Consider the following 144179-nt stretch of genomic DNA (forward strand, 5'->3'; position numbering starts at 1 on the left):
CTAAGGATAAATAAAGAATATATTTTTAAAAATCCCATCACAATCACAAAAAAGAATTATAAACCAGGCATTTGTTCTCAGTTTTAAATTAGAGCTATTTGCAAACAGCTTGAAATAATATAAGACAGTGGTTACCACAGAGGTAAAGTTGCATACATATTTAAAAATAAAGTGTTTATTGAGATGCCAGAGGAGACATTAGAGAGTGTGTACATTTCTGGAAGGTCCAAGAATACTGTCCATTCCTTTCAAAGGACATGTGCCAGGCAGGATTTTCATCTCTAGCAATTCCCAGAGGTCAACAACATGGTCATCTTTCACAAACGCAAATGAGGCTTGGAAAGATTAACAGACTTCTAAATGTAAATATCTCAGTGATTCAATCAAATTACATTAACAGAGAGATTTCCTGTAACCACTGTAGTATTTCAATGCTTACTTTACACAAATCTCAACTTTAAAAATGACACACCAACTCATACATTTCAAAAGTGGAATATCCTCAGAATTTGAAACTTTCCAATAGTTACATGACTTATTCTTGATGGAGTGAGTTAAAGTTGACTATGTTTCCTCTTCATTTACACTTACAATATTAACAAATATCCCTATATATATATATATATATATCCTTGGAAATTAGATTTGAAACCACATTAGCATGAAAAAATGGCAAGTGATTCACCATATAGCATGTGACTATCCCATGCTTAACAACGTATCCCAGCCACCTTAACAACTGAGACACAAAGTTAGTTTGTGGTAACTGTTAAAACTCACTGGATAGACTTTATGATTCTGTATATATGAATATGTATGCTCATGCATGTTTTAGTGAACCTATACAAGAGCTCATATAGGTCAGAGACCAGCATATGTAAGTTTCGATTTTATGTGTGATAGGATCTGTCATTGGCCTGGAGCTATACTATACTAAACTAGGTTCTCGTCAGGTCTAAAAGACCTGCCTATCTATGCCTGTACAGAATTGGGAGCATAAATATGCAAGCATTAGCACACTGGTCTTTTTAAATATGTTCTCGGGATCAAACTCAGGTCTTCAAGCATGTGAGTCAAGACATGCCATAAGTAATCCATCTACTCAGCTAAAGATACATGTTTAAACTTTTAGGAGGATATGCATATTTGCAGAGGAACGAACCTACCTATTCTAATTGATAGAAAAAAATAGACTTACACATACCCCCAAATAATAAATTTTATATTAACACAATCTATTAAATATTTTTATGTACTTTCTGTTCTAGTGTCAATAAGAGATGGAATAGGATAGCTATACCAGCTTGTTTTCTGGGTCTCTTTGCTTGAAAGACATTTTTCCAGCCCTTTACTCTGAGGTAGTGTTTATTTTTGTTGCAGAGGTGGGTTTCTTGGGTGCAGCAGAATGTTGGATACTGTTTCCGCACCCATTCTGTTAGTCTGTGTCTTTTTATTGATAAGACAGAGTCAGATGGAAGGGGAGAAGTTCCTCCCCAATCAGTGGACTTGGAAAGGGGCAGGGAGGAGATGAAGGAGGGAGAGTGGGGTTGGGAGAAAATGAGGGAGTGGTATACAGCTGGGATACTGAGTTAATAAAATGTAACTAATAATAAAAACTAAAATAAATAAATTAAAAAAAGAGAGAGAGATGAAATAGGTTTTAATGTTAAATAGAATTCTGTTATCCTAAGTGTGCCCACCCCCTAAAAGGAGCAAGCACTAGCAATAACAGCAAAAAAAGGAATAAACTCTAAATTTTAAATATCCTGCTTTTGGGAGAACAAAGAAATCTTGAATCAAACTAAGCTTTTAAATGCGTCTTCTAATGAATAATCACATATGAATCATGTCTGTCTCAATCGTTTGCAAATATTGAGGTTTGCTACCAATGTAGTCATAAATGTATTTGATAAAATATCAGTTAGAACCATAATTAATTAAATGAATCTATCATAACACATATAATATTGACACTTGAAATAAGAGAACTTCAAGTTTTCATGAAAATATATTTATTAGGATGTATTTATACTGATCTTGGCAGGCACTCGTCAAACTAGAAGAGGAAATGCAAACAACTGTGCCAAATTCCTTCAGAAATATTACACAGTCTAATACAGTATACATGACAAGCCTGGAGTATTTAGAGGAGGCCATTTGAATTATCTAAGCCACACACATACACACATACACACTCACACACACACAAGCATTCACACATGCACAAAAGCAATGGAAAATTACCCTCAAAATGAAACATCCTCTACACATTTTCTGGAATCTCATAAAGCTGAAAAGATGTCCAACAGGGTCCAGAGTTTACACCAATTTGCAATCTTTTGAACAAGTACAACAATTTCAAAGAATAGGCACTATTTGGTGGGTGTACCATTAATGAAATGTAATTTTACCGGAAGAAAAGGGATGGTAACCTTAATTTTGTTGCTTTTGTGATAAAATCCATACCATAACATTAATATTTAGTGTCAGGTGAAGACACATTTAGAGATAATGGCAGGAAACAGGGGTCACAGTACATTATTTTTCTGTATCCAAAGGATACCAAGCATGGAATGAGCTAAATAAAGAATCTGAGTTTCTTTTAAAACGTTTTTTAAAGGGAGAAAAATGGCAATTTGAATCAACCAGTGTGGTTCTGCTAATGGCTTTCAGATTTTCACTTTAGAGTATGGAATTATTGTGTTTTCTGTGGAAAGCCCATGCAACTATGACATTTTGCTCACACTTCCCTAGTGGAGTACCACTACCAGCAATGTGGTTTGTAAGACCTGCATTTTAGAGCTCACTCTCAGTAGTCACACCTAGAATATGCAGTGCCTTCATATTACCTGGAACTACACTTCACACTCACCCCCGCACTGGGCTATGTCTTCACCCCGTTAATTCTTTTTCTTTACCTAACAATCTCCTCCCAGGGTATACCTATAGCCAGTTAGTTGAGCTCTGTTACCAGATGTGGTACTCAGCATCAAAATGTCACTGTTACCTTTCTAGGGAATTCTTTTTCCTTTAAGCCGTTGTTGCTTGAGTTTCAGCTGCTTGCACATCAAGTGAGAGAATTAAAATGGTCAGGTACTTGTATTTTGGATTGACGGTATACAATATCTAATTGAAATATGTGGACTAACTTTAATTTAACAAACAAAATGTATCTGAAGAGATTGTTTCTGTCACACAATTTTCTTGCACACATCCCATATACCCCTACCGTTGTCAGGACATGGCAGGCTTTTGAACTAACTTCTAAACATGTACAGCAGAAGTGATTTGAAAATTTTAGATACCATTAGTGTGAAACTAAAATAGAGAGTACTAGCATGACAAAATAGAAATCAAAGTTTTTTATTAAAAACAAAAACCAAACAGACAAACAAAAAAACATAGACCTTGAGCTTGTTTGGAGGTTCTAGCAGGTGAGCACAGCTACTCATGTACCCTTGACCTAAGACCAGTCCTCCTCCATTCAGGGAAAAGTCATCCTCTTCCACAGAGCACGGAGCCTCCAGAGGGACACACATTGGAGCAGTGGGACACAGGCCTCGCCAACCAGATCAGATGGCCTAATCAACCCTGGTGATCTCAATGGGGTGACAGATGCTGCGGCCAGATGGCCCTCACAGAGGGCCTCTAAAAGACTCTACCCAGCAGAGTATCAAAGCAGAGGCTAAGACTCATAGCCAAACTTTCGGCAGAGTGCATGGAACTGTATGAAAGAAGCAGGAGATAGAATGACCTGGAAGGGACAGGAGCTCCACAAAGAGAGAAACAGAACCAAAAAAAACCTGAGCCCTGTGGGCCCTGTGAGACTGATTCTCCAACCATGGACCATGCATATAGAGGACCTAAAATGCCTGCTCAGATGTAGCCCATAGACTCAGTCACCAAGTGAGTTCCCCTGTAAGGGGAACAAGGGGCTGTCTCTAGTGTGAACTTAGTGACATGCTCTCTGATCATCTCCCCTGGGGTGGGGGGGGGACAATATTGCCAGGCCACAGAGGAAGACAATGCATCCAGTCCTGATGAGACAGGATAGGCTGGGGTCAGAAAAAAGGGAAGGAGGACCTCACCTTTCAGTGGGCTAAGGGAAGGGCCATAGGAGGAGAAGGATGTAGGGTAGGACTGGGATGAGATGAGGAAGGGGGCCAAAGCCGGGATACAAATTGAATAAATTGTAATAAATTATATTAGAAAAACAGTAAATAAATAATAACAAATAAAAAATAAAGACAGGATCACACTATAGAGATGGCTGACCTGAAACTCACTAAGTAGGCCATACTGGCTTTGAAGTCAGAGATTTGCCTGCCTGTACCTCCTGTTTGCTTAGGATAAAGGGAGATTGATGCAGATGCTGCAACTCACAGGCAAACTTTGGGCAAAGCACAGAGTCTTACAGAAGAAGAGAAGGGTAGGGTAGGAGGACATGAGGGGCAGGAGCCCTAACAAGGAGACCAACAAAGCTAAAAATTCTGAGGCCAGGGGGTCCTGCAGAGACTGATGCACCAACTAAGGACCATGCACAGAGGGCTTCCCATTATAAACACAAAGCAGCCACTCAACTGTTTGCAGAATATATTAATTTTAATTACTACAGTTAATGGCTTATCTATTTAAATAACTACATATTTTAAAATGCCAACCTGATAAATTTGGGGGGAAACTAATGAAGGTTTAAGGTCAAGTATAATGAAAAAAAAATCCCTTATGACAAGAAGGAAAATAAATCAAGGTGAAAAATTAATAGAATGTTTTACCAATATTGTATCAAATTATTAAACACAAATGATTTGTACACATCTGCTCTTCAACAGAGGTATGATTATATTCTAAAGCCATAAGAGATTAATATACCTCATAGGAAGCAACTGATTTCAGGACATATTCTTTGTACAAAATAGACCTGAAACTTGAGAACAGCTACAAATTGCTCCTTAATGAGCTACCGAGCTGCTTTTCTGTTTATATTTTTACAAAAAAAAAAGTAATTAAATTATTTCTGATGTCCAGTGTTCCTCAAAGTATATAATAATTTAACAAAATAGGCAGTAATTGATATAATATTTCCAGATTATATTTGAAGAAATACAGAAAAGGCTTGTTAGATGAAGGTATGCCATATAAGCTATGCAAAGCAGACCAAAGGCCAAGTAACCAGATCCTGATGATCAGAAATGAGCTGATACACAAATAAAAGAAATCCTGAAAAAAAGTAGATGTTCAATGAGAGTAATAAAGCAAAGGAACAAAAGACAAACATTATGATAACCATGTGTAACTTGATACATGTAAGCAAAGTACAAACAGAGCTGTACTTACTGGGTCTCAAACTTGTTGGCCACAGATATTTCCCAACTTTTTACTGTAGGTATGAGATGTGGTTCAAACCATAATTAGGCAGTCAATGAAAGACAGCAAATTTCTTGTCATCAAAGAATGACTAGAGAAGCACACTACTGAGTGGATGTTATGAAAATAGCACAAGGAAGCATTAGCTGCAACTACCTGAGCCCAATAGCACCACTGATGCTGTGAAAAGGAAGGAAACATAAACTATGGGTAAAAGGCACATTACAGAGGATGGTGTGTATCAAAAAGATTCTATACCTGGGACGCAGCAAATTGCCTGTTAGGAAAAGAGAACGGTCCCTTCTGTACCTCCCAAACACTCCCACGCAGGCTGAAAGCACAAAGGCAGCATACAGCCTGGCTCTGTCTGGAAGGTGATCAGAAGTGGATGGGGATGTTCAATGGGTCACTAACAGCTTTGGTTTTGCTTTGTTTTGTTTTCTTTCATTCCCTAAGTCTGTGGCCACAGTGGCAAATGAATCTTCCATAGTGGTCATTCTCTTCTTTCAACTATAAGCAGGGGCTGTGTTCAGTACCTTTGTGACAGCACACACAACCCTGCACGGGGAGAACCGGGCTCATTTATCCTTATCAGTTCCACCAATTAGGAAAACAGATGCATCCCAGAATAGTTGTGGTACATTAGGAGAAGGGAAGGCACGGCATGGTCTAGGGAGTCTGGAAGACAGCTGGGGTAGGCATAAACAAGTACAGTTGCTGACAGCTTAGGAAGTTCTATATATGCCAAAACGTCTAGTAAACATACATTAATAATCGCAGTTAATACACTGGCTGTTAAAATCTACAGTTCTAGACGAACTAATTGTATTCATGTCACACCATCAAGGGAGGAATTAACAAATTTCTATATTTTATGTAGTAATACAGAAAACAGATAAAAGGATTTCTTTGTATATAGGTTATGTTGTAGAAGGCATCCTGGTGGTGCGTAGTTTAGTACGTTCAGAATAGTAACACACTCATAGTCCTACAGAATAGGAATTCAGGGTAAGGGGAAAATTCATTAACAGAATTCCAACTATTCCTGAGTAGAATTCTTTAATGGGATTTGCACCTAATGTCCCCTTTACAAACAAGGCAAATGAGTGCACAACGCAGAGCACTCCTGCACGGAGGGTCCCTTATGAAGACTCTCCGACATCTTCAGTGAATACGAAGGGGAAATGTCACCGTAAGCAGGGCATCTGGTGAGTCAGCCTGGTGACACAATCCGTGTGCTGCAGCCCAAACCTGAGAGGCTTGCTCTTCTCATAGTAAAACCAACGTGAAACATGAGAACAAGAAAGTAGTGACGCAGTCTAAGACTCTTTACCTCTATCAATTTAAACTCATGGCTGTATCTAAAAACCCTCGTGATATCGTTTAAATATCGACATATCTAAATTATGTCTAGCACAAATATTCATAATGGCATGTGAATACCGATAGATGACAATAAAATACGGCTTGTGATAATATTAAAAGATTTGATCAGCTTTTTTATTCGTATTTTACATGGGTAAGAATTTTTTTTAAGTCCTTCAGATTTTAGACACAGCGAGGCTGCTTCTTCCCTGAAAGTTCCTCCAATGAAACAGCATCAACACTCGTCTCTGTGCATGCACTGGAAAACTGCATTTCCTTTAGCAGACATCGAGGATGGGCCAGATATACTGCCACTGCATGCAGAGGCATATGGTCCTTACAAATTAACTTCTGTCAGTTAGATACAGGAAAGTGTCAGTGGCAAAATTAATGGCATGAGCAAAACTAAAAAAGAAAAAAGAAATCTAACCGCTTTTGGAGCCAGGTCACATGTCTGATAAATTTTAAATAAATATCTTGTTGCATGAGAGTTATATACAGGTTCCCTTCAAATGCAGTGACTATTTCACCTACTAAATGATTTATCATTCCCCACTTCCCTTCCATGATTCCTTAATACCCATGTTAATCATCTTGCTTTTTCGTGAACTCTGATGACTCCTTTGAAATTAGAATGTCGTCTGATGAAGTTCATTCAGATTTTTTTTTAAGATATGCTTACTCAGCAGCCACTAGCTGTGTCAACAGAGAGCTGTACCCCACTAATGGGGTCAGCCAAGCCAGGGACCACTTTAAAAATATGAAATCATAGTCTGAATTTAAAGTGGCCAATATAGATAAAATCATCTCTTTGGATAGATTAGAATCTTTTAATTGCACAGAAGGTACTTCACTTACTGATGCATTAACGGAAGTACAGCCATTTTGACCCACTAGCAATTATCAGGTCAGCAACGCTACTTAAATAACTGCTTTTATTAGAATGAAAACTAGCATAAAATACTTTGCTTTTAGTGACATTATGGCTCATTTCCTATACGTCTGGAACTGTGGGGAATATATAAAATATTTTAAATGGAGTATGTATAATCACATAGTATCAAAGAGGCAAACATTGATGGATGTGCATTTTTCTCTATTCATCTTAATTATTATTAATGAACCATGATTAAAAATTAATCTCTAGAGTGATTCAAATCTCTGAAAAAGAACAAACTATTACTCGTTATATTAACTCTATCAGCTAAGCTTCATAGTTGTATTCTAAAATCTTTCTAGTATCTAAATGTTGCTGTACCTAAATATACCTGGTGATAATTTAAAACTTTTACTGTCATTGAAATACTTATATAACAAACTATCTGGTGACATTTGAAATGCTATCTATGACATTATTAAAATAGTTTTGATAAACATTTTAATTTGTATTTCTTGAGTTTAATTAAGGACTAAAATACTTGCTATCCAGAATGATGTCTTACGAATGTGTTAATTGTTACTAAATTGCAAGTGTGACAAAGTTCATAAGATAATAAAATAACATTACTAGCAACATGTTAAAATGCTACAATATACATACCTATAAAAATAACAACTCAGTATACAAGAGTTACATAATTCAAATTAGAATTAATCAAATTTAGAACTAAAATATTTCAGCTTACAGCACAAACACTTTTAGGAAACACAGCAAATATTTCCTTTGGTTTTGTAATTTTTTCTTATGGTGCTAAAAAGAAATTGATTCACATTCTATTAAATTTCCCCATAAAAAATTCCTTATCATAAAGAACTGTACATCAAATATGGCTTAATTTCAACATTACCTTGTTTGCCTTCTGGCACGTCTGGCATATGTAAAAACACAAGGTCATAAGATGTATGAAGATTTGAAATTGCTGTAGTTTCACTGGAAGTAAGATTCTCAGTAAGTGGGTATCATTAGCTACCAGTGGCTGGCAGTTAGGGGAGCAAAGACAATGTCCTTCATATCAAGCTAAATATTTTGTGCTTTAACTGGTGAAAGACTGGTCCTATAGCAAGCTTTTCATAGCAAAACAAGCCACTGTTTTATTTGTAAGAATAAAACTCTAGAGACTTGGGTCTGGAAGGAAATTGGGACACTTCTGCTGAAAGAGATCATAACCACTGAAAGATGAAACACTGCAGGGAGCAGAAAATGTTATGGCACAAGTGTGAAAACGAAAACAGCGTATACAAGCTGAGGATTAAGCTAAGGCAAAGGGATCTGAGAGCAGGTAGGAACATCAAATGTTTCCTTAACTTGGACATTTGGATAGCTAGGATGGCACACACATCTGGGAAGATCCAGAAGCACTTGTACTACAGAGGGCAAATATCTGAGATAGACAATAAGCTCTATTTTGTGAAACTTATAAAAATCTACTTTATTTCAAAGATATTCAAGGAAAAGAACTCAGGTTGAGAATCCTGACAAGTCAGCACTGGCTTCCCAGCTCTTGTTTGTGCCTTACTAAAAACCAATGTACTCTTTAACTTTGTATAAACATCCTTCTCTCCTTTAAAACTGTGCTTTTAATATTGACTGTAAAACTAAAGGAAAGAAACGATATGAATGTGCATGTATGGTAAACACTATGTGAGAGACAGCAAAGCTCTGAAATCTGTGCAGTCCTCTGTGTGGTACAGTGGAGTCCAGATAATATACTGTCAAAATATTGAAAAATTATTTTTAATTTTCATGGAATAGAGCATAAAAGTTTATAGAAAAGTTAAAATTTTAAGAACTTTTTAGCTGTTTATGGATGTCAAAAATCATTTTCCCAGTACACAGGATATATTATGCTGCTCTCCGTGAAAAAATGCATTCAGTGTTTCTGCTCCTTTGCACAGGTGGGAAAGCTATGGTAGACGGAGGGTGGGGGGCGCTGTTGTTATCATTTCTTTTGTTGTTTGACAAACAAACAACAAGACACGGTTTACCAGTGTAATACTGGCTGTCCTGTAACCTACTCTGTAGACCAGGCAAGTCTCCAACTCACAGAGATCTGCCAGCCTCCGCCTCCCAAGTACTGGGGTTAAAGACAAGGTGGGCACCAACCCCCAACCGTCATGCATCTGTTTTGCCATGTCTGAGAAAATTGACTTCTTGGGTTATTACACTGCTGGCTTGTATGCAAAGACAGTGTGATGTGAATTGAGGAGACGTCACTTCTTTTCTGTAGTAGAGGAATTCACTGCCCTGTCTCCTGCAAGTAAGTGTAGGTTCAGTGTGCTTCCTTTGGGAGAAATGTGCATTTTAGTTCCCTTTAAATATTCCTCAAAAATAAATATGCAGATGCAAAATTGTTATTGTTGCATTATGTCAGGTGTGAAACAGCCACAAATGGAAAAAAAATGAGAAAATAGTAAAAAAAAAAAAATTAAATATTGGGTATTTTTCTATCAACTGAAGGTCCTGAAGCCTTCTATAATGCATTCTTTGGATGTTTGGAGAGAAAACATATTTTTCTCAGTCCGTCTTTACACAGCTAAAAATCATTTATGATATTTTAAACCCAATTCATGTCATAAAATAATGAAAATAAAAATTGTAATGCAATGCAAAATATAATGCTTGACAGAAAACTCTTCTGGCTGCTGTGTCTCAGTTGACAAGTTAAAAGCCAAAATAATATGGATTAAATGCCTTTACATCCTAGCAGGTGTCTAGTCATCAATAATATTCACTGAAGGCCATTGTGTGTAGAGCACTTCTCTTCGCTTCCTAATTCCCTGTCTGGCTTTAGGCGCAAAGAACGGGGAGGTAGACAAAGATTGGTGACACCACTGAGAACTTCACACAGGAAAAAAAAATACAAGGCTTTCCTAAGAATCTGCCAGAATACTTCATCAGCAGCCTCTTCAATTATTGGATTTCACACCTAATTTGTTTTATTAAAAACTCCTGTTTATGAAATTTGAACATGATAATACAATTCTAAATAAATAATGACAATAAAACATGCATTTTTAAAAGTGTATGTATATATATTAATATGTTTTTCATATTAAAAACACTCACATAAGGAATATCCAAGGGAGAAACAAATGACATGCATTGTTGTTTTTGTTTTTATTTTGGGCATGAGAATTGCAATTAAAATATATAATACATTCGCTGAAAAATTAATAAATTGATAAATGACAACTCACTTTCAATTTTTGTGGTTTTAATTAATGGCAAGTTTTTAGGTAAAGAAAATACAAAGGTATTAATATTCAAATACACCATCTTAAATTAAAAAAAGATAAAATTTTAAAAGCCTCATTAACTAAGTTTACAAGATATTTCAAAAGTGTAGGCTATCAATATTTCAATAATTGCCATTTTATATCTGACATGTGTTAAATATTAAATAATCAAATTAGTCATTGTAGGAAAGTAAAGTAAAATCTGTACTTCTCTTAAATAAATTTTATGTCTTCAGAATACTAATCTTTTTTAAAATTTATTTACCATTATTTTATGTGCATTGTTGTTTTGCCTGGATGTTGGTCTCTGTGAGGATGTAAGACATTGGAGTTATAGACAGATATAAGCTGCTTTATGGGTACTGGGATTGGAACCTTGTTACTCTGGAAGAGTAGTCAGTGCCCTTAACTGCTGAAGCATCCCTCCAGCTCCTCAGAATAACATTCTCTTAAAGCCTACCTCAAATTCTGATAAATTCATTGATACATACAAAGACCTGAAAGGGACAGGAGCTCCAAAAGGAGACCAACAAAGCCAAAACAAAAGAACAAACAAACAAACAAAAATAAGCCCGGGGGCCCTGCAGAGACTGATATCCCAACCAAGGACATTGCATGGGAAGAACCTAAAACCCAGCTCAGATGTAGCCCATAGACTCAGTCTCCAAGTGGGTACCCTAGTAAGGGGAGCAGGGACCTTCTCTGGCATGAACTCAGTGACAGGCTCCCTGATCACTTCCCAATGAGGAGTGCAGAGTTGCCAGGACACAGAGGAAGACAATGCAACCATTCCTGATGAGACCTGATAGGCTAGGGTCTAATAGAAAGAGAGGAGGACCTCCACTATCAGTGGACTAGGGGAGTGGCATAGTAGGAGAAGAGGAATGGTGAGTGGGATTGGAAAGAGTCAAGGGAGGGGGGCACAGCCAGGACACAAACTGAATAATTTGTAATAAATGATAATAATGAGAAAATACAATTATAAAAAATACTAAAATTGTATACATTTTCTTATCTTATTATCTTATTTTCATTCAAAATATAAAAATGTGAATTTCTGTGTATGTCTAGAAACACAAAATTTTGCTTATTCAAAAAATCTGGCCAATGTACCTATGTGATAACCTTCACCATCTGAAGACCCCTACGACTTCCCTGAAAACTTGTCATTGGAATGTGACATCAGAAGGACAAATGAATCCAAACACTACTCCAGTCCACTGCAAACAATTCAGTATCTCCAATATGTGCAGATATCAGCTGCAACATTCTAGGCTGGACGTGTGAATAATCAATTATACTATTTATGTGACAAAATGTGGCTTGCATGTGTGGCTTACTTAAAGCAAGCTTGTAAAAAAGCATCCTCTTTGCCTTTCCAGATGGGGCCTGAGCATTTTAGCCAGAGTTCTCCCTCTTGATTAGTTTCTTTAGATGCACAGTTTTTAGTAGGTTTATCCTATATTATATGTCTATATGAGTGAGTACATACTGCGTGTGTCTTTCGGCCTCTGGGACAGCTCACTCAGGATGATCTTTTCCAGTTCCCAAATTTACCTGCTAATAATTTCATGATTTCCTTGTTTTTTACTGCTGAATAATATTCCAATGTGTAGATTTACCACAATTTCTGTATCCATTTCTCAGTTGAGGGGCATCTGGGACAACAGGGAACAAGATAGCAGCCTGCCACAGAGGGCCTCTGAAAGGCTCTGCCCTGCAGACTATCAAGGCAGATGTTGAGACTTATGGGCAACCTTTGGGCAGAGTGCAGGGAATCTTATGAAAGAACTGGGAAATAGTAAGATCTGGAGAGGATAGGAGTTCCACAAGGAGAGCAACAGAACCAAAAAAATCTGAACACAGGGGTCTTTCCTGAGACTGATACTCCAACCAAGTACCATGCATGGAGATAACCTAGAACCCCTGTAGATGTAGATGGCAGCTCAGTGTCCAAGTGGGTTCCACAGTAGTGGGAACAGGGGCTGTCTCTGACATGAACTGATTGGCCTGCTCTTTGATCACCTCCCCCTGAGTGGGGAGCAGCCTTACCAGGCCACAGAGGAAGACAATGCAGCCACTCCTGATGAGACCTAATAGACTAGGATCAGAAGGAAGGAAAAGAAGACCTCCTATCAGTGGACTTGGGGAGGGGCATGGGTAAAGAAGGGAGATGAAGGGAGGGATTGGGAGGGGAGGAGGGAGAGAGTTTCAGGGGGGATACAAAAGTGAATAACGTGTAATTAATAAAAAAATTAAAAAAAGAAACATAAGCAAAGATTTCCACACTGCCTAATTAATGCCTTCCACTAAATTATAACTGTCCTTGATACTGGCAATGCTGCAGTTGTTTAGTTGTCTCTGTTTTCTTTTTCTTTCTTTTTTTTTTTTTTCTTTTGCTTGTGTTTTGAGACAGGGTTTTTATATGTAGCCTTGGCTTTCCTCTACTAGCTTTGTAGACCCCGGCTGGCCTCAAACTCACAGAGATCCATCTGTTTCTTCATCCCTGAATGCTGGGATAACATATGTATGCCACCATGACTAACTGCAGTTGTTCCTTAATCTTGAGCAGTAACTCATACTTGTGTACAATTATTAACCACCTTGTTGATAACAGATCTCACTTTATTTCTGAAACTCATCTGTACCAAAGTCATATAATTCCAGGAAGATGTTATTTAATACTTTCAACGATGAAACAGTATGGATGAAGTAGTAATTTACTTTCAGAGAAGACACAGTTAAATAAAAAAGAAGAGAGGTAGGAAGAAAAAAAAGAAAGATGAAAAGAAGCTTTCTAGGGTGAAATGCAAACACAATTCCCATGGTGCCTTCATAGATATAGGGTGTTCAAAATGTCAGTGATTTAGCTTTTTCTGCCTCTATTTAAATATTTTTATCAAAAAATATGCTACACCAAGATTTTTCCCCTTTATCCTTCTGTAACACTTCTTTCCTTAGCATCTTGACTCCAAACACACTTTGAAATTAAAGAATAGAGCATTTAAATTTTTACTATGGTTAATTCTAGGATAGGCAATTTTTTTCTTATTTGGGTTGCTTTTCTTTTTAACTCCTAGAATACTCTACTAAAAATAGAGTACAAAACATCACTGAATGATATGCAGCCAAAATGCTAAAGATTTAACACAGAACTTTGGATTCATGGCAAGCTCTTTGATCACCTCTCCCTGAAAGGTACAGATGTGCCTGGCCACAGAGGAAGAGGATGCAGCAGTCCTGATGAGACCCGATAGGCTAGGGTCATACAGAAGTGGAGGAGGACCTCTCCTTTCAGTGGACTAGGGGAGGAAGGGGCATAGGGGATGAAAAAGGATGAAAGCTGGGACTAGGAGGAGACCAGGGAGGGGCCTACAGCCAGAAGACAAATTGAATAAATTGTAATAGATAGATAGATAGACAAGAAAAATAAAATTTAATTATTTATTGAGTGTGCATCGTTTGCCTTGATAACTACAAACCCTATATTTTTGTGAGATGGATAACCATGGTTTCCATTTATCAGGCAAAATACCATTACTTAAGAAAGGCAAAACTATTTGTTTAGAAAAGTACTGGGAAAGACAGGTCCTGCTTGATTCCACACTGCCCTCTACACTCATGTCTGGTTTTACTTCTCCAAATACAGAACACAGTGCAATGTAAAACAGAAGCTTTATATGTTTTAACATTATCGTTGTTATTATTTAACCAGAAACTCCCCAAATGTGGAAGAGAGAATGTGAAACTGGAAGAAAATATCTGACATTACTCTCCAAAGCATGAGTAAATAAATTATTTAACATGTACATACACACATGCTAAACCGTTTATGGTTTGCTGTTCCTAATAAATTGATTTGAAACCCACTAATAGTGTAGATGAGGTGATCAAAACCCTGAACTGCATTTCCCAATTCTGTCTTCTCTGTAGCAACTGAAAAATCCACAGGCTTTACAGCAATGAGCAGAGAAAATGGGGGGAGGGAATAAAAGAGCCTTCCCTGCAGCTGCAGCTGACTTTCTGGCAGAGTGGAAAGCCACTGTGTTGCCAGCTGAGCCTGGCATCTGGGGTTGTTGGTGAATTCGGCTAAGGACTGACCTCCATCACCCAAGGCACTCTGCATTCGCCTTGCTCCATAATGAATACAGTTGTACTTTTTTGTACAATTATGATTAGGGCTATTATGAAAACTTCTTTAAATTAATCAATAGAACCTTTATTTAATGATACACTGGGAATGGACATAATAAGCATCTGACTTGTTTAAGAAAAAATGTACTTGGATAAAGTGAAATTCTGGATTTCCTAAGGAGCTACGTTATGATTTGAAGCCATTGACCTCCCTTATTTTATCTTGAAAATCATCAAATAAGAGTGTAAATCATCCATCTCTTTTAGACACCAAGAAACACCTCACCATATTCCACTTTAAAACGTAATAATCTATTCTGAATATTATTTTTTAAGAAAAACGTAAAGGGCTGTTGGAATAATTTAAGAATATTGTCTTTGTTTCCAGTCTTAATAAATTAAAATTCATTTATGGAGCATGGTGTAAAATAATCTTCTCATACTGAAATGTTGTTCTTGCATAAAAGAGTTTCCATTTCCAAGATTTAAACTTATGCCCCAATAATCTAGATGCTTCTTTAAAAAAGGAAACATGATTTCATATATGCACAAAACATTTTAAAACACTCAATAATATTTTATCCCCAGAATCTTTTAATGTTATATATACATATGTATATATACATATATATGTTATAAGTTTCACAACACCTTTGTTGAATTAAAACTATTTTCGGATGAGAATTCCTTCAAAAGTATGCCTGTAGCACAACTCTTTTTATAGAGAACAGGATAAAAGTTCAGAAATACAAAAAAAAAGCATGTAAATTTACACAATGCTATAAAAAAGGAATTGCATAAAATATTTTATTTATATGCTAATGTAAAAATTAGGTTGTTGAATATTCATTTCATATATGCACAAAACATTTTAAAACACTTAATAATAGTTTGTCCTCAGACTATTATAAATTATATATGTATATATCTGTGTGTATATATACATGTTACAAGTTTCTTAACACCTTTGTTGAATTAAAACTTTTCACTTAATGGCAAAGTCATAATCATACCCTAACCTTGGCCAAGCCCTTCCACTTATTTTGATTTAGTTGCTCAAATGGAGTCAGTCTTCAAGCTGAAAGGATGTTTGGAGTGGATCCAAACCTAACACCCTTGGAGCACCTGACCCCTCGAGAGCAAGCCCGTGATGGAGACTGCCACCGGCAAAGTCATAATCGGCACATTCATTCTTGATGCTTTGTACACGTACTTTCCATTTACACTGTGCAGCCTTTAAAATATGATTTAAATAGAGTTGAAATGAGATCATGTCTAAATTCATAGTGTTAAAGAGTTCATTTTAAACTTTCATCCAATTGTACAAAACATATTTCTTTTATAGATTTTCCCACGTAACCTATTATAAGCCTTGGTTTAATTTTTTCCCACTTATTTCAGTCACAATTCCATTATTTCAGTCTCATTTCTTTTATTAGACATGCATGTGTGAGCACATACATACATGCTAAACTGCTAAACAAAACAAATGTTCTGATGTTTCAGTAAATACACTCCTTTGCTCTAGCTTTTCCTTTTTTAAAATGATGAGCAAAGGTGATATTTTGCTTTAATTCATACATAATGAGCACCATTGCAAATATTCTAAAAGAACAAATCCTTCTAATGGAATATGAGGCATTACAATGATACTAAAAATGTAATCAATAGTAGGTAATGCTAATTAGGGGCTGTGGAATACTTCTAATTTTATTTCTACTCACTATATGCAGTTTCACAAAGCATACTCTTTCTTTAAAAAGAAAAAAAAAAATTCACCCCAGCCACCAAGCTTTCAGAAAAACATGTTGCAGAAAATGTTCTTAAATATGATAGAAAATGTAGAGCTCTCTGAAAGTACAGTGCTTAATAACAAATCTAGAAAAAAGCTGAAATTTTACAAAAGTATCTCTGTAATTTCTAATAACGATTACAAAGCAACCACAAGGAGGCTATTTTAAAGTAGCACATTTCTTAATGCTTAGATCCCTAAAGATACCCTATACGTGTCTTTTTCTTTTTTTTCTTTTACACTTTTATGTGTATGGGTGTTTTCCCTATATGTATGTCTGTCTACCATGTGCAGTAGTCAGAATAGGGTATCAGATCTCTTGGAGATGTAGTTACAGGTGTTTGTTAGCCATCATATGGCCACTGAGAATCAAATCTTGGTCCCCTGGAAAAAGAGCCAATCCTCCTAGTCACTGAAGAGTCTCTCCAGTAGCAACTCTCCTCATTTCTTCATGTTTGTTACACACCTCACAATCTATAGGAACTCAAAGGAATAAAGAAACACTCTTTCCTCTCTCCCTCACCTCCTCCCCCTCCCTCTTTCCCTGCCTCTGTCTCTTTGTGTCTCCTTCCTCCCTCCATCTCTCCCTCCCTCCCTTCCTGTCTTTCTTTTTCTTTTTCTTTTTTTTTTTTCAATGCAGTTTATTCAGGAACCTTGAACAATCATCTGACCCTGGGGAAAGCCAGCCCACAGCTTAAATAGCCTCTGGGTAGCCAACCCAGGCGTGCCACGTGTGCAATGCAGATAGGTCCACATACATGGAAGCAAGCCTGTCTTTCTTTTTCAAGTGGTTTGTTTTTCAACAATGTTTTACTTATACTTTTCGATAGAGAAGACTGCGTTCCCCAAATGTCATAGGATTTCTTAATTGCTATCAGGCAGTGTTCCCTTTGAAATGCCTGGCAAGTGACACATTAGGAAGTAAATGAGGAGACTGTTTGTGTAAAGTTTGTTTTGTTTGGTTGTCTTTATTTTGTGGAAACAAATCAGTAAAATGAAACTATTTCCCTGACTTTAAGAACAGTTCTATTTAGATTGGTATTTCTAGTTACACATCTTAACATGCTTAGCTATTTTGAGAAAGTAGCCATTTGTAAAGTGCAGTCAGAATAAGAGTCTCTTTAGAGATTGGAAAAAATAAATAAATATTAGGGCCTGCTTACCAAGTACTTTCATTTGGTGAGCAGTTAGGTCCTTACCCAGTCAAAAGCAACTAATAAAAATATATTTTACACTGCATGTGGGTGTACGTAAAGCCTGCGATGACATACTTCCTGTAATAGTTTAAGATGGCTTCATTTCAGTGGTGCTTGGTTGGGGTCACTTATGTTGATGTTCATAAAGTTCTTTGTTAGCCATGATCTTCTGTTAGCATTAGGTACCAGACTTGGAAATAAATGAGGATCCCAAATTTGTACTGAGTTCTAATTCAACAGTTTTCACCAGTAACACTAATTCTGATATGACGATGTCAGTGGACATTAAGTCCATTAGACATTCTTCTGTGAATTTGGTATGAAATTATGTATCAAATATTACTATCAGAATCTTGTACCATAGTAATAAAAAATATGCATTAAAGATACAAAATAGCTATGTCTACCCTATGATACACTTGCTTTTATTTCCTTAATTACCATTGGCCTTTTCTCCAGCTGAATTACCAGCTTTGCTGTTTCTGTTCTCAAAGAATTTTAGAAAATGTCTACTTATTGTTACTTTGGCTTTTGTTGTTTTTGTCTACCTTTTAAAGTGAAAACACCTTTAGATCCATGAGACATAAATCTTTTATCATCGATGAAACAAAGAAAGATGAAAAGAAGCCTTTGCAGAAGTTTCTGCAGAAACTTGGGAAAACTAAAATGACATGCCATGGCCATCTGCTTTTTGCCATTGATCATGTGTACGCAATGGTTATGCCATATTGTCAAAGATTAACTATCATGAAAAATAATTATGCGGCATGTCTCTTCTAATAAAATATCTCCAAGAGGGGGAGGGGAAAGACTGACCACAAAAAAATGATAAAAATTGCATCAAGCATTTAAAATCTATATTAGTAAATATTAATTATATAAAATGAGTTTAATTTTGGCATTTCCATGTGCATTATGTATGTTCATTATATTCCTTATCACATCATTCTCATGACTTATCTCCATCCCACTCTTATTGATCTCCTTTCTCCTACCAAGAATTCTCTGTAATGCTTTTATGTCTCCTGAGCTTTGCCATGATAAGCTAAAGCCTTGGTCCATGAAAAAAATACATTAGTTTTTCCTCACCTAATTTTATCTCCAAAGTGTAATTAATCATCAAATAATTAATAAGCTTTACAATGCTTAAGAAACCAATTGAATAAAAAAAATCTTCTTCTTAGAATAAAAAGTAATTTTCAATATATTCACTTGGAAAAACTTCAGCCAATTTTATAGATTTTAAAATAATTCACTGATCCTTACATTCATCTTATGAAGCCTTCCACAAGATAAAACCAATATCTGATGTATTAAGACTGAAGTCTTTATAGCCTCTAGATAACAGCATCTCTGAAAGAAATTCATCTTCCAAAATATGAATCAAAGTTCTGATATCAGGTATAATTTTTACTTTCAGTTTTAAGTTGTTTACTTTATTTGAGAGATTATAATACAAAATTTTCAATTCTTCCCTTTTCCCCCCTCTTTTCAAACTCTCCCACATAACTTTCTTTGCTTTCTCAATTTCATAAGTATTCTGAGTTGAAAAATCTATACACATCTTTCAAGATTCTATTTCATAATATTTTCTTTATATCCTAATTATTGTATTTTAAAACTAATAATTATTTTAATTATTATGCCAAATAATATTATGATTATGCCAAATATTATATTACATATTATTATTATTATTATTATTATTATTATTATTATGCCAAACATAATTTTGACTTTATAAACTAAAAAAAAATACTTATTTACTTAATGCTGTTTTGGGCAATATGTCCTAGGCAATATCTATCCCTTTTATTCCCATCTTCAAACTATAGAAAAAGATGCAACTTCTATGAATAAATAATCGAAATCAAATTATTTATTCATAAAGTTTCCCTAATCCGGACTCTTCAATATTGTGATTTTATTTCATTTAGAAATGTCTAAAATGTAGGCCCAGCGGTATTGTAGACATTCCCTTCTCTTTTTACAAGAAGATGGTCATCTCACAAATTATCTTTCTATGTCATACAATAGGAGTCATTTTGAAATTCTACACAGCAAGTCTGTCTTCCACTGACAAATGATTTAGAAGGGAGCATGAAATACAAAGAGTCTTCTACATAACACTCACTATTTGTTAAGGTAATTCTTAACAGTTTTGGGTTCTGAAAGACAATAAGAACTATTCTATCAAAAGAGATGATAAAAGTGTTCCTGCTCTGTTGAAATGATTCAGCACAGAAGCATACAGGAGGACTTCAGAGAACATCATCACTCACAACCACTCTCATTGTTGAACATTTGATAACAAATGTTTCAAAAACAAAATTACCAAGGCATTGGCATTTTGTAATCTGTACTAAATTTATATTTTCTTATGAAATACAGGGTATCTTTCAACAGAAAAGCTATAATACACTCTAAGTATTATCTACACTCTTGAATACCATACTATTTGAAAGAAGGTGAAATTCATAACCAGAAAATATACAAAGGGATTCTCATGGTGTGTGCATGCACACACACACACACACACACACACACACACCTACATACCACACACACACCCATAAACACCACATACATACATTACTCATTATATACTGTCAGAGTTTTAAATTAACCAAAACCAAAACCATACAAAATGTCAGCACTTTAAATTCCAATTCCAATAATTCCAAGGGTTTTGACAAATAAAAGGCCAAGCACAAGGTATAAAAAACAAAAACAAAAATAAAAACATAAAACGTGGATGACTTCAAATTGTAAGATATCTTAAATAACTAAAGGCATGAAATGGTACTGAAATGTGGTGTATCTTTCGGCTTCGGAAGAATGGCTTCTTACATTTCTGAAAACAAAGATATAAAAGCAGTACGCACTTAGTCAATTAGTAGAGAATAATGTCAATCGGAGACCAAAGCTGTGTCTTTCTTAACACCCTGTGAATGTGTTTAACAAAACTAGAGCAGGCCATAGGCAGCCAGGAGACAAGATGACAGAAGAGCACCTCTATAGAGTTCCCTCTATAGAAGTCTCCAAGTATGTTTCACTCACTTTGTAAAACTGAACACAAGTTCAGAATAAATCATTTAGTATGAAACTACACTCCAGAAAATTATCACCCTCAACACACCATTTACTTAAATTGCTTTAATTTAAAAGTTTCTTATGAAATAAAAAAGAGCGTAAAATTAAAGATAATGGGTAAGGTGAAGTTTTTTATAATGCACAGTTATGTGCATTATACACTGTTGTATGTAATCCAAATAAATAAGTCCCTAAATATACACTATGCCACAACCATTACAACTTCCCAAGTATATAGCAAGAAAAATAGAACAGTGTGGCTTTATCTGTTACATTTATATTGTCTGTACGAAGTTTAGCACTAGCCAGTAAAAAAAATAATACTAAGAAACAACATATACACTGTTAGAACTATGATGTCATTCCTCTTTTCAAGTTATTGAAGTTCAATGTTGTAAGAGGTAATAATATATCAAGAACATGTATAGTTTTCGCTTGTAGTTATAAATTTCTTCTCTATATTTTAATTTATTATGAAAATTTATTTTTGAAGTTATTAAATGGCATGTCTGTGTCGTTCCTAGCTTTGTTCTCAGCTAAATTCAGAGCAGACTCTACAGGAAAGTAGGTTTCAAGAATGACATTTCACCATCAAAGTCAAAAAGTGCAGGTTGTAATGATGCACAAAGCTTCATAATGTAAGCAAGAGCTGACAGCAAACAGACCCCCCCAAAAAAAATCAAAACCACACATATAATATGACACAGCACAAAAGCCATTGTTTCTAGAGAGGGCACTTTAAAAATGTTTTCCCTGAGGCACAGCAGCTCTTTAAAGGCACTGACTGGTAACATCAGAATTGCTCAAGCAGAACTCTGGCTCTGAAAAACTAAATATCACTCCTTGTTACAGACATCCTCCTCACAGACATCCCCCCACCCATATTCCCTCCTTTGACCTGGTCATCTACTGTTCTGGCCTGCTGTGCCTTTATGAAATTAAATGAATCATCCTCTTGAACAAATCAGTTAGAATGGAGCATGCTTGAATATTTCTTGTTCACTTGTCAGCTTCTTTCAAGTTGTGTTAATAAAAAAAAAAAAAAAAGGAAAGAAAGAATCTGGCATCATAGTGAGAATGTTTTCAGGATAAAGGGCTGGAAGACATGAGAGCCCTTTAATCCAGCCTTAGAGAAAGAAATGTTAAAAGCCCAGTGAATTTTATACCATTGTTGTTAAATCGGTGATTTTGCCACTTGGTTGATACGTCCACATTCAGTTACTATTGAAAAGATACTGCAAAAGGAAGAGAATTTTTATTTTTAATTCTTGAAAAGAACGTGTTACATCCTTTGGTATTTTATCATGTGTTTTCCCATAGACAAGAGGCTCCATAAGGACAGAGACTGTTTCAACCCTGTTCAACCATATGCCCAGTATTTAAACAATCGATAGATAAATTATGCTTAAGAAAAGCAAAGATTATTAAAATTTGTGTAGTTTTTATACTACATAAACATCGAGTCAATAACAAACGATAGTAATCTCAAAATTACAAATTGGAATTCAGCTCATTTCTAAAAATAAAAATAATTAATAGGTAAAGAAGTCAACTTTTAAAAAATGTGCACAGGTATTTGTTTGCATGAATGTATATGCACCATATGCATGCCTGATGCCCAAAGAAAACACAAAAAGATGTAGGGTCCACGGGACGTTGCAGAAGGTTGTGAGACTCTAAGGGTGTGCTGGAAACCAGGTGTAGGCCCTCTGCAAGAGCAGCATTTACTCAGCTGAGCTGTCTCTCTACCACTAAAATTTTAACTATGGTAATGAACTGCATATAAAATTTAATAAGAAGTCTGTTTAATTTAAGCACACTGGCTGGCTACAAAATTAACTGACAAAATATGTACAAATAGAGAATGAAAAAGTCTGAAACTTATATTGACCACCTCTTCTTCTTCTTCTTCTTCTTCTTCTTCTTCTCTCTGTTTTCTTTTTGCAAGTGCAGATAAATATCATGCTGACTGTACTGCAGAGTGGCTTCAAGTAGAACAGAAGACCCACCCCACTTCTACAATTACAATCATACATCAAAGAATAATCATTTCAACCTCTAAATCTACATAGACAAAAACTAAGCTGCAAGAAAGTTAACTGAGTGAAGGCCTCTAAGTCAGTGGAATGAGAGCCAAATCCTACAAAAATACCATAATGTGTTTTGCTTCAGTTAAGTCGCAGAATTCTAAGTCTTCTTCAGTATAATAATACCTTTCTTCCATAAAACAAACAATTCTTACTGCAAAACTGAGGACGCATACCAGGCAACCCACACTACCGATTCACAAAAGACGCTGTTCAGCAACAGCTGCAGCATATATTTACCTCAAAGGTGAGTTTTATCAAGGGTGACACCAGTTACAGTGTCACAGGACCACCAGTTGAGGAGGTCCTCAGAGGAAAAACCATGAGACAGTAAGGCCATTATGAAGCTAGAAGAGTTTAGTCTCTTTGGTGTGCCTACATGCACTGAACATATTTATCACTGCAGGTGCATTTATTCATGCTAGCATATCTTTCAAGATAAAATATTCTGGATTACTGATATCTATCTAAAAATAACTGAATATCTGGGTACAATGAAACAAAATTTAAAACCAACTCACTTGTTGAGGTCTGTATAAGACCTCCAAGAACTATAAACTTATGTTTTAATGCCTCCATCTTAACTATTATGTGATAAATGAATAATAGGAGTTTTATAACATCATTAATGTTACCTAATCTGTAGCATATCTATAGTAAAATAAAAAATAAATAAACAAGCAGACAGGAAATCATCTGGTATGGGCTTTACTTAATCAACATCTCTCTTTAAGGACCACAATTCTACTGCAATATCATCTTGAAGAATATCATTAGCATTGTCTTGACTTGTCTACTCTGCACAGTATTGTCCTAAAATTTTAGTATTACAGTCTCAAGTAAAACTAATGTCTTCCCTGATTCTCCAACCAAGAACCATGCATGGATATAACCTAGAAGCCCTGCTCAGACATAGTCAATGGCAGCTCTGCATCCAAGTGGGTTCCTTAGTAAGGGGAACAATGACTGTCACTGACATGAACTCAGTGGCTGTCTCTTTGAACCCCCTCCCCCTGAGGGAGGAGCAGCCTTGCTAGGCCACAGAGGAGGACATAGCAGTCAGTCCTGATGAGACCTGATAAACTAGAGTCAGATTGAAGGGGAGGAAGACCTCCCCTATCAGTAGACTTAGAGAGGGGCAGGGAGAAGATGAGGGAGGAAGAGTGGGATTGAAAGGGAATGAGGGAAGGGGCTACAGCTGGGATACAAAGTAAATAACCTTTAATTAATATAAAAAATAAAAATTATATAAAGAAAATTGAATGTCCTAAAAAAAAAGTCTTTCATTTTTACATTAACCTGAGTTTCTGAGTAATATGATGAAAAGATCTGAGAAAGGTAATATTTCAGATACTACATGGTAACATTTAAAATATAAAAATGTCATATCTTACCATACATTTATGTGAATGTTATTTGCAACTTATAAATATATTAAAATAGTTTTTGTAAATGAGTAAATTATTCAGCCAAAAATTGTTTCTCAAACCACACTTTCTTTTATTCCTTCATGTCTGGGAAGTCAATCAGCATTCACCAAATAGCTGTCGTATAAGGAATGGAGGCTTCTTGTTTTGTGGTTTATTTCAATAAAAGTAAGGTTGTAGGACTAGAAAAATCATTGGGAGAATACAATTATTAATATCAAATTCACAAAGTGACACAAATTCTTAGTAATGCCAGCAATGTGAGTCGGCTTTGAGCATTTATTTACAATATATCTTTCTCTGGGAGTCTGGTGGAATGGTTAAACACGAAGTTAGCTTAGTTAATAACTTATTTTCAAACACTGAGTCATGAAACAGGTGCAAAGAAAGAAGAAACTGTCTTTTAAGAAAGGCTGCATTTCACTGGGACTTTTAGGAAACATATTCTTAAAACACTTCACATTGAAATGGTGTCACTGGAGGAAAGCTTAGAACCTTTTCTCTCTGGCTTGAGGGATCTCCTGACTATATTTAAAATTCTCTTTCAAAAGCAGTTAATATCCTCATTCTACCTTCCCCTGCTGTTCAAATGTTAAAAGAGAGACAAACCAAATGCATCATAACTGGATAGATGTCCACCTGAAGAAGGATGACTAAGCATTTAAAAACAACAACAATGTTTGCACATGAGCAGCTTTGCCGGCTGCCAATGCATCCTAAAGCTCCCCTGCTTTAGGGACTAATCAGAGTATGCCTACTTGGTAGCCTGGCAATAACAAAAGCAGGTCAGTGTATTCATAATCTCTTGGATCAAGGTCAGTTTTTAATTCCTCCCTGTTGATACGTTTATCTGGAAATGAAAGCTATTAGAAGGAGACCGATAAGGAGAGGTGCTCGTGTTTAAACAAACACATCATCAGGAAAGCTTTGGGAAATGGAAATAGAAATCTATAGAAAAAAAACATTTAAATGTGTTTACCCCAAACCAGTCAGAAAGACACTGAGCTTGAAAGGAATGTTCCCAGTACAAATCTGAACTGACTGCCAGGCCTGAAAGCAATGTGAATCTACAGTCCTGTCGAATACATCACTGCTTAGGATGCTTTACTGTTCTTCGCATCTCTTTTTTATTATTGTGTATATTCCATACAAATAAAAAGTCACAGAAAATATTTATTCTATTTACAAGACTATGCTGACATGTTGGCAGATATAAATACACAGATATCTGGATCTTATTAAAGAATTGTGTCATAATTACAAGTATTGGAAGGCAGCTAATCAATCAGTGGAATGAAATTATTTTTAAAGATACAGACCAACTAAGATAAACTTGGATGAATGGGAAGACTACAGTGTCTACCTTGTGCTACAGCCACTTACAGAACTTGGAGGAGACTTAATTACATGCTTCAAAATGCTCTAAAACAAACATGTGAAAGGGTTATATATATCATACCCTGAACAAAATAAAAGGCTTAGTTCTTTCAAGAACCAGAAAGACATAAATGCTCATAATAATCAATAAAGGACAAATGGCATTCTTTTTTTCTTTTAAAAACAAACACGTCAGACAAGCCCTACAGGTATTGGACACTGCCAGTCGTTTTATTAAACTGCAAATGGCTTTAAAATATGAAAGTATAAAACAATAAGATTTTTCCACCTAAATAGTTAATATGTCAGTTTATAAAGGGTTCTCACTGTCTAAGTATAAATTAAAAAAATAATAATATTTACAGCTTAAACCAATATTTCTTATGAAAAGCATGGGAATGTATGTACGCAAAAGAACAGATTTAATATTAAAGCACTTTGATTATCAGGTAATGCAAGCAATCTGTGTTTGTGAGTGAAAAAACGCACTAAGCAAGCTAGTTTTAATGTTCCAGCCACAGATAAGGTCTCTTTAAAAAGATTTTAAAAAATTAAAACCCTCTCTTCTCTCATTAAATGCCCAGTGTTCTACTTGCATGCAAAAAGAAAAAGAAAAAAAAAAAAAACAGAAAATATCATGTCTCAATTTTTGTTTGGCACTGACATTTGACAGTGCATAAAGATTGCAGGCAATTAATGCTATCTAAAAATCTATAGTCTCACAGGATAACCAGCAAAACATCAGGACCCCACAACAGCAAAATGTGTTAATGGGCTAGTTAAAGAACAGATTATTGACACAGGAACAATTTTTGATTCTTCTGTCAGTAGAAAGAATAAAACGAACAGTCTCTTATTCCGAGTAAATGATGCACGTTTCTACTTATTATTTTATTTCATTTTTAGAGCAAAAAAAAAAGCTATTTAGAAATAACAGATACTATATTATGTCTCACAATGGTGAATTTAATTCTGCCTTGGCAGAGGCACTAGCAAATGCAGAATGTGAGTAACTGCTTGCTATATTGGTGCCACAGATATATAATTGCCTCCAGAAACATTCTCTTCTGAATACCACCTACACATTAATAAGTGACAGTGAACTTACAGCCAGACCCCTGTTCTATCCCATATGATCCCTGAAAAGGCTTTGAAATGAGGCCACGCGCATAATTAAGGCACAGTGAATATCACAGTACATGTAACAAACTAGAGTATTATGAATCCTCAGGGAAACCTCATAGAACTAATGTATTTTCTAAAGAAAGCTTCACATGAGTAAAGGGAGACTCAAATGCTAATTAGATCCTCTCAGAGAAAGCTATAGAAAAGTTGCTCCTTGAATTCTGAAGTTGAACACAGAATGGAACATTTGTATACAGGAGACTGGATGAAAAAAAAAGGGGGGGGTCTTGATATAAAAGCCCTTCAATAGATGATTTACACAATTTGTGGAAAAATAAAATAAACCAAGCAAAGCCAAAAATATAACAATGGCAGAATTCTCATCTTTCCAAAAGGGTTAAGTATGAGAACTGATTTCTTATTAGAAAGGGATTATGTAATAACAGAGGGAAATACTCAGCCTAGCATATGCTAATTTAGTCAGCTTTGCCAGGCATTGCTGTGGTTTTGGCTGGCTCACTCACATTCCTTTCCTCCTTTTTTTTTTTTTTTTTTTTTTTTTTGCCATTTTTATTACTAGACAAAAGAGATGGAACTCTAAAAAAACTACAATAATAACTGGAAAACACTGAGGTCTGCTCTTTGGTGATTGAGAAATTCCTTTACTTGTATGTTTTCAGAAACTATCATTTTACAAAAGCCTCTTCCTTAACTAGTCACCATCCTTCATTAATTTCTGTTAATGTGTATTATTCCAGGTTGGGAGGATAGTGATGGACAGGGGCTATTATATTCCTGGAGAGCTCAAAGCAAGCCAACTTAGCATTCAAACTTCAACAAATAAATTGGAAAGCAATTGCAAAGGAGTGGCAGTTAAATTTTGTGCATACATTTATTTGCTTTTAAATATTTATACTTATTTATTTAATGTATATATTCTAATTCATAATTCATGATCATTAGTTTCTAACTAAACTTATATGTACTGACTGAAAAATAGAAAACATCTGAAGTCTAAAACTGAACATAGTGTCGAGGTATCTGAGAGATTTCCTACAAGAGGGGGGATTACAGGCAAGCTAAAATAAAAGATGAAATCATGAAAACTTGCAAGAATATTTCATACACTCAATTATCCAGACCTTGAAGTTTAAATAAGCACTATCAAGGCACCCGCATTTTTAAATGTAAACAATTTTATTTCAGAAGCTAAAAATATTTCATTGCAAGAAATTAATTGGCTTTATAAATTACACAGAATCAATAAAGCACCATGTACTCAGCAGTCCACAGCACAGATTTGTCAGGAATGGTATTTCCCTATTCTGCACCCAAGGATAAGCAGTACATCTGTACTACAGATTAATCATCATAACATATATAACTTTATTAAGGATTCAATTTGACCTCTAAAAGGCCTTTTATCTCTCTATAACATGAAACTATTGGCACTATTTAATCACACTTTCCTTTAACATTTTGTGTTTCTAGAAGGAAAAAAAAAACATTTATTTTTATTTTTTCAAAGCATCTCCAGCTATGACTAGACATGGTCTTCCTCTGAAACACTGAAGTGTGTGTCAAGTAATTTAAATAATTGAGTGGAAGCTATTTGCTCACTCAGAAAGAGTTATCCCAACATTGAATAACGACTGTCTTAATATTTACTTCAGACCTCGAAAGTATACTGTGAATAATGAATGACCAGCTCTATCTAATGAAGATCTGATAACTTCATCCTCCATCTAGTCACCAGCAGGTTTTGATGATTTACTCTCAAAAGCACAGAAGATCCAGAATACATTCTTAACCCTATTAAGATTTTGACATTTTAAATTTTGATTTTTTTTAGTGGACAAATTCACTCTTGTCATTGTTGACAAAAACACGTTCATTAAAAGAACAAAAGGAAATAAAAACTAAGGAAAAAGCAAAATCATCTTTTTCTCATAAATCACATTATTATCACAGATAATTAAAAACCTAAAAGGTTAACTTTTAGTTTTTAATGTAACGGTACATTTTCAGTTTGAGCATGTATGAGTATACATGACTAAGTAGCTGAGGCATGTTTCCCTTCTCAATAATTACTTTACTTATTCTGGCATTATTTAACTCATGCCTAATTAAGAAGCATATTTACTTGCATAATGTTTAAACAGAACACCTTTTCTGAGAGGAAGTAATTTTTTATCTCTTTAAGAAAACCCACCAAACACATTAAGAGGAGCTTGTGGGCTCACTTCTTGAATAAAAATCAATATGAACAATATGTCAAGTGTTATTGTTCTGTAGCAAATGGAATGCGAGAAGAATTGCGTTCCTGAGTGTTATCTGATAGGCTCTCGTGGTGTGCTGAAAATAACAGTTCTTGCTTAGATCTTACTATTTTTAGGAACTCATTTGATGACTATTCCTACAGAAAACCAACACCCTGTAATGAGAACTTATAAAAACATATGCCACTTTTTGGCAGGAATTTATCTGAACAAAGATTAATCCCTGTTTGTTCTAAAAATAAAAAGTAAAAATAAAAGAAACATAACCAGGAAACAAACAAAATCAGTTTTGTGTAGTATAGGAAACACTGCAGCAAGACCAGGGCTGAGAGAATAACTCCTTAGAGCACTTCTCAGACAGGAAGCATGTTTAGCGCATGTGAAGCATGGGATTCCTAAACTGATCAACAAGCCTGATAGCTTACAAGAAAAATCAAATATTCACCAGGACTTCAGGAAAATGTGCATCATCTTCTTAGGAGTGACTTACGAATCACTGAGCAAAACCTGTTTTTTTATTTCTTATTTATTTGTGTGTTTTATTTTTTGTTTGTTTGGTTTTTTTCTTTTTTTTTTTTTTTTTTTTGCCATGGTTTGGTTGTGACTGCACACTCTGAATTATTTCCAATTTTAAAGGGTTAAAAGCACTCTTCATGTCTACCATAAACTAGAAAAAAGAACGTTTCCCATTTCTCTCTCCTGCCACATGACTGCTTTCCTGGGTTTGCCTGAAGCTGCTGAGCACTAGAACCTAAGATGTCATTTGCAACATTTCACAGCAGGGGGCTTCAGTACCTCCAGCTTCAGGTTTATCTTCACTACCTCTTCACAGGAGGAATTTAGGGGGCAAGCTCTGTTTTTTTTTTTTTTTTTTTTTTTTTTTTTTTTTTTTTTTTTTTTTTTTTTGGTACTTTAAGAGCTAAACTCCAAAATTCTTGACATTTTCAAATAAAATATTGGCAATGAACTGGTCCCTTTAAGTATATCAGGTTAAGCTGTTAAATTTAAATTATGTCTTTCATTTTTCTTTTTCCATAGGATGAAAACATGATCTAGCCTGACATAAATTACCTGGGATTTTTAATCATGGAAAATAAAAATAAATGTGCGTGGAAAGATGTTGAGAATAATTACTTAGATTGATTTCATATAAAGGTGTATATGCCTATATCTATCAAATAATTATTTACATTCAAATTTTCTCTAAGATATGACTATTTCAGAAAAAAAATATAGGCTTGCAAAATATGAAAACGTTCTCATATACGTGAGAAAGTATGTGTGCTGCTATATTATGAGGCAAAGACACAAAAACTACCAGGGCTGATGGGAAAACGCACATTGTTCAATGCCATTTGATTTATTATATACTTACTAAACTAAGGTTGGAAATTGCACAGAGTGTACATTGGATTTGCCCTTGGGGAGAACATATTTATTTTTTTCCTACTGGGTTCCTAGAGCTATAAATAGAGTAAGTTAGAAAGATAGCTACGAATTTGGGAAAAGTCTTCTACTTTATCTTGGGAAATTTGCTACTTGAGTTTGTGATTGTTTTCACCTGTTTCTTCAATGTGCTCCTCACAAGGATAGAAGCATCCCCTTTGCCAAGTTGTTTAATGAAGCAAAGTGAATTGAAAAAAGAACTTTCTCAATAAATACTTGAGGACACATATTAAAAAGTTAAATAAATAAATAAACAACATTATGGGTGAAATCTTTATTACATTATTTCTTTATTCTCAGGTCCTTTGAATAGGTGATTCGACTGCTTTCAATCAGAATGTGTCCTACTGCCTCCCTATTTTAAAGGGGAAAGCAATGTTTTCTTGTAGGCCACTTTAAGATATATAAGTAGGATGTCACAGAATAATTTTTTCACTTACATTTTACTCTTTAAGTGATTTAAGTGGCTTTTTTATCTTTAAGAAAAATGATACAATCTCACTGTTTCAACACTGGACAAGCAGTTTTAAAGATTCAGATCCACCCTGGAGAACATGGGGACCAGTCATCTTGGCTGTTGCTTAGATACACCATATTACACCATCCAGGATTATAATAGTTGCAGACACTGGAAAAGGGCACTGAAACAATCTTCTTCATCTTGAGACAAAACCAGTCAAGAAACCCAGAATCCTATGCAGAGATTTTTTAAATTACTACCCATCTGGGTGTACATGCTTCACTCAGTCAGACTATGGCTCCCATCTATACATAAGTCTTTCCAAAGTGTCTGTTCTCAGCCAAGGGAGGGGTGCACACACTGTATTCCAATGTCTCAGACTATAAGAAACAGGCTTGAAGGGACTTAAGTTATTGAATACATGTAAAAGAGGGAAGCATTCACGTGACGGTAAACGAATTTAACTTATAGTGCATTTCCCAAAATATCTGGTAAAGTTCATGACACTAATTTGTACAACATGGCAAATAATAGGTATATTAATCTCCCTGTTAATCTGAAGGCATTTATTATTACTTATAGCAAATTATTAATTAGATTACCTCAGAGCAAAAGGCTGTCAAAGCCCTTGTATTTGTGTTGCACATTTTTTTTTGTAAAACTGGTTGGAGAGAGAGAGAATAGTCAGAAAAGTCAGATTTCTCTGCACATGTCCATTCTCCCTTACATTTTTTTCTATCTATTTCTTCCTTTCCATGCTTGTTTCCTGTGTGTACAGGACACTGCCTCTCAGCAGTGCCCCCTCAGGCACGGGAAGTGACGTGGTTTTAGAAAAGATGCACTGAGCAGCATCTATTTCATGGCCCAAAGAGATCTTACATACAGGTGTTAAGCACTAGTCATTCTGAAGTGTGTGTGTTCAGTTCTTATTTTACAACATACTGTTCTTCTCTTCCTCTTGATTGTTTTCCTTTTTTTTTTATATGGAATAATAAGAAAACAATGTTGGTACCTTAAATTAAATCTCTCTCTCTCTCTAACTTTTGTATTTTGGTCAGAAATAAATGGTGATTAGAACATTTATTTTCTGTCTATTTGTTTTTTAAGGACCTGTTCAATACAAATTCCTCAAGTGATATTGAAAACTTATAAAAGCTATTCCCTGCAACTACTCTGGCTTAATTTTAATATGAATTCATTCTGATCATTGGCTTATTCTTCCTCATATTTTGAAATAAAAAGCTTAACTTTGTTTTGAGACAATGTAAAAAAAATAGTAACAGTATAGAACACAGAGAGTTAAAACTCTGAAACACATAGAAGATATGTTAAAAAGACTGTCTTTTGTGTGATACATGCTGCAAAAAATATAGATAATATTTTAAGGGATACATAAATTGATTAGAAATAAGTGACAAATGCCACCACACTGCCACTGAAGCTAGAATATAAGAAGCTGCAGACTTACTGACTGTAGCATTTGCCTAGTCATAACTACCAGCAGACAGGGCAGGCTCTTCCTAGCCCAAATCAGCTGTTCACTAAATCCACACACATCCTTTCTTCTCTGTGCATGGAAAGACCTGGGAAGTGTTTAATCTGTGTTCAGAAAATAAAGCCTGCCTTTTCCCAGTCTAACCAAGACCTAATCAAACAGTACACTGGTGATAGAAACATAAATCAGAACCCAAAGCAATGTTTATAGCCAAGAGGAAGAAAAGGCAGGCGTGAGCAATTTGTTTGAGGAAGAACTGACAACATCAACAAAGTATGATGTGTCTGTAGGAGCCAGTGTTTGATAAATGTGAGGCAGCCATAAACAAGGGAAGACGATTCAAGTGTGCTCTTGTTCTGTCCCCCTCTCTCCTTTTTAATCCTCCTTAATATGGACTAAAATGTTCCTGAGTATTCAGACATCCTGGAACTGGCACCCACTCCCTGGCTGATGTAAAGGATGCTTATTTATTTGTTCATTCATTCAGTTATTTATTTATTTACTTACTTACTTACTTGAACCTGACGTTGGAGCTGCTAGTGGCAGCAGTAGTGAATTTTCTTTGCCATACTCACACCCCTTCCCCGCCCCATCTTCCCTAGTCCCTTAGTCTGTTGGGAAAATCAGCCCAGTCTTAGTCATTGGTTTACATACTCAATAAAAAGATCCACGCCTGTGATGGAATCTCTCCTTTCTGGGTTAAGAATGAGTAAATCCTCCCCTATGATCTCCCAGCCGCCTCTCTCTCTCTCTCTCCCCCCTGTCCCTCTTCCCCTTTCTCTGCTCTGTGAGTGTGTGTGTGTGTGTGTGTGTGTGTGTGAGAGAGAGAGAGAGAGAGAGAGAGAGAGAGAGAGAGAGAGAGAGAGGACAAGCACAAGCAGACAGTTATTTTCAGTGCACTGAATAGACAATTCACAGGGAAATGTCGAAGGAAGCAAGGAGACGACCCCGAAGCGCAGTGCACGGCCCACATACTCTAAAATAAATAATCTCTTCGCACCAGACCAGTCGCGTGTGGCGATGACCAGACAGTGCCAGCACACTGAGACTGGCAGAGAAAACACACGCAGCCGCGCCGGCTTTTCATCGCAAGCACCAAATTAAATGATTTCCCCACATCTCTCTTCCACTAACTGGTGCATACAGGCGCCAGCATGCTGCGCACAAGGAGCGCGCGCGTGTGCTCTCTCTCTCTCTCTCTCTCTCTCTCTCTCTCTCTCTCACACACACACACACACACACACACACACACACACCGCGCGCACGCGCGCACAGGCGCGCATAGAGGGAGGGAGGAGAAAACAGCTGAGAAATCCAAGTTACTGAGAGGTGAACTAGGGACTCTGAGAGGATGTTTTCTCGGCAGGATTAGAAATCCAAGTAAAGCATCAGCCACCTGGGTTACTGGTACTAGGGTGGGGGTGTGGGCTTTGGGAAATAGGACCAGGAGGTGTGAGCAGGGAAAATGCACTATCTGCTTTCTTAGCGACTCTGGCACGTGACATTTTAGATTTATATCCCATGTAAAACACATGAAAATCTCCACTATATATTCGAGGAAACATCTGTACAAGGTTAGTTGATTCAATAATTTTCTGCCCATCACTTCATTCACATTCTTAAGTATGCACAAATAAAATACCGTCCCAATCTATTACCCCCACCCCCGACCCAGAGGACGCCAGGAAAGAGGCTGCATTCCAAGAACTTGCTGAAAGATGGTTCATTGACCTCATTTAAATCCTGCAAAAAAAAAATATTGGTTGGGGTTTTTATTGCCCGTGGGGTCTACGCGTGTCTTACTTTCACATTCCTTTTACCCAGACACAAATAAATTTGATCAACTCATCTTTCTCCCAGATACCTATTGGATGGCGGAAGGGTTGGAGGTGGACACGGATCTGTCAAGAAAAGAGTCACCCAGCTTTAAAAAACATTATCCACCAGGGTCTCGCATGCACCCTTCTCTATCTCTCATTCAGAGCCGCATCCCTGAACCACTCTTCAAAGCAAATCTTCCGCCTTGTGGTCCCTGCACATGCTCGCCGCCTGTGCCGCCGCCACCACCACCCCAAAGTGGCTTCTCCCGTGCACTCCAACTCATGCATTGCCATTTATTTCAAAATTAGCCTCGTCTTCCCCTTCCAGACATCCCACCCTCCCATCCTCCGAAAGCAAAGGTCTGGGGCAAAAAGAACCCAGGTCCCCTCGCAGCCTTGCGTCTCCTCGGCGATTTGCATAATAACTGTTTTGTGTGGTTTCCCTCCACTGCAGTCGCGGGGCTTTTACATTTCACGTGAAAGGATGATATTAATTACGGAAAGAAGCGGCAGACAGGTAGAGATTCTGAGCGAAAACCCAAAGCAGTGAAGTAACTACCGGGGAACATACATTTCTTTGCTTAAAAAAAAAAAAAATGCAAACCGCACAGACTGGATAATAAAAAGTCGATGTGTTGATAAAGTGGATTTATGTCTTTTAAATTGTCTCTTCGCTCCCTTTTTAATTTCTTGTTTCATTCATATCTCTCTCTTTCTCTCTCTCCTTTTTCCGCTCGCTCACTCTCCTCTCTCTAGCCCAGACAGAGTCTCCCTTCTCTTCCTAGGTGAATGACACGTCTCAGAGCCCCCCCCCCGCGCCCCCGCCCCCCAACCCTGGGGATGTTATTGCAATGCAAACGGTGCCGCCGCTGCTGCTGTTCTTGCCGTCGCGGTAGCTCGCTTCCAGGCTCCCCGACACTTTTTAAAGACACAGGGATAGAGATGCTCGTGGGAAGAAGGGGAAAGGGGAAGGCGACCCTAAAGGGGGAGGAGGTTAAAGAGATGACAAGAGGTGGAGAGGGTCGCTTAGGCGCGTGGTGTGGGAGGTGGCTGGCGAGGGAGGGCGGGGGAATGCAATGTTGAGACAGGCACAAGTTGCCAGCCGCCCTGGGTGGGAGGGGGGTGCTGGCGGGGATCGAGTCGGGTGGAAGGAAGGCAGCTCAGGTGAATGAAAAGGCGAAAGGTGCCGCGTGAGGAGCTGCCTGCTGCCGGAGCTGGGCTGAGCCGGTGCTGGAGAACCAACCGGCTGGTGCAAACTGCCACTGCCCCCTGCAGCACCGGGGCGGAGGGGGAGGGAGTGGAAACCGCCGGGCACTGGGGGATTGCCAGGGGAGAGTGGAAATACGGGGTGGAATGAGGAGGATGGGGAATGGGCGTGAAGTGATGCTCCCCACAGCGGGGCGGGGATTACCTTGTAGCAGGAGCCCGCAGACGCTGTAGAAGCGGAGAACCGCGCTGCGTTTCCAAATCATGGTCCTTTCTCTGCGGGTCTGGGGAAGGAGCGAGGGGGCGAGGAGATGCTGGCTGAGCGAAGCACACGGTGCGAGGGCTCCGCCGGGGTAGTCCTCCCGGCTCCCGCCGGACCCACGATCCCGCCGCTGCGGTGCTCGAACCCGCGCGGAAGCTGGTTGCCGGCAGCAGAAGCGGCGGCGGCGGCGGAGCACCCGCAGAACGGGCTTTCGCGGGGCTAAATAGTTTCTTCGGCTGCTGCTGGCGGCGGCGGTGCAGCCCCGACCCCTGGTCTGCTCCGCCAGGCGCCGGTGTAGAGCTTGCCTTCCTTTCCGAGCCCGGGGCAAGTCCCGGAGCCCGCCCCGAGGCTGCTCGGGCAGGTGCTGCGGGACGCCGGGCGCTGGGGAAGGTGCGGGCGAGGGCTCCGAGGAGTGCGGGTAGGTCACGGAGGGAAGGGGTGGGGGGCCGGGGCAGCGAGCTGGCAGCGCCGCCGCTCGCGCTCGGGTGACCAGGGTCCTGGGAGGAGAGGCGGCGGCAGTGGGAGCAGCGCGCGGTAGCGGCGGCGGCGGCGGCGGCGGCGGCGGCTCCCGGATGCTCCGGCTGCAGCAGCAGCAGCAGTGGCGGCGGCGGCGGCGGCGGCGGAGGCGGCGGCGGTAGCTCTAGCGAGCACCAGACACAAGGGCAAGCTCAGCGCCGCGAAGGCCCCGCCCCTACCCTGGCCAGCGAGAGGCCCCGCCCCCCGACCAATAGAAACACGCCCGCCCACCGGAGCGGGCCAATGACAGCGATGGGTGGGAGGAGATAAGAGCCGGGAAAAACAAACAGGCTTCTCAAGGACCCTTCGGGCAGGAAGCTCCGAAGCCCCCTTTCGCGCACTCGGGGCTGCTCTCGCCTCCTCAGAGGTGTCCACGTGCTAACTTGCCGGGAAGACAGCCCTCCTCGGGAGCAGGTGCTGAGCCCCGGAGAAGGCTCAGCCAATCGCCGCCGCGAGGGGGCGGGGTTTTCTTGTATTTTCAGCCCCCCACCCCACCCCACACCCCCAGGTTCTGGGACCCGGGGTGCCAGGGCTCGGTCCTGGGTGCGAAGTTCTGCGCGTTTGGATTCCTAGAGCAGATGGTGGCTGCACCTACCCACTCACCAGCTGCAGTAGCAGTCTTTACCGCTCCCAGCCACAAAAGGGAGAGATTGCAGAGGGCGTGGGAGAGGCTAAGTATAGGGCTCTGAACACCTACCTGCCGGCAAGACGTGGGGATGAGAAGACTTGCAAGTGAAGGGAAAATCACTTTGTTGGTGTTTTCCTTCGGGGATTTCACATATTGCACGTCTGCGTCTCGGCGTGGCTCTGCGAGCCACTGTAGAGCTACCGCTATCAGACAGTCCGGGTTCAAATTCCAGAGCTATCACTTTTTGCTTCATACTTTGTGGTTGTTCACTTAACGGTTTATTTCTGAAGGCTTCTCAGTTAGAAACCAAAGATAAAATTGATGTTTTTATTTTATTGTTTTACCATTGTAAGATGAAAAGGCAAACACGTAAGTGGGAGACACGCAGTTTGTGCTTTGTAAAGGGTAGTGTAGCTGTGTAGAGGAATTTTTCTAATCGAAAATTACAGAAAATGTTAGCAAACGTCTTTTAAAATTCCAACAATAGCCGTGAGAAGAGGAAATGTATTTTTTCTTTTTTCTTTTTCTTTTTCTTTTTATTAATTACAGTTTATTCACTTTGCATCCCACCTGTAGGAAATGTATTTTATTCAAGGATGTGACATAAAGTGGTTAGGGGGAAAAAATCACTTATTACAAGCCAGTACCACGAAATTGAGCAAGAGAAATTAAATACACATTTTTTTTCTAAGTGAGCTTAATTCGTAGTTTTGTCTCCAAGAACAGTTTTTAATTGGCCCAAATTAGCAGATGATGGAGGAGTTCAGGAGTGTGTTGAATCAGTCACAGTGTAAACGGGGAGGCTTTGGAAACTTGCATTCCAAAAGACTGAGGCAAAGAGGAGAGGCGAAAAGCATTTGGATGTCCTCCACTCTTTCCCAAGACCGGTTCCTTTGTGGCAACCTTACATAAAGGCCCATTCATCTATCTCTCTGCCCACCTGTCTCTGAAGATTCTCAAATTTAAGGTGTGACATGCCCATAATAAAACTGTAAGAGGGCTCTGAAAGAATTGAAGGTAGTTGTCCACCATGAGCTTTAGCTATTAGGAAAGATGGAAAGTCCATGGATACTGCTATCACTTAAACTGAAGTCTTAATATCATAACCGTTGCTTCGGTGGTTTGGTGTCAGAAAGCCTGTAATAAGTGGGAATGTCAAAGAGAATGGTCTGATGATAATCAAGGTTACTGAGTTCCAGTGTGTACCCTTCTTCTGGCTGCATTACCCTGCGACCTGATTTCTCCTTAAGCATCCAAAGGAGTGGACTTAGATCATTTCTAAGGTTACAATAAGCATAAAAAGTAAAAGGAGCCGTTAATAATGTTATATTTAAACTCAGTGCTGTGGTTCATGCCTATAATCTCAGCACTCTGGGAGGCAGAGGCAGAGGCAGGTGAATCTCTGAGAGTTCGAGGACAGCGTGGTCCACAAAGCAAATCCAGGACAACCAAGGCTACACAGAAAAACACTGTCTCAAAAAATATATATATATTCAAGAACACATGCCAATTGAGCAGGAATAGTCCAGCACCAGTGACTGATACTGTGAAACAGACCATGTTGGATTATTGTCCGAAAACACAGCAGAATGTGATACTGGGAACTGAGAAATGAAGAATCTCAGATGGCACAAGACACTCCCTGAATACAATTCTTCATGGAAACCATTCTGTATCAGTTTTGGAAGCACTGAGCATTGGAATTATTTTGCCAGACACCCGAGGGAGAATTTCACCATTCTAATGAAATGGAAGACATTAGGCATCCAGGGACTTAGTATATATTATTATTTTAAGGAACTTCAAAGAACAGTTCTTAAAATAATAAAAAAAAAAAATCACTTCTTATAAAGTACAGAAGAAAACCACCCAATTCAAATAGTTTTTGAGAAAGTATTAAGTTTGACTCATGAGTCAAAGACCACGTGAGCAGCAACATCTTAGGTACAAGGCACAGGACGCATGTTTTCAGTCACTCAAGTCTGACAGTGAGAAACATCCAAATCATAAGCGCTGGAAATATTATCCTCATGTTCAAAATATAGATGTGGTCCACTCTCAAAGTGGAGTATTCTTAGATGGCATTAATTAATTACTTTTTAAAAGTATCAAACATGAGCTGGGAAGACGGGGATCTTTTAGAGGACCTGTTTCATTTCCAGTACTCACAGGACTGCCTGGAACTGTTTGTGACCTCTATTCCAGAAGGTCTGATACACTATTCTGGCCTATGAGGGTAAAAGACACCCCCCCCCACACACACACACACACACTACACAGACAAACATACGAGCTAAACAATCACATGCATACAATATTTAAAAGTTAAATTCTTTCAAATATTCTGTGGTTACTTATTTCAATAATTTAGAGAAAGTTCTTCAAATGTTACAGATTTGTAATAGCATAAATAAATATTATTTTTTCTGAAATCCACTGCAATTCTGGAATACACTTAATATCTTCAAATATATATTATGTTTTAGCATGTAAGGCTATCATTATCTACATATATCATAAGTGTGACAGCAAATTACAATTAGCTGACTTCTGATTCATCAGACAATGATTAAATTTTACAAATTGACAAAAGACAACATCTATCTATGTGTTCCTAGTTGCACAAATACTAATTATGGAAACTACTTAGGAAAAATTATTTTTATATTGAAGCCTTACATTTCCTTTCAGTTCACAACAAAACTACTTCAAATTTAAATTCAATATTTTAAAAACAATTAGAAGTAGAAAACAATGATTGAAAAGTAGGCCATTCAAGTTTGTCCCTTGACTGTTTATGAAAAAAAAATTCTTAATATTTCCCTGTGATGGGCTAATGACCCTGTACATTTGTGTTGTCTCACACGATATGTGAATTCTCCTCTCAGTTGTACCATGGACATTATAATTCTGTTAACATAGTCATCACAGCAGAGGCTAAGCTTACTTGTAATTTATAAATATTTCCACAGAAAGAATTAGGAATTATCATGATTGTAATGTTTATGCTATTTTTTCCTTCTGGGAACAAAGTAAATTGCTTACAAATTTAATTGTATATGCTATTAATAAACAGACCAGAAAAACTCTTATGCAGCATCACCTTTGTACAGATTTCCTGAGAGTTGACATAGGTAAAAATTTTATGCTGCCTTTTAAAATGTCAAATGTATGTGAAATATTTAAGCATTTAAAATATACAACAATTATAGATTCCCAGGACTAAAAATCTAAAAAATCCATGCTAAATTGACTCTCATACCAAATTGACTTATAGTAAATTGACCTAGAAAAAGAAATTTCATGGCCTGATGAAAATGTGGACCATTGTGGAAGAAAATTAGCTCATTGAGTACTGGAAGCATTGACTGTTATACTCCTTGCTCTCTGGCTTGTCACATATAATGTTAGCCACCAATGTGGCAAAGCAGTGAAGAATTTATGGCTCTGGTATATACTAGATAGATCATAGTATAGTGCATGGTATTAATACAGAATACATAAGAGATATATGAAAGATGATAACAGTATTAATTTCCTATAAATATATGTTTGCCACCTTTTGTTAGTCTTTTTAAAACATTCTGTATTCTCTTTCAAAATTCCATCTTTATTCCAGCCCACTCCACATGTCTTATGACTCAAGTTTTTATTACATTGAAAATTGTATATAAAAGAGATGAAAACAAATCTACAGGTACTTGGCTACTTACAACTTCACGATGGGCCAGTTCTACTTTTAATATTCATATACTAAGTTGCAACATAATTATTATCTTTACAGTCTTTTATTCTAACTTATGCAGTTACAATAGGATGAAAAAATGTTTATGTTCTCTTTCAGCAGATCTCTCTCTACAATTATTCAATTTAAATAAAGTATGCATCCATCCATACCTCTTTAAATCTCAACAAGATGGACAATAATTTTCCTTAGTTTTTTTTTTTTCCCCAAACAAGAATACCCTAGTTCATACAGCAGTGTATGAACCTGGAACTTAAAAGTCATGTATTAGGTAAAACAGAAATTTTGTTAGTGACTACAGATGAATGGAAACATCCTGAAGATTACTCTCTCAACCCTTGACTTTAATAAGATTACCTTCATTTTTTTTTATTTAAAAATCTAATAAGATGAAAACATTTTCTCCACATCCACCTAAAATGGTTTCATAACTGGAATATAGTTTGAGAATACCAGTTTTCTTCTCCACAACTGCTCTCATTTGACCATCACAATGGTAACTGGAGAAATGACTCAGAGATTAGGATTGCACACTGCCCTTGCACAGGACCGGAGCTCATTTTCCAGCGCCCACTTTATTCAGCTTACTACATATCTCAATGCACATAGAGCCAATGTCTCTGATATTTGGCAACCATTGTTTGCATACATGTAACCACATGCCGAACTATGCACATACACATAAGTAAAATCCAGTAAATTGGAACAACAGCAAATGGACCCTCATGAATGCAGTTTCATTTATCAAGAAGTCTGTGCATCTGTGATGTTATCAGCAAGGAGTTTACGAGTAAACCTCCTCCTCTCCTTTCCAGGGAACAAAGACAGTCCAGGTGCCTATTTGTGTGTTGTCTCCTTCTCCTTTTGAAATAGGGAGATTATTTTTTAATCATTTCCTGTTTTTTTTTTATCCTGTTTTCGCCTCCCAAAAAAATGTAACTTATATATACAAAAATGTAGAGACTTGGACTTGGTGACTGAATATGAAGCTAAAATAAAAAACAGTAATTGTCCAACTGTCTTATATACTGAAGGAAAGGGTATATCTACACAAGACTTACTTTGTATAACTTGTCTGAGTTCAGATTCCTTTTTATTTCCATGTGTGTATGTGTGTGTTTGTATGTAGTTACATAGGTATGCGAGTGTTTGGATCCCTGTGTTTGTGTGTGTGTCTTCCACAAATATAATTCCCTTAATAAATTATTCTAAATATTCTTTAGTATAACTACTCAAGCAAATTCTACATTTACATATAGAGATGTCTCTTTTCAAGAGAAGTTTGTATAGTTTAATCAACATAAAAACTCGGTAGCAAATAATAAAATGCAGTGTGAACTTGATGGTTATCTGAGTTCCTATAACTGATAATTTCCTGTCTGATTCTCAAGTGTTCTTCAGTAAATAGTTTGAAATAAATGGATAGGAATAACTACAACCATTTAAAAAAGTATTTTAACATGTTGTAGTTGTATAACTAATTTATTCTAAGTCCTTGAAATGTTCATATAATTTGTTTTGATTATATTCATCTCCAACTCCTCCAGGTCTAACTTCCATTTCCTACCTGCCCAAATTTGTGTCCTCAGGTGATTTTTAGTCTATGTAGTGGTTGTAAAATTAATGTTCTCTACGTCCTCCTGGACATGTGATCCCCTGGGGCTTCGCCAACCTAAGGGAGACCACATCCTTAAATGAAATGGACATGCCCACTCCTAGGGACTACTGATTGCTAATTGTTTCTCAGATAAGAACAGGACATTGGATCCACCTTCCTCTTAATGCTAGATTTTACTTTTCTTGTGCATGTTGTCAAAATAACTGTGAGTCATATGTGCAACTCCCCTCCTGGGTCTGAAAACACAGTTTCTTTGCAATCATTTGCTGCTTCTGGCTTTTCACAATCTTCCCATCTCCTCTTTCATGAAGAACTCATTCTTTAGATGGGGCAATGTATTCTATGTGCCCCATTTAAGGCTGAACACTATGCAGTCATTTAAAAAGCATTTATACTTTTAAATGCTGGTGACTGCTTTAGAGTGAATAATTTAATTCTCTCGTTTTAGGATTTTCTTTATATTTATATTAGTGTTTAATAGGACTCTCATTAAAAATATCATAGGTCACTTCCGTGGAAAAAGCCAAATAGAACAGTAATATTGAAACCAACTAAGGTCTCAATTTTTTTATCCTGTTTAATTAAATTAAAGGAGTTGCATTATGAGCTCACATAGCTTAGTCAGAAGAAATATAAAAACATTATTATTTTACTTGAGTCTTTGTAATTCCAAGATAGCTTGCTATCATATAATTCTATTTTTCAAGGTAATATGAAACACTAGACATCATCAAATAAGAGAAATGAGTAAAGAAATAAAACATTTTGGGTTAAAAACCTAAAAATTACTAAATGTACGGAGGATAATTTAAGAAATGTATCTATAAAGTAATATCACAATTATGATATTCTAAGATAAGGCTTATTGAAAAATAACCCTGTGTTATGAGCTAGGCAATCAATAAGAGTGATTACTTAAATTTCAATTTAAATTAGTTTAAATTAAACTAATTACTATCTATTAATTTTCCTCACACTAATAAATATTTTTTTATTTTTATTTTTTACTTATTACAATTTATTTATTTTCTATTCCAGCTATAGCCCTCTCCTTCATTATTTCTCAATTCCGTCCTCTCTCCCTCCCTCTTCTTCTCCCTTGCCCTTCTCCCAGTCCAAGCCAAATTAATACTCTTGACTAGAAAGGACTGTTATGACCACATACACATAAACAAAGAATATTTGCTTTAGCAATGGACGTTCTCTTGGTATTGTATTAGCCTTATTCTTCAGAAAATTTATACATTAATCCTTTCTCATTCTCCCTTCTACATTTCACAATTTCTGTTAGCCACTCTCAACTTTAGCTCAAAATGATTAGGTGGAAAATACCAGAAATAAACTACTTGCATCTTTAAAAAAAAAAAAATACCAGTCACATCACATTGTTGCAATTTCTATTATACACTACTTTTATGTATTGCTTAAACATACTATTTATAAATTAGACCTTTTCATTGGTATACATAGTGAATGAGATATGGATTTCTTACTAGTGATTGCTACCTGGTAGCCTATAGCATATCCCGTCCCACCGGGAGTGTGAAGTTACTAAGATATATCTCCAATGCGGGTGTATGCTAAGAAGTTGTTTTGCCTACAGATGCTAAGTTTTGTTCAATACTTTCAAGCATAGGCTAGTGACCCTTAAAAAAAATGGTACAGTTCCAGTTTCTGATGTTTCATTGTATTTTTTAACTCACCTGGCCATGGAACTCTCATTTATCTGATAAATCATTTAGCCTATCCTGTTAGAAAGGCAATTAATGAATAAGATCATAGTTTGAATTCATAGATCCGGTGAAAAAGCTCCACATTACTGGTGGTGAGGGTACGACCCTTTAGGCCAAAGATTGACCAGAATAAGAATGGATTAGATTTTGTGGTTTTGTTGCTCTCCTTGTGGAGCTCCTGTCCCCTCCAGGTCTTTCTATCTCCTCCTTCTTTCATAAGATTCCCTGCACTCTGCCCAAAGTGTGGCTATGAGCCTCAGCATCTTCTTTGATATCCTGCTGGGTATAGTCTTTCAGAGGCCCTCTGTTATAGGCTCCTATCCTGTTCCCTGTGTTCTCCCTCTTATGCTTTCTCTCCTGTTTGGCTTTCTGAGGAATGATCAACTTACCCAGGGTCCTTCTTCTTGCTTAGCTTCTTTAGGTGTACAGATTTTAGTATGTGTTGGGCCCAGGGATCTTTTCTGAGACTGATACTCCAATCTAGGACCATGAATAGAGATAACCTAGACCTCCTGCATGGATGTAGCCCATGGCAGATCAGTATCCAAAAGGGTATCCAAGTAAGGTGATCTTTGATCACCTCCCCCTGAGTGAGGAGCAACCTTGCAAGATCACAGAGGAGGACAATGCAGCCAGTCCTTATGAGACCTGATAGGTTAGGGTCAGATGGAAGGGGAGGAGGACCCCCCTTATCAGTGGATTTAGAGAGGGACAGGGAGGAGGTGATGGAGGGAGGGTAGCATTAGGAGGTAAGGAAGGAGGAGGCTACAGCTGGGATACAAAGTGAATAAACTGTAATTAATTAAAAAAAAAAGGAATGGATTAGAAGGGCAAAGCCTCCCAGGCTTTCCAAAATGTGGCATTGTTTGGCTTTCAGAGCTTGTTCTAGTTCTTGGAACACCAAACCCTCACTCTAGTACTTACACTGGAGCCTCCTTATTTCCATACTTTCTGCTTCCCAGGCTTTTCCTCTCTGAGAATCTATTACAGTGTATTTGATCATGCTCACTCCCCTCTCGTAATTCCAGCAACCTCACAGCCTTTCCTTATCTGCCCTCTTTGTGACAAAAATAAATCAAAGGAAAACAACAACAGTCACCATCCACGGTGGGTGGTGAAGCCCCTACTTACCCATGTGTAAAGGATAAGTATTCAGAATGTAATTGGAATTATGTCAATTAGGTAAAGCTGTGATTGTAGAGTCTTCTTCAAGATCCCTGGTTTCAGTAGTCTTGTGTTCTAGATCCTTTTATCTCATATGACCCAACCTTGGGTTATTCAGAAGTTAAGACTCTTAATTAATAAATCTTAATCAAGAAAATGCCTCCCGAGGATTGGCCAGTAGGCAAATCTGTAGGACATTTTCTTGATTAAGAATTAGTGTGAGCAGGCTCAGCCCATTACCAGTGGTGCCCTCTGGGCAGGTGGTCCTGGAGAGTGTACAAATTTGGAGTGAGCAAGCCCTAAAGTGCAAGCCAGTAAACAGCACTCCTCTGCTTAGGCTCTTGCCTCCAGGTTTTGACATGTTTTAGTTCCTGCCCTCACTTTACTCAGTAGCTGTAAGCTGAAATAGACTTTTTCCTCCAGAAAAGCATTTGGTCATGGTGTTTTATCACAGCAGCAGAAATTGTAATTAAGATAGCTCAGGTAGTTGGCTAGGTTTCCAGTACCAGGCATTATTTCCTTCTTGTTGAACAGGCATTAAGTCTCATGGGGCCTCAACCCTAAACAAAGAACTACAGAAATTAAGGAATGCTGAGTGGGATAAATAGTCTTCCCCAAGGAAGAGCTCCCAAAAATGATTATTCAATAACAAGTGGTCAACCTTGAAATCATATACACATACGTAATATTATACTTACTGAGAAGGTTATATTTATGTATTTAGGAATGTGTGTGTGTTATGAATTTTAAAAAAATGAGGGGTGGATAGGAAGTATTGAAGGGAAAAAGGGAAGAAGAAAAAGATGTAATTATACTTTAATTTCAAAATTCATTAAAACAAATATCACCGGGAAGTGGCCATGACCTCCTTTAATATAGTTGGGAGGCAGAGGCAGGAGGATCTTTATGAGTTCAAGGCCAGCCTGGTCTATACAGTGAGTTCCAGGACAGCCTAGGCTACTCAAAGAAAGCCCGTCTCAAAACACAAAGAGAAAAATCAACCAAAACATGTTTTAAAAAATTAAGGTTAATTTGTCCACTCCACATGCTTTTGAATATATGACCATCCCTGGAACCTGGTCAACTTCCCAGAAGTCACAGAGAACACATTCTCTTTCTAGCAGCTGTCAGTTGATTAGAAATTCTCAGCTATGTGTGGAGATTCTTGGGCACTTCCCTCTTTCATATTGGGATTTATTATAAATGATATTGGCTCACATATACAACTGCTCTGTTATGTCCTGAAAACACAGTTCTGTTGTAGTCTTTCAGCCTTCCTTATCCCTCTTTTGCCCATAACTTTGTAAATTTTTTGTATTGTGACCTTTTTTACATAAAGAATTTTCACTAACCCTAGGTAGATAAGCATGTACATTGGTATGTAAATCAATAATTAGGCCTATAATAATAAGGCGTAAGTACATATATTTTAAATCAGGTTTTGATATACAGCTTTTTGTTAAGGACTAAAATAAATTAGCAAACTTGTGAGAGGGTTTGCTTTTTAGTTTTTTGCAAAAAGAATTAAATATCTGTTGAATATTTGAAACTGCAGGATTTAAAATATATTCAACATTTCTTCAAGTTGGATGATATTTTGGTTTTATGATCGTCAATAATGAGAATGCTGCTTTACATAAATACATAGAACAAAATGTCAGAAGTACGGTGAGGACCATTTCATAAAATATTACAAATTCTACCCTATCCAAAGCCAATATTCATTTAAAAACTTAGCAAGTCAAATGGTAATTTTTAAAAACAAACATTCTAATATACACAATATAAATATATGTTGATTGCATAATTGTAGACTCTGGAATAAAGGCAAAAGTGATACTTAAAGTCTGTATTTTCCATATGTATCATGTTTGCAGAAAAGTAAGAAACTTTGTATTTGCAGAGACATTCTTTGCTTTGTTGTGTTGAATCTGAGCCATGTTGTTTCAGGTTCTGTATGCTGATATTTCATGATGTGAAGGCATGTGCAGTATACACTGTACATTACATGTGCTCAGGATAAAAAGCTTCAGAGAAGTCAATGATGCAATAAAGGTCAGTACGGCTAGAAATGCTTCGAATTCATTACACATTGATTTTGTATTGGCTTCTCATTATTACATGCATAAAACTTTGACGTTTTGCCAAATTTTCCTGATCTTGTTTTTTGTTATGTGATCACAAGAGGTTCAGTAAGTCTTAATTTAAAAAGTAAGCCTGACTATGGCCTAATGATATGACCAAATTTGATCAGTTATTAATCTTTTGGTGGAAGTTGACATAATGAAAATCAAATTAGTTTAAACAAAATAACGAAATGCTATTGCACCATTTAGCTTCAATGCCTAGAGATGCAAGTGAGGATTGCACAAACCCACTGTAGAGTAAATAAAGTCTAGCTATGTTCTCTCCATTGTTAGGTCTTCTTTTAATAAACGGTAGGAGGGACAAGAAACTTAGATGTTCCTTCTCTCCTACATTGAAGATTTCTAAAAACCAAAGAACTCTCTCTTCACAGCATGGTCAACAGTCCTCAAGAGCCACTGAAGATGTAGATTTTAATTAAATTTTCCTACTAGATGGAGTATGAATAATTTCTAAAAAGATTCTGGAAAAACAGAATGAATCAGATGTTGGCTACCAAATACAATAATATAATAAAATGTGATACAAAGAACACTTGTCTTAACAATAATGGTAACTCATTACTCACACTCTTTAGAATGAAGTGGTACATAATTATCTTTAACACTTCGCACAACACAATAGGGTCTCAATAAATAGATGGAGATCAAATAATCATACTGCAGTAAAAAGTTATTATTATTACTAGCATGTTTTTTAAAAGGATTATCTCAAGTAGTTTTGAAACCAAAGGAATTTTCTCTGCTTTGTATGATAGCTCATAATCTTGTGCATCTCATTGTCAATCGGCTCTTGAAAACCGACAATTAAACACTGATTTCCTGTGTTTTTATCCTATAGCACAAACATGATTTCTAGGACTCCTAGAGTCGTATCCATGATTACTGCGTAAACACCTTTCCATCCCTCTGTGTGTCTCACACAATTGCCTCTCTTTAATTTCTTATATTTTTTATTACTACTTCTCTAAATTATCAGGGTATTGTAAGTACTTCTATGAGGAAAGAAACAACAACAACATCACGATGGATTTGCCTCTGATATGTTTGCTAAATATTTGTTAGACATGTAAATAATCTAAGTCAACCAAACTGCAAGCATGAACACCACTAGTTATTATTGTTATTATTATTATTATTATTATAGAAAAGAGTATAATATTTTATTTAGAATTTGGAAAGAAGCTTATTTGAAAGGACTCTACATGCTTAAAATTGCTCACTCAGACAATCCTTATACTTACTAAATTTTAGAGTTGACTATAGAGTGACCACCAGGACTTTGGCAACTCAAGGAAGAATTAAAGCAACATGAAAACAGAAATGTGGGAGATGCAATAAATAAAAATGGATTCAGTGCTTAAGAGAATATAAGAATTTGATGTTGAATTGAATATATCTAGTGTATGGATGCCTAGTTAGCTTCTTGATGAACAAAATCTTTAGATTGTGACCTTGAACTGTGTGTGAAGAAATAGTTTGTGATGCAGAAAATTCTAAAGTAATGCTTAGATTTTGATTTTTTTTCACTATGCAAAAACAAGGTGATTTATAAAAGTTACTACTACTACAAAATTAACTTTGTGCCACGTACTCAACTTTCACAATTTAAAAATCCTATCGGCACAGAAATTAACAATGATGATGAAGATGTTGACAATGGTATCAATGGCATAGAGAAGTTTCTGAAACACCAGGACAACATTTTGCCTCAGCATATATTAAAATCCCTATGTATATACATTCCATAAGTGAAAACTGGCCCTATTTTTGAAGATTTCTCAGATGTCTCTCAAGACTTCCTAAGAAAAAAATTTCCACAGGTCTTTCATGCAAAAGGTTTCTGTACTTAAAACATATTTACAGAAATGGCATTATCAAATATCATTTGAAAATGTCAATGCCTTTCCTTAGGCACACTAGGCTTCTATATTTTTTCATTTTCCCACTTGTCCTCCTATTATTTCTATAGTTCATATTATCCTTCCAACTCATAAACTAGGTCCAATGCTTTCATTATTGGTCTGCATTCCAAATACCCTAGAGGTCTTTTATTCCTATCATTTCTTCTAGTTTGCATGCCTTGAAAAGACAAGAACATAAAAATGTCCTCGTTTCTGGGGATTTTGTAGAGAATCATTTCTCAATAACTGGAACAAAAAAATACTTCTGTTTTAAGTAATTAAATTAACAAATTTCAGATAACATAATCAATCCTAACACTCTGATTTTACATTTCTAAAGAATTATTCCATGAATATGGTCAGCTATGTCCTTTTGAGCATAAATAAAAGCAGCATAACTGTGTCTAAAGCCATATCTATTGGTTTATATAATTTAATAGACTAATATTTTCCCATGTCTGCACATTTCTGCTAGATACTCATCACATCATTCTCCATCTACTGAGATAGAATGATTTAAATGAGAGTGAATTTTGCTCTCAGCTACCATGTGTTTTGGAAGAAACAGCCTGTAGCTAAAGTTGTCTCTGCTGGCTTTACATACTGGAAGAACTGTGAATTATAGTTGATTTTCAGCAATCTAAATTTAACAATGGTTTGCATTGTAGAAGCTATATTTATATTTATGATTTTAATAAATAATAATTTTAAACAGCACCTGTTATTACAAATTTTGATATATTGCAAATGATTAGACATTACAGATTAAAATATTAACTTTGCAAATAAGTCATTTGTTAGTAAATGGAATTGCTATTTGCCCTAGTTTTGCATAGACTTATATACACTATCACATATACATACATGCATGCACTCATGCACACACACAAACACAAACAGAGACACATGCATTTCAAGAACTATTCCATCCAAAGAGGAAATTGAAGAATGGTGGGGAGAAGTATTGTCGGCTTATATTAGACATGTGACTTTCCATTAGATGAAATGCCTTTGTGGTCTTGTGTTTTACTCACTACATGCAACAGAGAAGGAAAGAATGTCAAAAATGTCATCCTGGGGCTGGGGTGGCAGTGGGTAAGGGTGCTTCATCTACAATAATAAGAAACTGAATTTGCTGAGTAGTATTCCATTGTGTAGATGTACCTCAATGTCTGTATCCGTTCTTCAGTTGAGGGGCATCCAGGTTGTTTCCAGCTTCTGGCTATTACAAATAAAGCTGCTACAAACATGGTTGAGCAAATGTCCTTATTGTATACTTGAGCCTCTTCGATATATGCCTAGGAGTGGTATAGCTGGATCTTGAGGAAGCTCTATTCCTTCTTGTCTGAGAAAGCGCCAGATTGATTTCCAGAGTGGTTGTACAAGTTTACATTCCTACCAGCAGGGGAGGAGGGTTCCCCTTTCTCCACAACCTCTCCAGCATGTGTTGTCACTTGAGGTTTTGATCTTGGCCATTCTGATGGGTGAAAGGTGAAATCTCAGGGTCGTTTTGATTTGTATTTCCCTGATGGCTAATGATGTTGAGCATTTCTTTAAGTGTTTCACTTCAATTAAAAACAAGGAAATCATGAAATTTGCAGGCAAATGGTGGGATCTGGAAAGGACTATCCTGAGTGAGCTATCCCAGAAGCAGAAAGACACACACAGTCTATACTCATTCATATAGACATATAATATAGGATAAACCTACTAAAATCTGTACACCTAAAGAAACTAATCAAGAGGGAGGACTCTGGCTAAAATGCTCAATCCCCACTCTGAAATGCAAAGAGGACTGACAGCAGAAGAAGAAGAAAACAGGAAACAAGTTAGGAGCCTCCCACAGAGAGCCTCTGAAAGGCTCTGCCCTGCAGACTGTCAAAGCAGATGTTGAGACTTATGGCCAAACTTTGGGCAGAATGCAGGGAATCTTATGAAAGAAGTGGGAAATAATAGTAAGATCTGGAGAGGACAGGAGCTCCACAAGGAGAGCAACAGAACCAAAAAAATGGAACACAGGTGTCTTTCCAGAGACTCATACTACAACCAAGTACCATGCATGGAGATAACCTAGAACCCCTACACAGATGTAGCCCATGGCCTTTCAGTGTCCAAGTGGGTTCCATAGTAATGGGAACAGGGACTGCTTCTGACATGAACTGGTTGGCCTGCTTCTTGATCACCTCACCCTGATGAAGGAGCAGCCTTGCCATGCCACAGAGAAAGACAATGCAGCCACTCCTGATGAGGCCTAACAGACTAGGATCAGAAGGAAGAAAAAGAAACCCTCCCCTACCAGTGTACTTGGGGAGGGGAGTGTGCGGAGAAGGGGGAGAAAGGGAGGAATTGGGAGGGGAGGAGGGAGGGAACTGGAGGGGGGATACAAAGTAAATAAAGGATAATTAAAAATTAAAAAAAGAAGAAGAAAAGAATTGGAAAGAAAAAAAAGAAACTGAATTTGCATTTGTGATACCATTTCAAATGCTGGGGAATTAATGGGTGCTCTTGTAATCTCAGAGCTCTGGGGACAAAGACATAAGGATCACTGACTCTTGCTGCCTGGAAGTCTACCCCAGGATATGGGAGCTGTTTCACATGGAAATAACTCCGAGTAATATAGCAGGACACAGGATGACCTCCTCTGGATTCTGCATGCTCAGGAGGTATGTACAGCCATGTACAGCTGCACAAGTAAGCATACACCAAATACAAAACACACAAACGCACACACACAGCACACAAACTAAAAGAGCATTATCACTAAGATCACGAACAAGACATCCCTGCATGCCTCCATGAGGTAAAAGCTAAGTTTTCCTAGTACAGTATGGTCCTTCAGCATAGGAAAGATATTCTCCCTATGCTCACTACCGCAATTCGCCACAGGGGTGTTTTGCTTTTGTTTTCCTGTTCGACTACATATTCTGATCAGTCTGTGATGTTTCTCAATGACAAAATTTGTTCCTTTAGTAGCTACTATAACCTCCCTTTCTAGGAATGGGTGTGGTTCTTTAGAATTATGCTTGCTCAAAGTCATGAATGTCCCCTTCACCCTGTCATGTTTACAAGGGTTATTTAGTAGTATGACATTTCACGGCACAGGACACAGACCACAATTTAGAAGCTGTCTAGCCCATCTGGAAAAGTTTGTCCCTTTGCTCTCTAAACTTGAATTTGATGCTGAAAAGACCAGAGTGAAAGGATTGCTGTATAAACCATCAAAAGAGAGTGTAGTCTCTGCTGAATTCCCCGGGAGTGGGAGGTTCATTTTCTGCCTTGTCTCCAAACCTCCACTAAAACTGACATCTCTCAAATGATAGATAACCATGTGAGTTTCTCTAATAAACACTGACCTGTTGCCATTTTAATGTTGGCTTAAGGGACCGTATGTTCTCTCATTCCAATGCCATACCGTATCCTATGTATTAAGAGCCCTTTCCTCATTTTTACCCTTCAACTTGGAGTGGGCTATAAGGACCCTTGGCAATGGAAGCTGCAGCTGATGTTTCTAAGCCAACCTCCCGAGTAGACTAAGATAGAGCACCTACAGAGCCACATTTTATCTGGTATTAATATTATACTGTTTAGTTATGTTTCAGTGTATGTGTTTTCTATGTTGCTGGGCTTACTAGAATGTTGGTTCTTGTTTTATTTCTTTCAGTGTTAATTTTATTATCTCATCAGAGTCTTCTGTTCCAGAATAATCAGGTGAAATCAGAAATCCACCCATTACTGCATCTTAAAGTCCAACCCTCACGATTTACAGCTAGACTTTTTCTTTACCAGCACAACACAACTAGTTTCACATTAACAAAAACTCTTCTGCCATCTTCTGCCTAAGCACCCTGTGAAGACACTCCTTTCCCAATCATTCTATGTTTGCCCCAGCTGTGTCTGCTTCATAAGGCCTGTGTGATCTGCCAGCATTCACCAAGGCATCTGCTAAGGCACTGACTGCTAGAATCTATACTCTACGTGTAACACAAGATCAAGATGCAGTAGCCAGCATCCTGAAGTCCTCCAAATTTGTCCAAGGTCCTCCTTACTTTAGCAGGAGCCCATGCAACCCCTGCCTTTGCTTATGCTAATCCTCCCTCCTAGCTCTCATCTGCCAAGGCAGCCTGTATGCTGAAGCTTCATGTGCAGTGTACAAAAGCTAAAAGCCGATAGCATCCTTGCAAATACCTGATAGACTCAACACAAGCTGCTGTACACACTGAGGTCAAATGCCCTAGAGCACAAAGTTCAAAATCCTGTCTTTATTCCCAACCCCTAAAAAACTCTCCGCCTCAAACTCTCTTTTTAGTTTTCGTGTCATAGTGCCTTAATTATACAAAAATTTGAAAGGACTTTGAATATCTCTGCATTTCTGCTCTCCATAGCTTGGGGTTTAAACAAACAGAGGAAGAAATTACTCACTTAGGAAAATAATAGTAACCTCTTTAGAGTAAAATGGGTAGTAGCTTGAAGTATGTGTGTGTCCATTCACATGAGTATATGGAAAAATAACATTTTTGCCACATACCTATGCAAAATGAACAAAAGAAACGAATTACAGATATACAATTGAACTTGATGAAATCAGTCTCACCAAATTCTGCTAGGGTAGCATGAGTACAGGGATTGAAGGTACCAGGAACAAAACTGCCATCAGACTCCCCAGCAAGAAATAGCTAAAGAGCTCTGAATATACACTATTATAATCACAAAATAATTATAATTTTTTTTTGTAATGAGGATATTTTCCACTCAGAGTACTATACCATATGTAGTAGTCATTTCCCAAGTTAGGTGGTGGTGGTTATTTTAAGTAAACTCACACAGGAAACACGGCATAGTAACAGAAAGGATCAGGAAAATGAGGTTATGTACAACAATCTTCCTGTGGAATATACAACATAGTGTAAAGTGGCTTTTGATGCCATTTTTTTTTCTTGCAGTGACTCTAACATGTGAGTAATGAATGTTGTAAGTTTCTATCAACTGTTTGTGGTACCTGCATTTCACAGTTGTTTCTCTTGTAACAGGAATATGGCCTTGGTGAGATAAGATTAGGAAGCAGTAGCTCAAGAATAGCAGGTGAGAATTTTGTGTTGATGCTCACCACATGAGGACTATTTGGTATAAAAAGAAGCCAGCAAAGATGGATATTGGGATTTAAGGACATGGACACATCAGAAAGATAACTCATCATGCCATCTGTGGTTTTATCACCAAAGGTTCTTTAATTCAAGCCTTCTCCCCAACAACTTCATAGTGAACGGCAGTATAGACTTAATTTTGATTTCCCCAATAATTCATTGGTTGAGATCTATATTTCCAAATGACAGTGCTTGGAAACAGGACATTCAAAGGCTATTGGGTCATGAATTTGGAGCCTATTCAAACAGCATTTTATGAACAGAACCACAGAAAGCACATTCACCTCTTCTGTTGTGTGAGCACACAGTAGGAGAGCATCACCTACAAAGCAAAATATGCCTTGTCCACACACTACGCATGCTAGTTTCTTGGGTTGGACTTCCCCACTTCTAAAATGTTAGAAATAAATGCCTGCGGTTCATAAGCCACTTGGCTTACAGGATGTCCCTCAACTGAAGAAAGGATGCAGAAATTGTACATTTAAACAATGGAATACAACAAAGCAATTGAAAACAAGGAAATGATCAAATTTGCAGGCGAATGATGGGAACTAGGAAAGATCATCCTGAGTGAGGTAACCCAGAAGCAGAAATATACATATGGTATATGTTCACTTATAAGTAGTTATTAGTCATATAGGATAAACATAGTAAATATAAATATAGGATAAATATAGGATAAACATAGTAAAATCTATAGTCCTAAAGAAGCTAAACAACAAGGAGGACCTTAGGGAAGAGGCTGACACCTCACTCAGAAGGGCAAACAGGATAGACATTGGAAGTAGAAGACAAGGAACAGGACAGGAGCCTTCTACCAGGGACTCTAACCATCAGGGTATCAAAGGACATACTGAGATTCATAGCTAAACTTTGGGCAGAGTAAAGGAAATATTATGGAAGAAGAGGGAGATAGAAGGACATGGAGGTGACCCAAGATCCACAAGGAGACCAACAAAGCCAAAAAAAAAAAACAAAAAAACCTGGGATCAGGGGTTCTGCAGAGACTGATACTCCAACCAAGGACCATGCATGGAGAGTACCTAGACCCCCTACTTAGAGGAATCCCATAGGCTGCTCAGTTTCCAAATGGCTTCCATAGTAAGGGACAAGGGCTGTCTCTGACATGAACTCAGTGTCTGGTTCTTTGATCTCTTCCTCCTGGGGGTGCAGCTGTGCCAGCCACAGAGGAAGATGATACAGCCAACCTTGATGAGACCTGATGGGGTAAGGTCAGATAAAAGGGGAGGAGGTCCTCCCCTATCAGTGGACTAGGAAAGGAGCATAGGGAGAGAAGAGGGAGGGTGAGTTGGACTGGGAGGAGATGAGGGAGAGGGCTACAGCTGAGATACAATGTGAATAAAGTATAATAAATAAATAGATAAATGAATGAATGAATTTTTTAAACAAAACAAATTTTAAAAAAGCCTGGATAGATAATGAGAAGGAAAATCATGGGTACCTTGACCTAACAAAATGAACACTTCCAACACATGTCCTTTTGTTTAAAAAAATTAATTTTTGTTGTAAGTATCTGGTGTTAATGTCATTAAAAAAGCATAAAAGAAGCCTGGGGCAGTGGTGGCACAAACTGCTAATCCCTGCATTCAGGCAGGCAGAGGCAGGAAGATCTCTGTAAGTTTGAGGCCAGCCCGGTCTACAAATTTTTCCAGGTTAACCAAGGCTACAACTCTGTCTTGATAAACAAACAAACAAACAAACAAACAAAAAAACCGCATAAAAGTTGATTCCTAAAAACTGTCATTGTCTTTTGTACCTGCTACAATTTTCTGTTAGTGTGTACCACACTGGAGTAGTGTGTCTAGTAATTCTATCCATAGTGAGGGGAATTCAGGTAACAGGGACTCATTTCTAGAGTAAAAAGAAGAAAAACCCCTTTGATATGGAAATGAATTTCCTGTCACTTGGGCAATCCAGCCTCAGAAATGGGAATGTTGTGAATGTAACAGACCCTTTCATTAAATGATGTTTTATGACAGTGTATTTTTTGTATTGGAACATTTAATAAGGTCATAAAAAGAATATTCCTTCAGAATCTTTCAAGAGGACAGTTTTACAGCAGTCATTATATATAACAATTTTATCAGGTGCAACCTTGAAGAAGTTTTAAATTTTTGGGTGGTATTTTGAGGTTCTTTGCAGGTAAATGTGTTTTTCTTTTTTAAATAAAAGTAGAAACTACATTATATAATTCAGAATTTGTGTGTTTTAAGACTCTATCTAAATATACTATTTTACAATATCATCTTCAACTGCAATTTTTGTTTTTTCATGTATGAAATTCTAAGTTTAGTTTTATGAATCTGTCTTGCAAAACTTGCCCAGAGAGGGGCTGGAGAGATGGCTCAGTGGTTAAGAGCACTGTTTGCACTTAACCAGAGGTTAAGAGGTTCTGAGTTCAGCAAACACATGGTGGTTCACAGCCATTTATATTGGTATTGGATGCCCTTTTGTGGCATTCAGGTATACATGCAGATAGAGCACTCATACACATTTAAAATAAATCGAAGAAGAAGAAAAAAAGAAAAAAAAGAAAAAGAAACTTGCTCAGTACAAAGGGATAAAACCATAAACATAGAGCTGGTTAGAGTATTCAGACTTTGGTTATAGTATACAGACCAATCAAGATGGAACTAAACTGGAAATGTCCTTTCCTCTGGCTTATGTTCACAGTGCTGAACGTGTTATACAAGCTGTTGGTGCCAAGAATTCGTCAGTGGTTTCCCAGCTGTAGACCATATGTCCTACAAGACCTACCCTCTAGACACGATAGCCCTATTGGTACAGTAGTGGCATGACAATTCTAGGGACAACAGCCACTTTCCAACTGTATTTGAGGTCCACACATCATGCTCTAAACCCAGTGAAGCCTATGGCTATGGAGGATCTGAATCTGGGTGGAAACATGATAGTGTTATTTCCCCAAATGAACGAGTTGCCAAATTCCCTTAGAAATAATTGTATCTATATGCAGTCTGGGGAAGAGATATTCCATTTTGTGTAGAGTAAGTCCTGAGCTTTAATATCTGGTCAGGGTGCCGAGAATGAGGGTCTGGTGAGCACTTAGCCTTATATCTACCCCACTCTATCACCCCTCTCCAGGGTCCAGAGACCAGCAGAGAAGGAATTTAAGAGTTAGATGATGGGTAAGAGTGACGTGAAAGGCTGTAATCCAGATATGGCATTGGTGTTGCAAGCAGGAAGAGAAGGCAGCTGTGACTACCAGAACAAATTGAGCCCTCCAAATTCCTAACATGAGTTGATGGAATATCATGGAACTCACCCCTTCCTGAGCAGCTAATATCTGTCAGTGGTTTATTTGTCCAAAATAATGAAGAAAAACGACTCACTGGACAGTTAATGTTTCTACCTTACCTGAAAGGGTTATTTATTAGGTACAATTGATAATTAACAAACTAAACATACAAAACTCTAAACATAGCCTCAAATACATATTGACTATATTTTCTGTTTAAAGTTATGTGGATAGTTTAACATCAGGTAAACACCTGTGAATTTCTCTTAAATTCAGGGAAAATGAAAAAATGCATAACTGATAATATGTGAATAAAGATAAGTAGAGGACAGCACATTATCAGCTGTGATAGAATGCTTTGTTTTTATTTTATGTTTACTTGGAATGAGCAGGAACGCTCTCACTTTTGTTTTGTGAGTTAAAATATGTGCTGTCTATGCACAAATGAAATCAATCTCAATATAACGGTGCTCATCTAGAAAGAATGTATCAGAACTTGCACAAAATATCCTTATGCTCATGTGTGGATTTAAATCTGCTCCCTTCACCACCTTATCTACACAACATACCCTTAGTGGGGAAAGCTGTTCCATTTGAATGACGTTTTTAAAAAAATACAAAATACATTGCTGAACCTGGAGTTTATTTTACAGTGTTTCCTTGTTAAACTTCTTAAACTTGTGTTGACATTTATTTCTCTATGGATTCCATTAAGCTTTTACTTTTGTTAAAAACAATCTAGATTAGGGGAAAAAAGTGCTTTCTTTAAATTGTTAATCTTTAATGATCCTTATGCTCATTTCAAAGTTGCAACATATTGGTACAAATAGCTTTTTTAGAGAGGTTTGCCGTTTTGTAATTTGTTTTATCAGAAATTCCTCCAACTCTTATTTTGTAAATTATTCTCTTTGAAATTAAAGAACTACATAATTGCACCTTCATTTCTTAAAAATAGCACTTAACATTTCTGTAACAATTTTCAAACATTTCCTCCATTCCTACTCAGTATTGTATTAAAATTACCTAAGCTTAAGTCATTATTTTTCTCTTTTCCTCTTTCAACAATGCTTAAAACCAATTCTTTACCCTGTACATGAAGCATATTCTTCATTTCCCCCTTTAGAAGTTAGGAATAGATCGCTTTCTCTCTTTCTGTCTCTCTGTCTCTCTGTCTCTCTGTCTCTCTGTCTCTCTCTCTCTCTCTCTCTGTGTGTGTGTGTGTGTGTGTGTGCTTGTGCCTGTGCTTCAAGTGTGCATACATGTATATTTTGTATTATTTAGCTTCTACCTTACTGGCAGAACATTTCTAAACTTAATTGGCACTGTCAAACAAATACATTCTAAAAGTTTTTTTGTTGTTTTTTTTTTTAGCACTGGGGATTGAACCGAGGGCCTTGCATATTCTAGGCAAGTGCTCTACCACTGAGCCATATCCCCAGGCCAAAGTTTTCTTTTTTATTTTATTTTTTTAATTTAATATTTTTTCTATGACAATTTATTCACTTTCTATCCCAGCTGTGGTCCCTCCCTCCTCCCCTGGCAATCCCAACCTCTCTCCCTCTTCTCTTCCCATGCCCCTCCTTCAGTAAACTGATAGGGGACCCACTTGGAGACAGTCTATGGGTTATATCTAAGCAGGGATTTTAGGTCCTTGGTTGGGTGTCAGTCTGGGTAGGGCCCCCAGGTCCCATCGTTTTTTGTTTGTTTGTTTGTGTTTTCTTTGTTTGTTTTTGCTCTGTTGCTCTCCTTGTGGAGCTGCTGTCCCCTCCAGTTCTTTTTATCTCCTGTTTCTTTCATAAAATTTCATGCACTCTTTCCAAAGTTTGGCTGTAAGTCTCAGTCTCTGCTTTGATACCCTGTGGGGTAGAGTATTTCAGAGGCCCTCTGTGGTAGGCTCATTTCCTGTTCACTGATAGACATTCCATTTGCCTTTCTGAATGAGGACTTAGTCATCAGGAAGATACAAATCAAAACAACCCTGAGATTTTACCTTACACCCGTCAGAATGGCTAAGATAAAAAAAAAATGAAGTGACAACACATGTTGGAGAAGATGTAGAGAAAGGGGAACCCTCTTCCGTTGCAGGTGGGAATGTAAACTTATATAACCACTTTGGAAATCAATCTGGTGCTTTCTCAGACAATTAGGAATAGAGCTTCCTCAAGATCCAGCTATACCACTCTTAGGCATGAACCCAAAATATGCTCAAGTATACAACAAGAATATTTACTCAATCACATTCATGGCAACTTTATTTGTAATCGCCAGAATCTGGAAACAATGCAGATGTCCCTCAAAGGAGGAGTGGATACAGAAATTGTGGTACTTTTACACAATGGAATAGTACTCAGCAATTAAAAACAAGGAAAGCATGAAATATGCAGGCAAACTGATGGAACTAGAAAAGATCATCCTGAGTGAGATAACCCAGAAGCAGAAAGACACACATGGCATATACTAACTCATAAGTGGATATTTAGACATATGATACAGGATAATCACACTAAAATGCCAGAAGTTTTCAAATGCTTCTACCACCATGCAATATTTCAGTTCTTCTTTCCCTGGGAAAACCAATTATCTTTTCAAAACTCTTTCTTAAATTACTGCTTTCTTTCTTTCAGAGTTGTTCCACCTTATGCTTGAAATAGAAAGTGTCTCTTACTATACAGTTTGTTAGATCATTCAAAAATGTGAATTTTGGTCTGTAAATCAACAGATTTTAATTCACATATAAAGCGTACAGTGCTAAGAAAAATCTGATGCTGCAAAACACGGGTTTAAGTAAAATCTGGCTGCCACGCAAATATCTGTTGTGTGTGTGTGTGTGTGTGTGTTTGTGAAAACAGTTTGTGACTAAGTCTGCTTATAAGAGCTCTAAAACTAAAGTACCTAAAACTCAAGAATTTCACTTGTATTATTAGGAAATAAAAATGATATGTGCTAAAATATTGCCTAAAATAATACTCACTTGGATTCTGAAAGACTATTGAATTTTTGAAATTACTACCCAAAAGTGCATGCAAGGAATAATATACCACTTGTTTTAAACATTATAATTTTAGCTCTACTTATTAAAATCTTGATGAATCACTGTTCATTTTATAGTTTCCATTACTTTCAGAGGATTTATAAAACTCAAATATTTCTTAATATTTTCTTAGTCTCTTTTGCTAATTAAACTTTCAACCATATCTGTCTACTCTGTATCTCTGGAAATTTATATTAAAGAAATCTTGCATTCACCCTTGTACTCCTGTCAGATTATATTAAAAGTCCAGATGAGGTGTGGATTATTTCCTTCTCTTCTGCTCAAAGATTTTTTTTTGGTTGTAACTAGTTTCCTGATTATTATAACCAACTTAATCCTTCCCCTAAGATTATTTTAAATTATTTATGCTTCACATGTTTAATATCCAGAAAAAAATCTACTTTAATTTATTTATCAATTTCATATAGTTATTCTTTTCACAGACAAAGTATATCCACAATAAGTCCTTGTGGCTGTCTATCTCTCTGTGATGCTCTGTCCAGCAGCATGGGGCACTATAAGATTTTCACTGCTATGACACCTCCAGTTAGAAATAGACATGAGCCTTACATATCCATTCTTATAACTGTCACATTTGTGACTTAAATGTTCTAGGTGTTATGGTGTTCTTGACTCTCTATGGTGAGAGTTTCCCTCAGAAACTGTATTAGGTGCCCCCAAGACTGTCCATAATTCAGTAGTTGTTTAAACATTTTGTGGGACTCAGAAGTCATCATACTCCAAGACATGGTTTATAACATGACTAGAAAAACTTCATCAAAGAACGGCATGAAATACAAGGAAACAACTCCCAAGCCTCCAGAAGTTCTGTAGAAAGAGCTTTGTACCATATGCAGCTAAGTTATGCAGCACCAGTAAGTGAAGTAATGCATTTTCTACCATGACCTGGGACCTAGGACTTTTTTTCTTTTTTTAAAATTATTTTTATTTTTATTAATTACACTTTATTCACTTTGTATCCCCCCATACCTCCCTCCACGTGCCCTTCCCAATCCTACCCTCCCTCTTCACCATCTGTGTTCCTCTCCCAGTCCACTGATAAGGGAGGTCTTCTTCCCCTTCCCTCTGATCCTAGTCTATCAGGTCTCATCAGGAAAGGCTGCATTGTCTTCTTCTGTGGCCTGGTAAGGCTGCTCCCCTCCTCAGGGGGAGTTAATTAAAGAACAGGCCAATCAGTTCATGTCAGAGACAGTCCCTGTTCCCATTACTATGTTGACCACTTGGACACTGAACTGCCATAGGCTACCTCTGTGCAGGGGTTCCAAGCCATCTCCAAGAGTGGTCCTTGGCTGGAGTATCAGTTTCAGAAAAGACCTCTGTGCCCAGACTTTTTGTATCTGTTGCTGTCCTTGTGGAGCTCCTGTCCTCTCCAGGTCTTACTATCTCCCCCTTCTTACATAAGATTCCCTGCACTTTCCCCAAAGTTTGGCTATGAGTCTCAGCATGTGCCTCGATACCCTGCAGGGTAGAGCTTTTCAGAGGCCCTCTGTGGTAGGTTCCTGTCCTGTTCCCTGTTTTCTCCCTCCTCCAATGTCCATCCTCTTGGCTTTTTTGAATGGGTATTGAGCATCTTAGCCAGAGTCCTCCTTCCTGATTAGCTTCCCTAGGTGTACAGATTTTAGTATGTTTATCTTATATTATATGTCTAGTATTCACTTATGAATGAGTATACACACTGTGTGTCTTTCTGCTTCTGGGATAGCTTACTCAGGACGATCTTTTCCAGTTCCCACCATTTACCTGCAAATTCCATGATTTTCTTGTTTTTCATTGCAGAGTGATAGTCCATTCTGTAGATGTACCAAAATTTCTGTATTCATTCCTTAACTGAGGGGCATCTGGGCAGTTTCCAGCTTCTGGCCATTACAAATAAAGCTGCTACAAACAGGGTTGAGTAAATGTTTTGTTGTATAATGGAACATCTTTTGGAGCAGTGGTATAGCTGGATTTTTTTTTTTTCTTTGTGATTCCTAAAGTCATTTTGGCCTCTTAGCCAACATGACTGGGTTTATTTTCACTGTGTCAAACTGTAACTCCTTATTGAATTCCTTTGCCAGACTACTTTGTGAAAGAAAACATGGAGGTTTCTTTGGCTGTTGTTTTTATTTAATTTTAATTTAATTTTTGATTACACTTTATTTACTTCGTATCCCCCCTCTAGTTCCCTCCTTCCTCCACTCCCAACCCCTCCCTTTCTCCCCTTTTCCCACGCATGCCCCTCCCCAAGTCCACTGGTAGAGGAGGGTTTCTTTTTCTTCCTTCTGATCCTAGTCTGTTAGGTCTCATCAGGAGTGGCTGCATTGTCTTCCCTTGTGGCCTAGTAAGGCTGCTCCTCCCTCAGTGGGAGGTGATCAAAGAGCAGGCTAATCAGTTCACGTCAGAAGCAGTCCCTATTCCGATTACTATGGAACCCACTTGGACACTGAACTGCCATGGGCTACATCTGTGCAGGGTTCTAGGTTATATCCATGCATGGTATTTGTTTGAAGTATGAGTCTCTGGAAAGATCCCTGTGCTCAATTTTTTTTGGTTCTGTTGTTCTCCTTGTTGACCTCCTGTCCTCTGCAGCTCTTACTATTATTTCCCACTTCTTTCATAAGATTCCCTGCATTCTGCCCAAAGTTTGGCCATAAGTCTCAGCATTTGCTTTGATAGTCTGCAGGGCAGAGCCTTTCAGAGGACCTCTCTGAATCTTGAGGAATTGCCATTTCTAATTGTCTGAGAAAGCACCAGATTGATTTCCAGAGTGGTTGTACAAGTTTACATTCCCACCAGCAGTGGAGAAGGGTTGCCCTTTCTCCACAACCTCTCCAGCATGTGTTGTCACTTGAGTTTTTGATCTTGGCCATTCTCATTGGTGTAAGATGAAATCTCAGGGTTGTTTTGATTTGCTTTTCCCTGATGGCTAATGAGGTTGAGCATTTCTTTAAGTGCTTCTCTGCCATTCGATATTCCTCTATTGAGAATTCTCTGTTTAGCTCTGTTCCCCATTTTTTAAGTGTATTACTTGGTTTGCTGCTTTTTAGCTTCTTTAGTTCTTTATATAGACTGGATATGAGTCCTCTGTCAGATAAAAGGTTGGTGAAAATTCTTTCCCAGTCTGTAGGCAGTCACTTTGTTTTGATGATGGTGTCCTTTGCTTTGCAGAAGCTTTTCAGTTTCATGAGGTCCCATTTATTGATTTTTGCTCTTAGAGTCTGTGCTGTTGGTGTTCTGTTCAGGAAGTTGTCTCCTGTACCAATGAGTTCTAGGGTATTCCCCACTTTTTTTTCTAGCCGATTTAATGTGTCTGGTTTTATGTTGAGGTCTTTGATCCACTTAGACTTCAGTTTTGTGCAGAGTGATAAGTATGGATCTATTTTTATTTTTCTACATGTAGACATCCAGTTGGACCAGCACAATTTGTTGAAGATGCTATCTTGTTGAGTATTTTTGCATCAATGTTCATAAGGGAGATTGGCCTGAAATTCTCTTTCTTTGTTGGGTCTTTGTGAGGTTTAGGTACCCCGGTGACTGTGGCCTCTCCTTTAAGTTGGGGAAATTTTCTTCAATGACTTTGTTGAAAATATTTTCTGGGCCTTGAAGGAGGGAAACTTCTTTTTCCTCTATTCCTATTATTCTAAGGTTTTGTGTTTTCATGTTGTCTTGGATTTCTTGGATGTCTGTGTCAGGAATTGTTTAGATTTAACATTTTCCTTGATGGATACATCAATTTCTTCCATTGTATCTTCCACACCTGAGATTCTTTCTTCCATTTCTTGTAGTCTATTGGTCATGCTTACATCTGTAGTTGCTGTTTTCTTCCCTAAGTTCTTTCTCTCCACAATTTCCTCCATTTGTGTTTCCTTTAATTTTTCCAATTGTATCATCAGATAATGAGCCGTTCTGTTGATTTCCTTCATCTGTCTGACTCTATTTTCCTTTAGTTCCTTCAGTTGCTTGTTTGAACAATCCTGTTTCTTTTATTTCTTTCAGTGATTTAAGTCATTTCTCTCTAAAGGCCACAAACTGGCTGCAACTTCCTGTATTTCTTTAAGGATGGCCATAATCTGTTTGGCTTTATCTTCCTCTAGTTCTTTAACCATTTTATTTGTTTCCACTATTATCCTCTTCATAAGCATAGATGTTAGGTCATCACCTTGAATTGCAATTATGCTGGGATGTCCCAGGATGTTTGCCCCTGGAGAATTTTGAAGTTGCCATATTGCTTTGTGTTTTGTTGGTTGAGCTTTTACACTGGCCTCTTCCCATTGGGCAATCTTACGTGTTGGGTGTTATTTTCTGGTGGTTCCTGGAATCCTGTCGTGGAGAGAATCCCCTTGGCAGGTAGATGATTTTTCATGAAGGAGGCCTCCTCAGCTTTTTGGGTATGGTCACTGAATGGCCAGTATTTTTCAGGAATTGCGACAGCTTACTTTAGGCATATAGACCTGAGTGGTAACTGTGGTCCTTGTTAGTGAAGAGGGCTCTCCTCTCACCCGAAGAAGTCCTGGAGACAGTTGCCCTGCTTCTGGGTTTCTTGCTGTGAATTTAGTGAGGTGCTGCTGTAACCTAGGTGCCCTGTGGTTTGGTCAGTTTAATTAGGGATAACTGGTTGCCCTTGGAGCAGTATCTGGGGGTTGATCTCGGGGATCCCAGGCTTCTGTAAGTCTGAGGTTGGGGCTCTGTGCCCCAGTATCCAAGCAGTAATCAGTGGCAGGTGAGCTCTGCTCTCATGTGTGCAGTTGGAGGCTAGAGTCAGGAGCCTGTGGATAGCCAGAAACCTTTCCAGAGCTAGGTGTACTGAGGTAGGGCCACAATTTTCCCCAATGTGGGGTTTTCTCCCAACAGGAAGGTCCAGTCTGTGGTGTTTAGCATGGCATGTAGAGCATGCAGGCGCTGGTTGGTGGTGGCTCCAAGCTGGTGACTGGGCAGGAACCTGAGACCTTTTCCTGAGAACTTTCCCGTGTGTGCTGGTGGGGGGGGGCGGCTGAGTCCTCTAAGCTGTCTCCCTCCCTGTGGGGTTTTCTCCTGACAGGGAAACCCTGGGGTGCACAGTTCTGTCTGTGATGGATCATCAGGTATGCAGCAGGTCTCTGGGCTTGTGGTGTGCAGGTCTGTGGGACCTTTTCTAGAGATAAACTGGATGGCTTGAAGTCAGTTCCGCTTGCTTCCTTCCCTTTGGGGATTTTTTGTCTCTGGTTTTTGTGCCCACTGTTCAGCAGGTATGTGGCTCTGGTCTGGTGACCAAGCGCCTGTGAGACCTGGGATCTCTTCTGGGTTCTGCTTGGGAGACCTGAGAGTGGACTCAACTGATTCCCACACCGTGGAGTTTCTTCTTACCTGGGAAACATGATCGATGTTGTTTTAGGACCCAGAGTTCAGTCTCTTGGTTTTTGTCTGACATTGCTGTCCTGCTCCTCAGACGCAGTGTCTTCCTGGAGCCGCCATTTTGGATCCCGCCCCCTACCTAGGACTTTTAATGTCTAATCATTTAGAGGGAATATAGTGCCTGGTCCACAAATCAGTTTCTGTAGTTTGTGAAACTCCATCCAAAATTATAATTCTGAATAAGACATCTTTTTTTTTAATAATTTCCATGTGTAGAATCATCTCTAATATAACTTTGGTGAAAAATAGAGAAATCAATGTCTTTATCCCTTATTTGTTCTGAAAGCACCAAAAACATTCTTTAAATATAAGAGTAAGTCTTTAAAAACTTACAGTTTGCTTAGTGTTTTTGTATAAAGTATGCTGTTTTTTGTTTTACTTTATTTGCACCTAATGAAACATTAACATTGTTCTTCAACTGACATGGTTTATTGTTATTTATTAATTTTCATATTTTAATTTATTTTAAAAAGATATGCAATATTTATATTATATCATTACATTTTTCCTTATGCTTTCTTCATTACTCCCTATCCCATATATGCCTCCCTGTTCTCCTTAAATTTTATGTCTTCTTTTTCACTAATTGTTATACATATTACAAATTAGTTTAAGTATAGCAAATATGTACATATATATATATATATGTATATGTATATTTTCCTAAACATAACCTAGTCAGTCTGTATAACTTTATTTGCATGTATGTTTTCAGGTGATGGACAACTAATTGGTATGCTCTTTTTTGGGGAAGGCCACACCTCCCACAGATAACATCCCTCAATTGCCTAGAGTTCTTTGTGTATTGATGAGATCTAATTGACTACACTTCGGCATGCTTGTTGCTGTCACCCTTGCTCACTTTAATTTATCTGATATAGTATATGATGATTATTATTTTCAGATAGTAAAAAAAAAATCATTCCTGGAAATAACTCCAGTTGGTCACTGTCTATAATCCCTTGTATGTTTCTGAACCTGGTTTCCGAACATTTTATTAATGCTGTTTATAGCCATAATAGTAAGTAATATTAGTCTGCAGTTTTCATTTCTTTGTCTTATTTTGAAATCTGAGGAACATTTGAGGCATAGAAAAGATTGGAAAGATTTCTTGTTCTGCATTTTGAAAGATACTATGAAAACTTGATATTTTATCACCTTTAAGTATTTGGTAGAATTCATGATTGCAGGCTCAAGCTCTGGGTTGTTTTTAGTGAGTGTTTTTTTTTTTTTTCACAAATTACTTATTTTATTTGTTACGGGCACTATGGATTGTTTATTCACACTTCAACTAGTTACTTTTCATCATGTTTGTCTTGGAATGTATCAATTTTCCTACATTAATTGATATTCTACTAAAGATAGTCTATAACGTTCCTTTATTATTGTTAGTATACTTACACAGACACTCCCACCCGGGAGGGGGCAGAGGAGAGAGATAGTATGCCTCATCTTTCAATTTTTATTTTAATCAGTTGAGTCTTGATACTTTTTTCTCATTAACCTGCCTAATGATTTCTTAGTCTTTTAGCTTTTAGAAAAGCTTATGGTTGTGAGATATTTTTTTTTAAGTTTTACTTTATACTTTCAGATCAAACTTTCACTATTCTTTCTACTTGCTTTCCATTTATTTTAGTTTTCTTTTCCCATAGTTCAAAACAGAGAGTGTTTTTTGTTTGTTTGTTTGTTTATTTCATGTAATAGTCAATTTCATTCATGGCACCAGAAAATTTATATTTTTATATTTTAAGACTTAAGCAAGGTCATGTGAGCAAAGTTCACTTGAGTTCAAGTTGTGTCCAGTTACAAGGGCAAGGTCAGTTGAGGTTAGGATGCATTTGTCTTAGTCTGAATAATAAAGGGTGAAACGATGAGTAACCTGAAGCAAAATGCACTCCTACTTACCCCACCTAAGAGGGGCACTGAAGCACATTCCAAGAATAAACCCATGCTATGGAGAAACAGAGGTCCCAAGACTTGTCTTGTTTACTTGGAATTTCCTCACAAGCTCTCAGAAATCTCCTCACACAGCCTTATTCATGGGCTGTATTCTGACATCCGACTCCCTTTTCTTATTTTTTTTAAAAAGTTTTGTTTCAAAATGTTGTTGATAATTCTAGTTGTCCTATGATGAGTATCTTATAAGTAAGCAAATTATAAACACAATGAGTCTTGTTTTATCTCCTTAACATCAAAACTTAGATTCCCTCACAAATCTTATAAATGGTTTTTAGTGTGTCCCCATGTGTATATTCTTGTAATTACACAACTCACTCTTATGCAAGGAACAGTTAGAAGCACATCTTCAGTGAGGACCGAAATCATTTAACATGCTACAGCCATGTTGAATGATTTTTCCTTTTTTCACTCTGATATCTGGACCAAACAACAGAGATGTATTTATAGTTTTCACAAGAAGCAGTAGCATACAAAGATATAAACAACATCCAGTGTTATTGGTTTCATTGTTATATTGATCAGAAAAGTCCAGAGAATATCTTGAAAAGAGACCCATGTAATTCTGGTGTCATGTGAAAGGTAAGTGCCCATTTGCCTTCTAATAGGAATAAACATTTTGCAATGTCCTATGCACATACGAAGCAATTCGAATCCAAAGAAAAATTAAATGCAGTCCCTTTTTATCTGAGATGCGTGCTATTAGTTTTCTGAGTAGTTATCTCTGTAAAAGACATTTCAATTGCAATTTTTGCTGTTTCACACCTCTCCATTCCTTTTCTCATTTTCCCTTCCCTTCCTTCCTCTCCCCTCCTCTTCTCTTCTCTTTTCTTACCAACCTCTCTCTATCAAACTCATTTTTGTGTTGGCAAGAGATTGCTATAGGGTGGTCTTATTACGGTCTCCTTTATCCTGTGTCCTGGAATTTCATATGCACACCACTTCTGCTAACACTTTCAAATCATTTAGTAAATTCACGCTTGATTTAAATGCCTCACTATTAATTTAACATTTTTTACTATTCAAATTTGACATCTTAGTAAGTTAACCTAACTTGTTTTTTTTCTTTTCAGTGTAGTCAGAAATCAGCTGGATTCATGGAATTTTTTTTCACTGTCTAGACTTTTTTTTCATGCATCTTTGAGAATATTCCCTGAGTATTTGCTAATATAAAAATTTTACTGCATCTTCAGTGTTCTACAGATACATTACAGATGTCTATTTTACTGTTCAAACAGAATTATTACCTACCACAACTTCTCCTAAATTTACCAATCAGGTCTTGAAAGTAAGCTATGGAAGTCCCTGACCACCATGGAATGTTCTTCTCCCATAATTTCCCTGGTGTTTGCCTCATGAGTGTTGGAGGTAGGTGAGTAGATACATTGATGTTATAATTATTATATGATCCTGATGGATTGACATTTTTAATCATTAAAAAACTCCCTAGTCACATTTTTGTTTGGACATTTATTTTTATACTACTCTATTCTAATTTTCAAGCTTTCCCATGTGTATTCAAGAATATTGCTGGATACATGATACATTTTCCCATCAACTTTCTCTCACATTAGTTGTTTCTTTGAGAGTAAAATATATATTCAACAGGCAACCAACACAATCTCTTGTTTTTAAGTCTAGTCTGACAATCTCTCCCTTTCCAATAAGTTGTTTGATTCAGTTACTTTAAAAAGTATCCATGTAGCCAAAATCACAGTTTTGTTTTCCTTTATTGTCTTACTTATTTTTATTCACAATTTTTATTATTTTAATTCAGTATTCAAATATATTTAATGTTTTTACCTTAAGACTTGGTGTGCATCAAACTCACTGTATAATGTACATTTTTATTTATTAGAATTTGATCCAAATTTATTCTAATGGTATTCCTATGAGAAATTTGCCACTCAAAACCTTCATTCCTTTCTTGCCTGTTTTATATTATCGTCACATATGTTATTCCTATAAATCTTATAAACACAACAGTATATTATACTGGTGTACCTCAGAGATATCATAGGTTTGATTCTATACCATAGCAGTAAAGTAGATATTAGAATAAAAAAGCCACACAATTCTTATTGCTTTCACAATGCATATAAAGTTTATAGTTATTCTCTACCACAGTTCATTAAGAATTAATCAGTATTATGTTTAAATATACACATACCTTAATTATAATTTTTCTCCATTCTTAAAAATACTTGTAATTCTCTAAGCCTTTTGTAAGCTGTAACTATTTGGCTTTGGGAACTCTGCCTCATTGTTGACTGTTGACTAATGAGAGTTAGTGGTAGAAGGACAGTTGTACAGTGACTATGACAATTTCATTTTTCTATTAGGTTTCTTTTTCTATTTATTTATTTATACCTTTAAAATGTTTTGGGATAAGTTATTTTGTAGTTCAGATTGGTCTTTAAAGCAGCTTCCTTCTTTTTAAACATTTTTTCCTATTGTAAGTCGTTCACATACAAATCTGCCTAGAAATTGCAATAACTAAGTCAGTCTTCTTGAAAGATTTCTCCACATCATGTGTTGTATCCTTGAGAGCTTTTTATTTGTCTGCTGTAAAACATCTTTCAACAGTGGATCAAATCATTTGAAATTTATGCTGTTTTAATTTTATGTAATAGCATAAATCTTTCTTTTACCATGGTTTACCAGGAGTAGATTATATATCAAGAAACTATTTATTTTGCTCACACATGAGATGTACCTTTTTACATTAAAGTTATATCATGATGTCATAATAATCCAGTCTTCATGATTCAGTATTCTCTAGAGAACTGTAACTGACAGAAGGAATGTAAATATATGTGATTTATTAGAGTGGCTTAAAGGTTGTGGTTTGCAAAGTCCTACAATGGATGTCTCCTGATGTAAAGGCCAAAAAAAAAAAAAAAAAAATCTGCTAGTTGTTCAACCCATGTAACTTGATGTCTCAACAGTCCATTCTGGTCCTGGAGTACTAGAGACATACTGGTCTTTAGTCTCTGTTGGAATCCCAAAGAATGATGTTCTAGTACCAGCAAAGGGATGCCTCAGCTACAGGACAGACAATTTGCCAGCACATGTGAGGACGTGCAGACAAAAAGTAAAGGCTTCCTTCTTCCATGTCTCTTTATTTGGGCTGCCACCAGAAGGTGTCTTCCAAATTGGGATGTGGCGTTCACCTCAAATGACGCAAATCTCAGGCGGGTCTTCCCATTCCAAATGATCCAATTATTAAAAAAAAAAAAAAAAAAAAAAGCCTTGCTAGGTCACAGAGGAAGACATGGCAGCCAGTCCTGAAGACACCTGATAAGCTAGGGTCAGATAAAGTGGAGGAGAACCTCCCCTATCAGTGGACTTGGAAAGGGGCAGGGAGGAGATGAGGAAGGGAGGGAATGAGGGAGGAGACTATGGCTGGGATACAAAGTAAATAACCTGTGATTAATATAAAAAAATAAAAATTAATAGTAAAAAAATCCTGCACAAGTATGCTCAGCCACTTGCGTTTTAGTTGATGTTGGGTGTGGTCAAGTTGACAACCGAGAGCAGCCATCACACATTCATAACTTCAGGCTACACTTCTAAGTCTAGGTGACTCATGTGTCTGCGCACATAGAGGAAACTTCTTCAAAATTATGAGCCCTTCCAAATTAAAATCAGATTCTTTTAAAATCCTATTTAATAAATAAATAAGTAGATAGACAATTGTAAAAAATCTCTTTTTAATAGTCACATCACTCTTCATTAACTATTAATATTCCCATTGTCATTTTATATACCTTTATGTGCATTGATATTCTGTCTGTGTGAATAGAATGTCAGATCTTACAGTTCCAAACAGTTGTGAGCTGTCATGTGGGTGCTGGGATTTGAACCCGGGTCCTCTGGAAGAGTAGTCAGTGTCCTGAACCGCTGAGCCATCTCTCCAGCCATCTCATTGTCATTTTAATGTGAAATACTTTCCAAGAGTTTTTATTGTTGTTGTTTTTAATTTACTTTGCATGGATATCTGAGAGGAAAAAAACTTTATTTATTATAATTTATTATAAATAACTTCATATTATTAAACTTGGGATTACTGTTTGGTCGATGGACTATGGAGAACATATTGTATCAAGAGGCACAACAATAATCCCAATGCTGTGACCTTTTCTACTAGGATCACTGAGTTTATGCATAATAATAATAATTGAGAAAAAATGTTAACAAGTTTCCCCCAGTGGTATGACTTGTCTCAGCAAAATTATTTATCAATTATTTGCTGTCACCTCTCACTTCCTTACCCATGGTAGAGTTCATTGTGGTTGGGCATTGAGGTGGGCTGGACATTGACAGGAAAATATTGCAGATGGTTTGATTTTCTGCCCCAGTGACATTATCCATAAAATTATTAGGCTTTCTTATGATTCATACATTCAATTTACCAGCCATTTTATCCAGTTTATTTCCTGAAGATTGATTTATTTGCATATAGAATTTTACTCACTGCTTCACACAGGGAGGACAAATTTCAGCCTATCTTGCTTATGCTTTCTCCACTAAACTTAAACAACATTAGTTTTTAAATGAATGTGAGAGGTGAATAAATTGTCTTTGAACTTTTGAAGTCATCAGATGGTAATAATTTAGACTAATTTCAAAATGCTTGAGACTCAGGGAGCAGCGTAGATAAAGCGACAGACTGGGACCTGGCTTAGAGTGGAGTAAGTCAGAATAGTCACAAATTATCGTGACATTGTTTGCTGTTGTGTCAGTATGGTGTTTAGTGTCTCAGAACAGTAATAGTAACATCAAAGAATCTGATTGCATATTATCATAAAAGATGCGATAACAATGTAAAAGCTAAAAATACTGTAAAAATTACCCAAACATAGACGGGCAGTGGTGGTGCATGCCTTTAACCCTAGCACCCGGGAGGCAGAAGACAAGTGGATCACTGAGTTCAACAACAACCTCATCTAGAGTGTGAGTTCCAGGACAGCCCTGATGGTTCCTGAGGGAAACCCTGCCTCAAATAACAAAAATTGACAAACAAACAAAATTACTGAAAAATGAGAAAGGACTTTTGTAAAAACGATGAAGATAGATTTGAGCTACGTAGCCTTGCCTTTCATCTTTGCTTTTTTTTTTTTTTCATTTCTTGCTCTCATTCATTTATTTTATGTTTGGTTTTTCCAACATGTATGTTTATTCACCAACTACATTTCTGGTGCCCACCAGGATCATAGGAGGGCATCATATAATTTGGAATTGGATGGTTGTAAGTAATCATGCGAGTGCTAGGAATTAAGCCTAGATCTTCTACAAGAAGAACAAATACTCTTAACAACTGATCCATGGTTCCACTTCCCTTGGTTTCAGCTTTTGATGACAGGAAGAAATCTTTGCTTTTTTAAGCAAAACCCAAACAAAAACAAAACAGTATGTATGAAGTAAAATAAGGGAGAGAGTAATAAAATGAAGTAAGACTGCCATTTAATTAGTGGAATTTATTGTGTAAAAGTCTGACAGCTGAAAAGTGAGATTCCTACATTGAGCTTTTTCTTTACTGTATCTGTTGTTCATATTTCAGTGCAAATTAAAAAGTGGGAACTAGCAAGAGTATTTCATACCTAAAAGCACATTAGTTTTTGTATGTATTATCTTAAAATTTTATATGATACATTTTTATTATATTCTTTTTCTTATTTTAATTTTAAATTTTTATATTAATTACAATTTATTTACTTTGTATCCCAGCTGTAGCCACCTCCCTCTTTCCCTCCCAATCCCACCCTTCCTCATCTCCTCCCATGCTCCTCTCCAAGTCCATAGATAGGGGAGGTCTTCCTCCTCTTCCATCTGACCCTAGCCTATCTGTTCTCATCAGGACAGACTGCATTGACTTTCTCTGTGGCCTGGTAAGTCTGCTCCCCCAACAGGGGGAGGTGATCAAAGAGCCAGCCACTGAGTTTATGTCAGAGACAGTCTCTGTTCCCATTAGTAGGGAAACCACTTGGAGATTGAGCTGCCATGGGCTACATCTGAGCAGAGGTTCTAGGTTATCTCCATGCATGGTCCTTGGTTGGAGCATCATTCTCAGAAAAGACCCCTGGGCCCAGATTTTTTGGATCTGTTGCTCTCCTTGTGGAGCTCCTGTCCCCTCCAGGTCTTTCTATCTCCTCCTTCTTTCATAAGATCCCCTACACTCTGCCCAAGGTTTGGCTATATTATAGTATACATGAGTGATCTCAAAAATTTAACCAGAGAACTCCTTCAGATGATAAATACCTTTTACAAAGTAGCTGGATGCAAAATTAACTCAATACAAAATAAATTAGTGCCCTTCTTGTATACAAAAGACAAAAGGTATGAGAAAGAAATTATTGAAACTATACCCTTCACAATAGCCACAAATAAGGGTGATTTCTTATTCTCATGCTAGTACCTTTATAAACAGAGGTAGAGACACCAGAGGTCTCACGCTTTTTCCTACTCCCTGTACTCTGTCCAATTTCCTCTATTATATTTTCCCCCTTTTAGACATCAGGAAGATGACAGTTTGGCCCAAGAGAAAAATTTCACCCCTAACCAATCCTTCAACACCTTGAACTTGGAATTTTAGTCTCAAAAACTGAGAAAATAAATTTCTGTTGCTCAAGTTACCCAGTCTGAGGCATTATGTTATGGTAGCCCAGGAACACTGATAAACCATTGCTCTTCATCTATTCCTCAGATACTTCTATTAGACACCAAATCTGTAATTTTCTTTGCTGTTCAAGTTTCAAGGGCTATCAGGTCCAAGGCAAACTGTGTGATAACAAGATGGGCTGGGAGAAGAAAATGATATACTCTCAAAGAGATTCCAGGCACAGCATGTGTTAGAAATAGGAATTTTGTTTCTTACTCCCAATCTTCGGTTTTTTTTCTTTTTAAATTTTTTTCATTTGTACTTTTATTTTTTATAATGTATATATATTTCTTTTTTCTTTTTTAATATTAGTTACAGTTTATTAACTTTTTATCCCAGCTGCATCTGGCTCCCTCATTCCCTCCCAATCCCACCCTCCCTTCCTCATCTCCTCCTTGCCCCTTTCCAAGTCCACTGATAGGGGAGGACCTCCTCCCCTTTCATCTGACTCTATTTTATCAGGTATCTTCAGGATGCAAAGTCCATCTCTGTGGCCTAGTATGGATGCTCCTCCCTCTATCGTATTATTTTACCTCCCCAATTCCTAGTATATCCACCCCCACTTTCCTCCTTATCTTACATTATTTAAATCTCTTTCAAAAATAAACAAAAATTTCAAATTACAGATTAAAAATCAATGACCAATAAAAGTACCAAACACACACACACACACACACACACACACACACACACACACACACAAATGGAGTTCATACTATATTGGCCAAATAGTCACAAACAAGGAGCCTGACCTCTAGTATAGTTGATATATGAAGTTTCACTCCACTGGACAAAACTGCTTTTCCTTGTCTCAGAAGTTACCAATTACAACTGGTCCTTGGAATGCATTCATGCATATGAGTACATACAAGCATTACTTAAACATGGATGCACAGGCTATGTATCTCAAAGAAAGCATACTAGCTACATCGTTATTCAAGTTTTTACTTCTATGCAATTTAAATCTCATCTAACTGCTGGAACTGTGTAATTTTACATGTATTATTAAACTTTTAAAAGTAGAACAACAGAAACCAAAAGCTTCTTTGCCGGGGTCGGAATTTGTGTCCACATTCCCTCTCTGTGCTGGGATCTTGTTCGCCTTAAATTTGTTTGTGCTGCGTATCAGTCTCTGTAAGTTTACATGTGTGTCAAGTCAGTAATGAATCTGGATGGCACTGTTTTCTTGGCATCATTCACCACATTGTCTCACTCTTAGAATCTTAAAATCTTTCCACCGCACTTATTCTTCATATATCCCTGAGCCTTATAGGAATGAGTTTGATGTCCAGCACCATGAGCACTAGTCAGTTAATGTGAAGTTTCTAATGTGGCACAAGTTCATTACTCCATGTTCAATGATATGAATAAGTGCTGTCTTCAGCAAGGTAGTTGGTAGAAGATTACCAATATCACAGATGATAGTGTTTAGTGTTTTGCAGGGTACTCTATGAGACCCCAAGATGCAATCCATTCACAGTACTGGGGATTATATATGTAAGATCTATTTGTGGCATCCTCTTGCACACATATATAAACACCGTTCAAATTCCTTTCATATATATGTTCACATTTTTGGAAGCTTCTATAGTATTAAGTTTCCATACAGCTCTCCAAAAGGCCTGTATGGAAGTTTTAGAAGTTCTTCCCCCAAATCCACACTTCATCCTTCCCCCTCCCATTCCCCTTCCCCTGCAGTCCTGTTGTAGCTTTCTCTTTATTTGTTTTTGTTTGCTTGTTTTTTGAGACAGAGTTTCTCTGTTATAGCTCTGGCTCCCCTGAAACTCTCTCTGTTTACCAAGATGGCCTTGAGTTCATAGATCTGCCTGCCTCTGCCTCCTTATTGCTGGATTAATGGTGTTCACCATGACAACCTGGGTCTTTTCATCTCTTTATAACAAACACTATATACTTTCCCCCTTTTCTTGGAAGATACCTTACTCCCTTCTGGTTCTTTACTAGCTATCTAACTATATATGGCTATTCTAAATGAAACACACATATCTAAAGCTTAAAAAATTATCAAACGTACATAAGATAAGACATAAAAGTTTTATCTTTCTCATTCTGGGACATATCACTCAGGACAGTTTGTTCTAATTCTATCCATTCACCTGAAATATATAGAATTTTTATTTTCTTATCAACTGAATGATATTCCATTGTATAAATGTTCTAGATATCATTATCTGTTCATCAGTTGATGGACATATGCAGTCAAATATTCAGTGAGAATAGGAAGTAAAGAGAAGGAAATAAAGTAAAGAATAGGAAGTAAAGAGAAGCTTGAATAAAGATTTGGAAACAAAAAAGTAAATACAGCTTGGCCAGAAAGGTGCTTTACGTAAAGCTATAGCCAAAGAGAGTGAAGTCAATAAACCAGGTGCTTTACACAGGAGCTGAAGGGGAAACTCAGAAGCGAGCACCAAGGCTACATTCATCACAAAATTAAGATATGGATATACAAAGTTATTTCAAAGAATTTCCACAAAAGACAGTTTTGAGCAAAGTCTCTGAAACCTTCATGTCCACAATTCCCCATAGGATCATTGATCCTGGATTTGGCAAAAACTTTGGAGATTGCTGCAGCTGTTCAAAGCAGTAAGCACTGGGGTCAGACCTCAGTGGTGTCTGCATACAGCTGGTTTTGTTGGCATGCAGGATCGCAAAGAATGAAGCTGGTAATTCAGGGGAAAGCCTGGAAGATTAATCTATGAGTGGAATTGCCTCTGACTTAGCAATGTGTGAAAATGAGAAAGTAAAGACGAGGCTACAGTGTGCATGCTGGAAAGATGAGGTTGTTAGGAAAGTGTAATGGTTGCTTAGTGAAACTGCAGGCAATGTGAAAAACTTGCCCAGAAGAGAAGCTGTGTGAGCTGCTAGGTCGCAGAGCCAGAACTTTCTGAGACTCTTGCAGCCCAATAGAACTAGTCTGATCATGATGTTAAGAGCAGAGACTTAGGATTTAATGTTTGCATTAAATTTGTATTTTATATTTCTTTGTCTCAATCCATCTTTTACATTTTCTTATTCCTCACTTCGGAGTGGGAATATTTATCTTTTGTCATTGTAGCTAGAAATATATAAATTTATTTTGAACTTTTATAGAAGAGCTACAGATATGTTACTTTGAGACTTGGAGATTTCTGATTTGGAGGTTTGAGCAATGATGGAGAATTAAGAAATTATGATTCTGGATGAAAGAACAATTGCATTTTTATATTGTAAAAGAGATACAAATTTTTGTGCTAGGAAAAGAACACTATACCTTGGGTATTGGATGATTTTCTTTTTTTATAATATTTTCCGTCATTATTGTTATTACTATTTATTACAATTTATTCATTTTGTATCCCAACTGTAGACCCTCTTTGGTCTCTTCCAAGTCCTACTTTCCTCCCTTTCTCTACTCTATGTCTCTCTCCTAGTCCACTGATAGGGGTAGTCCTCCTCCCGTACTATCAGGTCTCATCAGGACTATCTGGATCCTCTTTCTCTGTGGCCTGGTAAGGCCACCTCACCAAGGGTGGGGGAGAATCAAAGAGCAGGGAAATGAATTTATGCCAGTGACTTCCCCTGCTCCCCTTAGTAGGGAACCCCCATAGAGACTGAGCTGTCCATAGACTACATCTGAGCAGGGATTCTAGGTCCTCTCCATGCATGGTCCTTGGTTGATTAGCCTTTGCAAGGCCCCTCTCTGGCTGGTGATTTTCAAAGGCTCATGTGCTTCAAGCTTGTTTCCCACAATGATGGTATTAGGATATTGTGGAAACATGAAACTTTGTAGTCTAACATGAATCCATTTTTCACTAGAGGCAAATCCTTGAAGAAAACCTTGAGTGCTTCTCTCTCTCTTCTCTACCCCAGCCATGAGAAAATTGCTTAGCTATGCTATTTATTTCAACCATGGTATACTTTTACAGAATTGGAGTGAGAAGACTGATCATTCAAGAACTGATATCTTCAAAACTGTGAGTCAAAATAAACCCCCTTGTCTCTGTAAATTGATATATCTTGGGTATCTGTTACAATAATAAATATCTGACAATTTTCAAGAATAAAATACAAATATAAAACAGAAGAAAAATGTGTAAATACAGTCATGGAGAACTATTTCTAAAGTTTATTAAAAACTCCATGTTAACAATGTGGAAACATACCTTTAACACAAAATCCGTATGGCTTTTTCAAGTATTAATAAGAATTGATAGTATTGTAAAAATAAGTAGAGGATGACATTTCTCATTAGTCCTCGAGGATGTCATATTATCCAATTTCCTAGCTCAGTGTGGACTGAAAGGATCATGGAGTTAAAAAGGGACTTTGCACAGAGCAGAGCCAAAGATCAATGAAAATATTCAAGTCTTCTCAGAAATCACTTAGGATGTAGTCCAAGTGCACCCAGAATGAGTTCACTCATGGTGGGACAATTTGTTACCCCACAAATTTTAGTAGTCCAAAGTATTTCAGATACCATACACTAAATATGTTTAATTTGCTTTGTAAAGTTAGGAATCTACCCTTTTAGGGTTTTTTACCTCTGATGATTCATTTCATTTATTACAAGTTTTTGGTAAAAGGGTAGAGTGACTTCACAACATCTTTTTAAAATTAATTAATTAATTACAATTTATTTACTTTGTGTTCCAGCTGTAGCCTCCTCCTTCATTTCATCCCAGTCCCACGCTCCCTCCCTCTTCTCCCCCTATGCCCCTCCTCTAGTCCACTGATAGAGGAGGTGCTCCTTCCCTAGAATCTGATCTTAGTCTATCAGGTCTCATCAGGACTTCACAACATCTTTTAAGCAGAAGTTTCATCAGGTGTATTGTTTAGCACCTCAAGAATTCCTTCATGTCTCTCTGGAGGCAAACACTGCTTATTTCTCCTGTTCTCCTGAGATTTCTGTGCATATATGTGGAAAGAAGGTTGTCTGACACATTTGTTTTAGTGTATAGATCTCTGCAGATAGGTTTGGACATAGTAAGAGTTCATGAATTCATCCAGAGTTCTATTATCCCTTGGTTATTTCTATTTCTTCAGTGTAGAATTCTCACTATGATGATGAAACTTGTCACCCTGATGGAATTTACAATTATCATGGAAAATAACCTGTTGGCATGCGTAAGATGGAGTGTCTGGATGGCATTAATACATGTGAAAAGGCCTACCCCAAATGCAAGCAGTTAGTTCCATTCCATTGCACGAGGCCTCAAAGTAAATAAAAAAGGTAAATAGAGCTGAACAACAACATACCTTGTTTTCTGACTTGGAGTTTTTCATACAATGTACTCAGTTTTCTTCTGCTGCCATATCTTCCCAGCCATAATAGACTCTACCTTCCAAACGTTAGCTAAAATAAGCCTTTCCTTTTTTAAGTTGGTCCTGTTAACTATTTTGTCACAACAAAGGATAAGTAACTAGCACATCCTCCTCTATAGCCTACATTTTTTCTGTGCCACAAAGATAGTAAGAATATGCTATGCTAGTGCAGCCAGGACCTGTCAAGCTTTGTTGGGGAACAGCGCACAGTGCTCCTGGCTTCCCTGAACTGGCTCCCCATTAGACAACAGGAGTGCTAAGGACTGCAGGGATAAGACTCGACGACCCAAAAGAAATTAGATGTTACTAGCTTGGCTATATCAGTTGGATGTGGTTTTAGAAACATGCAGTTTGCGGTTGTACAGCAATGTGGTGGGGATAAGGAGCTTCCACATAAGCGTTGTAGCTATAGAAATAGGTGTGTAGCCAACTTAGCAATACAAACGAAGCATCCGAAAACAGCCCAATTTGAGCTTATTCTGAATCATAATTTTCAGAACAGATGATGTTGCCTTCTATACATAATATGAAATATACATTGTAATGTTAATTTTTGTTCTCTCTATAATAGGGTTGTATTTTTCTGTATGTTTAAGTCTGTACACATTACTCATTTGGAAAAAGCTTATCCATTTTGAAATCATATCTGTATTTGTTTGATCATAAAATGATAACGAGGAAAATGAATTAAGCATATATTTTCTTTCTTTTTGTCTCTGAAAATAACATTAATAACCTGCCAACTACATATCGATGAGTCAGTCTTTTATTCAACAACTATTAGTGAATAAGTACACCGAACCAGGTAGTAGCTTAAACAGGAATAAAGCAGTGAACTATAAATAAAACAAAATAAAAAGGGGAATGCAGCCTTTATAGAACTGTTAATAACCTAGCTTATTTTAAATTATTGAAAAAGTTTATATGCTAAATAATTAAAACAAAACCATGCTTCCATACCTTTCCACCACTTGTTCTTTTTTTAATAACTGTGTATATCTAATTTTGCTCCCTGTACCTGTTGTTCACACTCTTTTACTTCATGAAAACAGCTTAAGTACTTACTAAATAATTAATTTTAAAGAGACTGTATTAGGGTAAGTATTTTCAATACATCAATTAATCATTAATATATAGCCTTCAGTGATTACTAAATCTGGTAAGTTTGGAGTAAACTCTGCATTTATCTAAAATATACTTACTTTATCTGCAACAGAGGTCTGCATTACAGTTCCTAGAAACGAAGACAGACAAGAAATATTTTCCGCAGGGTAGAGCCTTTCAGAGGCCCTCTGTGGTAGGCTCCTGTCCTGTTCCTTGTTTTCTCCTCCTCCCATGTCTGTCCTCTTTGCCTTCCTGAATGCAGACTGAGCATCTTAGCCAAAGTCCTTCTTCTTGATTAGCTTCCTTAGGTGTACAGACTTTAGTATGTTTATCATATAGTGTATGTCTAATATCCCCTTTAAGTGAGTATATACCCTGTGTGTCTTTCTGCTTCTGGGATACCTCACTCAGGATGATATTTTCAGGTTCCCACCATTTACCTGCAAATTTCATGATTTCCTTGTTTTTTTTTTGTTTTGTTTTTGTTTTTTTTTTTTTTTTTTTTTTTTTTTTTTATTGCTGAGTAATATTCCATTGTGTAGATGTATAGCAGGGTATTGAGGCAGATGCTGAGACTCATAGCCCAACTTTGGGCAGAGTGCAGGGAATCTTATGAAAGAAGTGGGAAATAGTAAGACCTGCAGAGGACAAGCACGCCACAAGGAGAGCAACAGATACAGAAAGTCTGGGCACAGGGGTCTTTTCTGAGACTGATACTCCAGCCAAGGACCACTCATGGAGATTGTCTGGAACTCCTGCTCAGATGTAGCCCATGGCAGTTCAGTGTCCAAGTGGGTTCCCTAGTAATGGGAACAGGGACTGTATCTGACATGAACTGAGGCCTGCTCTTTGATCACCTCCCCCTGAGTGGGGAGCAGCCTTACCAGGCCACAGAAGAATACAATGCTGCAGCTCTTGATGAGACCTGATAGATTAGGATTAGAGGGAAGGGAAGAAGGACCTCAGTTATCATTGGACTGGGGGAGGGGCAGGATTGGGGAAGAGAGAGGGAGGGTGAGATTGGGAGGGGAGAAAGGAGGGAGCTACAGGGAGGATACAAAGTGAATAAACTGTAATTAATAAAAAGAAAAAAGACAGAAATATTTTCTATTACTCATCAAAGTGAAAGTACAACAAACTATGTTTAAGAAGATATTTATCCCCTCCTCTACCTCCCACCCTACCCAATGTAGTATAAACTACTGTATATATGTGCTTTTCTGTGTATGACACATACTATATATATATATAATATGTAGTATATAATAATATATAATATATAATAAATTTATATTACATTTGTATACACACATATACATTATTATATAGAATTTAGTAACTATAGGAAGATAAGCCTGCATACCTTTGTGCTGAACTTGGTTTCATATTTCAAACTTAAGCTTTATATGGATTATACCATTTGTCCCTACTCAATTTTTATACTAGTGTCACAATAACCACCTTAGTTTGATTTCTTTGCTTAAAATATTTCTATATTCTAATTCTATATATATTCCACTGGAGAGTTTACTTACAAATTCAAGGGACACAAGGGACATACCTAAGCCAAGGCAATTTAGAGCAAGCCTATAACCAACAACAAATTAAATGGTGAGAATCTCAAAAACAATTCCACTAAAAATCAGGAACAAGACAAGGTTGTCAATTCTTTGCAAATCTATACAATATACTACTTGAAATTTTAACTAGAGAAAAGAAGTCATTAACATATGATAAAATAATATACATGGTGTCCCTAAAAATTTTATTACTGACCTCTTACAGCTGATAAATGTTATCAGCAAATTTGCTGGATATAAGATTAAATTTTAAAAATCATTATCCTTCATATAAACAAATGGCAAAGGAATAGAGAAAGAAATAAGGAAAACAAAATATTTCAAAATTACATCAAGTAATATAAAATATATTGGGGTAGCTCTAGCCAAACATGTAAAAGACTTGTGTGATAAAACCTTAAAGTCTTTGAAAAAAGAAACTGAAGAAGATATTAGAAGACAGAAAGATCTCCCATGCTCTGCTTAGAGATTGGTAGTTTTTTTTTTTGGGGGGGGGGTTTGGCAAAATATTAACTCTTCAGTCAAGTTGAATATTTTTATTTTACTTAACATTTCCTCCTGAAATTAGTTCCAGTGACAGTTACTTAAATCAGTATAGATGTTTCTTTTTTTTTTTTTTTTTTTTTTTTTTCAATGCAGTTTATTCAGGAACCTTGAACAATCATCTGACCCTGGGGAAAGCCAGCCCACTTTAAATAGCCTCTGGGTAACCAACCTCAGCATGCCACGTGGGCAATGCAGATAGGTCCACATACATGGAAGCAAGTCAGATCCTCAGCCTTAGCCAAATGTGGAGTTGTTTGTGACAGAGAGCACTCACCATCGGGAAGGTGGAAGGCGGAAACTAGCTCCATCTTTCAGGCGCGGCATTACACAGCTCTCTACAGTTCCCCCTTTTTGTTTTGGACGCATCAGGCAAGAGTAGAGGTCTAATCTCTGATATTAGAAATAAATTGGGACTTTGTACTGATGTTCATTTAGGTGTCATCCACCCAAAGAGCATGGCCATCTGAACAAAATCAATCTACAGTTTCATGCCATCCCTCAACACAATTCCAACACAATTCTTTACAGATTTTGAAATTAGAAATTTCAACTCCTATTGAAAAACAAACAAATAAACAATCAAACAAATAAAATCTCAGGAGACTGAAAACAGTCTTAAACAATATAAAAATGATGGAGGAGCTCACCATCGGTTATTTCAAGCTGTACTAAAGGCCTATAGTAACAATAATAAAAATAAAAAATGCAGGCTTTTGGAGTAAAAACAGATAGACTGATGAATGGAATTGAATTAAAGACCCAGATATAAAGTCATACATACATTTGGACATCTAGTATTTTATAATGAGGACAACAACACTGGAGGTTGGCATGCAGAAGAATGCAAATAGAGCCATATAAATCATTCTGTGCAAAAGTCAAGTCTAAGTGAATCAAAGACAGCAATATAGAACCAAATACTCTGAACCTGATATAAGAAAAGGTAGAAAATACTTTTAAATGAATTGTCACAAGGGAGAACTTGCTGAAGAGAGTGTCAATAGTGCAGTCACTAAGGCCAACAATTAACAAATGAGAGCTTATGAAACTGAAAAGCTTCTGTAAAGCAAAGGGCACAGTCAATTGGACAAAGATAGAAAATAAAGAATAGAAAAAGATTTCACCACCTCCACATCTGATAGAGGACTAATATCCAAAACATACAAAGAACTCAAGAAACAAGATATCAAAAACCAAAATAATATAATTAAAAATAAGGAACAAATACAGAGGTTACTCAATAGAGCACCCCCTCATAAACTCTCCATCACTAATCATTCCTGTATGCCAGCCCTAAAATCCACCAGGAACTCCCTGAACAAACACTGGCCATACCTGCCATAAAACCAGGTTGGCTACTTGTGGACCACCTTCTCCTTATTCAGCAATTAAATGACATCATGAATTTTGAAGACAAATATTTGTTACTAGATAAAAATCATGTTGAATGAGGTAATCCATTCACACAGGACAAATATGGTATATATGCATTTATAATTGGATATTAGTCATTAAAGACATGGTAACCAATCTACAATCCATAGACCCAGAGGGGTTAGATGAAGAGGAGGAGTGCAGAGGTAGGCATAGATCTACCACAGGTGGATAAACATAATAAATCTTACGGGTAGCCTAGGAGTGGGTAGGCATGGAAGCAGGAGGGTTGGAAGAGTGAGATGTAGCAGTGTTTTCAAAGCAAAGACTCATGACCAAACCTTTGGCAGAGTACAGGGAATCATAAGAAAGAAGGGGAGTTAGTCTGATGGGGAAAGGGTAGGAGCTCCACAAGGACCAAATATATCTGGGCACAGGGTCTTTTCTGAGACTGACATTCAACCAAGGACCATGTATGGATATAACCTAGAACCTCCACTCAGATGTAGCCTGTGGTAGCTCAGTAACCAATTGGTTTCCCAAAGTGAGGGGAACAAGAACTATTTCTAACAGGAACTCAATGACTGGCTCTTTGGTCTCCCCACCCCCGAAGGGAGGAGCAGTCCTGTTAGGCCACAGAGGAGGGCTTTGCAGCCAGTCCTGAAGATACCTGATAAAACAGGATCAGTTGAATGGGGAGGAGGTCCCCCCTATCAGTGGACTTGGAAAGGGGTACGGTGGAGATGAGGGAGGGAGGGAGGGACTGGGAGGGAATGAGGGATCGGGACACGGCTGGGATACAGAGTTAATAAAATGTAACTGATAAAAAACAAAAAAATAAAAAAAATTAAAAAAAGAAAAGAAGAGAGAGATTGCAGGGAAAGATAGCTGAAACTGGGGGTCACTTAGGAAGTATTGTAGACACATAGCCCAGTGGAAACTTCCTGAAGTTTACTATGGTGATTTTATTGTTTTTTATTATTATAATTTATTACAATTTATTGAATTTATACCCTGCTGTGGTTTCGTCCCTTGTCTCCTCCCATTTCCAATCTCCCTCCTTTCTCTCTCCCAATACCCCTCCACTAGTCCACTGATAGGGGAGGACCTCCTGTGCTTCTATTTGACCCTAGCCTATCACATCTCACCAGGACTAGTTGCATTGTCTTCCTCTGTTGCCTAGCAAGACTGCACCCCTCAGTGGGAGGCTAATAGATAGCCTGTCACTGAGTTCATGCCATAAAAAGTCCCTGCTTCACTTACTAGGGGCCCACTTGGAAAGTGAATCTATGGGAAACATCTGAGCCAGGGTTTTAGGTCCTCTCCATACATGGTCCTTGGGTGGAGTATCAGTCTCTGCAGGGCCCCAGGGCTCAGTGGTCTTTGGCTCTATAGCTCTCCTTTTGGAGCTTCTGTCCCATCCAGGTCTTCTTATCTCCCCTTCTTTCATAAAATTCCCAGCACTCTGCTCAAAGTTTGCTATGAGTATCAGCTTCTGCTTCTATACCTTGATCAACAGATTCATTCAGAGGCCATCCATGGTAGGCTCCTGTCCTTTTCCCTGTCTTCTCCTTCTTCCAATGTTTATCGGTTTTATCCTTCTTAATGAGGACTGAAAATCTTTCCCTAGTGTCTTGTTGTTTAGCTTCTTTAGGACTATAAATTTCAGTATATTTATCCCATATTATAGGGTTAATATCTACTTAGGAGTGAGTGTATACCTGGAGTCTCTTTCTGCTTCTGGGTTACCTCACTCAAGATGATCTTTTCTAATTCCCACAGTTTGCCTGCAATTTTCATTATTTCCTTGATTTTAATTGCTGAGTAGTATTCCACTGTGTAAATATATCACAATTTCTGTATCCATTCTTCCATTGAGAGACATACGGGTTGTTTCCAGCTTCTGGCTTTTACGAACAGAGCTGCTATGAACATGGTTGAACAAATGTCCTTGTTGTATATTAGAGCATATTTTGGATATATGCCTAGGAGTGGTATAGCTGGATCTTGACAGAGCACTCCTATTTCTGAGAAAGTGCCAGATTGATTTACAAAGTGGTTGTACCAGTTTAAATTCCCACCAGCAATGGAAGAGGGTTCCCCTTTCTCCACAGCCTCTACAGCATATGTTGTCATTTGAGTTTTTGATTTTAGCAGTTTTGATGGGGGTAAGGTGAAATCTTAGGGTCGTTTTGATTTACATCTCTGTGATGCCTAAGGTTGTTGAACATCACTTCAAACATTTCTCTGCCATTCTATATTCCTCTACAGAGAATTCTCTGTTTAGCTCCATACCCCATTTTTTAATTGGATTGCTTGAAGACACACATGGTATATATTCACTTATGTAGACCTATAAGACATGATAAACATACTGAAATCTATACGCCTAAAGAAGATAAACAAGAAAGAAGACCTGGGGTAAGATGATCAGTATATTTATCCCATATTATAGGGTTAATATCTACTTAGGAGTGAGTGTATACTTGGAGTCTCTTTCTGCTTCTGGGTTACCTCACTCAAGATGATCTTTTCTAATTCCCACAGTTCTGTCAGATCAGAAAGATGAATGGGATGGAGATTGGATGTATGAGACAACAAGTAACAGGACAGGAGCCTATCCCAGAGGGTCTCTGAAAGACTCTACCTAGCAGTGTACTAAAGCAGATACTGAGACTCATAACCAAACATTAGACAGGGTGAAAGGAATCATATGAAAGAAGGGGAAGTTATTATGACCTGGAGAAGACAGGAGCTCCACAAGGACCAAATATATCTGGGCACAGGGGTCTTTTATGAGACTGTTTCTCCAACCAAGGACCATGTATGGATATAACCTAGACCCCTGCAAGGATGTAGCCCATGGTAGCTCAGTATCCAAGTAAGGGGAACAGGGACTATTTCTGATATGAACTCAATGACTGGCTCTTTGCCACCCCCTCTTCCTGAGAGAGGAGCAGTCCTGCTGGCCACAGAGGAGGACATTGCAGCCTGTCCTGATGATACCTGATAAACCAGGGTCAGATGAAAGGGGAGGAGGTCCTCCCCTATCAGTGAACTTGGAAAGGGGCAGGGAGGAGATGAGGGAGGGAGGGTGGGATTGGGAGGGAATGAGGAAGGTGGATACAGCTGGGATGCAAAGTTAATAAACTGTAACTAATATTTAAAAAATAAAAAAGATAAAATAAGGAAAAAATAAAAAGTGTCATTTGAGCTTTAATAATATTTCGTTTAGGAATGCATGGTCTCTTGTATTTGTGGCATAGATGTGCAGGATTGTGATGTCCTCCAGGTGGATATTTCCTTTGATGAGAATCAAGTGTCCCTCCTTATCTTTTTTGATTAATTTTGGTTGAAAGTCTATTTTATTAGATATTAGGATAGCTACTCCAGCTTGTTTTCTGGGTCTGTTTGCTTGAAAAAAAATTGTAGCCCTTTACTCTGAGGCAGTGTTTATCTTTGTTGCAGAGGTGTGTTTCTTGGATGCAGCAGAAAGTTGGATCCTGTTTAAGAAAACATTCTATTAATTTCTCTTTTTATTTGGGAGTTGAGTCCATTAATGTTGATAGATAATAATGACCAATGTTTATTCCTTTCATCGTGAAGTTGGTGGTGACAGTATGTTTGTGTCCTTGGTTTCTTTTGATTTTTTTGTTATGAATTTATCTATATCCTGTGTTTTCTTGGCTGTTGTTGATTATTTTAGTTTGGAGTTTTCCTTTTAGTATCTTCTGTGTAGATATTGTTTAAGTTTAGTTTTGTCTTGAAATATTTTGTTTTCTCCATCTATGTTGCTTGAAAATTTTGCTTATAGGAGAGTAGTCTGTCTATAGTTTGCTTTGGGTATAGTAGTCTGGTTTGACATTTATATTTTCTTGGAGTCTGCATGACATTTGTCCAGGCTCTTCTGTCTTATATGGTTTCTGTTGAGAAGTTTGGTACGATTCTGATAGGTCTTTTTCCCCTTGATGCTTTTAATATTTTTTCTTTGCTCTGTAGATTTAGTATTTTGACTATTATGTGATGTGAGGAGTTTCTTTTCTGCTCTAGTCTATTTGATGTACTGTAAGCCTCTTTTGTAATGTTTAAAGGCATCTCTTCTTTTAAGTTGGGAATTTTTTTCTGTTATTTTCTTGAAAACACTTTCTGGACCTAGGAGCCTGGATTTTTTTTTTTTTTTTGTCTATTCCTATTACTCTGAGATTTTGTCTTTTCATGGTGTCTTTTATTTCTTGGATACTTTTCCAATCGTATTTTTTCTTTGAGAAGTATATCAATTTCTGCAATTGTATCTTCAGCGCCTGAGAGTCTCTCTTCCATCTCTTGTATTCCGTTGGTGATACTTATCTTTGTGGTTCCTGATCTCTTCTCTAAGTTTTCCAGCTCCAGGGATTTCTCTGATTGTGTTTTTTTTATTTATTCTAATTCTGTTTTCAGGTCTTGCACCATTTCCTTCATCTGTTTGAATGTAGATTCTTACCTTTACTTGATGGCTTCTATTTTTTGCTCATTTCCTCTTTATGTCCCTCTAATAACTGGATAAGCATGGATTTTCAATCATTTTCAGTAGATGAATTAAAATATCTGTTGATTTTGGGTGTTGCTGGTGAAGCGATGATGTCCTGATTTTTGTTAGATGTATTCTTATGCCTGCCTCTAGCCTTCTGACAAACAGTAGTCTTTGCTGTTTGTTCCTGGAGCCTGTACTGCAGACTGGGTCCGTCTGTCTCTGGAGTCTGGAGTATTCTTCAGGAAGATGAGGGAGGTGCTCCGGTTTGTGAGTGTTGGTGTTTCAGATGCAGCTAAGGAAAGAAGGTCACATGCGCCACTGCCTAAGCACAGGAGTGTGTGGATATGCACCTTCCTGGACAGGCGAAGCGTAAGGGAGGAGCACAAGTGCAGGTTGTGTAGGCATGCACCTCTGTTCTCAGGTGCAGTGCACTCAAGCAGGTGCCCTGAATGGCTCAGTGGCCCACAGGCCTGTTGCAGTCTTGTGCTCCAAGAGCTCAGATCCTCCTGATCTGCACCATCTTGGCTCTAGAAATTGGTTGGTTGGACTCCACTGGTAGACTACAGAACGATGGGTTTCAATGTTGAGAACGCTGTTCCGGTGTTCCCTATGTTTCCCACAGTGGGGCGTGGGTGGAAGGGATCCGATGTCTGGCTGCCAGTGTAGAGGGGGCCTGGATTTGGGGCTCAGTGTGTACTCTCAGGCAGATATGTGTGGAAAGTGCAGAATGCCTGCTCACATTCAATGGCAGGTGTGTATGGAGTTCCTGAAGGTCCAGGTACTCAATTGCAGGCATGTGTGTGAAGAACAGAGGGTCAGCAAGCACTGACTTACAGGCAGATGCGCAAAGTGCAAAGGGCAGGTGAACACACTTGCAAGTTTATGAGGTAATCTCAGAGAAACCACAGTTTTCCACTCTCAGATTTGGGTTCCCTGTTTGGCCATTAGAGTAAAGAGGTGCCCTCCAGGCCTCTGCTTTTGCTGCACTGCAGGGCAAGAGCACAAAGGGAATGTGCAGCTGAAAGTGCAGGGGGTTGATAGCTCCCACTCTCAGACCCTGAGCTGTCCATGGGGGTCCTGGATCCAATCTGTCCCAGCTCAAGGGTTGTTCCTTCTAGCTCAGGAATCTTCAAAGTTAGTTTTCTGGCTTCAACTGTCCATCCACTCACGAGTTTGTCCTTTAGAAAAGGTGAACACTGGTCACTGCCATCTTGGATCCTCATGAATGTGATTTTAATGAGGAATGCAGTAATGTGAAATACGGTGCCAGGCTTTTCTTTCAATGGAGAGACTGGATTGCTTCCTATTGAGTTGTTGGCTAAAGAGATCCCAAAGCAATCCACAAGCAACTAGGCTGCTGTTAAGACAAAGATTTGGTCTCCACAAACTGACAATTTGGTCCTATTGCTGAGAGCATTTACACAACTCATTGAATGGAGAAGTCAAGTTAGTGTGTACATGGAACCTTCATTTTTATGTGTAGTCTGTTTGGCTTGGGAAGGCACTCTGCACCCTAACAAAAGAGAAATGTGCACACCAACCCGGCCACAAAACCTTTGACCTATAATGTCTCCTGTCTTCAAAATATGCTAGAGAAACTGAGGCACAAAACTTGTGGCAATAGCTAGCAAATGTCTTATTTCACTTAAGGCCCACTCCATGAGCAAGAGCCCATACTTGACACTGCTTGCATAAGTAATAATTAGAGACTACATAACTTAGAGAAAGAGAATAAAACTGAACATGTGGGATCTAAAAAATAAATCAATAAAATGATGCATAATGATATTGTGCTATACTCATAGATCAGAGCCTTATCATCTAGTCATCATCAAAGAGTTTTCCTCTGGCAACAGATGGAAAGAGATGCAGAGAGACACAGATATTTTGTGGAAAGTCTAAATTGGAGGTGTCCATCAACCCTTCTACTCAGAAATCAGGAATTTCTGTAGGAGAGGAGGCAGAAATATTGTAAGAGTTAGTGGGGATGGAGAACACCAGGAGAATAAAGCTACCTGAATCAACAAAGCAAGGTGCATATGAGTTCAAATCACTGAAGCCGCAAGCACAGGGTCTCCATGTGTCTACAACAGGTCCTCTTTGTATATATTATAGCTATTAGCTATATGGGAATTCTGATTATGAGAACAAGTTGTCTCTGACTCTATCGCCTCTTCTTGGGACTTTTTCTCCTGCAGGTGGCCATGTCCATGTCCAACAAGATATGAAAGTTCTTGCATCATCTAACACTTTAGCTTTTTGTGTTTGGTTGTTTTCTCTTAGAAATCTGTTCTTTTCTAATGAAAGACAGAAAGAGAGCGAATCTGGAGGGAAGGGAAGATGTCGAGAAACTGGGAGAAGAGAAGAGAAACTTTAATCATGGTATATTATATGAGAAAAGAATCAATTTTCAATAAAAGAAAATTAGGGGAAAGAGTCCAAATTCCATTTTAAACTCGAGAACGTATTATTTTTCTGTTATTTAACTGTCATTAAAAACTTAATATTTTGTATCATTGCTGGCATTTTTGTTTAAATCCTTATATAAATCTTAGTATATTATTCATTAATTTTGTTTGTGAAATATTGCTGCCTCTGTTCCTCAAACATATTCTCCTATAATTTGAATTTTTGGGTTATTTTTATTTTTCATTCTCTTTATATTTATGTTTCAGTTGTATTTTATAAGAAACAAGAAAATATGCCTGAGGTTACAGTGACCACATATGCTATAACTACTGGAATTTTATTTTTATTTATTGGAATTTATGCACTTTGTATTCCAGCTGTAGCCCCCTCCCTTGTCTTCTCCCAATCCCACTCATTCTCCCTCTTCTCCCTTTAAGCCGTCCCCTACTCCACTAATAAAGGAACTACATTTCCCCTTCCATCCATCTTACCCTAGCCTATCAGGTCTCATCAGGACTGGCTCATTTTCTTCCTTTGTGGCTTGGTAAAGCTGCACCCTCCAGGGGGAGGTGATCAAAGAGCCAGCCACTGAGTTCATGTCACAGAAAGCCTCTCCACCCCTTACTAGGTAACTCACTTGGAGACTGATATGCCGTGGGCTACATTTGAGCAGGGGGTCTAGGTTATTTCTATGCAGGGTCTTTGGGTGGAGTATTAGTCTCTGCAAAGTTTCAATGTATTTTGATAATTTATTTTTAGAACTTATATTTTTGTTGAATGTTAGAAACATAGATAATTGTATATATGACAATGAATGTATTTGTGTGTATGTATGATATATATGCATTTATGTATATATATGCACACATATGTATGCATGTAGAGGATACAAATAAATTACATATATACCTATCATTATTGATACATTTCTGCAGTACTTTTTATTATGTAAGTAGGGGTAAATCATTATCTTATATGTATCTCATTATCTTATATGCATGATTATTTTGTCTTAGTAAGCCCCCTTTTACTAAATGCATAACATTTTGTCATCGACAGTTCAGAATAACACAAAACTCTTTAAACATTCTAAGTAGTATGGAATTTAGCACAGGAAATTAAATGCTTACAGATTTCTTTAAAAGAGTGAAGACTAAAGGTCATTGAAAGCACAAATAGATCTGAGGTTTGTTGGTAGCTTTCAGGGAATTATGTAGTTTCTATTTCCAACCCAGCTCAAAAGCACAGGAAGTCACAGCTGCTGGTCACTGCAGTGCTAGCTGTAGCTCCAAAGTGAGTGACTCTTAGGGGAAATGGCCAGTAGATACCAATATTTCAAACCTTCCATATCTGTGCATCTGCCTACCATTGCAATAGAAAGAATATCTCTGACTTAAAACATTGCAGCTTTAAAAAGCCACTTTCATTATAATAATCTACAAAAAGTACAGTCACAAAGCATGCTGAGAAATATATTGTCCTTGTTCCAGCTTCAAGCTAATCAGAGGTAATAGGAGAGAGTGAGGATGGTACTAGGTACCAGTCTGATTCCCTTCTTCATTTTGGTTTCTCAGGACCAGTATAAAGCCTGCTCATGGTTTTATTCCAAACAATTGAGGGAGTACCAGGCTCAACATGAACCACACAATATGCTGAGCATTGCTGTGCTTGATTCCTTCTTAGAGATCTCACAATCACTATATGCAGCACACAGGCTCTAGTTTATTCCCTTGTTCAATCCTGAATCATCCTTATCAGTTTATTTTCCACGAAATTATGTGGGAGACATAAAAGCAATTGTTAAGATGAAAAATAATGAAGAAATGTGTATATTTCTATAGCTACATATTTCAATTAACATATAAATAGCAGTTGATTATTTATATTTGAACAGTATTGACTTTTATAAAAGTATCCATTCAAAAATTATAAATCAGATATCAACACCTAAACCTAGAATTACTCCAAACACATGCCTAAAGGCTGCCATTAGAACACAATCAACATCAGCCAAGGTGATATATGGCACCACCCCAGTCCACATATCCTACCTACTACAGCAAGCTCTGGATATGCCAACATAGCTGAAGCATAAGAGAAGGAACTTAAAACAAATTTTATGAAGTTGATAAAGAGGAATTGAGTAAAGTTCTTGAAAATACAATCAAGAAACACAAAAAAATCAGAGAAAACATAGAAATTTGTTAAACAAAGCCGGAAAAAAAACAAACAAAAAGAAGAAATTAATTACAGTCTTAATTAAAGCCAAAGAGAGACAAAATCAAGCAAGCAAGCAAACAAACAGGTTAAAGAATAAAACAGTTCAATATCTGAAAATGGAAATAGAAGAAATAAAGAAAACACAAAGTGAGTGAATCTTGAAGATGGACATTCTTGGTAAATAAACAGAAATTACAGATGCAAGCATCACCAACACAATACAAGAAATAGAAGAAAGAATCTCTGGCATAGAAAATATGATAGAAGAAAATGTTACACTGGGTCAAAGAAAGTGGCAATCTAAAAAAATTTCATAACAGAAAATATCCAAGAAATCTGGGACACTGTAAAAAGACCAAATCAAGGAATAATATGAATAGAAGAAAAAAACAATCCCAGCTCAAAAACCCAGAAAAGATTTCTAACAAATCTTAGAAGAAAATTTCATAACCTTGAGAAGAGCATGCCTCAGAAAAGATCCCTGTGCCCAGAATTTAGGGTCATGCATGGAGATAACCTAGAACACCTGCACAGATGTAGCCCATAGCAACTCAGTGTTCAAGTGGGCTTCCTAATAATGGGAAGAGGGAATGTCTCTGACATGAACTCAGTGGCTGGCTCTTTGATCACCTCCCCCTGAGGGAGCAGAAGCCTTAGCAGGCCACAGAGGAAGACAATCCACCCAGTAGTGATGAGACTTGATAGGCTAGGGTCAGAAGGAAGGGGGGGAGGCCATCCCCTATCAGTGGACTGGGGGAGCAGCATGGGAAAAGAGGGAGTAAGGGCAGTAGTGGGAGGGAATGAAAGGCAGCTACAGCTGGGATACAAAATGAATACTCAACTTCATATGGAAAACCAAAACAAAACAAAATAAAAATTCAGGATGCTAAAAATAAAATAAAATTAAAAAAAATATTTCCTGCAAAATAGCAAAATTCTCTGAGGAATTACCAACTCTAATTTTAGCTCTAACATAAAGCTATAGTAATAAAAACTGCATGGCATTCTCATAAAAACAGGTTGATCAATGGAATTGAATTGAAGATTCAAACTTAAACCCACACACCTATAAACACATAATTTTTGACAAAAAGCCAGAAATATACAATAGAAAAAAAGATAGCATTTTCACAAATTATAGTGGTCTACCAGGAGGTTGGCATATATATATATTCATCCATATCTATCACCATAAACAAACCTCAAGTCCAAGTGGATCAAAAATGTCAACATAAAACAAGATACCCTGTTTGATTCCATTGATCCACCATTCTGTTTCTATGCCAGTACCATGCAGTTTTAATTACTGTTGCTCTATAGTACAGCTTGAGATCAGGAATGGAGATACCTCCAGAAGATCTTTTATTGTAGAGGATTGTTTTAGCAATTCTGGGTTTCTTGTTGTTCCATATGAAGGTGAGAATTTTTCTTTCCAGGTCTGTAAAGAATCGTGTTGGTAATTTGATGGGATTTGCATTGACTCTGTAGATTGTTTTTGGTAAGATGGCCATTTTTACTATGCTAATCCTGCCAAGCCATAGGAGATCTTTCCATCTTCTGATATTTTCTTCTAATTCTTTCTTCAGAGACTGCAAATTTTTTTTCATACAAGTCTTTGACTTGCTTAGTTAGGGTCACAACAAGGTACTTTATGTCTTTTGTGGGCTATTGTGAAGGGTGTTGTTTCCCTAATTTCTTTCTTAGCCCTTTTGTCTTTTTTTTTTTTTTTTTCTTCAGGACTGGCTACAAAGTCCTTCTCTGTGGCCTAGCAGGAATGCTCCTCCCTTGGGGGGTGGGGAGGTCAAAGAGCCTGCCATTGAGTTCCTGTCAGAAACAGTCCCTGTTCCCATAAAATGGGAAACCAATCATTTACTGAGCTACCACAGGCTACATTTGAGCAGAGGTTCTAGGTTATATCCATATGTAATCCTTGGTGGAGTATCAGTCTCAGAAAAGACTCCTGTGCCCGGATATATTTGGTCCTTGTGGAGTGCCTATCCTTTCCACATTGTACAAACTCCCCTTCTTTCATATGATTCCCTGTACTCTGCCGAAGGTTTGGTTATGATTCTTAATATCTGCTTTGATACACACTGCTAGGTAGTCTTTCAGAGGCCCTCTGTGGTAGGCTCCTGTCCTGTAACTTATTTTCTCCTAAGTCCAATGCACATCCCATTTGTCTTTCTAAGTGAGGGTTGATCATCTTACCCTGTGTCCTCTATCTTGTTTATCTTCTTTAGGTGTATAGATTTCATTATGTTTATCATAACTTATAGGTATATGTAAGTAAGTATATGCCATGCGTGTCTTTCTCCTTCTGGGATACTTTACTCAGAATGATCTTTTCTAGATCCCACCATTTGCCTGCAAATTTCATGATTTCCTCATTTGTAATTGCTGAGTACTATTACATTGTATAAAAGCACCACAATTTCTGTATCCATTCCTCAACTGAGGGACATCTGGGTTGTTTCCAGATTTTGGCTATTACGAATAAAGCTGCTATAAACATGGTTGAGCAAATGTCCTTGTTGTGTACTTGAGAATGCCTAGGATGCCTAGGAGTAGTATAGCTGGATCTTCAGGAATCACTATTCCTAATTGTCTGAGAAAGTGCCAGATTGACTTCCAAAGTGGTTGTACCAGTTTATATTCCCACCAGCAATGGAGGAGGGTTCCCCTTTCTCCACAACCTCTCCAGCATGTGTTGTCATTTGAGTTTTTTATTTTAGTCATTTTGATGGGTGTAAGGTGAAATCTCAGGGTCATTTTGATTTGCATCTCCTTGATGGCTAAGGATGTTGAGCATCTCTTCCTTTTTTCTTTTGTATACAGGAGGGTTACTGAATAAACCCACACACTTATGGACACCTGATTTTTGACAAAGATGCCAAAGTCATACAATAGAAAAAAGATAGTATCTTCAACAAATGGTGCTGGTCTAACTGGATGTCTACATGTAGGAAAATACAAATAGATTCATACTCATCACCCTGCACAAAACTAAAGTATAAGTGTATCAATGACCTCAATATAAAACCAGACACACTAAACCTGATAGAAGAAAAAGTGGGGAAGAGCCTGGAACTCATTGGCACAGAAGACAACTTTCTGAACAGAACACCAATAGCACAGGCTCTAACAGCAACAATCAATAAATGGGACCTCATGAAACTGAAAAGCTTCTGTAAAGCAAAGGACACTGTCATCAGAACCAAAGGATTTCCTACAGGCTAGGAAAGGATCTTCACCAACCCTATATTTGACAGAGAGCTAATATCCAGTATATATAAAGAACTAAAGAAGTTAAAAAAGCAACAAATTAAGTAATCCAATTAAAAAATGGGACACAGAACTAAACATAGAATTCCCGATAGAGGAATATGGAAATACAGAGAAACACTTAAAGAAATGCTCGACATCATTAGTCATCAGGGAAATACAAATCAAAACAACCCCAAGATTTTACCTTATACCCAACAGAATGGCTAAGATCAAAAACTCAAGTGACAGCACAAGCTGGAGAGGTTGTGGAGAATTGGGAACCCTCCTCCATTGTTGGTGGGAATGTAAACTTGTACAACCACTCTGGAAATCAATCTGGGTCTTTCTCAGACAATTAGGAATAGTGATTCCTCAAGATACAGCTATACCACTCCTAGGCATATATCCAAAAGATGCTCAAGTACACAATAAGGACATTTGCTCAACCATGTTTGTAGCACCTGGAAACAACCCAGATGTCCATCAACGGAGGAATGGATACAGAAAATTTTGTACATTTACACAATGTAATACTACTCAGCAATAAAAAACAAGGAAATCATGAAATTTGCAGGTAAATGGTGGGAACTGGAATCATCTGAATGAGCTTTCCCAGAAGCAGAAAGACACACATGGTATATACTCACTCATATAGACATATAATATAGGGTAAACCGACTAAAATTTGTACAATCAAAGAAACTAATCAAGAGGGAGGACTCTCGCTATAATATTCAATCCCAATCCAAAAAGGCAAAGAGAATGGACATCAAAAGAAGGAGAAAATAGGGAACAAATTAGGAGCCTGCCATAGAGAGCCTCTGCAGACTATCAAAGCAGATGCTGAGACTTTTAGCCTAACTTTGGGCAGAATGCAGGGAATCTTATAAAAGAAGTGGGAAATAGTAAGATCTGGAGAGGACAGGAGCTCCACAAGGAGAGCAACAGAACCAGAAATTCTGAGCACAGGGGCCTTCCCTGGGACTGATACCTCAACCAAGTACCATGCATGGAGATAACCTAGAACCCTTGCACAGATGTAGTCCATGGAAGTTCAGTGTCCAAGTGGGTTCCCTAGTAATGGGAACAGGGACTGTCTTTGACATGAACTGATTGGCCTGCTCTCTAATCACCTCTTCTTGAGGGGGGAGCAGCCTTACCAGGCCACAGAGTAAGACAATGCAGCCACTCCTGATGAGACCTAACAGACTAGGATCAGAAGGAAGGAAAAGAAGCCCTCCCCTACCAGTAAACTTGGGGAAGGGTATGCATGAAGAAGGGGGAAGAAGGGAGGGTTGGGGAGGGGGAGAGGGAGGGAACTAGAATGAGGATACAATGTAAATAAAGTACAATTAATAAAATAATTTTAAAAAGATACACTGAAACTGATAGAAGTAGAAATATCCTCAAATGCATTGGTACAGGAGACAACTTTTTCAACAGAACACCAATAATGCAGTCACTAAGAGTAACAATTAATGAAGTGAGACCCCATGAGACTGAAAAGCTTCTGTAATGCTCGGTCGTTTTATAACACTGGTAACAGTGGGATCAGGAGCTGTCCCTGACTTCGCCTTTGTTTGGGACTCTTTCTCTTATATAAAATAACAAGTGTTGGCATATATATGGAAGCAAAAGAAACATGTAAATGTATTGGTGTGGGTGCAAATTAGTGCAGCCACTGTGGCAGTTAGTACAAAGCTTCCTTAAAAACCTAAAAGATGTTGCAGATTTTTAAGTATATCCCGTAAATTCTTTGTGTCTTACTACAGAGATATTTGCTCACCTGTGTTCATAGCTTCTTCATTCACAATAGTTTTGAAATGAGAACAACACAGAAGTCTGTCAGTGGATAAATAGATAATGAAAATGTGATAACTCTTACAATAAAATATCAAGAACAGTGATTATTATAAATTGTATAGATAATTGTAATGTACTGGAAACAATCATAATGAATGAGATGACTTGGATCCACAAAGGAAAATGTGTCATGTCTTGTTTTTGGATATCAGCTTTGAATCTTCAATTTGCATGTTTATTTCGAATATCCAGAGAGATCAGAAAGTTAGTAATGAGACATGGAATAGAGATTTTAAGAAAAGTGGTAAAATACCATACTGTAGGAAATAAGTGCAACATAGACTATGAAGAGTGAGTTAATTGCAATTGGGTATAGGAGGGCCGGGTAAAATAGGGAGTAAAGGGAGAAACACCTATCATTGAAGGTGCAAAAAATGTTGTATGAAAACTGCTAGATGCTTCCTGAATGTGTGTGTGTGTGTGTGTGTGTGTGTGTGTAAATAAAACATCTCAGGAGGATGCATGAGATATATGTTTTGAAGCTTTTGGCTACTAAAATCCCTTAGACTCCCAAATATTATTTGATATTGCTGTTGCTTTGTACAACCCTTAAAATTTACATATAAGACTGAGTATACCAGTATTTAACTCATAAAACACAAAATAAATCAAGCTGGTAATCACCCGGAAGCTTCTTCTCTATGAATATCATTCACAGTGTTGGAAGTTGCTATGCGAACAATAAGAGGAGAAAAATATATCACCAATCTTTACCTGCTGTGAACTCCTCAAGCTACAATGGTAACAATGCTGGCAAGGTACGTCCATGGTGCAATAATGGCATCAACAAAACCTGAATCACCATTTTTTTTTATTTTCTGCTTGGATTTAGGCCTACTCTATAAGATGAGATCCATATCTGGTAATGGTTATCAGGGTAAAAATCTTTTGTGTACATTTACCACATAAGCTACTATTCTGCTAATTTCGAATAACATTAATTGACTCTTGATGACCTGCCATTATAGCATCCCTTCATCCTCATCAGACAAGCTTCTTTTTGCAGTAAACATTGACTAACACTAAGAGACATAGTTTGTCAAACTTCAGTGAATAAGAGACTACAGAAGGTCATCGAAGAAGTGTTTTCTTGACACAATAGTGCATTTTTCTTATATAAACTCCTAAGAGTTAAACAGCATGCACACAGTCTGTACAAATTCAAGGCATACAAAATTCCAGTATAAAGTAAGAGATTGAACAAAGTCACAATCCTTTGGGAGGAGTGTTTGGCAACTGATAGCTTTGGGGAGAGAGAGTTTAAGGGTTTTTTCGTTTGTTTGTTTTGTTTTAAGAGCGTTGTCTCCTTAGAAGTTGATCATGCTCCAGAGGATGATCCCATACCCAAGACTACATACCTAGTACAAAGTGGAGTCAATGTCTTTGTTTGTTTAATCTTCATGAAGACAGAGATTTAGACCAGCTAGGAAATGGGGATATGTCTGTAGGAGTTGGGAGAGATGAGTGAGTATAAGGGAAATAGTCTATGTGTTAATTAAATAATTTATTTTAACAAGATCTATCTGTAGAAACCAATATAAGCAAATCATACAAACAAAAGAAAAAAAAAACAAAGAACTTAGCAATTCTGATAAAAAACCTCCCAAATTTCCTTGGAGAATGCTTTGCTTGACTAAATGATTCTATCAAATTATGTTGAGTAGCATGCATTGTAATAGTCCCTTCAACAGTTTTAGTTAAAACACATTCCTTTTTGTGTTAGTTCAGTTAGAAGAGGGATCCAGAATTCTGAAAATAATTTTCTCATGTTCAGGTCATTGAAATTATTGTTGTGTTCTTGCCAAAGTACTTTCCTTGGGAACATAAGCTGTCTAAACAATTAAAATGAAATTATAGAGAGCAAAAACAATATTGAGGAGGTATATAAGACTTGAAGTGAGTCATTTATATATCTTACTGTTAATTCCAATTTCCTTCCTTCCTTCCTTCTTTTTTTCTTTTCTTTTCTTTCTTTCTTCTTCTTATTTTTTACAAAGAGATAAAGCAACATCATAGTTATCATATTATCAATTGAAAATTAAAAGAGTACTGTAATCTAAAAAGTCTTGTGTCATGGAAAGTGCCACAATATGTCTCTTAGAAATCCTCGGAAGAGGGAGTTAATAAGACCTGGAGAGGACTGGATCTCCACAAGGACCAAATATATCTGGGCACAGGGGTCTTTTCTGAGACTGATTCTCCAACAAAGGCCCATGCATGAATGTAACCTTGAACCCCTGCTCAGATGTAGCCCATGATAGCTCAGTATTCAAGTGGATGTCCTAGTAAGGAGAACAACAGGGATTGTCTCTGACATGAACTCAATGGCTGGCTCTTCGAAGTCCTCCTACCCCCAAGGGAGGAGCAGTCCTGCTAGGCCACAGAGGAGGACATGGCAGGCAGTCCTGAAGATACCTGATAAGTTAGGGTCAGATGGAAGGGGAGGAGGACCTCCCCTATCAGTGGACTAAGAAAGGGGCAGGGAGGAGATGAGGGAGGGATGGTGAGATTGGGAGGGAATGAAGGAGGGGGCTACATAATATTAGGCATCAGAGCTTGAAAGGTGATCATAAAGAGAAACCACATTAGGAAAAGAACTTCTGCCATGCTATATGCATGTTTCTTTTGCTTTGATAAATAATTGGCTAGAGATGCCTAATATTATGTGTCACCATGCTTGGATTAGAAGGTGGTAAGATATTTGATCAAGCATTTTTCTTGATATGTCAGTAAGGACTAGGTAGAATGACTTTCTGCACTCAATCTGTGTGTTTTGTGCACCATGAGAAGACAAATTAATAGCACAAAAGACTTACCTTATGCTTCAAGGGGAACTTCTCCTAGCTAAGCTCTTCGCCTCAACCAGATTTTGCTGCCATCAGTTCTTCATAAATTCTGAGCCCGTCTGTTCTCTGCTGGGAGAGAAAACCTTATAGCATTGGCTCCTGTGCACCCGCTGCTTGGTGGCTGAAGATTTATAACTTCTAAGTCTCTGTGTCAGTCCCTTTGCTGCTAAAATAGAATTCCACGGAAAAGTCAGAGAAAAATTAAGCATGTACCTCACAGTTTTGCAAACGGGAACTTTAAGATTAGTGTTCTGTGTAATTGAGTTCTAGGTAAGAGATCTAGACTCCCTTACAAGCTAGAACCTTTTAAGTTTTTCCTTGTTGAAAGCACAAAGGAGAAGGAGGAAGGGCTGGAACCCGAAGAAAGGGAGGAGGAAGGAAAAAAGCAAGGGGGGGGATTTTTAAGGTCTTTCTTTGAGGTCATTATTCCAATAATGAAGGTTTCTCACTAATGATACAATTTAGTCAATGTAGCTCTCAAAGAATTTTCACACTGAGGTTAACAGCAACATATTACTTGGAAACATAATTATAGCAAACCCTATAATCATAGGAGTCAATTATTTTCCAACTTGTATTTTTGGATGCCCCGAATCAACATTTAAATTAACCTTTAAAATATTTTTTTTTAATTTAAAAAAGAGTGCGTGTAATTGTGTATATGAGACAGAGAGAGAGGTTTGAATGTGTATATGTATGCAGACAAGCTCAAAGAAGGTATCAACGGGCTGAAGCTGGTACATAGGCCATTTTGAGCTTCTTAATGTGGGTGTTGGGAAATAAACTTGTATCTTCTGAAAGGGCAAGAATAAGTCTTAACCAAAATAATAATAATAATAATAATAATAATAATATCTCTATACTCTTTATTGAAATTTTCTGAGACCATTGAGATGAACTGAAGGATAACAAGAAAAAATCAGCATAAACATATTTTATGAGCATATAAAAAATTTTTGTTGTGATTTGGAAGTCCATTAAAAATAATCCAGGAATATTATGGAGCAGATAACTGTTAATAATAGTCACATTGGATTAGTAAAGCAATTTCTGCCTTAAAATTAATTATTATTTGCTAAAGGGTGATATTTTTTTTACTCACAAATTCTAGAAGTTTTCCAGTTTTAATTATTTTAATTTTTAATTTTATTAATTACAATTTATTCACTTTGTATCCCTCCTGTAGTTCCCTCCCTCCTCCCTTCCCAATCCCATGCTCCCTCCCTCTTCTCCGCACATGTCTCTCCCCCAGTCCACCTATAAGGGAGGTCTTCCCTTCCTTCTGATCCTAGTTTATCAGGTCTCATCAGAAGTGGCTGCATTGTCTTCTTCTGTGGCCTGGCAAGGCTGCTCCCCTCTTAGGGGAGGTGATCAGAGAGCAGGCCAATCAGTTCATGTCAGAGACAGTTCCTATTCCCATTACTAGGGAACCCACTTGGACACTGAACTTCCATGGGCTACATCTGTGCAGAGGTTCTAGGTTATCTCCATGAATGATCCTTGGTTGGAGTATCAGTCTCAGAAAAGACCCCTGTGTCCAGATTTTTGGTTTTGTTGTTCTTGTAGAGCTCCTGTCCTCTCCAGGTCTTACTATTTCCCACTTATTTCACAAGGTTCCCTGCACTCTATCCAAAGGTTGGCCCTAAGTCTCAGCATCTGCTTTGATAGTCTGCAGGGTAAAGCCTTTCAGAGGCCTTCTGTGGCAGGCTCCTGTCCTGTCCCCTGTTTTCTCCTTCTTCTGATTTCCAATCTCTTTTTATTTATAATAAAAGTACATAATCAGTAAGAACAGTTATGAAACAACCAGGAACGCCATATGTAAAAGTTGCATTCAAAATGTTGAGCTTATTTGTACTTGGCAACCTTGAAGCAAGTACTGTTTATCCTATCTAGGTAATTTTAAAGTTTTTTTTGTTCGTTTGTTTGTTTACTTAAATCATTCTAATGATAGTATAGATGAGCAACCCCAAAAATTCAACCAGAGAACTCCTTCAATTGATAAACACCTTCAGCAAATTAGCTGGATACAAATCAACTCAAAAAATTCAGAAGCCCTGTTGTATACCAAGGACAAAAGGGCCAAGAAAGAAATTAGGGATAATCCTGTGGCTAGTCCTGCGTCCACTCTGGTAGAATTTACTGTGACAATGGCCACTCTCAGCTGCTCCATCGTAGTATCGAATTCTCCAGTCCAATTACCTAAAATATAGCTCGACAATTGTTTAGACAGATTTGCAGCACAGGAAAAATTCTCATGTTGTATGCTAGTGACACAAAGTCCAGCATACTTTCATTGACAGCCAGGTTGAGCGATTTGCCAGAGGGTATCAATTTGCTCCTGCACGAGGTCAATCCTCTGATTGAACACCCTCAAGCTTCCTTTTAGTTGAGCATTAATTCCTTTATGTACAACTAAGGCATGAGCTACATTGGCTAAATGATTATTCAGGGTCTGAGCAGTCTGCCCAGTATGACTCATGGCTAATGCCCTGGTGGTAGCTCCAACATTTGTCAATGAGATGGTAGTAACAATGGTGGCTGTAGTTCCAAGATCCCTTTTCTGTCTGAAGAGAGTCATAGCGTGAGGGGCATCAATGGGCACAGGCACTAGCCACAGGATTATCAACATGGATTGCTGCAGCCATGAATCATCTGAAGGAATGGGCGGGCATGGGAATGTTAGCAGGCCTTCTGGTGTTGGTCTCCTTGGTTTGCCTGTGGTATATATGCAAGATTAGAGTCTCACAACAGTGTGATGCAGCCATGATCATTCAGGCCTTTACAGCCATTGAAGCAGGACATTCTCCCCAAGCATGGTTGGATACCATAAAAAGCTAAAATGATACGCTCAGGATGCGAGGCTAAGCACTGCACTCAGGGTCAGCCGCTTTGGACCCAGAGAAGAGCATGTCTGATTGCATGCGGTTTGATGCCCCAGGCCCCGCCTCTGAGAAAAAGGTATCGGACGGGTCTGATGCTCTTTGGGTGGATGACACCTAAATGAACATCTGTACAAAGTCCCAATTTATTTCTAATATCAGAGATCAGACCTCTACTCTTGCCTGATGCATCTAAAACAAAAAGGGGGAACTGTAGAGAGCTGCGGAATGCTATGCCTTAAAGATGGAGCTGGTTTCCGCCTTCCACCTTCCCGATGGTGAGTGCTCTCTGTCATGAACAATTCCACATTTGGCTAAGGCTGAGGATCTGGCTTGCTTCCATGTATGTGGACCTATCTGCATTGCCCCCGTGGCACGCCTGGGTTGGCTACCCAGAGGCTATTTAAGCTGTGGGCTGGCTTTCCCCGGGGTCCGAGGATTGTTCAATGTTCCTGAATAAACTGCATTGAAAAAAAAAAAAAAAAAAAAAAACAGCATCAATAAAACTGGGAAAAATCTTTAAAAAAAAAAAGAAATTAGGGAAACAACACCCTTCACAATAGCCACAATAACATAAATTACCTTGTGCTAACTCTAACAAAGCAAGTGAAAGACCTGTTTGAGAAAAACTTCAAGTCTCTGAAGAAAGATATTGAAAAAGATATCAGAAGATGGAAAGATCTCCCTTGCTAATGGATTGGTACGATTAACAGTGAAAATGGCCATTCTGCCAAAAACAATCTACAGATTCAATGCAATTCCCGTCAAAATACCAACACAATTCTTTACAGACCTTGAAGGAAAAATTCTCAACTTCATTTGGAGACACAAAAAACCCAGAATTTCCATAATAATCCTGTATAAAAACAGATCCTCTGGAAGCATCTCCATCCCCGATCTCAAGCTGTACTACAGAGTAATAGTAATAAAAGCTGCATGGTATTGGCATGGAAACTGAAAGGAGGATCAATGGAACCGAATAGAAGACCCAGAGGCAAAGTCACACATCTATGAAGACTTGATTTTTGACAAAGAAGTGAAAACCATTCAATGGGAAAACGACAGCATCTTCAACAAATGGTGCTAGTCCAACTGGATGTCAACATGCAGAAAAATGAAAATAGATCCATATTTATCATACTGCACAAAACTAAAGTCTAAGTAGATCAAAGACCTCAACATAAAACCAGACACATTAAATTGGTTAAAAGTTAAATAGGGAAGACCCTAGAACTCATCTGCACAGAAGACTACTTTTACAGAACACCAACAGCACAGGCTCTAAGAGCAACAATCAATAAATGGGACCTCATGAAACTGTAAAGCAAAAGACCCTGTCGTCAGAACAAAATGACAGCCTACAGACTGGGAAAGGATCTTCACCAACCCTATATTTGACAGAGAGCCAATATCCAGTATATATAAAGAACTAAAGAAGTTGAAAAGCAACAAATTAAGTAATCCAATTAAAAAATGGGGCACGGAGTTAAACAGAGAACTCTCTGTAGAGGTTTGTAGAATGGCAGAGAAACACTCAAAGAAATGCTCAATGTCTTAGCCACCAGGGAAATGCAAATCAAAACAACCCTGAGATTTCACTTTACACCCATCAGAATGGCTAAGATCAAAAACTGAAGTGACAACACATGCTGGAGAGGATGTGGAGAAAGGGGAACCCTCCTCCACTGCTGGTGGGAATGTAAACTTGTACAACCACTTTGGAAGTCAATCTGGCACTTTCTCAGACAATTAGGAATAGTGTGATTCCTGAAGATCCAGCTATACTACTCCTAGGCATATATGCAAAAGTTTCTCAAGTACACAACAAGGACATTTGCTCAACCATGTTTATAGCAGCTTTATTCGTAATAGCCAAAATCTGGAAACAACCCAGATGTCCCTCAGTTGAGGAATGGATACAGAAATTGTGGTGCTTTTACACAATGTAATAGTACTCAGCAATTACAAATGAGGAAATCATGAAATTTTCAGGCAAATGGTGGGACTTAGAAATGATCATCCTGAGTGAGGTATCCCAAAAGCAGAAAGACAGACAAGGTATATACTCACTTAAATAGACCTATAAGATAGGGTAAATATACTGAAATCTATACACCTAAAAAAGATAAACAAGAAAGAGGACTCAGGGTAAGATGACCAATCCTCACTTACAAAGACAAATGGGATGGACATTGGATATAGGAGAAAACAAGTAACAGGACAGGAGCCTATCACAGAGGGCCTCTGAAAGACTCTACCTAGCATGTATCAAAGCAGATATTAACACTCATAACCAAACCTTCAGCAGAGTGCAGGGAATCATATGAAAAAGGGAGAGTTAGTAAGATGTGGAAAGTACAGGAGAAATATATCAGGGCACAGGAGTCTTTCATGAGACTGTTTCTCCAACCAAGGATCATGTATGGATATAACCTAGAACCCCTGCTCGGATATAGCCCATGGCTGCTCAGTATACAAGTGGGTTCTCTAATAAGGGGAACAGGAACTATTTCTGACATGAACTCAATGACTGGCTCCTTTACTTCCCCCTCCCCACTGAGGAAGGAACAGCCTTGCTAGGCCACAGAGGAGGCATTGCAGCCAGTCCTGAAGAGATTTGATAAGTTAGGTTTTGATGAAAGGAAGGAGGGTCTCCCCTATCAGTGGACTTGGAAAGGGGCAGGGAGAAGATGAGGGAGGGAGAGTGGGATTGGGAGGGAATGAGGAAGGGGGCTACGGCTGGGATACAAAGTAAATAACCTGTGATTAATATAAAAAATAAATAAATTAAAAAAAGAAATCATTCTTTATCATTTTTTCTATTTATCAACTTAAAAATATCTTTATAATCCTAAAACATTTTCTTACACCCTAAATAACTTAAGCTTAAGTGTGAAACTATAACTATCTTGTATTCAACCCCATCAGAAAATTGAGAAAAAATTAAATTATTATTTAAGTAGGAAGTACAAGCAAGCAGCTTCAAAACTGGGAGATGGCAGGGACAGTTGACTTTTATTGTATGAATAAGGAATTTCAGCAGAATCTGACTTATTCCTTTTGTTCTTTTGCATTTTTTAGGTTTTAGGACCTAGTGGACAAGCATTTAACACTCCAGTCTTTTTTTTTTTTAATGATGGAGAAATCAATACTTATTCAAAATTATCAGCCTTACAGAATGCTTATGAAATAAGTTATGTCAATATGCTTGCCATTTTTTTTTGTCTTCCAATATTACAACAAGATCTTTAGGTACTATGGTATCATTATTTCATTATTCTTCCCTTCCCTTCCCTTTCCTCCATTTCCCCCTCACCTACCCCCTTTATTCTTCCTCAATCCTTTCCTCCCTCCTTTTTCTTCTTCTCTTCCTTCTTTCCTTTTCTTACATATTATAGTGGAAGGATTTAGTATCATTTGTTTTATTTCAATTCTAAAGGTCTCTTATCAGTTTACTACTTACTAACAAAAGATCTTTATTTAGAAATTACTTTTACTATTTCAGCACTGCTAATAATTTATCAAGAAATAACAGTTTCCATATATTTAGGCTTGAGTATTAATACATGGAAAGAGTCACTGAAGTAAGAAATAGCACACATCCAAGATTAGGGGTAGATTTCTCAGAATGGAAACACCTTGGTAATTTTTATGTTACACAGTTTAATAAATGGGGTTTGTTTGATTCCTCCTCTTTTACTTCCAACACAATGTTGGAAGACCCTGCTCTTATGGCCATAGTGTACCATGACTGGATAGCTCCCCGTGTGGGGAATATTTCCAACAAATAACTACTACTAATATACATCCTATTAATTTTCAATTATTTGGTAACATGAGCACTAATTTAAAAAAATAATGGTTAAGTCCAGTCCAGAATTCTTATATATGTTAATCTGAATATTTTTCCCGTGGTGTTATACATTGGAGGAAGAATGTCATTGGGTGCTGGCTTTGTGGTTTTATAAGGCTTAAGCCAAGGGCAGTTTCTCTCTCTCTCTCTCTCTCTCTCTCTCTCTATTTCTGTTTCACTTGGATCCATATGTAGAACTATCAGCTACCAATGTAACATAGCATACATTTCATGTAATGTTTTCGCTTATCCAAAGCAGTACATAAAATTAACCAAAACGGTTCTTTCCAGGTGTCACAAATAGGATTCTATTCATTTAATATTAATTAATTTAATGTTGTTTCTTAAGTTTTGGTTATTTTATACTGTAAAATCCGGCATATATATATATATATATATATATATATATAATTTGTTGACACTGTTTTTTCTGATTTTGGATTTTGGTCTCTTTTTTTCAGGAAAGCGTAAACAGACTGCAGTTCTAGAAACGACAAGAAAATAGATTTTATGAAGAACAGTGGTTGTTTCACATGAAGAGTGTGCAGTATCTTCAAATGAAATGTGTGTTCCCTTCTCAGATAGGAAAGGGACAAACTGAGTGTTTGCTTTAGGTATTAACTAAAAACAAATTTGGTGGAATTCTTCACAGTATCTGCAGCACTGCTTTCTTGTTTTTGAACATCCCTAAGTATTAAAAGGCCTGGAATAGATTTGGGTCCAACTTGTCTGATTCTATCACTCAAAATCAAACTTTTATATTTAGAAATATTACTTAAAAAAGCAAAAACATATCTAGAGGGAAGTGTAGAATTCTGGGTTTTGTACATTTCTCTGGAGTATTTTCGGTTGTTTTTATTTTAATATTTTTTTACATTTTTTAATACCAACGTAGCTACTTATAGCATCCATCCTTTTCTGAACTCTATATAAAAGTCATAAGGTGCTTTAAACATTGTTTTCTGAGTCCATCATTTCAGGTGACTAAAAGCTGGCATAATACATGTTTTGAGTTAAAGAAACTATCAGTGCCTTACCTGCTTCTAGGTATGAAAGACTTTTATTATTTTATGATCCAAAAGCTCTAGCTATGTTAAAAATGTTAAATGCATTCATATAAATACATACACATAAAATTACATAATGTTTTAAAGTTCATTATTTTCCCTTCTGAGTTTTACATTATTATAATTATTTTGGGGACCGAAATCATAATGTGGCAAATTTAATATTCACAGACCCTACAAATCATAAAAACAACAAATAAGAACCGTCTAATTTTACAGGTAGACCTTTGCTACAAGTTGACTGCTTTTATTAGGGTGTATTTTATCTTTAGGCACTGGCATCAAACTTGCTTTAAAATGGAGATAAAGAGAACTTTTAGTGTAAAGAAGTAAATACAGAAAGTGTAAGGGGAAAAAGTCATCTAGGGCAATTGTGAGAGCTCTAGTAAAAGAATTCTGCTTTCTTTGTAGTTTTCTCACTAACTGGCCCGATTATACTTCAGTAAATTAGTATTTATTGTTAGTAAGTTCAATTTACTAAATAAAATGATCTACTGTTTTTAGAAAACCAAATGATTTCCCTGGTCAGACAGTCACATTTTAAGTAATATGCTATTATTCCAGAAATACAGAATTACAACGTATGACACTGTGGTGGATTGATTAAGAATGGTTCCCATAGGGTTATATATTTGGTGACTATGTAGTGGTGCTACTTGAGAGGGCCTAGTCCATGTGGCCTTGTTGGAGGAAGAATGTCACTGGGTGCTGGCTTTGTGGGTTTATAAGGCTTAAGCCAAGGGCAGTTTCTCTCTCTCTCTCTCTCTCTCTCTCTCTCTCTCTCTCTCTCTCTCTCTCTCTGTTTCACTTGGATCCATATGTAGAACTATCAGCTACCATATCTGCCTGCATGCTGCCATGGTATTTTACATGAAGATAACAGACCAGACCTCTGAAAATGTAAGCAAGCTCCAAAAAAGAGTTGCCATGATCATGGTGTCTCCTTATATAAATAGAACACTGGTGAAGACAGAAAATAGTACCAGAGACTAAGGCATTGCTATGATAGGCCTGGTGATGTTTTTGTGTTTTTGTTTGGAGTAATATAGACTTTGGATCTTTGGACTAGAAAAGTCTTTGGGGGCCTCTGAAAGATTTGCAAAGCAGATGCTGAGACTCATAGCCAAATTTTGGGCAGAGTGCAGGGAATCTTAGGGAAGAAGGGGGAGATAGAAAGACATAGAGGGGACAGGAGCTCTACCAGGAGACCATGAGAGCAGCAAAATCCAGGCTCATGGGGCCTGCAGCTATTGATGAATCAACCAAGGACCATGTATGAAGAGGACCCCTTGTTCAGATGTAGCCCATGGGCAGCTCAGTCTCCATGTGGCTTCCTAGTAAGGAGAACAGGGGCTATCTCTGACATGGACTTGTTCCTTGGGTTTTTGATAACCTCCCCCTGATAAGGCAGCCTAATTAGGCCACAGAGGAAGACAATGCAGCCAGTCCTGATGAGACCTGATAGGGTAGAGTCAGATAGAATGGAGGAGGAACTAATGGGATAGGGAAGGGATATGGAGTGGGGGAAGAGGGAAGGAGGGTGGGTCTGGGAGGAGATGAGGGAGGGGGCTATAGCTCAGATACAAAGTGAATGAATCATAATATATAATAATAATAGAGAAAAAATAAAAATTGATACTTTGAGTACTAAGAAAAAAAAAGTTGCGATTTCAAACTGTTTGGGATAATTATATACCACTTATACAAGTTAATGGCTAATTAATCAGACTAAGGGTCATGTCAGATAGTAGTCTGGTCTATCACAGAAATATAAATCCTAGTTTGCCTATAAGGCTCCTAAGCACCTTTTTAGACTCTCAAGATAAGACAAACTTTAACTCATCATGACCTACTAAAGCTTTCCACAAGCTCATAGAACTAACTTGAGCCTTTTGACATTTCAATTTAGAATTTCAGAAATGAACACTGAGGTTCGTAGTACTCTACTGGTATCTACCAGACTGTTCATACTTACTAAAAGGCAGCACTATGATAACCTTAGACACAACCGTGATACATACACACCACTGTACATAAACATGGTTTGCCTGTGATTTGAATGCTTGAAAAACTTTATACTTTGTCAGAAGATGTATAATATCTGTGACTTTTAAAAATATTTTTCAATTATGATTTTAGCTTAAGGAGACTGTGTTATTCATCCTTGTGTCTTTCATATAATTTTATATTCAGTGCTTTGTATATGAGAGGAACACAGTATTGTTCCATATAGACTCATTTATTTTTACAAAAGAAAATGGCATTATCTTTGTCCCTCAAGAAAAAAAGCATACATTTTTTGCTAACATCAATATTTAATTAAAGTTAAAATGCTTTATAATTCTCTACATATTTTTATCCATTTCTCTCCTTGCAAACAGTTCTGATCACTAGTTCATCAAAAGAATTCTGTTCCCATATAAATTCCATTATTATTTTGGATATCCTTCTAATTATAAATAAGAAACTAATAAAAGAAGCTCTGTATAAACTGTAAGAAATTACTATTGTAATTGACACTATCAAAGGAAATTTCTCTTAGACTGAAAGCTAGACCTCCATTGTGTTTTCCATCCAAGCTTACCAGCCTTTCTCTACTGTCATGGAGGGTTTTGATTTATGTCGCTCACTCTCAGGGTTCAGAGAATAAGTCGATGCTGGTTCTTTTTGTACTCTTTGGTACACATATAATAGTTTGTCTCCTACTGTCATTTCTTTTTTCACCTGACATTCCAAAGTAACAAAACTCTACACACACACACACACACACACACACACACACACACACATTAAAAGAGAGACAGAGAAAAAAAGGTATTGATCAGTAAGAAACAAAAACCCATACAAGTATAAACATATCACTTACTATGAGTATTTATTAATATATAATGATTCATTTTTTGTAGTCTGGAACATATTAAGAGAGTTTGAACATTAAAGATATTTTTAGTGAAATTCATCATTTTAAAATGTGATTTCAAAGAAATACAGCATTTCTAAATATGGTTGAACATGTAGTTAACTTAAAAAAATTTTTATGTATGTTTAAAAGTAAGTGACTGGTGCTCCCTGTAGGGTTTTACTTTGTGATCATGTTTTAAGTTATTAAGCATGTAGCAAGTTTATAGATCCTTGATATATCTTATGAAAGATACGGAAATTTAGACTAAGACCACTCAAACTCTGTTTTCTTTTTAATTTAGGGAGTAATAAGATGGTTTATAAGCCATCACTCTATGGAACTGAAATACCTTAATACGTACCTGTGCTACGTAAGCACTTAATATATATTTATTCCCTATCACCATGTGTTTGTGAAAAATGAAAATTTAATAATAAATAAATGTGGATGTATTTTCTTTATAAAGTCTATTTCCAGTTTATTTTCTTCTTAAAATTTACAAAAACAAAAAAAATAGCTTAGAAGAAAATAGGTTAATAGATAAATGCTACTGTGACTGCTTCAATTCCTCTGCAGAAATAGTCCATATGTCCATTCTATAGATAATTAGCTCAGTAATATGACTTATTTAGTATAATATGATTTACTACAATGTAGTCAGGAAATGTAAGTATACACCATTTCTTTAATAAAGCCAATTTAATATGAATTGATCTTTATATTTATTGGAGGTAACTAGATTAGTTAATAACTAAAAGAACTATTACATTATCATGGAAATGCAGAACTCAGAGCAGAAAGGGGCTGCCATTGTTAGGTACAGACAAAAGGAGGCGGGATCTTCGTGAATACACGCTTAGTTTATGCTCCTGAGTGAGATGTTGTTTATGGAGCTTTTGGGTGCTGCAAATGTGAAGATCTCCACTGCAGGCCTTGAGGAAGCAACATCCTGATCGATAATGGTCATTTTGGAGTACAAAAGAAGGACTCTGCCACAAGGTGGAAGCAGCATCCTGAAGAGGAGTTTTGGCCTAGCTGTTGGTGCTTCTGCCTCTGAGGAGGCTCAGAAGGCTTGTGTAGGGCATTTCAGAAAGCTGCAGGCTGGACTCAACTTTCCAGAACAAGAAGCAGTGTTGCATTTGGTGCGTACAGCAGGGAAGCCTCTCCTTATTTCAGAATTTCAATTACTTTCTTTATTCTTCTAGACTTTGAGAGTCCTCATATTTCTTCTGACTTTCATAGATTGGTCACTGTTTCCCAGAAGACTTAGTAAACAACATTCTGTTTATCCCTATAGAAACCATCGAAAACAAATATTGTTTCTCACTCAATGTAAAAGCTAGAAGTTTTGGGGAGAAAAGTGGGGCTTCTGGGCATGACCTGTCTGTCGCACTCTTGAATTCAAAGCACCAATGACGGCCATACGACAAGGACCAATTAACATTCTGCCATGATAAAAGGAAAAGCCTCATGAGCCTCAGCCGTTATTGAAGAAACACACGCAATTAATTGTTCATGGGAATAACAGAACTTCTTAAACATAAGATGCTTGTCCATACATTATTTCTTTGGTGCAGAATAACTGAGATTTTATAGATTTTAAGAAATACCTTTTCACAAGAGATTTCTCCTGATGGTCCTAGAATGAAAGATCAAGAGTCTAATAATAAATGATGCTTATGGTACTGATTCTGGAATTGGTATGTTACATAGGAGGAACTCTATAAATATACCTCTATAAATACACAGGTAGGAAGGTAGGTGGATGGGTAAAAATTAAAATCCGTGAGGATGGAGATTTTGGTTTCCTAAGTTATCAATGGATCTCCATCTTCTCTAATAGTGCCTGAGGAATGATGACTCACTACTGAGTCACTACATGAAACCTTGATTATAAAATTCAACCTAGTTTCCAAATGTGAATGAAAATCATCCAAAATTTCTACCTCAAAGTTTGCATATGAATGTACCCTAAATCACAATATATTATTGAAGCGAGAAATATTCGACTTCCCACTGTCCTCTCATAACTGTCATGTGATTGATAATCTTATACCTGCCTGAAATAAAATAACTTTAAGTATGTATGTTATATTTCCTGATGTTTTTGTTGCCACATGTTAATTATATATAATAATGGGTTTCATCTCGACCTTTTCATACAAATATGTAACATAGTTCAACTCATTCATATGCCCTCTTTTGTTAGTCTTGTCTCTCTTTCAACTGTGCTTCTCATCTCAACTACCACCCTCTACTTTCACATATTTGTTTTGTGACATAATTAGGTTCATTATTGTTGTTTTCAGGATTATGGGTGATAGTTTGTTTATAAGAGCGGATCACCTTATTGATTTTTGATCTTAAAGCCTGTGCTATTGGTATTCTGTTCAGAAAGTTGTCTCCTGTGCCATTTAGTTCAAAGCTCTTCCCCACTTATTTTTCTAACAGATTTAGTGTGTCTGGTTTTATGTTGAAATCTTTGATTTTCTTGGACTTTAGTTTTGTGCAGGGTGATAAATATGGATTTATTTGAATTTGTCAACATGTAGACAACCAGTTAGAGTAGCACCATTTGTTGAAGATTCTATCCATTTTGCCCTAATATGGTTTTGGCTTCTTTGCCAAAAATAAATTATATGTATAACCAGATGTCCTTAAACTGAGGAATGGATACAAAAATTGAGGTACATTGGCACACTGGAATACTACTGAGCAATTATAAACAAGGAAATCATGTAATTTGCAGGCAAATCAATAGAACTAGAAAAGATCATCATGAGTGAAGTAACCCAGAAGCATAAATACACACATAGTATATTCAGTTTCTTTTAAACTAGTGAATTTAATAAAATTTCTTTGGCACATATAATAGCACTGTGATTTTGGACATTTTAATTAATTTCTATCACAGATTTCTCTACCTGCATAACAAATAATAATAATTCAATTTTATTAGTTTGTTCTGATAATTAATTGAATTAAATTATAACACCTAGCACCTCTCTGCCTGCAGATTACACTGTAGCTCTCCTCTAATGCTCCAGCATCATGCTTTCCCAAATGGTGATACTAGACTAAGCCTCTGAAACTTTCAAGGAAAGTGTCTGGTAGAATAATGTCAACGGGACTAGAATACTCTTAGGTGATCACCATGTGTGGCTTGAAAAAAAGACAGAACCAGAGCCAATAAAAAATCCCAGTGAAAAGGATGGGCTACTTGCCTACAGATTTCTTTACAGAGAAGCACCTGTGGCCCCAAATAATAAAGGCTGTTGCCACAGCTGTTGGTGCACGCCAGGGCCTATTGCTAAAGACATCTCCTGTTTTGGAAACTGGTAGCTGAGAAATTGGCAAGAGGGACTTACATGTCTCAGGAAACAAACAAAATGCCTACTGTGCAGGAAGCTCAGAAAGTCACGTGATGCATGAGATTTCCCCTCCTGTGGTTGTACTGGTACTGAACAATTGCTGGAGATAGGGTGCTCCTTGGTGGAGCTGCCTTGCTAGTTGGGTGGGAGCTGCAGACTTTCTGAGCAGTCCTCTCTACCGCCGTGGGCTTTTGGGGATACAACCCAAATAAACTTGGTTCACCACAATTAAAACATAATAAAATAAAAGGCCTAGTACAGTGACCCAAATACAACTATAGTTTTAATTAGGGACAAATATTTAAAAAGACCAGTTTTAATATACAAGAGAAATAGTCTACATAACCTAGGGTATTTTTTGGTACCTCTTTATATTTTTTCTATTTAATTTTTCTATTTTTATGTATGTTTATGTATGTTCTGCTTGAATCTGCACGTCACTACAATACTTGCATGCTTGGTGTCTGGAGAGTCTGTAAAATGACATCAGAGCTCCTGGAACTGGATGTATAGTTTGTTTATGAGCCACTGTGTAGATGTTAGGAATAAGCCTAGAACCTCTGGAAGAGCAAGACATTCTCTAAACTGATAGGCCATCAATCCAGAGCCACAGTTTTATTATTTTAATATTAGGCTCATCAACACTGTGAAAAACTTTTAAAACTTCATATAAGAAAGACAAGTAAGACAGGGGTTTACTAGGTACTCTACTTGTGAATTTACAGTAAAGGACTTATTTGATAGTATGTGTGTATTGTGATTTTTATTTTGGCAGTGCATAAGATAGAATGCATCTCCCTGTGGGTGCTATGTAGGCGTTCTATTATTCAACTTAACTCCCAGCTTTCATACTCAACTCTTGCATCCTTTCTTTCGGTGTGCACAAAATATCTCAATATAAATTAGAAATGTTGGGCATGAGAGAAAAGGACACTGACAAATCTTTGTTCTGAAGATACTGGAGTTGATATTTGTAAGGTATTAGAAACCCTGATTTGGATGGAATGAGTTTCTCTTAACCTGTCTACATTTCAAGCTTGTTTCCTTCTCTCTATTGTTGCTTTGTTAATACAAAGGCATGCTCCTAGTGTACAGAGCGATGCTTCCTTTTAATCAGGAGTTATTTTTCCCCCCCAGGCCTCTGTGATTTCTATTATTATTGGCTTTTTCCAGTCTCAGACTTAAGAAACTTAGCCCAATCATGTATATTTTAGTCTTCATAATATGTCAATCAAACTAAAACTTAAACTCAGTTGCACAAAAAATAACACTATGTGTTGTAGAGTTGGAAACAAGCAAGAAGACACTAATGCTGATGGAATGTGGCTGACACTGCATTGAGCTGTAATGTCTTCTCTCTCAAACGGTGTTTAAAGGGAGAGATACAAAGTGATAAAATCACTGTAATAACTGTTATGTTGGAGCCTGAGTGAGAATGCTCTCATAGGCTCAAATGTCTGACTGCTCCCCAATTGGTGGCAAAGTTTGGGTAGGTTTGGAAGATGTGGCCTTTTGGGAGGAAGTATTTCACTAGGCTCAATAGCTGCGGCTGTTATCAGTTCTTTCTTCTGCTTTCTTGCGTATAGTCTGAGACGTGTTCTCTCAGCTGCTCATACCACAGTAGCTGCTGCATACAGCCATTATTCTTTGCTGTGATGGACTCACATGCTCCGGGAGGCATGAGTTCAAATGAACCTTCTTCTATAACTAGCTTTGGTGATGATGTTTCCTCACAGCAAAAGAAAAAAAAACCCAATAAGATAGCTAACTTTAACTTTTCCTGTTAACCAAATAAGCACAGTGTGGTTAGTGCCACAGAGGTACACCATTTAAAATTGTAATGCAAATGACAGAAGTTTCCATTTCCCACTGTTACAGCCCACGTGAATCCTTTTATGAAATATTTGTTGTTGATAGTCCTGGAAAGAATTGCACCTTAAATAAAGATTAAATTATGCAGGCCTTTTCTTTACAAGAACAGTTTTTTTATTTATTCCCTCTCTAATAGGAATCCTCTTTGTGTATTGTGTGGTAGGACCCTAATCATGAGATCACTTTATAAAAGTACTGGTTTTCCCGCTAGCTTTGAGCTACTCATCCCATCACTGTTTATTATGACAAGAAGACTCAGAGCATCATTTGCCAGAGCATAAAAAAGGCTGAATTCTTGTCTTATTAAGGAAAAAAAAAGCCATAGGCTATGGAAATAAAATGCAGAATTACTATAAATACATTCTAGTAAAAATTGATACTTGTCTTAGACACAAATATACATAGAGCTAAGAATGAGGAAATAGCAGCAAATTAGAAAATAATTACACAATGCAGGATAGCCAATTGAGCAAAATATAAGAACTGAATGGTGATAGAAAGATAATATCGGGTCCAATGAGATGGCTGGCTAGGTGAAGGTGATCACCACCAAATCTATCCCATACTGTGGGTGTAGAAAACCCCTTCAAGTTGTCCTGTCTTCTCTGTATGCATGCTGTAGCATATTTACACACAGAAACATAGACACTACTAAAATCTGAAACAAAATGAAAAAAAAAATAACTCTTCTTTAAAAAATAAAACACTATAAAAGAAACTTAAATTTTCTATAACTGGATAAGGAGAAAAGAATGTGTCTATAGTATGAAGCATCAACACAAATTATGCTACAAATAAATAGTGAAGTTTTACGTAGTACCTGGTCTTAATTGTAGTTTGTTATACCATACTTGGTCAATGTTCTGGGAAGATATGCTCTTTTCTGAGAGGAGATGAAGAGGGGTTGAAAAAAAAAACACAACAACAATGAAAAAAAGGAACCTGAGATGGTGAGACTGGAGGGAAGGGAAGGAGGATAAGCCACAGTTGGGATGTAATATATAACAGAAGAATAAATTTTAAAAAAAGGAAGATTTTTAACAAAGTTGATAATAATGAAAAATTAAGAATTAAGATGTAGGTTGTTCTTTTGCTATAGAATCCACTTTAGTATTTTTAAAGCACTATAATCCTGGTGTAGATAACTTAATCTAGACCTGTTCAATTCATATCAATTTATATCAGTTTAATTACTTATGTTAGCTAAATTCAACATTCACAAATCATTTCTAGTCCAATTCGCAAACACTGTCTAATCTTTCTTTGCTTTGACTGCTACTTGAGGTCTCTTGTGAGTGCAAATATTAGAAAAATATTGCTGGTATCACAAGGCACTTAAAAACAAGAGGAGCCCTTGAGCTCACCAAAGAATCCCAAGGCCAAGTAAAAAATAAAATCTGTATGAAATCTGTATAGATGTTTCTACCATTCATGGATAAATAGCCATGGATGAACTGAAGAATGCAGGTCACATTAACATCAGAAGTTCACTTGGGAGAGAATAAAAGTCTAGCCATCAAAGTGGTAAAGCATTAGGGAACTGTCTGTACAAGATGGCAGGTCAGCTACACCTCAGCTAAAGACAACAGCAGACACAAGGTTGAGAGTCTCTGTGCTTCTTCATCTCCAAGGACATCACTCTGGCTAATAGATTACTCACTCAGAAGCACAGAACTGAACAGTGGTTCAGTTGAAAAATATTAAAGGTGTCTTTATCCAGGACTAGAGGTGTAAAATGTGTGTAATTGAATCAATGAAATTTATACCATAGCTAGATTTAGTTAGCTTGAAATTATTAGAGACACTGAGGAGTTGAGGTATCCACCTGCAAAATCAAATTTTCTATTTACATTCTAGATCTCAAGTCAATATTCATATATATACATGTAAACAATGATTTCACTATTTAAAGTAGTGCATTACTGAATATTAGTAAATGGTACCACTTAGAATATCAATACTTTCTTGAAGTCCTATTTTGCATCTATTTCCCTTTGGTCTCATCAGGCAGCCACGCTTCCTTAAATCTGAAAATACAACAGATTCCACAGAAGATACTTTTTTTCTTTTTATGTTGCAACCCCACTAATAGCAACTGTTATGTTTCCTCAGGCCCAAGTTGCCTTCACATCACTTATGATGCAGTAATTTGAGACTCAGAACATCCATTTTCCCTATTAAATTGTCTTATATTCTTGTGGGATGCTTAAATCCCTTGGCATCGTTCTATTCTTTTTCTCATTTAACAAACAAACAAAAACAAGGGGGGAGTGTCTCTTTTCAAAACCATTTTTCTCTTACTAATACTCCGTACCCTTAATAAATACTACATATATTCAGTGGAACCCTAAGGACTCAAAGTAGGGTGTGTGTGTGAGGGTGTGTGTGTGTAAGGGTGTGTGTGTGAGGGTGTGAGGGTGTGTGTGTGTGAGGGTGTGAGGGTGTGTGTGTGTGAGGGTGTGTGTGTGTGTGTGAGGGTGTGTGTGTGTGAGGGTGTGTGTGTGAGGGTGTGAGGGTGTGTGTGTGTGTGTGTGTGTGTGTGTGCGTGTGTGTTGGGGGTGTGTGTTGGTGCATCCAGTCTTGTTGCTGCACATGAAGGCCAGGGGTTGACAACAGGGTATCTTTCTGAATTACTTCTCTCTCTACCATATTTTCAAGAAATAGGGTTCATCACAAAACTTAAAGCTCATAGCTCTGCCGTGAAAGCTGGCCACTCAGGTCTCTATGGCCTGTATGTACTTGCATGAGGACAGTAGTTACAGTAGCATGCCTCTATGAAGCAGGTAATCCTGAGTGTTATATTTGTGCTATGTATACCTTCTGTGAGTTCTGGGTTCTGAACACCACCTGTTTTCTACATGCTTTGGCAACTAGTTCCTCCACCTCCACACACTATGCACACACATCCCCTCCGAACACTGCATCTGTCAACGTTAAACCTCCCATCCTCCCACTAACATCTGGCTACAGACATTCCTGTCTTTAAATAACAATGTAACTTTCCCCATGTCTGGGTACAATCAAATTTAGACAGTTTCTATTCCATCATATTCCTGAAGTATGTGATTTGTAGAATATTAGAGCTGATAATGCCTGAAGTGGATTTGGGTGCACACTCAGTAAAGTAAAACAGTGTCCTCTAGTAACAGTTTAGTGGAATCTCTTCGATATCATCTTAGGCCTATGCATAATTGGGCATGCATGTGACTAATCTGCTTGAGTTCCTGCCTTGAATTCCTACAACTATGAGTCATTGATCTGGAAGTATGACACAGATAAACCATTCCTCCTCCTGGTGGCTATTGGTCAAGGTATTTATTTATTCCAGTGACAGAGATCAAAATCGAAAGGAAACCCATTAATTAATGATTTACATTATGCATAATGATATAGATTGAATTATTTTCTGTATTTAGTTCAAATTTTGGCTTGATATCCTTGCAGTTAAAACATTCTACTTGTGGAGCTCCTATCCTTTCCCCAGAGACTGACATTCAACCAAGGACCATGTATGGATATAACCTAGAACCTCCACTCAGATGTAGCCTGTGGTAGCTCAGTAATCAATTGATTTCCCAAAGTGAGGGGAACAGGGACTATTTCTAACAGGAACTCAATGACTGGCTCTTTGGTCTCCCCACCCCCGAAGGGAGGAGCAGTCCTGTTAGGCCACAGAGGAGGGCTTTGCAGCCAGTCCTGAAGATACCTGATAAAACAGGATCAGATGAAAGGGGAGGAGGTCCCCCCTATCAGTGGACTTGGAAAGGGGCACGGTGGAGATGAGGGAGGGAGGGAGGGACTGGGAGGGAATGAGGGATCGGGACATGGCTGGGATACAGAGTTAATAAAATGTAACTGATAAAAAAAAATAAAATAAAACATTCTACTTTTATTGATTTGGCATTTACCATTAATATGGAATGACTACTGATTACTTACTATGTTGTGGAATGTATTTTTTTTCAGTTTCCAATTTTTTAATTTAGTTTTTGACTTGATTTACTTTACATTTCAAGCCCCTCTCTCATCTCCTCCATATTCCACTTTCCATCTTTCTTCCCCAATTCCCTTCCCCTTGTCCTCAAAAAGGGGAGCCCTTTTCCCCAACCAAATAACCCAAGCCTATAAAGTCTCTTCAAGACTGCCTCCATCCTCTTCTTTTGTGGCCTGGCAAGGCTTTCCCTCTAGAGAGAACTGATCAAGCAACAGGCAATAGAGTTCATATCAGAGACAGCTCCTGCTCTCAATACTAAGGGACACACTTGGAGACTGAACTGCCTATAGGCTACATCTGAACAGGCAGCCTAGGTCCTCTCATTTCATGGTCCTTAGTTGGGGCATTAGTCTCCACAGGCCCCCCTGGGCCCAGATTTGTTAGCCCTGTTGGTCTTCTTGTGGAGGGGCTGTCCCCTCCAGGTGCTTCTATCCACCCACTCTTCCAAAAGACTCTGCTTTGTGCCCAAAGTTTGGCTGTGAGTCTTTTGGTGTATGATAAAGAATATTATTGCCAGGCCACGGAGGAAGACAATGCAACTAGTCCTGATGAGACCTGGTAGGCTAGGGTCAGATGGAAGGGTGGGGGAGAACCTCCCCTTGACTAGGGGAGGGGTATAGGGGGAGAAGAGGTAGGGAATGTGGGATTGGGAGAAGACAAGGGAGGGAGCCACAGCCGGGATACAAAATGAATAAATTGTAATAAATGAAAAAATTGAAAAAATTAAAATATATTATTTTCTCATATTTTTTTTACAATTTATTCATTATGTATCCCTATTGATGCCTTCTCCCTCAACTCCTCCTAGTCCAACCCTTCCTCGCTCTTCTCCCTTATCCTCTTCCTACAATAGAGGGTCCTTTGAAAGACTCACCCACCTGGGAATGATAGAAGCAGATGCTGAGACTCATAGCCCAAAAGCTTCCATTATTGCCTGGTAGGTGGAGTCTTTCAGAGGTCATCTATGGTAGGCTCCCGTCCTTTTCCCTGACTTCATCTAGTTCTGGTATCTATTATATTTGCCCTTCTGAATGAGGACTAAGCATCCTCTTTAAGTTCCTCCTTGTTGCTTAGCTTCTTAAAGTCTATGGATTCTAGTATGGTTATCCTCTAGTATATGGGTAATATCCACTTATAAGTGAGTACATACCATGTGTGTCTTTCTGGTTCTGGATTATCTTGCTCAGGATGATCTTTTCTAGTTCCATCCATTAGCGTACAGATTTCACGTTTTCCTTGTTTTCTAGCCCAGTGGCTTTTTAAATTACCATGGAATGATCCGTTGGCTGAATTATGAGAACTTGCAATCCAGTCTCACGTAATGAGCATCCAATACTCAGTGACACTTCTCCCAACACTTGCTTCAGAATGTCCCAAAGCAAAAAATAATTTGAAACCAAATCATAGAAGGCTAGCAAAAATAAAAAATAAAAATAAAACCTTAACAATTGGAACAAGAATTTCTTTAAATTAGCTGTCTTTGTTTAAAGTAAGTATTCCCCAAATGTTAAAATTTCATGAACCCTTAGATTTCTTTCTTAGACTCTTATCTTTTATGTTGATATTTACATAACATTCTGTAAATTGGCTCTTTTTAATTGCTGTAATTTTTATTTGAAGAAAAACTTTTAATTGCCACAAATGGAATTTAAAAAGCAAAAGCAGTTTTAAAAATTCAGTTTATTGCACCCATTTTCCTTCTGGAGCCCTTATATGAGGTTCGTTTCCTTTTGTTTGGGAAATCTACTTAGTAACGTTAGAAAATATTAAGAACACAAATGACTACAGACTAATAATTTCAGTTTGACTTTGGGAAAAATAGTGAAATTTACTTCTTTTGATGTGTTTCAGTCCTGATTGATGCTATAGCTAGGTATTACCTCACATTTTGGTGTTTAATACTTAAAAAGGTATTGCTCCTGAGACAAAGTACTGTTTGAAGGAGCTGGAGAATATTAGGCTCCTCAAATATTCTTTGCTCTCATTTGGCAGTCAGGAGGGGTGAACTTCCTTGGATACACTGAGCAATAAAGGTGAAATGCTACTGCCTCACCTGCCATTCAGTTTTTATTTGTAGGACATTTGCTACATTGCCACTATCAAAATGCAGACACGTTGTAAACAAAAATATTCCTGTGTGAGAAATATGTACTGAGTTCTCAGAAAGGGTTTTTATTCCTTGGAAAAACAATTGTTTTTGGAAACAGGTGAGGTAACTCTCAAAGCAGAAGAGATTAGAAAAAGCAATACCACAAAAACAGCGAGTTACTGTGAGTTTAAAAATATTAAGACACCAGGCTTTTCACAAATAGCTACATGAACACTTCTGACATATTACACATGAGAATGTGTTAGATTACAGTTCAAATAAAAATATTTTCCCTTTCTATTTTCTATTCATTCACTGCTTTTTGGTACTAGGGCTTAGATCCAGTGATTTGCATGGTCTGGTGTCTTGTTTGAAGGTGTTGATTTAAGTCCAGGTCTCATAAGATAGTGCTAGATAACTTAAAGCTTGCTTTTTAGGTGAGGCTGACTTTGAACTCAATAATTCTCCTGTATCCTGAGTGTGGTGATGAAAGGAGAATGTCAGCACATCTGGTCCTCGCTCTATTTTTGCTTTTATAATATTTAACTTTTTATAAATCAGTTGAGGCTTGTCTTCTTGGTTGAAGAAAATTACATTTACCCAAGAGAAGATGTTTAAAAAAGAAAAAAAAAATAAGTTGATATTAGTGTAGATGTAGGTGTATAATTGAATACCATAATTACAGGAAATTTAAGCAAATTTGCTTAAATAATAAATATCTTCCACATTTCTACCAAATTATTTTATGAATCAAAAGATTTCATGTCTCCAAATAATACACTGTTCTTTTATATTTTAGGCATAGTAACAATCTGTTATCATGTATATGATTAAGCAAATGTTATAAAGCCTTCACTTGCGGGATGTAGATTCAGACTAAATTTAATTGTGTTCTGTGTTTACTTAGCTTATTATGTTTGCATATAACTTAGAATACCTTCAAATGTAGTACTTATAAATATCAACCCATACTGTTGCCTCACTCTCTATAGTACTTTTGTTTTGTTAGCTTATCTTGCATTTTGTTAATTATTTGCAAAGATCATATAATCGTGCTCAGATTGAAATCTTCTCCCAGTTGATGTGACTTGGAATTATTTAAAACTTGAAAGCAAATAATTTATTTGTTAAGAAAATAAAAGTTTACAAACTTTAATATTTTTTCTTTTATTTTCCTTTCTTTAGTTTGCAAATAGTAGAAATCCTTGTAGTGTGACTTAAGCAGTTTGCATTCTGTTCTGGATTTTGTGAAATAAATATAGTTTTATATGTATGTTGAATGTGCTGCAATTTTAGAAGCTGTAATAGTTGAGCACTTTATACTTATATGTGTTTATATGTTTGACTACAAATAAATACATTACCAAATAAGTATTTTTATAACAAATTTTAAATTTTATTTTATTATATTTTTCTTTTTCCTTTTTAAAATTTTTAAATATTAATTACAGTTTATTTGCTTCGTATCCTAGCTGTATTTCCCCCCCTCATTCCTTGCCAATCCCTCCTCCTCCCTCTTCTCCTCCCATTCCCCTCTCCAAGTCCACTGATAGAGAAGGTCCTCCTCCCCTTTCATCTGACCCTAGTATATCAGGTCTCATCAGGACTGGCTTCATTCTCTTCCTCTGTGGCCTGGTAAGGCTGATACACCCTCAGGGGCAGGTGGTCAAAGAGCCAGCCACTGAGTTCATGTCGGAGAGAGTTCCTGTTCCCATAATGGTGATATTTTGAGAACTTCTATAAGCTCTGTGACCATAAAAACAAACAAAAAGTGGGAATATTTTTTTGTGTTTCCAAATGAAACACAGAAGTTTTGTATATTAAGTAAATAAATCATTCACTCTAAGTGCTCTCAACTCATTGTGTTTCCGAACTTGAATCCATTTACCAAAATGCCATGAGGTTTTTCTCTTTTTTCATAAAATATATCACCTAGGAGGTGTTAACCTCCTACCTTCACCTCAGTACTGAGGTGAAGTACTGAGAACTGATCATACCACGGCACCTGGCCCTTTAAGAGGTACCACATACATATAATGCAGGACACCTGAATGATCTACTTTCAATAGGAAAAAAATGCCAAAATAAAAAATAAAATAATAAAATAAAAAGAGGGTTTTAATTTTGTGTTGTTTTCTAGAACTAGTGTTTTATAAATAATTATGAGAAAGGATTTTAGATTCACAAAATGAGGCATCAAATTTAGTTCTGTTGTTTTTTGAGTAAGCAAGAACAATACTGATGTCTGTGAACCTCATTTGTATTAACTACAAAATCAAGAAAAATAAGCCACCTTTGTGAAGTTGCTGCTTGCATTAAATGAATAGTGCGTGCAGGTATCTTGGCACAGCACAGGCCCTCAACAAATGGCGGCTCACATTATTGTGACACCTATTGTGATTCATTTCTTCCCAATCTCTACTTTCTCCCTCTGGGAGTTCAAACTGTTTTGTGAATCTTTCATTATTGTTGGAAACATGTTCTGAGTTTCACGCAACTAAAGTGTCCAAGTCCATTAGCCAAACATTTTAATTGCTTTTCTTTTCAACTTGAGTCTTATGTTGAACATCACCCTGTTCGGTAAACAGAAAAGAGTACGTGCAGAAAAGAAAAGAAAGAGAAAGAAAACAGTTTTCTGGTAGTATTTTAGGCACATTGGCTGGGGCTTTAGAAATCACAATGGTAAAATACAAGATTGAGAGAAAGACTGGAGTTGATTAACCTGCGCCCCTTGCTTACATGTGGGAGAATCAGTGATGAGTAAGTGACTAGATAGGTCACAAGGTAAGTAACTAGATAGGTCAATATAAATAGCATCTAACAGAGAATGAAAAAAAAAGTCATAGGAAAAGTGACAAGGCAAAGAAAGAGGATTTAGATGTTTTGGCATGCAAAGTTGTGAGGTATAGTATCAGGTGAGGCCCATTAGTAAGTTTTGCCTGGCTCCTGTTTGCCGTGGCTCTGGAGTCAAAATCGTGAGCTGCACCTGCTGATTGGCTTTCGTCCATCTGAGCACAGGGGATAATGGGCATTCCTATATGTGTGTTTCTGTCTTTGAACATAGAATAAGGAAATGGAATTTATTTTTCTTTTTGTTGCTTCTTCGTATTTGGCTTTAGCTGAAAATTATCCTTATGTTGAGATAATGTATTTAAGAGTAACATGCTTACTCTTTGCACATAGATAAACAGAAATAACTTGTGTTGATGTAAAAATACACAGTCTAGGATAGATACAATTCTGCATAAGCATTAGATATTTAATAAGGAGTAAACAAATAGTTCCTCCAATCTTTATTATTATCTTTCTGTTTATCTTCCACTTTCAGCCCATAATGTAGGAAAAGAAAAGTCATGAATTATACTTAAAATGGACTTTGAGAGAAAAAAATGAAATCTTGCTATTGCATAAATATGACTTGAAGTATTCTCCAAGGATTTATGTTATAACACAAACGTTATGTGAGATATTAAGAAAGGGCTAGCTCCCTGGCTCTTGTTTTTCTGGAGGGGGCATTTGGGGCATAGTTTGGATTAGATAAATTAATCAAAGTACCCCTCCTATGGCTGAATAGCGGTGGTTTGACAAGAGCAAAAAGATAGAGCCCAAGAGGGAAACAAAGTACGTGTGTACTGTCTTGACAGTTGGTGACCTTAAATGCTTTCGTACTCTGTGTGTAAGAACAAATGGATGCCCCTGAAACTCTGAATAAAGAGTTAAACATACTACTTTTTCAAGACGTGCTCAGCATTTTCATTACAGTATTGATAACAACAAAGCACGAATTCATATAGCATGTATGTGTTTTCAACAAGCCCACAAAAATAGAGGCAACGCTGCATCCCAGAGAGCATAAGTTTAAGCTTAGATAAAGATTATTCAGAATTTTATGCAAAAAATTTCAAAAGAATACAGTGTATAGAAAATGATCCTAATATCCTAAATATATCCTAAATATAAAAATGTACTATATATGGAAATATCCTAAAGATAAATGAATGATTACCAAAATACTAAAAGAAAATGCATATGCAATCTTTTCTGAAAAATTGAGATCATAAACAGTACATATTTGTTTATTTTTTCATATACTAAAAATGTATTAGCAATCGTCAATAGCATTTTTTCTTCTGGGTTACATCATAAATAGATATAAAAGGGAGGTTGTAATTTTTGCCATGGCATTTAGATTTTGTACACTGCTTTATTTTTCATTAGTTGCATAAAATGTTCTATAATCTACCTTTATCTTCAGCCTAGATAACTTGTTATCTATTATATTTGAGTACATGTGGCTTGTTTGATACATATATCAGATGATATATACTATGAGTTGGGCTTTTTTCCAATAAGGTATTTTCCTACATGTTGAATGTCTCTTATTAGTTTTATATGAATGGATTATATGAGGATTTTTCCTACCCACTTTGATGCCAAAAAGCAGAGGAATGAATACTTGATTATGAAGGCATACTTTAGCTCTGCTTTTATTGAAACATAAAATATACCATTAGCTAATGTGTGTGTGACTTGGATAAGTATAAAAGATAGGAGACAATCTATATAGGCTACTTTCTTTAATATCAAAGTCACAGCCAGATTCGGCATCAATGGAAAAAAGTGTACTCCATATAGGTAAAGAAGAAAATGAAAAATGCTCTAAAAGCAAACGTTTTGATGTTTATAAATATATTAAACATTCAACATATTTAATAGAAGTAAGTAAATATAAACAGAGAATTATTATTTCTGTAGGTTAATACAATATAATCTATGAATGGAAAAGTAAAGTAATGATAAGTGTTGAATTATCATATTGTTTTCTAAAGATTGGGCAGAGTATAGGGAATCTTATGGAAGAAGGGGGAGATAGAAAGTCCTGGAGGGAACAGGAGCTCCACAAGGAGAGCAACAGAACCAAAAAATCTGGGCACAGGGATCTTTGCTGATACTGATACTCCAACCAAGGACCACGCATGGAGATAACATAGAACCCCTGCACAGAAGTAGCCCATGGCAGTTCACAACTCATGGGCTGAGCGGGGAACAGACTTACCATTCCACAGAGGAAGACAAAGAAGCCACTACTGATGAGACCTGATAAATTTGGGTCAGATGGATGGGGAGGAGGACCTCCTGTATCATTGGTCTGGAGGAGAGGCATAGGAGAACAGGGAGAGAGAGAGGGTGGAATTGGGAGGGGATGGGGTAGAGGGCTACAGCTGGGATACAAAATGAATAAACCGTAATTAATAATAAAAAGAAATACAAAAAAATCAGCATGTCATTTGATATGTATGTATATTAAATGTATCAGACAACACTCTACGTGTTGTCTGATACATTTAATGCCTGAAAAGAAGAACAAAAAGATGTTTTGAACTTTGCCAACTCACCTCTCTCTTATATTGGTGTTTTTTTTTTTTTTTATAAATACACGGAATGATGTCTGTCATTTTTCTCTAGCAGATTAATTATTATAAAATCATTCTTAGCCAGACTTTTGTAGAGCTCTGATTATTTATTTTGTGTTCCTCGGTTGCACATTGTTTTGGTGTTCAAATTTGCATATCTTTCCTTCTTTTCTGTTTACAATTAAAAATAAAGCAAGAAAAATAGTTGCACCCTGCAGGTTTCAGGTACATTTGTGTTATTTTTTTCCACTGTGCTGTTATTAGTATTGATTAAGGATTAAAATAACTATATATTTATTTCAGACATAACCTGAGTGTGATAATATAAAATGTATTCACTAGAATTATAAAACATTTGTTTACATAAATGTCATTGTTTTTATTTTAAGAAGTCTTGCAAAATTAATTTTTCTTGATGAAATAAAAAAAATTTCCTCAAACTACATTATAGCAACATGAACTCTCCCCTTCAGATAGTGTTCCTATCAGAAGGGCTATAGAATTTGTCTACAAATACAGACTAGAATATTTGGCCCTGATTATTGCTCGGATTTGGAAAAACCATAAAGCTAATACTGCTGTAATCTTACTTAATAATTTAAGTTCTTAGGGTTCAAATAAATATCTCAAAGAAGAATAATGTCACACATACAGAGATTTGTAATATTAAAAGTAATTGCTCCTACTTGCAAAGTCCATCCCATTTGTCTTTCTAAGTGAGGACTGCTTATCTTACCCAGGTCCTCTTTCTTGTGTATCTTCTTTTGGTGTGCAGATTTTAGTATGTTTATCCTATCTTATAGGTCTAGTACCCACTTATAAGTGAGTATATACCATCTGTGTCTTTCTGCTCCTTGGACACCTCACACAGAATGATCTTTTCTAGATTCCACCATTTGCCTGCAAAATTCATGATTTCCTTGTTTTTAATTGTTGAGTAGCATTCCATTGTGTAAATGTACCACAATTTCTGTATCCATTCCTCAGTTGAGGGGCAACTGGGTTGTTTCCAGCTTCTGGCTATTACAAATAAAGCTGCTACAAGCATGGTTGAGTAAATGTCCTTGTTGTGTACTTGAGCCTCTTTTGGATATATGCCTAGGAGTGGTATAGCTGGATCTTGGGGAAGTACTATTCCTAATTGTCTGAGAAAGGACCAGATTGATTTCCAAAGTGGTTGTACAAGTTTACATTCCCACCAGCAATGGACGAGGGTTCCACTTTCTCCACAACATATGTTGTCACTTGAATTTTTGATGTTAGCCATTCTGAATGGTGTTAGTGAAATCTCAGGGTCGTTTTGATTTGCATCTCCCTGATGGCTAAGGACATTGATCATTTAAGTGTTTCTCTGCCACTCTATATCCCTCTACAGAGAATTCTCCGTTTAGCTCCCTACTCCATTTTTTAAATTGGGTTACCTGATTTGTTGCTTTTTAACTTCTTTAGTTCTTTATATATACTGGATATTTGCCCTCTGTCAGATATAGGGTTGGTGAAGATCCTTTCCCAATCTGTAAGCTGTCATTTTGTTCTGACAACAGTGTCCTTTGTTTTACAGAAGCTTTTCAATTTCATGAGGTCCCATTTATTGATTGTTTGTCTTAGAGTCTGTGCTGTTAGTGTTCTGTTCAGGAAGTTTTCTTTTGTGCCAATGATTTCTAGGCTCTTCCCCACTTTTTTCTTCTAACCGATTTAGTGTTTTGTGTTATGTTGAGGTCTTTGATCCACTTGGACTTTAGTTTTGTGCAGGGTGGTAAATATGGATCTATTTTCATTTTTCTGCATGTAGACATCCAGTTGGAAGAGGACCATTTGTTGGAGATGCTGTCTTTTTTTTTTCCATTTTACAATTTTGTCTTCTTTGTCAAAAATCAAGTATCCATAGGTGTGTGGGAAAACAAGAAACAGGACAGGAGCCTACCACAGAGGACCTCTGAAAGACTCTACCTACCAGTTCATCAAAGCAGATGCTGAGACTCATAACCAAACCTTAGGCAGAGTCCAGGGAATCATATGAAAGAAGGGGGATTTCATAAGACCTGGAGAGGACAGAAACTCCACAACGACCAAATATATCTGGGTACAGGGGCCCTTTCTGAGACTGATTCTCCAACCAAGGATCATGCATGGATATAACCTGGAACTCCTGCTAGGACATAGCCCATGGCAGCTCGGTATCCAAGTGGGTTTCCCTAGTAAAGGGAACAGGGACTGTCTCTGACATGAACTCAGTGGCTGCCTCTTTGACACCCCCTTTGGGAGGTACAGCCTTGCTAGGCCACAGAGGAGGCCTTTGTAGCCAGTCCTGAAGAAACCCAATAAGCTAGGATCAGGTGGAATGGGAGGAAGACTCCCCTATAAATGGACTTAGAGAGGGTCAGGGAGGAGATGAGAGAGGGAGGGTGGGATTGGGAGCGAATGAGGGAGGGGGCTACAGCTGGGATACAAAGTAAATAAACTATAATTAATATAAAAAATAAAATTTAATTAAAAAAGTAATTGCTCACTTTACCAAAGTAGATGTGCCGGTGTCGGTGTTCAAAAGTAGAAAAGAGAGGAGACATCATGTCACCAGTGTTAGAGGAAAAGCACTTTTTACTAAAATCTGGTGTCTATAATGTCTTCTGTAAAGCTTTCAAGCATATAAGAGAAAATAAAAATTCATAGCACAGGCACAAATTCTTTAAAACCTATTTGGGCACATAGTGTTAAAGACCTAAAAGTCAAACAGGAGAACTCTGATTTTGAGTTCCAATGACCAGATTTTGTCCTTAAGCACATCTTTTAACCATGTATCAGCAGAACCGAAGAGGCTGTCATGTGCAATGGAAAATAAAAAGAAAAGATTGGTGTGTCAGCTTTTCAATGTAAGATTATTCAAGACTATTGCAGCAGGGAGAGCAATTGCAACTCACAACTCACTCCCTTGAAAGGCAGGCTCAGTGGCATGTGGTCAGTGACTATGCTGTTAAATCATGATCATATGATCATTGAGAAAAGAAGAACGTTGACACATGAATGTGTCACATATAATTTCCAAGGCTTTTATAAAACCAAGTGAAGTCAGAAAATATTCCAGGTGACCAGCAGTGAAGGACGTGGATAAGTGTTATCGATACACTTGGGTCTGAGTGAACTGGAGTTACACAAAGAGAACCTGGGTTCTGTGCATAACTCCAAGTTGAGAGACTTCTTGGAATGTTTTTCTTATAATGACCGAACAATTATTGATGCCATTGCTCATTGTCTTGGTTGCTGTTCTAGTGCTGGAAAGAGACAGCATGATCAAAGCAACTCTTAGAAAAGAAGGCATTTAATCGGGGGCTTGCTTACAATTTCAGAGAGTTAGTCCATGATCATCCTGTGGGAAGCAGACAGACAGGGTGGTGAAGCAGTAGCTGAGAGCTTTCCATTAGGGTTCATGGTTGGTATGCAAGGAGAAAGACACTGGACACAGTTCACTTTGGAAACCTCAGCGTCTCCCCAGTGGCACCCTTCATCCAACAAGGCCATTCCTACAATGAGACAATAGCACCTAGTCCTTCCCAAATATTTGTAACAGGGTTTTAAGAATGTAAACATATGAGCCTGTGAGGATCACTCTAACTACTACACTCATGTGCTTTAAATTTCTGAATGAGGATTAAGCATCCTCTCCAGGGTACTCATTGTTACTTAGTGTCTCTAGGTGTGTGGATTGTACTGTGTTTATCCTGTATTATATGGCTAATATCCACTTATAAGTGAGTATATACCATATGTGTCTTTCTGGGTCTGGGTTATTTCACTTAGGATAATATTTTCTAGTTCCATCCAATTGGATGCAAATTTCATGATTTCCTTGTTTTTAATGGCTGAGTAGTACTCTGTTGTATAGATGTACCACAATTTCTTTATCCATTGTTTGGCTGAGGGACATCTGGGTTGTTTCTAGTTTCTGGCTATTACAAGTAAAGCCAATATGAACAACTGACCAAACATCCTTGTTGTATTTTGGAATATCTTTTGTGTGTATGCCCTGGAGTAATAAAGCTGGGTCTTGAGGTAGATCTGTTCCCAAATTTCTGAGAAAGCACTGTATTGATTTCCAAAGTGGTTGTTCAAGTTTATATCCACCAGCAATGCAGATGTGTTCCCCTTTCTCCACAATCTCTCCAGCATGTGTTGTCACTTGAGCTTTTGATCTTATTCATTCTGATGGGTACAAGATGAAATCTCAGAGTTGTTTTGATTGGCATTTCCCTGATGACAGTGAACCTTTTTTTAAGTGTTTCTTGGTCATTAGATATTCCTCTTTTGAGAATTCTTTGTTTAGCTCTGTACCCCATTTTAATTAGATTATTTAGTTTATGGGTGTTTAATTTCTCATCCAGAAGGGCAGATAGAATAGATACCAGAAACAGTTGAAGAGAGGGAACATGACTAGAGCCTACCATAGACGCTCTCTGAAAGACTCCACTCACCTGGGAAACAAAGTAGTCCCTGAGACTCAAACACAAACTTTGGGCAGAGCTCAGGGAGTCTTATCGAAGAGTTGGGGGATTGAAAGACATGGAGGTGCCAGGAGCTCCACAAGAAGACCAACTGCACCAACAAATCTGAGTGCAGGGGTTCTGCGGAGACTGATGCATCAATCAAAGACCATGCATCGAGAGGACCTAGAACCCCTGCTAAGATGTAGACCATGGGTAGCTCCGTCTCCACGGGAGTACCCTAGTAAGGGGTACAGGGGCAATCTCTGACATGAACTCTGTTGCCTGCTCCTGGATCACATCCCCCTTGGAGGGGTGGCCTACCAGGCAACAGAGGAAGAGGATTCAGCCAGTCCTGAGGAGATTTGATAGGCTGGGGTCAGTTGGTAGGGGAGGAGGGCTCCCTCTTTCCGAGGACTAGGGGAACAGGATAGGGTTAAGAGGGACGAGGGATGGAGGGTGATACTGGGAGGAGACAAAAGAAGGAGCTGTGATTGAGATGTAAAATGAATTAATTAAAATATATAATAAAAATAAAATTTAAGTTTTCTATCTTTGATATAAGGAATGTAGATCACATTTGTAGAGGAAAGCTATGTACATATGTCAACCAAGCTATAATTGGATCTCTTGATGCATATGCAATTTTCAGGGAACTTTGAAGCTAATAATAATTAATAAAGCGATATCTCCTATACTATTGTCCGTTATTTCCTTCTGTCTCCAAGGAACCAGAACCTGTGACACTGAAGCTGGAGGGATATCAGATGTTCAAATTTTACTCCTTTACATGCTGAGCTTGATGCCAGCCTCAGCTGGGTGAGAACCTGTCTAAAGTACACAAAAGACAAACATACGAAGTAAGGAAGTGATTCTTATCCTCTGATATTTACTACTTACTAGCAAACATGCTCACATAGATGCACACCAGTAACTTTAAAATGAAATTTTTTTTAAAAATTATTTCAGAAGTTATAGAAACAAGAGAAACAAATATATCATAATAATTTATGAGATCAAGCAGAATATATAAAGATATCATTATAATTTTTGTGAAAGAAATGTTATTATACTCTCCAAAATAACTAAAAACCTGTCTCAAAATATTTTAACAGACTTTCAAATATAAATTTAAATAAATCTTTAAATTGAACATGCTAAACTACTTTAATATTATTCTCGACTTAAATTAATACTCATAAACCGTGCACCAGATGTGGTCTGCATCTTCTAGCCATGTGAAGTCAAACCGAAATCTTACACCATCTTTGCAAAGTACTTATGGTTCAAAGGATAACTGCCAAATAGATACAATTATGAGAGACACAGAAAGATATTATTTTAACAGTAAATATCATGGAGTAGCAACCCATGAAAGAAGAGATCAGTGCCTCCTGTTAAGGAAGCTTCAAAGAAATAACTGGATTCATACAAGAAGGAAAGTGTTTCTCAGCACTGTATTGACAAGGGAGCTGGGGAGACAGGAACGAACAAATAAGGACCCAGGAAGGGACTGGAGGAAATCTTCAGAAGTCAGAGTTAACTTTTATTTTCTAATTTGCTGACGGAGTCATAGCCTGACCCCTTTAAGGCATAATTAGCATCATCTTACCCCTGTGCCCTGCCCTATTCAGTCACTTTCTATTCTCTTTCCAAATTTAAAACTCTGTATATTTTCCCAGCTTTAAATGCCCCCCACTCTTACAGAGCTCCTGTTCTCCTTTCTGCTAGTGGCCAAATTGAATTGTTCATTTTAAATTTCTAGGAAATGCCAAATATATATTTTCTCATTAGATAATTTGGTTTCTTTGTCCTTCGTATCACAGGAATAATGTCACTTCCTACATGCTTAGTATCTAAACATCTGCTGATATCAGTTTCCGTATAAATTGGCTTTCATCTTAAACTGACAAAAATGTATGATTATTTTACTCATTATATGTTAATACTCATTCTTCATGTAAGAGGGCAATTTTAAACATTTAACAAAAACATTCTGGATAGAGAGATGAACAATTTGTGTAGAGTACATAATAAAGAAAAACTAGAAAGAATTTTGCATATAATATAATAATACTTTAAAATATTTGTGAAAGATAAATTTAAAATGAAGGCAATATTAAAATACCTCATTTAGGTGATATTTGTTTATACAGGGTTTATTCACGTAGTGAGAAGGGGAAATGAGGAAAGTTTATTTTTGAAGGGACAGTGTTAGTTTTGAGTGAAGACACATAAGCCAAGTGTAAGCATTGAAAACTGAGGACAAACAAACAAATGAACAAATTCAACATCTGAGATACTGACAAGGTAAAAACCATTCATGTCAACAAGATTTGTAACTTACATCTTCTAGGAAACTGTTTATAAAGAAAGGCTGTGGTACAGTTATATTGTTTCGTTGTGTTTAAATATCACTTGTTATGCACAGTTTCCTAATGTATATTAAAGAATGAAAAGTACTTTTTGGTGTAAGAGAACAGATGTTATACATACCTTTAAAACATAAGGGAACCATGCACACTTTAAAAATCTATAATGTTGATTTTTAAGTTTTATTAATTACTTTCAATGTGGTTGTGACCAAATAGCTAAGAGACTCAACTTAAAAAGATAAGAAGTTTTTTTTTTAATTTTTTATTAATTTATTTTTTATTAATTACAATTTATTCACTTTGTATCCTAGCAGTAGCCCCTTCCCTCATCCTCACACAATCCCACCTTCCCGCTTCTCTGACCTTGCACTTCCCCTAGTCCACTGATAGGAGAGGTGCTCCTCTCCTTCTATTTGACTCTAGCCTAACAGGCTGTTCTCCCAAGAGGTCCACACCATCGTGCTGGAAAGTGGTAACTGCAGTGACCCAGTCTGTGGTATGAGGAGATTGTGGGATGGCTTCTTCACCTCTTGTTGAGTCTGAATGTTAAAGGCGCAGGCTGGAAGAAGCTGTAACTATTGAGGTTCATCTCCAAATACATATGTCTGCAGCCTCGATCTTAGCCTTATATGTCCTGCAATCTCCCCAAAGCAGTTGCTAAGTGCGAGTTTGTGATTTTGTTTGTTTGTTTGTTTTCTTTGTAGTGGTGATTGTTTTTGGTTGTACCTGTGTGTTGCTTTTTTTTATTTTCCCCCACATTTTCTCCCCTGACTAGTTGTAAAAGCAATGATGATTATGTGGCTCTTAATACCCAAAATAAATTTATCATTGTTCCCAATTATCACTCAAAGTTACCAGTGTTGCTGAGAAGAGAGCTTGCTTGTAGTTTAGGAAAATTATGTAGGGAAGTGGCCTAAGCTAATATTTAGTGAACAAATCAAGGAAGCTATTAACAGTTAAGGCAATCATACAAAAATGTTACAACCGATAAATGTAAGATGGTCCTGTTGTCAAAGATAAGATAATAATAATAATAACAACAATAATAATAATTTAGACAATCTCATATATTATAGATCTATATAGTTTCAAACAAAATCATAATTACAGAGGACCAAACAATGAAACGTGTTTTTTATTTTGAATCTTGCAAGTACCAAAATAAACCCAGAAAACTGGCAGTGAGAGTAAAATATAAATAGTTTTATTAAAAAGTAAGGTGTGAGACTCTAATCTTGCATATATACCACAGGCAAACCAAGGAGACCAAGACCAGAAGGCCTGCTAACGCTCCCATGCCCGCCCATTCCTTCAGATGATTCAATTATTCTGTTACTTAAAATACACACCTTACTTTTTTTTTTTTTTCAATGCAGTTTATTCAGGAACCTTGAACAATCATCTGACCCTGGGGAAAGCCAGCCCACAGCTTAATTAGCCTCTGGGTAGCCAACCCCAGCGTGCCATGTGGGCAATGCAGATAGGTCCACATACACGGAAGCAAGCCAGATCCTCAGCCTTAGCCAAATGTGGAATTGTTTGTGACAGAGAGCACTCACCATCGGGAAGGTGGAAGGCAGAAACCAGATCCATCTTTAAGGCATAGCATTCCGCAGCTCTCTACAGTTCCCCCTTTTTGTTTTAGACTCATCAGGCAAGAGTAGAGGTCTGATCTCTGATATTAGAAATAAATTGGGACTTTGTACCAATGTTCATTTAGGTGTCATCCACCCAAAGATCATCAGACCCGACCGATACCTTTTTCTCAGATGCGGGACCTGGGGCATCAACCCGCATCTGAGGGGAGGCTCTCCTCAACTTCCATCTGATCTTTCCTGACTTATCTTCCATCCTAGCCTATCAGGTCTCATCAGGACTGGCTGCATTGTCTTCCTTTGTGGCCTGGTAAGGCTGCACTCCTGCCCTGAGGTAGAGGTGATCAAAGAGCAGGCCAATCAGTTCATGTCAGAAGCAGTCCCTGTTCCCATTACTAGGTAACCCACTAGGACACTGAGATGCCATGAGTTACATCTGTGCAGGGGTTCTAGGTAATATCCACAATGGTCCATGGTTGGACTACCAGTCTCGAAAAACACCCCTGTGTCCAGATTTTTTGGTTCTATTGCTCTCCTCTGGGTAAGATGTTCAATCTCATTCAGAAAGGAAAAAAAGGATTAACATCAGAAGAGGAGAAAAATAGGGAACAGGACAGGAGCCTACCACAGAGGGCCTCTGAAAGACTCTACCCAACAGAGTATCAAAGCAGATGCTGAGACTCATAGCCAAACTTTGAGCAGAGTGCAGGGAATCTTATGAAAGAAGGGGGAGACAAAAATCCAACTTCTTGAGACATTGACGATGGAAAGGACATGACTAGAAAAATTCAGTAAGGTTCAAGAGGACTCTTGCTTGAGAAAGCATCTATGAATTAAAGGACATGAGTCCTCTGTAAAGAGCCATTACTAATTTACCAATAACTAACTACACATAGCAAACATGTTACTTTGCTTAACAGAATAAAGATTCCTAATCACAGATCTATGAGAAAGAACAACTACTTTATATCATAAATATGGTATAGATTTTTTTAATGCAGACATATGACAGAAATGGTTAATGGTTGTTAACTTTTCATGTGGCTGATCTTATAGCGGTGAGAAAAAATAAATAATTTATTTGCAGCAAATATATGGGTCAAAAAATCATATGTACAAGCTAATGAAACACTATGATAAGTATTGAATCTGCATATACAGGAGGGTTCATTCTACCGTACTCTTTTTGTTTGTTTTGGAAAATACTTGCTTTTTTGAAAGTCCCACAGAGAAAAAAAATTAAAATCAATTTTCATTAGGAATGAAGTGGAGTTTAGGAAGTCTATGGTTCCTTCAAATTTTAATCCAAATCCTAGAAGAAAGAAAGAATTAACATAGGATTTGAAAATAAGTTAAAAGATATCCTTGAGAAGAATTAAACGTAGAACAGAAACTGGGAGATCAAAGTGAACCTTAAAAGATATGATAAAATAACTTTGTTCTATAATTCTGTGTTTTATGTGGACGTATCTACCACTAGTTTCAGAAATAATTTTAGGCAAGAACATTATTTTTACCTTTGTATTTCTGATGACTAGCACGCTACTTGCCATGTTTAGTTCATTCAGACACATCACATGAAGGAAAGGGTGTGCGAATTGGAGTTTTAAGAACAGAAAAGATGCACATGCATAGCTATACAACACTGGATATGCAGAGAAGGAGTTATTAATGAATACATTTCTCTGTTCTGGCCTCAGAACTGTTTTGTATGTCATATTGTAATTCATACTACAACTGAGCAGGGCATGACATTCAAATTGTGCATTTTATAGTTGAAAATCATGTAGATAGAGACACTAAAATAGATCCAAACCATTCAATTTAAAATAAATACAAATGTAGATAAGCTTATAAATTTTCAACATATTAAAATGTATATGATAAAATGTTACCGAAATAAAATAATTTCCAAATATAAACCATGAAAGGCCTCCTCATTTGTATACCATAAGAAACTTTATGCAGAGGAAAACACAGACACATTAGCAAACAGACATTAAGACATCTTTGCAAAGAAATAACTGTTTTTTATTACATTTTATTTTTTTATATTTATTACGGTTTATTCTCTTTGTATCTCAGTTGTAGCCCCCTCCCTCATTCCCTCAAAATTTAACTGTTCTTCCATCTTCTCTTCCCGTTCCCCTCTCCAAGTCCACTGATAGGGGAGGAACTGTTATTTTAATGTGAGAGATATACATTTTACCCACTATCTCAAATGTAGCATATACATCTGAAATATGGTAAGAATAACACAGTTAGCAAAAGACATTATAGTATTATCTCCATGAAATAGAGAGTATCATTCAATTTATAAATGGCTAGAGTTCAAGATCTGCTTATCTCTAGAACAGTTGTCAGTAATTATAATATCTAGCCTGTCCATACTGCCAAATTGAAACATACTAATTTAGAGACACAGTTCTATCAAAAAAAAAATCTCTGAATTTGGGCTAGAGAATTTATAATGTTTTTGTGCAAGGAAAGATAGAAGTTGCATAAGGCAATGTGAAAGATGTTAGCTTTGCTGAACTTGGTATGATAATAGCTGAAATTAATTTCTCAAAACTAAGAAAATTGGCAGAGTTATTTGGAGGTTAGGACTATCCCTATGAGAAAAAGAAGAAATTAAAAAATATAAGAGCGATGATCACGGGGAGAGAATCCCTGTTCACCTTTCCAGCTGTCACAAAGTGGTGGCTCGTGTTTTAAAATGTAAAAAAAATTCTCCCGGGAAGGAATCAAGCCAACAGTTTTAAAGAGCAAAATAGCTACAGAAATGCTTAAAGGAATACAGAGAGGCTGAGAAATCCCATTGAAGACCTGGAAGTGGAAATTCACTCAGAAATTTGGGGTCTATAAAGATCACATAAAGAAAAAAAGAAAGAAAGACAGGTAAGAATAAAAACATAACCCACAGATATCTCAAGCATGTGGAATATAAGAGAAATGGGCAGTAAAATGTCACAGGATAGTCTGACACTAGAAAACAACAACCAAACAACGGTGATGCATTGGTTCCCTGGATGACAGCTGGGTCTTTATAAAAGAACTTTGGAAACAAAAACCAGACAGAATCAGCGCTGGTACAGAAAAAGAATAAGGACATGAGTTTTTTGGCTTGGATCATAGTAAGGAGGTCAAGGTTAAATGAATCACAATGGTTAAATTAAACAGAAAAATATTTGAAGATGTTCATCATCAGACTCTTCAATTAGGATTTTTGTTTTTAAGATGTTTATAAAGAATTGGATACCAGCATAACTACATAATGACCTCTGAACTTTTAAAAGCATGACAGAAAACACAGTAGGTACCTCAGTAGGAGGAGAAATTTAGAGGCTTTCAGACATTGAAGAAATATCCTGGTTTAAGGGGACAGTAAAAGATATTTATTAATTTTATTTCAATGAAGCAAATGTTTGATCAGGAAAACAATGACAATACAAACAGTTTTTCTTTGAGACCATCTGTCTGAACATTGTGGAAATATGTGAAGACATTTCCCAACAGCACTGTAAACAGCCTGAACTCAGTGGTTGGGGAACGACTGTGAAGGTTGCATAACTCATGATGCCAGAAACACTAGTCCAACTTGGTTGCCTAGCTTATCTATGTCTGTGTAGTCTGACCATTATTAAGAAGAGATTTCTGGGCATTTTTGGGAAAGTAAACAAAATCAGAGACAGGATTTTAATGCACATTTTAAGTTGCATCTCATGCAGATACTATTGCCTAATTGACTAATATATTTCAATTATTTTTCATTTATTTTTCTCCTTCATCTATTTTATTCATTTTATATCCTTGTACCCCTTCACTCCTCCCCTACCAGTCCCGCTCTCTTCTTTCCTCCCCCCTCTTCCCTTTTCCTCAGAAAGGGGGAGCTCCCTTTCCCATCCACCCCAGCTCATCAAGTTCCATCAGGACTGAGGCAGTCCTCTTCCCCTGTGGCCTCTCAAGGCAGTCCTCCCAGGGGAAAGTGATCTAAAAGCTAGAAATTGAGTTTCTGTCCTATGCAGTCCCCATTTCCCTTACTATTGTACCCACTTGAAGCCTAAGCTGTCCATCTGCTACATCTTTGTAGGGGGTCTAAGTCCAGTTGATGCATGGTCCTTGGTTGATGCTTCAGTTTCAGCAAACCTCTCTGGGTTCTGGTTAGTCCACTCTGTGGGGGCCTGTGAGGCACTGGAGTTGCTCTCAGCACATATACATTTCAATTCTTCTTTGGGGATTTAGAAAATTAAAGCAAGCACTTTGACACAATTTTAATGACAGTGAATTGGAAGACCACAGTCCACATAAACTTCTCTACCGTTATCTCATACCCAAATATTCTATTTACAGGGACAGACTCTTGTGAAAATTATTCCAAAGATAATGCAAATATGTTGATTCCCTCTAAAATTTCACTATCATGGGAGAATTAATCATTAGAGAAGAGAATAGAGGGCACTCAGAGCCACAACTGGGTAGACTTCTGTTTTTCTAAGGTTAGTGACAAGGGATCACCCTCACTGCACTCAGGGTCAGCCGCTTTGGACCCAGAGAAGAGCATGTCTGATTGCGTACGGGTTGATGCCCCAGGTCCTGCCTCTGAGAAAAAGGTATCAGACAGGTCTGATGCTCTTTGGGTGGATGACACCTAAATGAACATCAGTACAAAGTCCCAATTTATTTCTAATATCAGAGATCAGACCTCTACTCTTGCCTGATGCATCTAAAACAAAAAGGGGGAACTGTAGAGAGCTGCGGAATGCCACGCCTTAAAGATGGAGCTGGTTTCCGCCTTCCACCTTCCCGATGGTGAGTGCTCTCTGTCACGAACAACTCCACATTTGGCTAAGGCTGAGGATCTGGCTTGCTTCCATGTATGTGGACCTATCTGCATTGCCCACGTGGCACGCTGGGGTTGGCTACCCAGAGGCTAATTAAGCTGTGGGCTGGCTTTCCCCAGGGTCAGATGATTGTTTAAGGTTCCTGAATAAACTGCATTGAAAAAAAAAAAAAAAAGACAATACTTCATTTCTAGTGTAACTTAAATCTCACCTTCTATCAACAAGTGGCTGTTTGGCCTTTAGTCCAGAGGAACTGCAGCCCTAACTATTGTCTGTCCATGGGGTATATTTGTTTCTCCTGAAAATACCAAATATGTAAGTAAATTGCTTTTATGATTCTGCTTTCCTCTCCTTGTTTAATGTTTGTAAACTTCTACTCTTGATTGGTTGCACATTTTATGTGGATCCAGTATACATTCCCATTCATACTCTTAGCTCTGCTTTTCTCTTGTTTTTTTATTGCATAGGAGAAGAATGAGTTCCATTTACTCCTACATTCAAAGTGAACTATAACCATACTTCAAGGAACAGATTTCAGACTTTACTGGATTTATGAAAGAATAGGGCTTCGACAGTTTTACTGAAAACTTAAAAAAAATACAAATTATTTTTTTAAGAAAGATATGAAATAGACAACTTTAAAGATGAACTCAATGTAAAAAGGAAGGAAGATATCTTATCTCACAGAAATATCATTGGCAACCAATATATAACATAGACATTTCTAATCTTAAAGATGAAGATATTAAGTTTTACTTTTTATTACTATATCTGAAGGAAGTTGTAGAACTGGGTCAAGATAAAGATGTCTTTTAGGAAAGACACAGCTTCTGGCTGTATGCCACATAAAGGTTTTCCCAAGAAAATTAGATGAGGAAAGAAAAGGAAATAAAAATTTGCCAGGCTGCATCAGGGACAGTGACCAAAGATTTCATACTTGACCAGAATCTTGAAATGTCCTTAGTTTTGTTCCTCTATTACTATATAATTAACTCATTATTAAAACTCACTTTTCATTTGTCCATAAAATGTATTCTTTTTGTTTGAATGACAAAGGGCTGGAAGTCACTGGCATGGGATGGCTTTGGTAAAGGGGAATGATTTTCAGGAGGCTAGACCCTTGAGCTGTGGATAATCAGAGGCAAGAAGGCTTCTGTCATTGACAAGGACTTCTTCTGATCTCAGACTCCTCCAATATAAACTATTTGAACATCATGAGTTGTAAAACGTTAGTAAAAATAATGTCTTCTGCCTACAGCAATCATCTACATTCATCTTCACAGATAAGTTGATGAGCCCGGTGTCTGTATGTGTGTGTGTGTGTGCAAGTGTGTGTATTTGATCAATCACAGTATTTTTCCAGTCATCCAGATTTGCATAGGATCTGAATTCCCCATGTTC

Source organism: Meriones unguiculatus, chromosome 17 (genome assembly GCF_030254825.1).
Source record: "Meriones unguiculatus strain TT.TT164.6M chromosome 17, Bangor_MerUng_6.1, whole genome shotgun sequence".
NCBI classification, from domain to species: Eukaryota; Metazoa; Chordata; class Mammalia; order Rodentia; family Muridae; genus Meriones; species Meriones unguiculatus.